General features: G+C 49.1%; 2 protein-coding genes and 1 long non-coding RNA gene across 6 annotated transcripts in view; 1 reads left to right on the top strand and 2 right to left on the bottom strand.

Annotated features, from left to right (window-relative positions):
* LOC140422554 (uncharacterized) overlaps positions 1-41 on the bottom strand; it is a 12,893-nt gene extending 12,852 nt beyond the window's left edge. Inside the window, exon 1 of the long non-coding RNA XR_011947520.1 lies at positions 1-41. This exon is cut by the window's left edge and continues 415 nt beyond it. This is a non-coding gene — a long non-coding RNA (uncharacterized lncRNA).
* A 5,326-nt stretch (positions 42-5,367) lies between these two features.
* On the bottom strand, positions 5,368-78,501 carry LOC140422512 (uncharacterized). Of its 3 annotated transcripts, XM_072507524.1 has the most exons (4): positions 78,087-78,501; positions 51,338-52,603; positions 28,964-28,969; positions 5,368-7,952 (listed from the first exon to the last, which is right to left on the bottom strand). In XM_072507524.1, the coding sequence occupies exons 2-4, from the start codon at positions 52,286-52,288 to the stop codon at positions 7,032-7,034; spliced, it is 1,878 nt and encodes a 625-aa protein (XP_072363625.1). In that variant the 5' UTR covers positions 52,289-52,603; positions 78,087-78,501; the 3' UTR covers positions 5,368-7,031. The 3 variants fall into 3 exon arrangements, with proteins under 3 accessions (XP_072363625.1, XP_072363623.1, XP_072363624.1); XM_072507522.1 differs by lacking the exons at positions 28,964-28,969; positions 51,338-52,603 and having other exon boundaries at positions 5,368-8,562; XM_072507523.1 differs by lacking the exons at positions 28,964-28,969; positions 51,338-52,603; positions 78,087-78,501 and adding an exon at positions 8,962-9,385 and having other exon boundaries at positions 5,368-8,562.
* A 28,622-nt stretch (positions 78,502-107,123) lies between these two features.
* On the top strand, positions 107,124-111,200 carry LOC140422522 (uncharacterized). Of its 2 annotated transcripts, XR_011947506.1 has the most exons (3): positions 107,124-107,391; positions 108,438-109,864; positions 110,402-111,200. XR_011947506.1 is itself a non-coding variant. In XM_072507541.1 (2 exons), the coding sequence occupies exon 2, from the start codon at positions 108,795-108,797 to the stop codon at positions 109,746-109,748; it is 954 nt and encodes a 317-aa protein (XP_072363642.1). In that variant the 5' UTR covers positions 107,124-107,391; positions 108,438-108,794; the 3' UTR covers positions 109,749-111,200. The 2 variants fall into 2 exon arrangements, 1 of the variants encoding a protein (XP_072363642.1); XM_072507541.1 differs by having other exon boundaries at positions 108,438-111,200.
* The last annotated feature ends 14,866 nt before the right edge of the window (positions 111,201-126,066 follow it).

Here is a 126,066-nt window from a genome sequence, read left to right as displayed (position 1 = left end):
TCACTCGTCACTCCTGATACGAAGAGACAGGAATCTCCTCTGAGTGAAGCTTTACTACATAGATCTGGTGCTGCCATCTAGTGGTTGTCTAGCATTATCTTCCAGATGTTAACCCCTTACATACCAGCAGATATACAGATCACTACATATATTACATACATTTTTAGTCCAGTAATATAAACATATATCTGTCCGGCAGCCTGCATCAAGATTTTCAGGTCTCTGTGTGCAGGACAGGAAGCAGTGAGCAGGGATCTGTCAATCAGCCTGAATCAGCACCTTCAGGAGAATTGGGAGGGTGAATATTAGATACAGCAGAGTGAGAATGGAGGGAGAGTGTGTGGGGCAAAGATTTACAGATTTTGGGGGAACGAGAGAGGAAAGAATATTCCATAAAAAATAGAATTGTCTGTTCTGAATTTCTATCCTGTACTGACAGTGATGTCTTTTTGTAATTTTATCTTACAGGATATCATAAGGTGAGAATTTAGACAGAAATCTCAAACCCAAATTCACATGAAACTCTCACTGTGTCACTCAATTCATGGGGTGATGAATATTATCGGCCTTTAAATCTAGACGGACAATTGGTGAGAAGGGGGGGTGGATTTCAGAAGCTCTCCGGTACTGATGGTCTACCAGCGCATTCACACCGAGGAGAGACCGTTCAGCTGCTCTCACTGCACAGAGAGGTTTCAAGCATCATTCACATTGCAGAGACACCGGCGATTCCACAGGTGATGACAGGGGTTGGATTCTGCTCTTATTGCTGCTGTTAATCACATCCAGGACTGAACCATGTTCATTCTGACACTTGGTGAAGTGGGAGGGTCGGAGGGTTTCTTTCTGCTGGACTGGCCGGTCTCACAACTTTGCTCCCAGTGGGCTGATGCTCTTTGGGCCTGGGAGAGCACATTTCCACTGAAATGATCCACAAAAGCTGATAGAAGACAGTTATTTTATCCTGGGTAGTAAATAATATTTGTGGCCTGCTACAGGAAGACCTAAAATAAATACTTAAAGGGCTGGATAAACGCTGCAGGTCTGGCAGCATCTGTGGAGGGAGAAACCGAGATAACGTTTCATGTCCAATGTAACTCTACTTTAGAACTAAAGAGAGGGAGAAATGTGATGGGTTTGATGCTGGTGAGAAAGGGGGAGGGTTAGGTAGAACAAAAGGGAAAGTCAGGGATTGGTTAGAGGGTGGGTGAGATTAAATGACACAAATGTCCTGTTACAAAAGGCAAAGGTAATGGTTGTGGTAAAGAAACAAAGCATTGGTCCAGAGTAAGTGTTAATGGCAGAATATAGGACAGCTCTGTCTGGAAGTAAAAAACATGAAAACAAGATGCAGACTGACACTCGGCAAAAAAAGATGGAGGAGAGAGTTGTGAAGGAAAATGCGAAAGATGTCATTTGAAACATGAAGGTCTGATGATAAAACCCAAGGAACATGAGAAAAAGCAAAATTAAATCTGATAAAACTCACCTCCTAAGTGAATAAAAATGTCAGCCAAGCATGGGATTCATACTCAGGTCTTCTTGTGATGGCTAAATTAGGGTTAGGGTTAGGGCTATGTATCCTATAAACATATCTGTAATGAAATGCTAAAAAAAATGATACAGCAGAAGGCCCTCGATGGGTTAACTGCAGACAAAAGTTCTTTAGGATTCAGACAGCCATTATCACACAGGTCTTGAGATAACGAAGCAGCTCATGCTGTAACTTGATATCTTTAGTTCTCGTTGGAGAAATTTTTATAAAAGTTACGTTTTAAGTTACATAAAGGGAATGAGTTTTCTACCCTTTAATAGAAGTTAAATAGTTTAGCAAGCAATTGATTGGAATTGGCAGAATCTTAATTTGAATTACTTGAAATAAAATGTATTTGTGAATGATAGAAACTTAATGACACCAGTTAAAAGTGGAAATCTGGAGAGAAGAGTTGATTTTAATACAGGACAATTCACCGCAGCTCACTGCTTCTTTTCAAAAAAGCAGTCAAAATTGTAAAAAGGGAAGAATATAAATTGAAACATTTAGGAATACAAGAAAATACAATGCTTAAAAAAGATAAGGGATTGAAAGGCTGAAATGCCACAGAATAATTAGCAGGAAGCCTCCCTACCAGTGAGCTGACAAACCAAGGTCAAGCTTAACATGAAGGCACTCTCATGTTCGACATTACGGAAACTCGATGTGGAATCATATGGACAGAAAGTGTTAAGGAGAAGAAGAAAATACATTAAAATAATGTCATGTAATCAGCAAGGCTGTTTGACGGGTGATAAATATCCTGAATCGCTCCCAGCCAGGCACTCACTCTCAGCTTGCAGGGTGATCTCGGTCATGGGAAGAACTGAACATGAAAGCCGAGCAGAACCGCAAAACAACCGGGAGAAAACCAACAGATAAAGAAGAGAGATTGTCAAGGAGGCCCAGGAAGGACTGATCACCAACCAGCAGAATCCTGAAGCAAGATCGTTTTACTTTTCTGTAAAGACGATGATTTTATCTTTTAAAAGAAAAAATAATAATAAAATAACTTAACGTTTTAACCTGAAACAGTAGTTATTACAAAAGTCTACTTTACTTACTTAGCAATGCGGGACCCAGGATCGATGCTACTAAGGGGTAAGTAGATAAAATTCTTCTATGAAGATATGGGTTATGCCGGGGGATAACTTGAAACACTAGTTTGACCCGAATAGCACCCACCTATAGGAGTCAGGGAGTGAGAATCCCTGTCCGCCATTTAGAATATCTTGACCCTTTTTTGGGGATAGGGGGAATTCTAAGAATAGTGGTGAGGTTTTAACTTCAGAGTTCAGGGTGTGAAGTTGTTGAACTCAATGTTGAGTCCAGAAGGCTGTAAAGTGCCTCCTGGGAAGATGAGGGGCTGTTGGTCCAGCTTGTGTTGGGCTTCTCCGGAACATTGCAGCAGGCCGAGGACAGAAATGTGAGCCTGAGAGCAAGGTGGTGAATTCTAATGGCAGCAAGCGGAAGATCAGGGTCATGCTTGTGGACTGAGCGGAGGTGTTCCACAAAGAGGGCAGGGAACAGGCTACAGATGAATTAAGGAGAAACCATTTGGGTCCAAAACCGTGTGAACATCCTTTTACTCTGGTTGTCTTTGACCCTCAAGTCATTTTCTGTTTTTTTAACGATGTTCTGTCTCATTCATAAACTTTTAGCAGTAAAAAAATTGATTTTTCTGGACTTTTCATTGGATTGATGCACTTTAGGGCAAGTGGGTGGGAGGGGTTGACAGGCTCTTTAACAGAAAGTGAGTCCCTCTGAGGTAATTGGCAAAGGAGCCAGAGGGGGAGATGAGATTTTATTTTATTTTTTGACACAGTGAGTTGTTCTGATCTGCCTGAAAGCAGATTCAATGGTATCTTTCCAAAGAGTAAATACTCGAAAGGGAAGAATTTGCAGGGCTGCGGGGAAAGAGCAGAGCAGTTGGATGAATCAGAGAGTCCTTTCAAAGAGATAGCAGGGGCACGATGGGCCAAATGGAGCCCTGCAACCTGTGAATCTGAGCCTCCTGCTTTTGTGCAGATTAAAAGGGACAGGTTTCATTGCAGCCTCTTCCCAGTATATGTATTTAAAGGGACAGGTTTCTCTTGAGCTCTGAACGACCGATATAACAATTGGGTTGGAGGCCCATTTCCCAGTCAGTCCTCCAGCACCTTCTTGTCTCTCTATTAGTGTGACGCCCATGGCAGTTTCCCAACTGGGGCACAGGCCCCGTTATTCTCAGCTAAATTCAACCCTCAACTCCGTTGCCTGGCTGTCATTGACACGAGCAATAGAGAGACATGATAGAGTATTGATTTATTCATAGTTTTAGGTGCTGAAAGCAGAGAGGTAAAATTATTAAGTGTCATGACTGGGAATCTAGACATTGTTTCACATAATGAATTAGCCATTGTATTCCAGTATACTCAGCACGAAGAAAGTGCTCAGTCTAACCAACTAATCCGTTACAGAAAGGTCTCTGGGCCGGGCTGTGTAACATGGAACACGTGAGAGACATATCTAGTAATTTTCCTAAGACTGCGCACACAGAAGCTGAGCTAGTTTTGATAGGCACTAGTAAATCTTAAGTAATGTCCAATGTTTGATTAACAAATCATCCTCTTAGTAACTGACATTAATTTGAACAAACCAGAAGGTCCAGCTGAGAATTAGAAACCAATGAGAGTAATTGAGGGGTTAAACCAGAGATAAGAATTCCTTTCAAAGTAGGTCGAGTTCCTGAATCCCTGAATCATCTATCTGTTTTTTGTGTTAAAGTGGTTTAGTTATGGTTTATGCTTTTTGCTATGTGTTCGACCTTTTTATGTAATGTTTGATATTTTGTTTCTAAGTTTTGATTCAGTTATTCAATTGAATAATTAGCAATAAAGTCGTATTTTTGACACCTCCATTCGACCGCACGATCAACTCTTATTAGAAGGTAAAATAAGAGCCCCAACAGCCAGAAAGGTGCCCGAGGCTCAAATGGGAAGTGGAAACTTGTGGCTCTAATCCAACACTTCAACATTTGTCAGTCAAATCCATGTTCTTTATCCTGAGGTTTTATTATTAGATTTAGGCACTAGAGGCAAACGGTGGGGGTTTGAAAGGGTAACTTTCCCTTTCTAACTTTGTATTGTCTATATTGTCAGCCGTGGCTCAACGCGGAGTCAGAAGGTTGTGGGTTCAAATCCCAGTCCAGGGGCCTGAGGACAAAATTCACATCCAACATTCCTTGTCCCAGCGCTGAGGGGCTGCTGCACTTTCAGAACAGCCTTCTTTCAAATAAGATGTTAAACTGAGGCCCTGTCTGCTCCTTTCAGGTGGGTGTAAAAGTTCCCACAGCCACTATTTTGAAGAGCAGGGGAGTTATCCCCGGTGTCCTGGTCAATATTTATCCCTCAATCAACATCACTAAAAACAGATCATCTGCTCATTATCACATTACTGTGTGTGGGATCTTGCTGTGTGTAAATTGGCTGCTGTGTTTCCTACATTACAACAGTGACTACACTTCAAAAGTACTTCATTGGGTGCAAAGCACTTTGGGACATCCTGTGGAAGGCGCTACAGAAATGCAAGTTATTAAATCAAAGGTTTATGTTTTCTGATCTTGTTATCTGGATCTTTATCGATTTCAGCCACCCCCAACTTCCCATTTAATAAATTCACTTTGTTTCAGACAAGACTTTAACCAATTAAGACAAAGACAGAATTCTGTGGATAGTAAGGTTTAAAAGTTCATTCAGTGAAACATGTTTACTGGACAACTTAAAAGACATTGACTTTTACTGTTATGTTCTGCAGTCTCAGGACAAAAGAATGTGAAGTTGTAGCACGTGGGGTGGTATTCAAATAACAAGAGGTTTATTGAAGAGCTGTTAACTCGACAAAAGTTTGATCGAGACTGAGACAAAGTCTGCGAGGCAGCCAATGATGTTACAAACTATACACGTGACTGAACTCTAAAAGTAACCATGCAACAAAACAACACCAATCCTAAATTTAAAATATTTATGACTTCATGTGGGTGATCAGTCTGTAGAAGCGTAACCCTCTCTGGCTCCTTCTTCGACAGTAATTCTTGTGGAATTCAGCCTCGGGAGTCTGGCTACTTCTTTGACAGTAATTTCCTTGGAACTCGGCCTCGGGAACCTTCAGTACTTGGCCAGCAAGGAAGACCTTCAGAACCTCTACTTTTATCCCCAAAGTGACCATAACCTCACGTCAGAGTTGGGCCTGTTGTAACATGACAATTGGTCAATTTGGTCACTGGATTAATTTAATTGAATCCCCAATGATTTTCATCACCGTCTCTCATTATCTTAGACAGGAATACAATAGAACTGTTTCATACTATCCCTTTATCTGATTCTATACAATACCTTATTCACAGTTTTAAATGTTGAGGCTAATGTGAGCTTGAAGGTCTCTCTCGCCAGTACATTTATCTTTATTGCACATTCTTTACATCCAGACCAATTCAACCTTTTTACGTTCTTACAGCAAATAAAACTAAGTGTTTTACTATACCTACTGAGTCATTGATTCGTTAATTGTAACTCTATTAAGGTTCACTACTTAATTAATCACCTATTGCTGACTGACAGCTAATTAATACAGTAATATGTAATTAATACATTTGGTTAATACAAGATCCACTGGTTCAGAAAGACAGTTTATGTTAATTCTTACACATCTTTAGATTGAACATTGAGCCTTAGTCTTGATCCAGACTTTGACAGAATATAATGTCATGCAGTTTCTTAAAATTAGGAAACTTTTTCTTTGTTTGAACAATGTTTCCCAGCTTTGCAGTTTCTCAAAACATAAGTGTTCACAATATTAATTTTTAAAATGCAGATCAAACTATGTTAGAGTTTAAAATGGCTTCCTTGACCTTGTTACTTATGACAGTGTATACATTATTAAAGTCATTGATTTTTAAAACTAAAATTGATTACCAAAGACCTACATATAGTTTCCGAAATTACAACGGTGATTACAGTTCATTGGCTGGAAAACACTTCAGGAGGTCCTGTGGTCCTATAGCGAGAGATGCTGTAGAAATGCAAACTTTAAAATTGTCCTGCAATTGGGATGTATTACACTCAGTCCCTGCATCAAAATGATCAAAAATAATCACATTTAAATTTATGTAATATCCATGTACTTCCACCCATTTTGAAAACTCTTGTGAAAATCCAAACACACTGTGTCCTGAATGATTTGTTTAAAACACAGCGAGTTGTTGCGATTTGGAATGCACTGCCTGAAAACGAAGCAGTTTCAACTGTTATCATTCAAAAGGAAATGGGACAAATTCTCGAAAGGACAGGGAAATTGCAGGATGATGGTTTTAATTGGATAGCTCGGTCAAAGCATGAGCAGGTTGGGCAGAGTGGCTCCATTCTCTGCCATCATGAACCTACATACGAATGAGAGAAATTTCATCAGCTCCAGTCTCTCCAATTGAAAGCGGAAGCTCATCGGAATCCAACCCCCGTCATCACTTGTGAACTCGCTGGTGTCTCAGCAGGTGGGACGAGTGAGTGAATCCCTTCGCACACACGATGCAGGTGAATGGCCTCTCCCCTGTGTGAACTCGCTGGTGAGTCAATAAGTTCGATGAATTACTGAATCCTTTCCCACACACGGTGCAGGTGAAGGGCCTCTCCCCGGAGTGAACTCTCCGGTGATTCCGCAGGTTAGATGAATCAGCGAAACTCCTCCCACACTCGGTGCAGGTGAATGGCCTCTCCCCCGTGTGAACTCTCCGATGTCTCAGAACGTCGGATGACGTTTTAAACCTCTTTGTGCAGTGAGAGCAGCTGAACGGTTTTTCTTCGGTGTGAATGCGCTGGTGTACCCTCAGAACCGCAGCACTTTTGAAGCCATTCCCACATTCAGAGCATTTAAAGGGTCTTTCATTAGTGTGAGTGACCTGGTGTACCAGCAGGCTGGATGACTGAGTAAATCGCTGCCCACACACGGAGCAGGTGAACGGCCTCTCCCCAGTGTGAACTCGCTGGTGTGTCCGCAGGGCGGGTGCATCACTGAATCCTTTCCCACACTCAGAGCAGACAAATGGCCTCTCCCCGGTGTGTACCCGCTGATGTGTCACTAAGTTGGAATAATTCCTGAATCGCTTCCCACAACTGGAGCAGGTGAACGGCCTCTCCCCGGTGTGAACTCGCTGGTGTGTCTGCAGGTGAGTTGACCGAGTGAATCCTTTCCCACACTCAGGGCAGGTGAATGGCCTCTCCCCAGTGTGAACTCGCTGGTGCTTCAGCAAACCGGATGAATTACTGAATGCCTTCCCACACTCAGTGCAGCTGAATAGCCTCTCTCCAGTGTGAATCCGCCGGTGTGTCAGCAAGTTGGATGAATGACTGAATGCCTTCCCACACTCAGGACAGGTGAACGGCTTCTCCCCAGTGTGACTGCGGCGATGAATCTCCAGTTTAGATGGGGCTCTGAATCCTTTCCCACACTCAGAGCAGGTGAATGGTCTCTCTCCAGTGTGAACTTGCTTATGTGTCTGCAAGTGTGAAGACTGAGTGAATCCCTTCCTACATAGGGAGCAGGTGAATGGCCTCTCTCCAGTGTGACTGCGTCGGTGTGTTTCCAGCACAGATGGGGATCTGAATCCCTTGCCGCAGTCACCACATTTCCACGGTTTCTTCATGGTGCAGGTGTCCCTGTGTCTCTCCAGGTTGAACAATCAATTCAAACCTCATCCACACACAGAACACTTGTACGGTCTCTCTCCGCTATGAATGGTGTGATGTTTTTTCTGGCCGTGTAACTGGTTAAACCTCTTTCCACAGTCAGTTAACTGGAACACTCTCACTCGGGTGTGTGTGTCTCGGTGCTTTTCCAGTCACACTGATTTTTAAAGCCTTCTGAAGCAGACAGAATAGAGAAACATTTCTCCTTCTTGAGTCAAAGGCCAATGATATTCAGGCCCCGATGAATTGAGAGACTCTTGATGTGACGATTAATTTGAGGTTTCTGTCTGCAAATCCTCGTCTAATATCCTGTAATAGGAGTTCACAAAAATTATCACTGTCAGTACAGGATAGAAATTCAGAACGGTCAATTCTAGTTTCTATGGAATATTCTTTCCTCTCTCGTTCCCCCCAAATCTGTAAATCTCCGTTCCACACACTCTCCCTCCATTCTCACTCTGCTGTATCTAATATCCACCCTCCCAATTCTCCTGAAGGTGCTGATTCAGGCTGATTGACAGATCCCTGCTCACTGCTTCCTGTCCTGGACACAGAGATGCAGGCTGCCAGACAGATATATGTCTATAATACTGGACTAAAAAATGTGTGTAACTGGATTCACTTCCTTTCCCTTCAGTTGCTGCAAGTCACCAATTGAAGTGAGAATGAGAAAAGAAATGGAAAGGGGGAGAAAAGTGTTTTACTCACAGATGTTGGAGACAGGAGGAAGTTTTAGTCTGTGTGAAGCTCAATAGACATCACAGCCCGCGCTCTGATTGGCTGGAGCACCAGAGTCCTTCCGGTGTTCCAATTCTTCCCATTGGTTAACACCTCAACATGAAGTTCAGGGGGCGTGGCCTCCCCGCACACGCGTAATTTCCTTCGACCGTGGACATGCGCAGTCCCGGGCCGCCCACCCGCGGCGAATAAAGCGGTTAGCCCAGCGCGGGGGATTGTGGGAGCTGGGGGCGTCATTACTCATCCGGAGCCCAGTCTCCAAACCCTTGGGACTGGGTGGGAAAGGGGGCGGGGCGCAGTGACACCTCACCCGACACAAAGCACATGTGGGTGGTCACTGGATTGGATTGTGACGTCGTCCTCCCCCTCAGCAACACAGCTTGTTAACTTCAGGTGTGAAGATTTGGACACCTGGGTGACACATTGGGGAGGGCAGCAGGTGAGAGTGAGACTGAACCAGAGAGTCAGCACCTTCAGGGGAGGAGAATTGGGGGAAAGCAGGAGCAGGATAGTGGGATGAAGTAGTGTTAAATCAATAGGGAGGAGGGATTGTGTGGAGGGGACAGAGATTTATTGATGGAGAGGAAGATGGATTTCCTGTGACAACTAGAATCATTAGTTCTGAATTTCTATTCTGTGATCACATCCTGTCAACACCATCTCCTTGAGTCAAAGGCCAATGATATTCAGGCCCCGATGAATTGAGAGACTCTTGATGTACCGACTCATTTGAGGTTTTTGTCTGCAAATCCCCCTCTAATACCCTGTAATAAGAGTTCCGGCTTGGGTCACTGTCTATGCGGAGTCTGCACATCCTCCCCGTGTGTGCGTGGGTTTCCTCCGGGTGCTCCGGTTTCCTCCCACAGTCCAAAGATGTGCAGGTTAGGTGGATTGTCCATGATAAATTGCCCTTCGTGTCCAAAATTGCCCTTAGTGTTGGGTGGGGTTACTGGGTTATGGGGATTGGATGGGAGGTGTTGACCTTGGGTAGGGTGCTCTTTCCAAGGGCCGGTGCAGACTCGATGGGCCGAATGGCCTCCTTCTGCACTGTAAATTCTATGATTCTATGATATTGTCAGTACAGAATAGAAATTCAGAACAGACAATTCTAGTTTCGATGGAATATTCTTTCCTCTCTCGTTCCCCAAAAGCTGTAAATCTCCATCCCACACACTCTCCCTCCATTCTCACTCTGCTGTATCTAATATTCACCCTCCCAATTCTCCTGAAGGTGCTGATTCAGGATTATCATAGATTATCATAGAATTTGCAATGCAGGAGGCCATTCGGCCCATCGAGTCTGCACCGGCTCTTGGAAAGAGCACCCTACCAACGGTCAACACCTCCACCCGATCCCCATAACCCACTAACCCCACCCAACACTAAGGGCAATTTTGGACACTAAGGGCAATTTAGCATGGCCAATCCACCTAACCTGCACATCTTTGGTCTGTGGGAAGAAACCGGAGCACCCGGAGGAAACCCACGCACACACGAGGAGGATGTGCAGACTCCGCACAGACAGTGACCCAAGCCAGAATCGAACCTGGGACCCTGGAGCTGTGAAGCAATTGTGCTATCCACAATGCTACCGTGCTGCCCACAAAGGATGATTGACAGATCCATGCTCACTGCTTCCTGTCCCCGACATAGAGGTCACAACAAATAAGAGCTGGAATTGGCCATTCGACCCATCGAGACTGCTCAACCGTTCAATGAGATCATTGGTCGATCTACCTCAGCACCATTTTCCCGCACTATCCCCCATATCCCTCAATATCTCCAACATCAAGAAACCTATCAATCTCTGATCTGAAAATACTTTTAAAAAAAAAGATATATTATTCCAAAACAAGCAATAACATCAATTCTACATCCAATCAAAATGAAGTTATACAGTTTGCATGTATTTCCTTTTTCAGTCTCTACCCCTCCCGTGACGAACAGCTCCTCGAATATTGCCATGAACGGCTCCACTGTACCTCAAATCCCTCTTCCGACCCCCTTAATTTGATCTTCTCCAAGTAGAGAAACTCATATAAATCCCACAGCCAGGCCGTGACCCCCGGTGGCGTAACCGACCTCCAATTGTGGGTTGGGCTCACAATTGTTCACAATTTACATAGATGATTTGGAGTTGGGGACCAAGTAAAATGTGTCCAAGTTTGCAGGCGACACCAAGATGAGTGGTAAAGCAAAAAGTCAAGAGGATACTGGAAGTCTGCAGAGGGATTTGGATAGCTTAAGTGAATGGGCTAGGGTCTGGCAGATGGAATACAATGCTGCCAAGTGTGAGGTTATCCATTTTGGTAGGAATAACAACAAAAGGGATTATTATTTAAATGATAAAACATGCTGCTGTGCAGAGGGACCTGGGTGTGCTAGTGCATGAGTCGCAAAAAGCTGGTTTACAGGTGCAACAGGTGATTAAGAAGATGAATGGAGTTTTGTCCTTCATTGCTAGAGGGATGGAGTTTAGTACTAGGGAGGTTATGCTACAACTGTATAACGTGTTAGTGAGGCCACACTGACAACATTGAATTCTTTACCCGTCAGTCTGGCCTCAATAAAACTCGAGATGGATTTGTAAGTATAGTATTATTTATTTTTAACCAACTTTCAAGGCTGACTCGCTCCACAGAGATTCAGAACACACAAGCGGTCTGTCTCCTGGAGCTCCAGAACCGAGTGAGATCGGAGACAAAGAAATCTTTACAAATCTCATTCAAATGGCATCACGTTTCACGTACAAGATTCTCATAGGTCATCCGATACACCTCCTGACCTGGCCATATATCCTGATTGGCTCACTTCGCATTCCTTAACCCTGGGCCTCTTGTTACCCAGCATCCTTTTCCCCATCCTTGCCATGCTTTCTGAATCCCTTTGTCCTTTGTTTGTGAACTCACTACTATCAGACTAGCTCACATCTACATTATTGTAACTAATATTTGAACTAACTATTTTATATCACATTCGTTTGTTCAATTCCTCAACACCAGGAATATTGTATTCAGTTTTGGTCTCCTTACCTGAGAAAGGACGTATTGGCACTGGAGGGTATGCAGAGGAGATTCACTAGGTTAATAGAATCATCGAATTTACAGTGCAGAAAGAGGCCATTCGGTCCATCGAGTCTGCACCGGCCCTTGGAAAGAGCACCCTATCTAAGCCCACACCTGAACCCTATCCCCGTAACTCCATCTAACCATTTTTGGACACTAAGGGCAATCGTTCATGGCCAATCCACCTAACCTGCACATCTTTGGACTGTGGGAGGAAACCGGAGCACCTGGAGGAAACCCATGCAGACACGGTGAGATCATCCATGATCTCATTGAATGGTGGAGCAGGCTCGAGGGGCCAGATGGCCTACTCCTGCTCCTAGTTCTTATGCTCAAAAGAATCCATCGCTGGAAAATCAGAGAGGCGAAGGCCACAACATCAGCCCCCTTTCCGTCTAGCACCTCCAAAACCCCAAAGATCGCCACCATAAGGTGCGGTTTCACCTCAGGTCCACCTTGACAGTCACTTTTCTTTAGCTTTTGGTCTTCCTCAGATGGATTCACTGTTCTGCTCGGTTGCTATGCTCTATCTTTCCCATGTACCGAGCTGTGAGAGCTGGCTCTCTCACTCTTCTTTAGCTTTTGGTCTTTCTCAGATGTATTAGCTGTTTTAGCTCGGCTGCTTTGCTCTGTCCCTTTCCTATGAGAGCTATCAGAGCTGACTCTGAGCTGACTCTGTGCTGACACTGCCTTCTCTGGTTCTTTCTCTGCTTCGCTGCCTAACGTCCCCTTTCTCAGGGACGTTTAAGTTTTTATGACTTTATTGTAAAGTAACTTTTATTTCACTTGGATTGTAAAAGGTACCTTTAATCTAAATTTTTCTAACACGACTAAGTATTCATTTTGAGCTTGACCTCATCTCATAGATCTCTGATTACATTGTTTCCTTTGTGATGTTCAAAAATGCTTTGATTTCAAAGTGGTGTGACTTTTGATTCCTGTCGTTTCTATAGTTTTATTATTGTCAAATTGTGTCCCCAGCTCATAATTTTGACTTTGATTTGGGTCTAACGTGTGTTACCGTAGACACGTTGTCTCCAGCTTCCCATATTCATCTGGTGTCAGCAGAATTTCACACCTAAGCATTTGTCACCTAATTCAGCTGAAAACCTCATCCATTATTTTCTATTTGCTTACCTAACTTCAAAAGGAGGTGTGAAACATTGCTTTTAGCGATATCCTAAAATTCACCGATTGTGTCTTGAAAGACCTGCTTGTTTTGTTTGCTAAGCCTGCTTGACTAAGGCTATCTGCATTTCACAGCCCTCTCCTGCAGCTGCTGTTAACCCTTCGTGGGATTTTTCCCTACATTCTCCCATGTTTCTTACATCAGGTATTGCCATACCTCCATGTTTCAAATGTTTCCATATTTTCAATTACAGCACCTATTGGTCCCCCCTCGTTCCCCCTCCCTTACTATCCATTATTGGCCTTGAACAGGCTGATGAATTGCCCCCACGCTTTGTGAAAGCCCTCGTCCGCCTCTCGGATGGTATATTTGATCTTGTCCAGATGGAGAAATTCCGACAGGTCTGCCAGCCAGTGTGCTGCTGTGGGTGGTGCTGTGATCGCCAACCAGGCAGGATTCTCCGGCGGGCGATTAAGGAAGCAAGAGCAAGGGCATCGACCCTCTTCCCCCTTTGTAGTTCTGGCTGGTCTGATACCCTGAAGATTGCCACTTTCTTGCAAGTCTCCACCCTCACTCCCACAACCTTGGACATTGCTTCGAAGAAGGCTGTCCAGAACCAAACAAGCCTGGGTTATGCACAGAACATGTGGGCATGGGTGGCCGGGCCTCCCTGGCACCTTTCACACTTGTCCTCAACCTCCGGGAAGAACCTGCTCATTTGGGTTCTGTGCTTTGTGCACCACCTTAAGCTGCATGAGGCTTAGCCTTCTGCAGGAGGAGGTGGAATTGACCCTACTTATTGCTTCACTCCAGAGTCCCCACCCTACTTCCGATCCAAGTTCATCTTCCCATTTCTGTCCTGCACTGTCTAGTGGCGTTCTCGCCCATTCTAAAAGTCGTCCGTATATGCCCCACAGTTTCCTTTCACCGTATTGTCTGCATCCAGTAGTTCCTCCAGCATTGTGTCTCTCGGGGCCCGAGGGTACCTCGCCATCTCCTTGCGGAGAAAGTTTTTGATTTGTAAATGTCGGAGCTCCTGTCAGTTCGGTAGCTCCAGTCTCTCCGTCAGCTTGTCTACGGTTGCAAGTCTGTCCCCCATGTAGAAGTCCCTGATTGCTAGCATTTCTGTCTCCACCTCTCAAAGTGGCGTCTAGCATGGCTGGTGGGAATTTGTGGTTCGCACAGATGGGAGCCATGGTGGGCACCTCAGTTAAGCCAAAGTCTCATCTGGTTCCAGGTTTTTAGCATTGCTACCACCACTGGGCTGGATGTGTAGTTTACCAGAGAGGGTGGGGCGGGATGAGAGCGATGTCGTGGCTAGGGCAGGAGTACTCCTCCACCGTTACCCATTCCTTGCTTGACTCGTTTACCCAACCACTCACCCTCTCGGCTGTAGCTGCCAGTGGTAGTATTGCAAGTTCAAAAGGGCATGCTTCTTCTGCAGTGTTTTAGGGATTCTTGAATTTTTCCCCACCGCACCCCCCATACAAATGCCATAATCAATTTATCTGTTCTTTGGAAAAGGCCTTGGGGATGAAGGCCGGTGGGTCTAAACAGGAAGAGGAACCTTGCCAGTATGTTCATCTTGATCGTCTGCACCCTCACTACCATGAAAATGGGAGTAGGTCCTTTTTAACTTCTTCTGCCAAACTGGTCAGACTCCAACTGTGGATCCGTGTCCAGTTCTGGCCTATCTGGATCCCCAGGTAGTGAAATTTGTTTTGGGTTAAAGTGGTAGACTTTCCAGCTCTGTCCCTCCCCCATTCAGGTTCACCGGGAATGCCTCGCTTTTGCTCAGGTTGGGTTTGTGGTCCGAGAAGGCCCAAAACCCTTCCAGGAGCTTCATGATTTCTTTCAAGCCATTCTGCAGGTCTGTGATGTAGAGGAGCAGGTCATCCATAGCACCATAAGACATAGCAGCAGAATTAGGCCACTCGGCCCATCAAGTCTGCTCCGCCACTCAATCATGGCTGATATTTTTCTCATCCCCATTCTCCTGCCTTCTCCCCATAACCCCTGATCCTCTTATTGATCAAGAACCTATCTACCTCTGTCTTAAAGACACTCAGTGATTTGGCCTCCACAGCCTTCAAGAGTTCCACAGATTCACCACCCTCTGGCTGAAGAAACTCCTCCACATTTCTGTTTTAAAGGATCGACCCTTTAATCTGAGATTGTGTCCTCTGCTTCTAGCTTTCCCTACAAGTGGAAACATCCTCTCCACGTCCACTCTATCCAGGTCACGCAGTATCCTGTAAGTTTCAATAAGATCCCCCCTCATCCTTCTAAACTCCAACGAGTACAGACCCAGAGTCCTCAACCGTTCCTCATTTGACAAGTTCTTCATTCCAGGGATCGTTCTTGTGAACCTCCTCTGGACCCTTTCCAAGGCCAGCATATTCATCCTAAGATACGAGTCCCAAAACTGCTCACAATACTCCAAATGGGGTCTGACCAGAGCCTTATATAGCCTCAGAAGTACATCCCTGGTCTTGTATTCTAGCCCTCTTGACATGAATGCTAACATTGCATTTGCCTTCCTAACGGCCGATTGAACCTGCACATTAACCTTAAGAGAATCGTGAACAAAGACTCCCAAGTCCCTTTTTGCTTCTGATTTCCGAAGCATTTCCCTGTTTAGAAAATAGTCTATGCCTAAATTCCTCTTTCCAAAGTGCATAACCTCACACTTTTCCAGATATTATTTCATCTGTCACTTCATTACCCACTCTCCCAGTCTGTCCAAATCCTTCTGCAGCCCCCTTGCTTCCTCAATACTAACTGTCCCTCTGCAGATCTTTGTATCATCTGCAAACTTAGCAACAGTGCCTTCAGTTCCTTCTTCCAGATCATTAATGTATATTGTGAAAGGTTGTGGTCAGGCACGCCACCAGTCACCGGCTGCCATCCTGAAAAAGACCCCTTTATCCCCACCTGCCTTCTGCCAGTCAGCCAATCCTCTATCCCCATGCCAGGATCTTATCCTTAACACCATTGGCTCTTAACTTATTGTAGTACCCTCAATAATGACACAAGAGTTTGGAATGGTAAATGAAGGCTTTAACAAGCAGAGAACTAGCCAGCTACAGAGACAGCTTACTGAGTGCCACCTACAGGGCGTCACCTTATTTACGGCTCCCTGGTGGCGGAGCTGGAGGCAGAGTCCCCCAGGGTTCCAAACCCGGTCTTAAAGGGGCATCACCTACATGGTGTTAAGGGTACAGCAACCATTCATCACATTCACCCCCTATTTTAAAAAAATGCAAAGTCCGTCGGGGGTGAAGTGGAATTACATGTCTATTCTTTTCAGCGGCCTGATCGTCCTCGTCGACCTGCTCAGCTCGGGCGATGGTGCGGCGGACACGGACGTCTTTGGTGAGGGTACATCCGGGAGCACGGTGGTCGGAGCATTCATCCGGGTCGGGGTTGAGGGTCAGGGGGGATAGCTGGGGGAATAGCTGGGACTGGGGGTAGCTGTGCCGGCGGGGAGTGTGGAGGGGGGTCGGGGGGGGGGGGGGCGGTCAGTGTCTACCGACAGAGTGGGGGTCCCGGGGGGGGGGGGGGGGGGGCGTCAGTGGGGGAACCAGCGGGTGCCAGATCCCGGAGGGAAACCGTGTTTTGCCTGCCGTTGGGGTGCGCAATGTAGGCATATCGGGGTTTTGCATGTAGCAGCTGGACCCTCTCGACCAGGGGGTCCGTTTTATGGCTCCTCGCGTGACTCCGGAGAAGAACAGGTCCCGGATGGTCAGCCAAGGTGGAAGCAAGACCCCAGAGATGGGGTCTTCTTGGGGAAGACAAACAAGCGGTTGTGGGGGGTCTCATTCGTGGCCGTGCAGAGGTGCGACCTAATGGAGTGGAGGGCATCGTGTAGGACCTCCTGCCAGCGGGTGGTTGGGAGACTTGTCAACCGTAGGGCCAGAAGGACAGCCTTCCAAACTGTCGTGTTCTCCCTCTCCACCTGCCCGTTTCCCCGCGGGTTATAAATAGTTGTTCTGCTCGAGGCGATGCCCTTGCTAGCAGATACTGACGCAGCTCATCACTCATGAACGATGTACCCCGGTCGCTGTGGCTATAAGCGGGGAAACCAGACAGGGTGAAAATGCTGTGCAATGCCTTTACCACGGTGGCCGAGGTCAGGTCGGGACAGGGAACGGCGAATGGGAAGCGGGAGAACTCGTCGATGACGGTTAGGAAGTAGATATTGAGGTTGGTGGACGGGAGGGGACCTTTGAAGTATACGCTCAGTCGCTCAAAGGGCCCCGAGACCTTTACAAGGCGAGTCTTGTCTGGCCGGTAGAAGTGCGGTTTGCACTCCGCGCAGATCAGGCAAGCCCTGGTCATGGCTTTGACCTCCTTGGTGGAGTAAGGTAGGTTGCGGGACTTGATAAAGTGGGCGAGCTGGGTAACCCCCGGGTGACAGAGGTCATTGTGGATGGCCCGCAAACTATCCCCCTGCAAGTTGGCGTACTTGCCGCGGGACAGGGCATCTGGGGGCTCGTTGAGCTCCCCTGGACGATACTTAATATCGTACCCGTAGGTGGAGAGTTCGATCCTCCACCTCAAGATTTTATCATTTTAAATTTTGCCCCGTTGTACGTTATCAAACATGAAGGCTACCGACCGTTGGTCGGTAATGAGGGTGTACCTCCAACTGGCTAGGAAGTGCCTCCAGTGCCACACAGCCTCCACAATGGCTTGTGCCTCCTTTTCGACTGCAGAGTGCCGAATCTCGGAGGCGGTGAGGGTCCGTGAGAAGAATGTTACTGGCCTGCTTGCCTGGTTGAGGGTAGCAGCCAGGGCGATGTCTGACGCATCGCTCTCTACCTGAAAAGGGATGGTTTCGTCCACCGCATGCATAGCGGCCTTGATGATGTCGGCCTTGATGTGACTGAAAGCCGACCGGGCCTCAGCTGTCAGGGGAAATGTCGTGGTCTTTATGAGTGGGCGGGCTTTGTCCGCATATCTGGGGACCCACTGGGCGTAATAGGAGAAAAGCCCCAAGCACCGTTTGCGGGCCTTGAGGCTACGGGGGAGGGCGAGTTCCTTAAGGGGGCGCATGCGGTCGGGGTCGGGTCCTAGGACCCCGTTTACCACGACGTAGCCGAGGATGGCTAGTCGGGTTGTGTGGAAAACGCATTTTTCCTTGTTGTAGGTCAGGTTGAGGGTCCTGGTGGTCTGGAGGAACCTTTCAAGGTTCGCGTCATGGTCCTGCTGATCATGGCTGCAGATGGTGACATTGTCCAAGAACGGGTAAGTAGCCCGCAGGCCGTACTCGTCCACCATTTAGTCCACCGCCCTCTGGAAGACAAAGACCCCATTTGTGATGCCGAAGGGGACCCTGAGGAAGTGGAAAAGCCGGCCGGCTGCTTCGAAAGCAGTATAGAGGCGGTCTTTCGGTTGGATAGGGAGCTGATGGTAGGCGGATTTTAGGTCGACAGTGGAGAATACACGGTATTGAGCGATCCGATTGACCATCTCTGCTATGCTGGGAAGGGTGTACGCATCGAGCTGCGTGAAGTGGTTTATGGTCTGGCTGTAATCCGTTTCTTTTCCCCGGACCGTACTACCACCACTTGTGCTCCCCAGGGGCTGTTGCTAGCCTCGATGACCCCTTCTTCCAGTAAAAGCTGGACCTCCGACTTGCTAAAAGTCATTTCTTGGGCACTGTACCGCCGGCTCCTGGTGGTGACGGGCTTACAGTCGGGGGTGAGGTTCGCGAATAGTGAGGGGGCTGCAACTTTCAGTGTTGCAAGGCTGCATACCGTGAGGTGGGACAAGGGTCCGCCGAACTTTAGGGTCAGGCTTCGGTGGCTGCATTGGAAATCCAGACTGAGCATCAGGGGGCGCAGAGGTGAGGGAGGATATAAAGCTTGAAACGAGCGTATTCGGTGCCCTGGATCGTGAGATTCGCAATACAATACCCCTTGATTTGGACCGAGTGGGACCCGGAGGCGAGGGCTATGGTTTGGGAAACGGGATCGGTGCGCAAGGAGCAGCGCCTTACCGTTTCTGGGTGGACAAAGCTCTCCGTGCTCTCGGAGTCGAAGAGGCAGGGAAATGTCGAACCCGTTGACCTGGACCTGCATCATGGAGTTCCGCAGGTGCTTTGGCCGCGATTTGTCGAGGGTGATCGCCCCCAGTTGTGGGTAGTCCGAGTCCTCAGCCGAGTCGGATTCACAAAATGGCCACCGCCGTCGGTCGCACGTGTCGGGTCTAGAAGATGGCCGCCACCGAGATGGCCACCCCCATGACTCGCACGAGGCCAATGACGTGTCAGAAAGTGGTGTGTCCGGCCGGTGTGCAGCCCCCGTTGCGGGGCCTGCGGGCCTGTGAGCTCAATTTTCGGGCCTGGTGAGCTTTTCGTTTCTGGGCCTTGGGCCTGGCCAGGCAGACCCTCGCGAAATGCCCCTTCTTTCCGCAGTCGCTGCAGATGGCAGAGCGGGCTGGGCAGCGTTGACGTGGATGCTGGCCCTGCCCACAGAAAAAGCATGGTGTGCCCCCGGTCTGGGTGGGTCGCTGCGCGGCGCAGGCCCGTAGCGTGGCTGAGTCTGGGGAAGTCCGAGGGGGGCTCGCAGGGTCCGCGGGGTACTTGCCTAGGTTGTGGCGGGCCACTTCCAGTGAGGTGGCGAGCGTTACCATGTCCTGAAGGTCTTTAGCTCCATTTTCGAGGAGTCGCTGCCTGATATAGGTCGAACGGATGCCGTACACGAAGGCGTCTCGGATGTGCAGGTTCATGTGCATTTCCCCCCTCACATCCTGATGGTTGCAGTTCCTGGCGAGCGCGGTGAGCTTTTCCACGTACTCGTCCAGCGTTTCCCCTGAGCGCTGCCGGCAGGTAGAGAGCAGGTGCCGTGCATGTACCTCATTTATGGGTTTGACGAAATGCTTTCGCAGGATCTCGATCGCCTCGTCGTAAGTGGTCGCCTTCTCGATCATGGCGGAGATTCTGTGGCTCACCCGGGCGTGGAGTAGGCGCAGCTTGCGAGGCCCTAGGACGGGAGCTTCCGAGGATTCCAGGTAGGCCTCGAAGCAGTGGAGCCAGTCCTTCAAAATTTCTTTGGCCTCCGGTGTCCGTGCTTCCAGGTTGAGCTTTTCTGGCTTGAGACTGGCGTCCATCCGACCGTTCTCTGCTTATTAAATTGTAGTACCCTCAATAACGACACAAGAGTGTGGAATGGTAAATGAAGGCTTTAATAAGCAGAGAACTAGCCAGCTACAGAGACGTGTGTTCACTGAGTGCCGCCGACAGGGCGTCACCTTATACGCGGCTCCCTGGTGGGCGGAGCTGGAGGCGGAGTCCCCCAGGGTTCCAAACCCGGTCTTAAAGGGGCATCACCTACATGGTGTTAATTCATCACACTTATTCAAGAATCTCCTATACGGCACCTTGTTAAAGGCCTTCTGGAAATCAAAATAAATCATGTCCACTGTTTCTCCTTTGTCTCATTCCTCGTTACCTCCTCAAAGAACTCAGATTTGTCAGACATGACCTCCCTTTGACAAAGCCGTGCTGACTCAGTCCTATTTTATCGTTCACTTCCAAGTACTCCGCGATCCCATCTTTAACAACGGACTCTAAAATCTTACCAATGACTGAAGTCAGGTTAGCCGGCCTATAATTTTATTGAAGCATTTGTAATTTTAACAGTTTTAACACTTTAACATTTCTTAAACACCCAAGCGGGTCGACACATGCAAAAAACATAAAAATAACATCCCCTACTACCCCCGCCCTACTTCCTAATTACCCGTATATTAGGTTCCCTGTCCTTGTCTTACACTAGCATGCCTCCCATTTTCTACCCCACGCCCTTTACCCCCCCCCCCCCCTTGCTGCTGACGGTCAGTTTTCCTCTAAGAAGTCGATGAACGGTTGCCACCTCCGAGCGAACCCCTGAATTGAACCTCTCAAGGGGAACTTAATCTTTTCCAGGCTCGGAAACCCCACCATGTCGCTGACCCACACTCCTGACTTTGGAGGCTCCGAGTCCCTCGATCCCAAGAAAATCCGTCTCCGGGCCACCAGGGACGAGAAGGCCAAAACATCCGTCTCCCGCCCCGCCCTGGGCCCCCGGATCTTCCGATACCCCAAATATTGCCATCTCTGGGCTCGGAGTAACCTTCCTTTCCAGGACCTCTCACATGACGTCTGCAAATCCCTGCCAGAATCCCCTCAGCTTCGGACACGCCCAAAACATATGTACACGATTTGCCGGACTTCCCCCGTACCTCCCACACTTTTCTTCCACTTCCTCAAAAAAAAAAACTCATCCGGGCCACAGTCATACAAGCCCTGTGGACCACCTTGAATTGGATCAGACCAAGCCTGGCACACGACGAGGATGCATTGACTCTCCACAAGGCCTTTTCCCATCTCCCGACTTCCAACTCCCTTCCCAACTCTTCCTCCCACTTCCTCTTCAAATCCCCGATCGGGACCCCTTCCCACTCCATCAATTCCTTGTATATCTCCGAGACCCTTCCCTCTCCGACCCCTGTTTTTCACATCGCCTTATCCTGTAGTCCCCTCAGGGGGAGGCGAGGGAAGCTTGGAACCTGCCTCCGGACAAAGTCCCGTACCTGAAGGGACCGGAACCCGTTCCCACCCGGCAACTCAAACTCCTTCTCCAGCTCCTCCAGGTTCGGGAAACCCTCCTCAATGAAGAGATCTCCAAACCTCTCAATCCCTGCCCGCTGCTATCTTCTAAAGTCCCCATCCAGCACCCAGCCCCCGGAACAAAACGGTGATTGTCACAGATCGGTGGCCACACCGACGCCCCCTCCAGTCTCATGTGCCGCCTCCATTGCCCCCACACTCTCAGGGCTGCCACTACCACAGGGCTTGTGGAGTACCGAGCCGGCGAGAATGGCAGAGGCGCCGTTAATAAAACCTCCAAACTCGTACCCTTACAAAATGCCGCCTTCACTCACTCCCAAACCGACCCCTCCCCCACTACCCACTTCCTGATCATCAATAGGTTGGCTGTCCAGTGATAATTAATGAAGCTCGGGAGGGCCAAGCCCCACTCGACGCGATCCCGTTCCAGGAGTTTCACCCTCGGGGTTTTACCAGCACACACAAAACCCGAGATCACCGCATTCATTTTCCTAAAAAAGGGACAAAAATCAGGAGACATTGAAAAAAGAGCAGCAGCCTCGGGAGGATTGTCACCTTCACCGTCTGTACCCTCCCCACCAGTGTCAGCGGGAGCATGTCCCACCTGCGGAAATCCCTTTTCATCTGATCGACTGCTCTACCCAAATTTAACTTGTGAAGCTGCTCCCAATCCGTAGCCACCTAAATCCCCAGATACCTGAAACTCCCCCCCAACACTTTAAAAGGTCAATCTCCTTCCGTGCCTGAATCGCAAACACCTCGCTCTTTCACGTATTTAGCTTGTAGCTTGGAAACCGCCCAAATTCTTCCAGTGTGATACGCAATCAATACGCTTGAGTCCACGTGGAGTCATATCGATTCAGCTTTAATCAGATAGAACTGTACCCAGCAGCGAAGTTACAGAAGTGAGGACTGCTGGGACGGCATTGGTTCTTATACCCCGCCTCTCAGGGCGGGGCTATGTACATTGCCCAATGGTAGACCCCGCGGTCTAGCCAATGGTTATTCCTCTCTCTGGTACCGCAATACCTGGTATTACCACATTCACCCTCTGTTAAAAAGAGTCGGCGGGGTGATGGCCAGTATTACTGTCGCCTTTTCATGGTAGGACCAGGTATTGCAGGTACCATGCTATCGAGGGTTGCAGAGAAAGTTCTTGCGTTGTTAATTTTCCTCATGGTGCTGCAATCAGACGATCGGGCGGCCTGGTCATCCTACTGGAGCGTCTAAGTTTCGGCGGCGATCCTGGTGAGGGCCCCGGCAGTAGTGACTCCGGGAACGTGGTGTCTTCCTCCCAGGCAGTTTCGTCACCCCTAGGCGGCGCTGTGAGGTCGAAAGATGGGCAGAAGGAAGGGGTGCCTGTAGGGGGCGTTGGTGCCTGCTCGGCTATGGGTTGGGGTTCTGGCGGCAGTACTGACCCTCCGGTCAGGTACGGGGGGGGGGGGGGGGTGTGGCAGTGGCACGGGCACGCGTGGTGCTCCGGCGGGCGCCAGGTCCCGGAGGGAGACCGTATCTTGGCGTCCGTCGGGGAACGCTACGTAGGCGTACTGGGGGTTGGCATGCAGCAGGTGGACCCTTTCGACTAGCGGGTCCGACTTGTGCGCCCTCGCATGTTTCCGCAGCAGGACGGGTCCGGGTGTTGCTAGCCAGGTTGGGAGCGAGGTCCCAGAGGAGGACTTCCGAGTCGGGGTGGACGCAACTTTCCGTGCTCCCGGAGTCGATGAGGCATGACGTCACATGGCCGTTGATGCCGATCGTCGTGGTGGCCTTTGCTAGCGTTCGGGGCCGACTCTGGATCAGGGTGACGGAGGCCAGCTGCAGCAAGGAGTGAAGATCGGGCAGCGCATCGTCAGCAGTGTTGGGGGCTTGAGGCCCCATCCAAGATGATGCCGTCCATGGATCGCACATGGAGTCCGGGGACCCCGAGGATGGCGGTGGGGAGAAACAAAATGGCGGCGGGGAGGGACAAAATGGCAGCGCACTCTGCTCCCACGAGGCGGAGGCCAGCTGCAACACAGGGTTTTGGTCGGGCGGCGCGTAGCCAGCCGCGCTGGGGGCTTGGGGCCCCATCCAAAATGGCGCCGGCCATGGATCGCACGTGGAATCCGGGGACTCGGACGATGGCGGCGGGGAGGAGCAAATTGGCGGCGCACGCTGCTCCAGCGTGGCGTAGACCAGCTGCAACAAAGGGTTTTGGCCGGGCGGCACGTAGCCAGCCATGCTGGGGGCTTGAGGCACCACCCGGCCAGGGATCGCCCATGGAGTTCGGGGACGGAGACCCCGACGATTGGACCGGCGAGGGACAGAATGGCTGTGCGTACTCCTCCAGCATGGTTGCCGGAGGGGGAAAGAATGGCTGCGGCTGCGACGCTGCCTGGCGGGGCAAAGGCTGCGGTGCGCGTTGGGCCGGCGGGGCTGGGAAAAGGGAGTGCAGCGGTGGGCCTGGGACGGTCGGGACGTGGAAGAACGGCTGTGGTTGCGCAGCGGGCGGCTGGAGGAATGGCTGAGGGTAGTCGTTGGATACCGCGTTCACCGCGCGGGCGAGGCAGACCGCGGCATAGTGGCCTTTCTTGCCGCACCCTTTGCAGGTGACGGTGCGGGCCGGGCAGTGCGCGCGCGGTTGATTCGCCTGGCCGCAGAAGAAGCAGCATTGGCCGGTGGCGGTAGCGGGTAAGTCTGGGGGTTAAGCGGGTAAGTCTGTGGGGCTGCCGTGGCAGGATGCCACGCAGCCCAGGGGGGCGCAGTGCGCGCGGGGGCGTACGCAAGGGCGTTTTTGTACGCCACGTCCATGGACCCTGCCAGGGCTCGGGCCTCGGTTAGGCCCAGCATCTCCATTTCGAGCAGCCTTCGGCGAATGTCGAGGGAGATCATACCTGCCACAAAAGCGTCGCAAATTAAAAGTTCGGAGTGCTCGTTCGCCGTCACTGCTGGGCAGCCGCAGTTTTGGCCCAGCACGATCAGCGCCCTGTAGAAATCTTCTAGCGTCTCATCTGGGTTCTGCCGTCTCGTTGCCAGCAGGTGACGGGCGTAGACCTGAGTAAGTGGACGAATGTAGTGTCCTTCCAGCAGTTCCATGGCTTTATCATAGTTCGCCGCCCCTTCGACCAGGGGGTAGATCGCCGGGCCGACCCGCAAGCGTAGGAGGTGCATTTTCTGCCTTTCCGTGGGGGTGTCGGCAGCCGTCTCGAGGTAGCTCTGGAAGCATGCCAGCCAATGCTTAAAAATCTCGGTAGAATTTTCTGCGTGCGGGCTGAGCTGAAGGCACGCCGGCTTGATGCGGAGATCCATCCTTCAGAAGTACTTATCTGATTAAATTGATGCCCAATCAATACGCTTGAGTCCACGTGGAGTCATATCGATTCAGCTTTAATCAGATAGAACTGTACCCAGCAGCGAAGTTACAGAAGTGAAGGCTGCTGGGGACGGCATTGGTTCTTATACCCCGCCTCTCAGGGCGGGGCTATGTACATTGCCCAATGGTAGACCCCGCGGTCTAGCCAATGGTTATTCCTCTCTCTGGTACCGCAATACCTGGTATTACCACACAGTGTCTCCATGATTCCAGCCCCCCCCCCTCCCCCTCCCCAAAAACGGGTCTGTAATATAAAGAAGTAAATCATCCGTGTAGAGCGAGACCCTCTGCTCAACCCACCCCTCTCACTATCCCCCCACCAGACATTCGATGACCTAAGGGCCATTGCCAAGGGCTCTATGGCCAGGGCAAACAGCAGTGGGGAGAACGGACATCCCTATCTTGTCCACCTACAAAGACTAAAATATTCTGACCGGACCCGGTTGGTTCTTACACTCGCCACCGGAGCCTGGTATAGCAACCGGACCCAATCCACAAATCCCTGCCCAAACCCAAACCTGCCTAGAATATCCCATTGGGACTTCCACTCCACCAGGTCAAAGGCCTTTTCTGCATCCATGGCTACTACCACCTCTACCTCGCGCCCCTCCGCTGGCATCATTATCACATTTAGGAGCCGTCTAATGTTGGACGTCAGGTACCGTCCCTTCACAAATCCCGTCTGGTCCGCCCCTATTCCCCCCGGGACACAATCCTCTGTACGTGTGGCCAAGATCTTTGCCAGCAATTTAGCATCTTCGTTCAAAAGGGAGATCGGCCTGTACGGTCCACAGCTCTCTGGATCCTTATCCCGCTTCAAAATGATAGGGATCGATGCCTGTGATAGCGTTGCGAGGAGCACTCCCAGCTCCTTAGACTCTTTCAAGGCCTTAACCAGGAGCAGCCCCAGTAACCCAGAAAACCTTTTCGAAAACTCCACTGGGTATCCATCAGGTCCTGGGGCCTTACACGATTGCATCGCCCCCAATCCGTCTATCACCTCCCTGACACAATTGGGCCCCCCCAGGCCTTCCATCAGCTCATCTACCTTCGAGCACTCTAGCCCCCCCAGAAATCACTTCATACCCTCCTCCCCGACTGGGGGCTCTGATTTATAAAGTCGACTATAGAATTTGCGAAACACATCATTTATCGCTCCCGGGTCCCCCCCCACCTCATATCCTTTACCGTCCCAATTTCTCTCGCCGCCTCCTGTTTCCTCAGCTGATGTGCTAACATCCTACAAGCTTTCTCCCCATATTCGTATATCGCCCCTTTTACCCTCCTCAGCTGCCCCTCTGCCTTGCCTGTGGACAGGAGCCCAAATTCCATTTGGAGTCTCTGATGCTCCTTCAGAAGCTCCTCATCCGGAGACTCCGCATAACTCATGTCCACCTGTAAGATTTCACCTACCAGCCTGTCCAACTCCGCCCATTCAGTCTTCTCCCTGTGGGACCTGAATCGAAATAAATTCCCCTCTGCCGCATGATCAATTGCACAAAGACTAAAGTTGGGTAGAACTGTGGCTTTATTACAGTCAGATGCATGGCCTCCTGCTGCAGCTGGCGAAATGGCAGGGCACTGGAGGTCACGCATATTTATACAGTTCTCCGTGGGCGGAGCCAGCCGGCAGGAGCTACCAGCGAATCTATAGTGCAGGTCCTACCTTACATCCCATAATACAGTGGTTCACCACACCCCCTTATTAACCCAAGTCCAAAAAGTCCTCAGTTCGGCACCAGCCCTTCTCTCTGGGCGAAGTCCATCACATTCACGGGCTCCTCAAAGTAATGGCGCCGTCCCTCGTGCATGGGTACAGCAGCCCAAACTTCACCTGCTTCTTAAACAGAATCTCTTTGACTTGCCTGTAGCCTGCCCTTCTTCTGGCCACCTCCACGCTCAGGTCCTGGTAGATGCGCAAGACACTGTTATTGCAATGGCAGCTCCGCGTGCGCTTGGCCCACTGTAGCACCCGCTCCTTGTCCAGGAACCTGTGGAACCGGACCACCATCGCTCGGGGGGGGGGGCGCCGCTCGCGGCTGCCTCGCCAGCACCCTGTGCGCCTTGTCCACCTCCACCACCGGGCGCGGGAAGACGTCATCTCCCAACAGCTTCTGGAACATGTCCGCCACATACGCTGCGGCAACCTCTCCCTCAGCCCCCTCCGGGAGACCAATGATTCTCAAATTCTGCCGACGGGACCTATTTTCCAGGTCCTCCACCTTTCCCAGGAGCTTTTTTTGCTGGTCCTTTAACCTCCCACCTCCACCACCGTTTGGTGATCCTCCTGCTCCTCCAGCGCCTTTTCCAGCTTCTGGATCGTACGATCCTGGGCATCCAGCCTGTGCTCAAGCCCTCGATGTCCTTCTGAATCAGGTCTAAACTGTTCCGCTGCAAAACAGTAAAGCACTCTTGAATGACCTTCAACAGATGCTCCGTTGTTGGCTGGGCTGTCTGCACCGGGGTCCGGACATCAGCCATATTGTCCTCAGCAGCAGCTTGTACACTGCCCTTGTTTGCCCACTTCTTAAGCTGTTTACAATTCTTTCTGCTTCTTAATTTCATACACCTGTGTCTGGAGTCAGTGCCTGAGTGCCTATGCCTTCCGAACTAGCACTCAAAAGTACAAAAAGGGCGTGGAAAAAGGTCCAAAGGTCCGACCGGATCAAGAGCCACCAAATGTGCGACTTACTCCTCCATAGCCGCCACTGGAAGTCGAAATAAATTCCCCTCTGATAACCGCCTTCAATGCTTCCCATACCACCCCCGCCACGATCTCACCCATGTCGTTGCTCTTTATGTACTCCCTCACCCGCTCACAGACCTCATCACCCGCTAGCAGCCCTACATCTAACCTCCACTGCGGACGCTGGGTCTATCCTGTGCTCACCCGTAGGTCTATCCAGTGTGGGGCGTGATCCAACACCACGATTGCTGAGTACTCAGTGCCCTCCACCCCCGCTAACGCTGTTTGGTCAAGTACAAAAAAGTCTATCCTGGAATATACCTTGTGCACATGGGAGTAGAATGAATGCTCCTTAGCCTCCCGAATTTCCACGGATCAACACCTCCCCCCCCCACCCCGCAGCTCTTTCGACATTGCTGATACTTTTCCCGGCCTGGAACTCGACCGGTCTAGTCTTGGATCCAGAACCGTGTTAAAATGTCCCCCCCCCCCATAATCAGCCGGTGCGAGTCGATGTCCGGAATCTTCCCCAGCACCCTCCTGACAAACGGGACATCATCCCAGTTTGGGGCGTATATATTCACCAACACCACAGCCATTCCCTCCAGCTTCCCACTGACCATAACATATCTACCCCCCGGGTCTGCCTCTATCTTCCCCACCTCGAATGCCACCTTTATATTAACTAGAATTGCCACCCCCCTTGTTTTAAAGTCCAATCCCGAATGAAACACCTGCCTGACCCATCCCTTCTTCAGTCTAACTTGGTCTCCCAGCTTCAAGTGCGTCTCTTGCAACATGGCCACGTCCGCCTTCAGCTGCCTCAAGTGTGCAAACACACGGGTCCTTTTGACTGGCCCATTCAGTCCACGAACATTCCACTTGACCAGTCTGGTCGTGGGGGGGGGGGGGGGGGGGGGGGGGGGCCCAGCCTACCCCCCTCCCCTGTCGATCAGCTATGACCTTTCCTAGGCCAGCCCATGACCCGCACCTCACCTGGCCCGCCTCCCGGCAGCTACCGTCATCCACTCTCCTCCTCCAACACCCTAAAAGTCCACTCCTCATCAGCAGTTTATCCCCCCCCATCTCTACGTTAATCCTTGTCCTCCCCTTAGCATGTTACCTCCTCCTTGGGATGAATTTCTGCTGTGCCTCCCGAATAACCCCCAAAAACTCCTGCTAGGCTCCTTTTCCAATCAACTCTGGCCAGCTCCTCCCTCATGTCTTTGTAGTTACCCTTATTTAATTGTAATACCGTTACATCTGATTCCAGCTTCTCCCTCTCACACTCATCTGCTACCCCCTGAAAGAACCCACTCATTCTCGCCTGAGTCATATGCACTCTGTGCAGCACCTTAAACTGTATCAGGCTCATCCTTGCACAAGAGGAGGTCCCGTTTACCCTACGCAGTGCCTCACTCCATACTCCCCAATTGATCACACCTCCCAACTCTGCTTCCCATTTCTCCGTGATCTTTACCACCCGCTCACCTGCCTGCTCCTCCAGCCACTTGTATATATCCCCAATTCTTCCCTCCCCTTCCACATCCGGAAGCAGCAGTCGCTCCAGCAGGGTGTGTTCCGGCAACCTAGGGAACCCCCACCAGACCTTTTGTGCAAAGTCCCTAACCTGCAGATACCTGAACTCACTACCCCTCGGCTGCTCCACCCTCTCCCTTAGCTCCTCCAGACTGGCGAACCCGTCCTCCAAATACAAATCCCTCACCTTGACCAGCCCACTTCCCTCCATCTACTCTATACACTATCCATCACACCAAATACAAACCCATGATTCTCGCACAGCGGCGTTAGCACCGACATCCTTTCCACCCTAAAATGCCTCCTCAACTGATTCTATATCTTCACCGTGGACTGTACCCCTGGGCTCCCTGAATACCTACTCGGAGCCATTGGCAATGCTGCCGTCACCATAGCCCTCAAACTAGACCCCTTACAAGATTCCTCCTCCATCCTAACCCACTCTACCCCTTCTCCTTCCCACCACCGCCGCACCTTGTCCACATTCGCCGCCCAATAATAATGAAGCACGTTTGGCAACGCCAACCCTCCCTGCTGCCTCTGCCTCTGTAGCAGGGTCCTCCCCACCCTCGGCACCTTCCCCGCCCATCCAAAGTCAGAAATGATCGTGTCTACTTTCCGAAAAAAGGCCTTTGGTATAAAGATCGGGAGAGCTTGAAAGATAAACAAGAACCTCGGCAGAATATTCATTTTCACCACTTGGACCCTCCCTGCCAGTGTTAAGTGCGTGTATCCCACCTCTTAAGATCCTCCCTGGCCTCCTCCACCAGCTTCGTTAAATTCCACTTATGGAGCCCCGTCCATTCCCTCGCTACCTGAATCCCTAAATACCTAAACCTATCCTTCGCTCTCGTAAAAGGCATCCCCCTAAATTAGCCAGCTGTGCCAGCTCATTCACCGGGAATACCTCACTTTTCCCAACATTCAGCTTGTACCCGAGAACCCTCCAAACCTCCCCAGCAGGCCCATAATCCTTCCCATACTCTCCAACGGATCCGAAACATACAACATCAATGCTCCCTTGTCCTCGCATAATCCCCCACCACTCTGACGACCCGCTGAGTGCCATCACCAGTGATTCTATGGCCAGCGCAAACCGTAACGGTGACAGCGGGCACCCCTGCCTCATATCCCTGTGTAAGTCAAAGCTTTGTGAGCTCATATCATTCGTCCTCACCCTCGCCCTTGGTGCCATATACAGCAACCACACCCATGCCCCAAATCTCGGCCCAAACCCAAACCTTCCCAAAACCTCAAACAAGTACCGCCACTCCACCCGATGAAATGCCTTCTCCGCCTCCATGGCACCACCTCAGGTACCAGAGCCCCTGACGGATTCATCACCACATTCAACAGCCGTCTTACTCGCAAACTGCCTGGCCTTCACAGAGCCTGTTTGATCTTCTGCCACCACCCCGGGACACACTCCTCCACCCTCCCCGCCAACAACTTAGCCAATACTTTCACATCCATGTTCAATAGTGATATGGGTCTATACGACCCACATTCCACCGGTTCCTTCCCCTTTTTGGGGATTAGTGTGATTACTGCCTGCGACATTGTCTCTGGCAACTCCCCCTTCTCCAGCGCTCCATTAAATGCCAACAGATGTGGTGCCAGGTCCATTGTAAATTCCTTATAGAATTCTGCCGATACATCCGGCCCAGGGGCCTTTACCGACTTCATACCCCTGATACTATCCAGCACGTCTCTCAGCCCCAGGGGCTCCTCCAACGCCTGCCTCTTTACTTCCTCCACCTGGGGAAATTCCAGCTTGTCCAGAAACCACTCCATGTCCCCCTCCTCTTCTCCCAGGTCAGCCTCATACAGTCCCTGGTTTTACTCCCAAAATGCCTCATTTATCTTCCCCGGCTCTGACACCACATTCCCAGCCCCAGTCCGTATCTTCAATATTTCCCTGGATGCAGCCTGCCTCCGTAGCTGGTGTGCTAGCATGCAGCTCGCCTTCTCCCCATACTCATATTGCACCCACTTTGCCCTTCGCAGTTGCCCTACCGCCCTCCCTGTTGTCAGCCTGTCAAACTGCCCCTCCACGGTGGGCACCCTCGAATACTCCCTGACCACCTCCACTATCTCGCTCACAATCTGCACGAGCCTTAAACTAAATAATTTCCCCCGGACTACTGCCTTCAGTGCTTCCCAAAAGATAGCCGCTGACACCTCCCCATTCTGATTCAACTCCAAATAGATATTGCCTTTTTTACATGCTTTCTCGATCTCCTGATTTATTTTCTGCCCCACATCCTGACTACTGCGAGGAGGCCTGTGCATAACTCCCATCAGGGTCTTTTTACCTATGCGATTCCTCAACTCTACCCACAGAGATTCGATGCCTTCTGATCCTATATCGCTCCTTGCTATCGATTTAACTTCATTCCTTACTAGCAATGCAACCCCGCCCCCATTGCCCATCTGCCTTCTCTTCGGATGCCCTTCCAACCTCTTGCAGAATGATCGCCAGGGGTTCAATTGCCAGGGCAAACAGGAATGGGGACAGCGGGCCTTGTGGCCCTGGGCAACTGGAAGTATTCAGAGGTGGTGGTGTTGGTCTGAACGCTCGCCTTGGGGCCGTTGTCCAGGAGTTTCACCCATGAGGCGAACCCTGTCCCTAGCCCAAACTGTTCCAGTACCTCGATGAGGTACTTTCACTCGACTCTGTCAAAGGCTTTTCTGCGTCCAGGGAGACGATCACCTCTGGTGTTCCCTCCCCTTCCCTCAGTATCACGTTCAGCAGCCGTCCGATGTTCGCAGTTAGCTGTATACCCTTGACTAAAGCCCGCCTGGTCTTTTGCGATCACCTCTGGTATGCAGTTCCCCAGCTGCTTGGCCAGGACTTTCGCGAGTATTTTTGCACCTGCGTTAAGCAGCGAAATGGGTCTTTATTATTCGTATTCCGTCGGGTGGCGGAGGGGACGACGGCGCCTTGACAGGCGGGATGGAAGCCTGACTGGTGGCCTCATATGCGAGGTATCAGGAGGTGGCAATTCGACATATGGAAATGGAGGAGAAAGTGGTTGCGGGCAGGCAACTTTGCGCAGTGCCCGTCTATTCCTTCGCACGATGGAGCCATCAGCCATACGTATAACGTAAGAGCGGGGCGCGGCATGTCGAACAACAACAGCCTGGGCAGACCACCCACCATCCGGTATCTTGATCCTGACAGTGTCTGCCGGGGATAGCACAGCCAGATCGGTGGCATGGGCATCATAGCCCTGCCTTTGATGGTCTCTGAGCTGCTGCATCTTCTGCAGCACCGGGAAGTGATCCAGGTTGGGCAGGTGTATGGAAGCATCGTCCACAGCTCCCTGTTCATCAGGAGTTGAGCCAGCAAATGCCAGTGGACAATGGAGTCGCCCTGTAGGCGAGCAGTGCAAGGTGTATGTCGGAAGCAGAGTCCGCGGCCTTGCAGATGAGCTGTTTCACATTGTGCACCCCTTTCTCAACTTTTCCATTGGACTGCGGATAGTGCGGACTGGAGGTGACATGCTGGAAATTGTATGACCTGGCAAACGTGGACCATTCTCGACCGTTATAGCACGGGCCATTGTCGCTCATGACGGTGAGTGGGATGCCATGCCTTGAGAACGTCTCCTTACAGGCTTTGATGACGGTCCGAGAGGTGAGGTTCAGGAGCTTCAGCACCACAGGGTAATTCAAGAAATAGTCGATGATCAATACGTAGTTGCGACCATTCGCATGAATGAGGTCGATGCCAACCTTGGACCACGGAGAGGTCACGATGTCATGCTGTTGAAGCGTCTCCTTGCTCTGCGCTGTCTGGAACCTCTGACAGGTAGCACAGTTCAGGACCATGTTCGTGATGTCCTGGCTGATGCCGGGCCAGTAGACAGCTTGCCAGGCTCTGCGTCTGCACTTCTCAACGCCCAGGTGTCCCTCATGAATCTGGTGCAGCACCAAGCTCTGGAGACTGAGCGGAATGACAATCAAAGAACAAAAGAACAAAGAACAAAGAAATGTACAGCACAGGAACAGGCCCTTCGGCCCTCCAAGCCCGTGCCGACCATGCTGCCCGACTAAACTACAATCTTCTACACTTCCTGGGTCCGTATCCCTCAATTCCCATCCTATTCATGTATTTGTCAAAATGCCCCTTAAATGTCACTATCATCCCTGCTTCCACCACCTCCTCCGGTAGCGAGTTCCAGGCACCCACTGCCCTCTGCGTAAAAAACTTGCCACGTACATCTACTCTAAACCTTGCCCCTCTCACCTTAAACCTATGGCCCCTAGTAATTGACCCCTCTACCCTGGGGAAAAGCCTCTGACTATCCACTCTGTCTATGCCCCTCATAATTTTGTAGACCTCTACCAGGTCTCCCCTCAACCTCCTTCGTTCCAGTGAGAACAAACCGAGTTTATTCAACCGTTCCTCATAGCTAATGCCCTCCATACCAGGCAACATTCTGGTAAATCTCTTCTGCACCCTCTCTAAAGCCTCCACATCCTTCTGGTAGTGTGGCGACCAGAATTGAACACTATACTCCAAGTGTGGCCTAACTAAGGTTCTATACAGCTGCAGCATGACTTGCCAATTCTTATACTCAATGCCCCAGCCAATGAAGGCAAGCATGCCGTATGCCTTCTTGACTACCTTCTCCACCTGTGTTGCCTCTTTCAATGACCTGTGGACCTGTACTCCTAGATCTCTTTGACTTTCAATACTCTTGAGGGTTCTACCATTCACTGTATATTCCCTACCTGCATTAGACCTTCCAAAATGCATTACCTCACATTTGTCCGGATTAAACTCCATCTGCCATCTCTCCGCCCAAGTCTCCAAACAATCTAAATCCTGCTGTATCCTCTGACAGTCCTCATCGCTATCCGCAATTCCACCAACCTTTGTGTCGTCTGCAAACTTACTAATCAGACCAGTTACATTTTCCTCCAAATCATTTATATATACTACAAAGAGCAAAGGTCCCAGCACTGATGCCTGTGGAACACCACTGGTCACAGCCCTCCAATTAGAAAAGCATCCTTCCATTGCTACTCTCTGCCTTCTATGACCTAGCCAGTTCTGTATCCACCTTGCCAGCTCATCCCTGATCCCGTGTGACTTCACCTTTTGTACTAGTCTACCATGAGGGACCTTGTCAAAGGCCTTACTGAAGTCCATATAGACAACATCCACTGCCCTACCTGCATCAATCATCTTAGTGACCTCCTCGAAAAACTCTATCAAGTTAGTGAGACACGACCTCCCCTTCACAAAACCATGCTGCCTCTCACTAATACGTCCATTTGCTTCCAAATGGGAGTAGATCCTGTCTCGAAGAATTCTCTCCAGTAATTTCCCTACCACTGAAGTAAGGCTCACCGGCCTGTAGTTCCCTGGATTATCCTTGCTACCCTTCTTAAACAGAGGAACAACATTGGCTATTCTCCAGTCCTCCGGGACATCCCCTGAAGACAGTGAGGATCCAAAGATTTCTGTCAAGGCCTCAGCAATTTCCTCTCCAGCCTCCTTCAGTATTCTGGGGTAGATCCCATCAGGCCCTGGGGACTTATCTACCTTAATATTTTTTAAGACACCCAACACCTCGTCTTTTTGGATCTCAATGTGACCCAGGCTATCTACACACCCTTCTCCAGACTCAACATCTACCAATTTCCTCTCTTTGGTGAATACTGATGCAAAATATTCATTTAGTACCTCGCCCATTTCCTCTGGCTCCACACATAGATTCCCTTGCCTATCCTTCAGTGGGCCAACCCTTTCCCTGGCTACCCTCTTGCTTTTTATGTACGTGTAAAAAGCCTTAGGATTTTCCTTAACCCTATTTGCCAATGACTTTTCGTGACCCCTTCTAGCCCTCCTGACTCCTTGCTTAAGTTCCTTCCTACTTTCCTTATATTCCACACAGGCTTCGTCTGTTCTCAGCCTTTTAGCCCTGACAAATGCCTCCTTTTTCTTTTTGACGAGGCCTACAATATCTCTCATTATCCAAGGTTCCCGAAAATTGCCGTATTTATCCTTCTTCCTCACAGGAACATGCCGGTCCTGAATTCCTTTCAACTGACACTTGAAAGCCTCCCACATGTCAGATGTTGATTTGCCCTCAAACATCCGCCCCCAATCTATGTTCTTCAGTTCCCGCCTAATATTGTTATAATTAGCCTTCCCCCAATTTAGCACATTCATCCTAGGACCACTCTTATCCTTGTCCACCAGTACTTTAAAACTTACTGAATTGTGGTCAGTGTTACCGAAATGCTCTCCTACTGAAACATCTACCACCTGGCCGGGCTCATTCCCCAATACCAGGTCCAGTACCGCCCCTTCCCTAGTTGGACTGTCTACATATTGTTTTAAGAAGCCCTCCTGGATGCTCCTTACAAACTCCGCCCCGTCTAAGCCCCTGGCACTAAGTGAGTCCCAGTCAATATTGGGGAAGTTGAAGTCTCCCATCACCACAACCCTGTTGTTTTTACTCTTTTCCAAAATCTGTCTACCTAGCTGCTCCTCTATCTCCCGCTGGCTGTTGGGAGGCCTGTAGTAAACCCCCAACATTGTGACTGCACCCTTCTTATTCCTGATCTCTACCCATATAGCCTCACTGCCCTCTGAGGTGTCCTCCCGCAGTACAGCTGTGATATTCTCCCGAACCAGTAGCGCAACTCCGCCTCCCCTTTTATATCCCCCTCTATCCCGCCTGAAACATCTAAATCCTGGAACATTTAGCTGCCAATCCTGCCCTTCCCTCAACCAGGTCTCTGTAATGGCAACAACATCATAGTTCCAAGTACTAATCCAAGCTCTAAGTTCATCTGCCTTACCCGTAATACTTCTTGCATTAAAACATATGCACTTCAGGCCACCAGACCCGCTGTGTTCAGCAACTTCTCCCTGTCTGCTCTGCCTCAGAGCCCCACTGTCCCTATTCCCTCGTTCTCCCTCAATGCTCTCACCTTCTGACCTATTGCTCCCGTGCCCACCCCCCTGCCGTACTAGTTTAAACCCTCCCGTGTGACACTAGCAAACCTCGCGGGCAGGATATTTATGCCTCTCCAATTTAGATGCAACCCGTCCTTCTTATATAGGTCACACCTGTCCCGGAAGAGCTCCCAGTGGTCCAGATAACGGAAACCCTCCCTCCTACACCAGCTGTTTAACCACGTGTTTAGCTGCTCTATCTTCCTATTTCTAGCCTCACTGGCACGTGGCACAGGGAGTAATCCCGAGATTACAACCCTAGAGGTCCTGTCTTTTAACTTTCTGCCTAGCTCCCTGAACTCCTGCTGCAGGACCTCATGCCCCTTCCTGCCTATGTCGTTCGTACCAATATGTACAACGACCTCTGCCTGTTTGCCCTCCCCCTTCAGGATGCCCTCTACCCGTTCAGAGACATCCTGGACCCTGGCACCAGGAAGGCAACATACCATCTGGAGTCTCTTTCACGTCCACAGAAGCGCCTATCTGTGCCCCTGACTATAGAGTCCCCTATTACTATTTCTCTTCTGCGCTTTGACCCTCCCTTCTGAACATCAGAGCCAGCCGTGGTGCCACTGCTCTGGCTGCTGCTGTTTTCCCCTGATAGGCTATCCCCCCCCGACAGTATCCAAAGGGGTATACCTGTTCGAGAGGGGGACAACCACAGGGGATTCCTGCACTGACTGCCTGCCCTTTCTGGTGGTCACCCATTTCTCTGCCTGCACCTTGGGTGTGACCACATTTACATAACTGCGATCTATGACGCTTTCCACCACCTGCATGCTCCTAAGTGCATCCAATTGCTGCTCCAACCGAACCATGCGGTCTGTGAGGAGTTCCAGTTGGGTGCACTTTCTGCAGATGAAGCCATCCGGGACGCTGGAAGCCTCCCGGACCTGCCACATCTCACAGTCAGAGCACTACACCCCTCTAACTGACATTGCGTCAATTAATTAAAATTAAAAAAAATTTTTTTTTTTTAAATGTTTTAATATATATTTTTTAAAATTTCAAAGTTACTGTTAACTATCAGTTTCCTAGCAGTAGATTGCTAATAGAAATGCGAAAGCTAAATATAGTACTCTCTGATCTCTGGCTTAGATACCCCTCTAAATTATAATTAAGTAATTATGTTTAATTAGTTACCAATGCTTAATTTTTTAAATTTAGTGTAGATTCCCAACCAGCCACTCAGGCCACAGCTTTTCTGTGATGTCACTTCAGTTTCCCCCCGACACACACAATTTGAAAAAGGTATAAAAGTAAAAATGAGTAAAAATCACTTACTTACCTTCTTACCTTCTGAATGTCTTAGATGTTCTCAGGTTCTCTCCCTGACAGAGATCCTGTCCAGCTGGAGGAGGATATCATCAGTCACCATCAGGTCGTCCTTCACATTGTAAAATTGTGGGCATTGCCCTTTCTGCCAGCCATTAGTGAGGTTGTGGATGACACGCTGCAAGAGGGGGTCTTTGGCTGTCTCATCACGGATGAGAACTACCTTCTCATCTGTCGCCGGGAGAGTGCTAGCACCCAGCTGCACCTGCGATTCGATGTGCTGGATGATCTCTAGCGGCTCACTGGGCGAGGTGACGGAGCGGGACAATACATCAGCAATGATGAGCTCCTTGCCTGGTGTGTACACCAAGTTGAAGTCATACTTCCTAAGTTTAAGCAGGATTCTCTGCAACCGAGGCGTCATGTCGTTCAGGTCCTTGTGGATGATGTGGACCAGAGACCTATGATCCATCTCGACAGTGAATGTCGGCAGGCCGTAGACATAATCATGAAATTTGAGGATGCCGGTGAGAAGACTCAAGCACTCCTTCTCAATCTGTGCACATCTGGTTTCAGTGGGTATCATCGCCCTTGATGCGTAGGCTTCTGGTGCCCAGGATGATGTGTCATCTCGTTGAAGCAACACCGCACCGATGCCATCCTGACTCGCATCTGTGGATATCTTTGTCTCCCGGTCCGGGTCAAAGAATGCCAGGACTGGTGCAGTGGTGAGCTTGGCTTTCAGCTCCAGCCACTCTGTCTGGTGTGCCGCCTTCCATTCAAAGGCAGTTGACTTTTTCACCAGGTTGCGTAGGGCCGTGGTGTGTGTGGCCATGTTTGGAATGAACTTGCCCAGAAAACAAACCATACCCAAGAAGCGCAGCACCGCCTTTTTGTCCTCAGGGACCTTCATCGCCTCGATGGCCTTGATTTTGTCTGTGTCCGGGAGCACACCATGCTGTGAGATCTGGTCGCCTAGAATCTTAAGCGTCGATGCGCCAAAACAACATTTGGACCTGTTTAACTTGAGGCCGTTGGCATGTACACGGCGGAATACCTTCTGGAGACGGGACACATGTTCTTCAGGGGTCGTGAACCATACAATGATGTCGACCACGTACATCATCTGCTCCATGATGTGATGGAATATCTCCGATGCCGAGATGATGCCAAATGGCATGTGATTGTAGCAGTATCTGCCAAAAGGCGTGTTGAAGGTGCAGAGCCTTCTGCCAAAATCCATGTGATGCATCCAATTTGGTGAAGAAGCACGCATGTGCCATCTCATTCGTGAGTTCCTCCCGCCTCGGGATGGGGTAGTGTTCCCTCATGATATCCTTACTGAGATCCTTGGGATCAATGCAGGTGCGCAGGTCCCCCGAAGGCTTCTTTACGCACACCATCGAGCTGACCCAGTCAGTTGGTTCGGTGACCTTGGATATGATGCCTTTTTGCTGAAGATCCTGGAGCTGTGCCTTCAGGCGCTCTCTCAGTGGAGCAGGGACAAGTCGTCTGCGTGGACCACTGGCTTGGCATCAGGTCGTAGCAGAATCTTATATCGATACGGCAGCGTGCCCATCCCGTTGAACACATCTGGATACTGGCCGAGGATGTCGTCGATGCCGGCCTGAAGATCCCCAAGGAGGATGTCGTGGTGTAAACCCTTTGAATAAAGTTCAGCTGCTTGCAGGCATGCGCACCTAGTAGGGATGCCCTGTCCGGCTTAACAATTTCAAAGCGTAACCGTGCTTGTGTGTGTCGGTTGGATACGTGCAGATGGCAGGATCCCAGTGCCGTGTTGTCATTCCCGTTGTAATCCAGGAGCTTGCAGGCAGCTGGAAGGACCGTGGGAGGCTTCTTAATGCGTCTGAAGTCTGCCTGTGAGAGGAGGTTGGCAGAGGCACCTGTGTCCAGCTTGAACTGGATAGAGCAGTGATTGACCTTCATCGCTGCTCGCCATTCGCCCTCGGAATCCACAGCTAGGATTGACTGGACCTGCGATGAGTCTGGTGTGGCATATTCACACTTTGTAATAATGCCCACACGGTAGGCGTTGTCCAGGCATTCATCATCTGGATCCGTTGCACTGCCGGGATCAGAATCCTGTAGGCGTTGTTGCACTCTCCGGATGCGCCATCGTCGGAATTGGGAGCGCTGGTTCCTGACTGGTGGTGCAGATCTGCACAGGGCTGCATAGTGGCCTGGCTTCCCGCAGTTTAAACAGCGTCTGCCTCTTGCAGGGCAATGTTTCATTAAATGGGCGGTGCCACGGTTCGAACGCATCATGACGTCGGCGTCCTGACGCTCTGTACGTCGTTGCACATGCGCAGTGCGGTTCTCAGACGTCTGCACCTGCGCAATGCGGATTTCGGCCGCTTCATTATCCCATTCGCATTGCTCATGCGTCAGGCCCCGGGAAGAGCGGCAAAATGGCCGCTTTCATCAATGTTGAGGCGCTGCATCCGGGAGATGGCCTGCACACTCTCCGCCTCGTGGGAGGCTAGTTTATCATTTTCTGCCGTTTTGTACTGGGAATAGTGATTTTTAGCATGCTCATGCACTGCGCATGTTCAATCGTGACTGGCAGGGTCATATGCTTGATCTTCAGTAACTGCTCTCTCAGAGGATCAGAGTGAACTCCAAAAACGATTTGGTCTCTGATCATGGAGTCAGTGATATCACCGAAGTTGCAGGATTGCGCTCGCAGTCTAAGGTTAGTTAAATATGAGTTGAAGGACTCGTCTTTACCTTGCAATCGCTGCTTGAATATGTAGCACTCGAAAATTTTGTTGGTGTCCACCTCACAGTGGCTGTCAAACTTGTCCAGGATGGTCTGAAACTTTGTCTTGTACTGGTCTTCGGCAAAGTGAAAGGTGTTGAATATTTCCAAGGCGTGATCACCCGCTGTGATGAGAAGAAGAGCTCTCTTCCATGCATCAGGCGCACCATTGAGGTCTGATGCTTCAATGTAAACCTGAAATTTTTGCTTGAATGTCCACCAGTTAGCATTGAGATTGCCGGAGGTCCTGAGCTGGTGAGGAGCCTGAATCGTTTCCATTGTGCCGGTATACATTCGCTGGTCGTCACGCATCTTGCTGAGTTGAACTAACTAGATTGAACAGACTCCTGGTAGCTTGTTGTGTTATGTAATTTGGAATAACACAAGCTGCCACTTGATGCAGTTTTGAGTAAAAGAAGCTCCAGACTTTGAAGTGAGTTCAATGTGTTTTATTGAACTATTAGCACAGTTCTCAATGAGTTCGACTCTCTGCTAATCTGAATGTAGTAACTCAGTCTAACTGAACCAGCCTTGCTCTAAGTCACGTGCTGGGGTGTGATGCTGAGGATACACCCTGACTCACTCCTGTAGATGTTGGTCTGTGGAAAGAGGCGGGGTGTGAGTGCCTCATCCCTTTTATAGTGAGATACCACCCCCGAGTGTCCTGACTGCTCATTGGTCGTGTCCTATTCTATGTGTTCATTAGCTGCATGCTTGCATGTCATGACAGTCAGGGCTCAATCACCCTGATTGATCAAGTCCAATCAGGGCTGCCAGATCGATTTTGGGGTGGGTACTCAGTGGCCATGGCTGCAAGTGTTGGGGGCAGGTAGGCCTTCCAAATAAGGAGTTTAGGTGCCGCTGTGTCTGGTAGCTAGTGTGATTGACAAGACAGTTCTATTGTTCCTGGGATGGGCTGGAGATGGCCCTTTTCCTGTGTATTGTCGAGTCTGAGCTGCAGTTGATTTGCTCAGTGTTTATTTGAGCTGCACCCGCTTGTCCTCGAACTTGGCCAATTCTCAAAGCACCCATTGCTGGACGCCATTTTAGGTGGCCGTTTGGCCACAGTGTGTACACCACGTGGGTGCGCCCCTGCACTCTGGGGTTTCCCGTTGCCCAGGGACCCTCCAAAGTGTCTGCTTGCAGCGCAATCTTGTTCCTTCAACCTGCACCATACCTGCTGAAGCTAATCTGAAAACCGTCCCTTTCCTATCCTTCTATTTCCCTTCCGTTCCTCCTTCCCCCCCTCCGACCCCCCCCCCCCCCCCCCCCCGATACCCCCCTCCCCCGGGGCTGAGAATACCCCTTTCCTATGCCCGCTAGATGGCTGTTCCCTCTGTCTCCTTTTCACCCTCTCCTGTGTTCTGCTTCCTTCGCCCGTCCCTGTGGTCTGATATCGCCATTCAAAGCTATCCCGCGCAAGCCTCCCTCCCCTGCTTCGTCCTCAACGCTGCCTCGTCGGCCCCTTGTCCAGGCCATTCGTCCGTACAAGTCCATCCGCCTCTGCCGGGGTGTTGAAAGAATGTTCCTTGTTCTGGAACGTGATCCAGAGCCTGGCTGGGAATCGCTTTCCAAATTTCACTCCGCTCCTTTACAGGGCCGATTTCGCCTGGTTGAACTCGGCCCTGCGCTTTGCCAGGTCTGCCTCCAATGTCCTGGAACACTCGTATCCTGTGTCCTTCCCAACTGCTCACCTTTGTCTGCCTTGCCTACCCCAGATCTTCTCCCAATCTTAACATCGATGTAATTTGGTAATTATTGCCTTTGGCTGCTCCCCCACCTTGGGCTTCGATCAGACTGACCTGTGTGCCCTGTCGGACTCCAGCAGTTTGAGGAAGCTGTCCCTCTCGACTGGGGCACCCAGCATTTGGGCCACATAGTCCATCAGGTCCCTTCCCTCGATTCCCTCCGGCAGGCCCACGATCCGGATATTTTGGCGCTGAGACCGATTCTCCTGGTCCTCGACCTTCCCCTTCAGGCTCCCCTGGTTCGCCACCAACCTTTTTATTTCAGCCTCCAGAGCAACAATCCTGTCGCTCAGGTCCGTCAATGCCTTTTCCAGCTCTAGAATAGTCTTCCCCTGAGCTTCCAGTTCCTTCCCCATTCTATCTGTCACCGTCTGCATGGCGACCAACGTCTCCGTCACTGCCACCTTGACTGCCACCTGGATCTCTACTTTAATTTCTACTTTCTCATCACCGTCAATTCCTTGGTCAGGAACATCCTCCATCCATATCCAGGTGGGGGCGGGGGGGGGGGGGGGGGGCGCATTGTTCGGATCGTCAGTCTCCCTCTCTCTCGGGTAGCCGGGGGGGGTGGGGGGGGCTCGCCTCGTGGGTATGCCGACTCACTCATCCGCTGGTCTTAGCCTTTTCCTCCGCTCCTGCCTTGTCTGTGACCTCTCGAGCTTCCATTCACTGGCATGGTGGACCTATTCTCTCCCTTTCTTACTTGTGGGTGAAATAAGTCCAATTTTCGAGGCTAAATTCGACTAAAAGAGCCTATTTAGTTGTATTCTGGAGGAGAGCCACCTGATGTACGACTGCTCAGCACATCACCGTCACCAGAAGTCCCATCCGAGTGTTCTTTAAATGTCTGTCATTGCTTATCCACCATCAAACCTTAAAGGATCCTTTGCCAGCTTATCCTAGCCAATGTTCTTGACATTCAATGTAATTCCCATCGCTGAATCCCCCACAGTCAACATCCTGGGGGTTATCATTGATCAGAAACGGAACTGGACTAGCCACATTAATACTGTGGCTACCAGGGCAGGTCAAAGGCTAGGAATCCTGTGGTGAGTAACTCACCCCCTGAGCCCCCCAAAGCCTGTCCACCATCTATAAGGCACCAGTCAGGAGTGTAATGGAATACTCTCCACTAGTCTGGATGGGTGCAGCTCCAACAACACTCAAGAAGCTCAACACCACCCAGGACAAAGCAGCCCGCTTGATCGCTCCCCCTTCCACAAATATTCCAACCCTCCACCGACGAACAGTGGCAGCCGTGTGTATCATCTACAAGATGCACTGCAGTAACTCACCAAGGTTCCTTGGTCAGCATCTTCCAAACCCACGACCACTGCCATCTAGAAGGACAAGAGCAGCAGATACCTGGGAACCTCACCACCTGGAGGTTCCGTTCCCAGTCACTGACCAGCCTGACTTGGAAATATATCGCCGTTCCTTCACTGTCGCTGGGACAAATTCCTGGAACTCCCTCCCGAATAACACAGTGGGTGTACCTACACCTGAAGGACTGCAGCGGTTCAAGAAGGCAACTCACCACCACCTTCTGAAGGGCAACTAGGGATGGGCAATAAATGCTGGCCTAACCAGCAACGCCCACATCCCGTAAACGAATACATTTTACAAAAAATGCTCATCTCATACCATTAAAGTTAGCTTTCTTTGAGTTCAGGACCCTAGTCGCAGACTTAACTGTGTCACTCTCCAGCTTCATGAAGAATTCTATTATATTATGATCACTCTTCCCTAAAGGATCTCACACCACAGCATTGCTAATTAATCCTCTCTCATTGTACAATACTCATTCTGGGATGGCCTGCTCTCCAGTTGGTTCCTCGACATATTGTTCGAGAAAACCATCCCTCATACATTCCAGGAAATCCTCCTCCATCGCATTGCTACCAGTTTGATTCGCCCAATCAATATGCAGATTGAAATCACCCATAATGAATGCTGTACCCTCACTGCACGCATCTCTAATTTCCTGTTTGGTGCCATCCCCAACCTCACAACTACTGTTTGGTGTTCTGCACCCAACTCCCACAAACATCTTTTGCCCTTTGGTGTTCCGCAGCTCCACCCAGATTCCACATCATCCAGGCTAATGGCCTTCCTTACTATTGCATTAATCTCTTTAACCAGCAACGCTACCTCACCTCCCTTTCCTTTCCTTCTATCTTTCCTGAATATTGAATACCTCTGAATGTTGAGTTCCCATCCTTGGTCACCCTGGAGCCAGGTCGCTGTGATCCCAATTACATCATATCCGTTAATGATTGTCAGCACAGTTGATTCATCAACTTTATTACACATGCCCCTTCCATTGAGTCACAGAGCCTTTCGGCTTATTTTCTTTACATTTATTGCGCTTTTAGAATTGTGATGTAATGTGGCCGTTTTTGAGTTTTGTCTGTTTTCTCTGCCTTTCACTTTTCCCTTTACTGCCTTTTGTTTCTGACCCCACCTTGCGTCCTTTAGATGGCAAGTTGGCACAGTGGTTAGCACTGTTGCCTTATAGCTCCAGGGTCCTGGGTTTGATTCTGGCTCTGGGTCACTGTCTGTGTGGAGTTTGCACTTTCTCCCCGCATCTGCGCGCGTTTCCTCCGGTCTCCTCCCAGTCCAAAGATGTGCAGGTTAGGTGAATTGGCCGTGCTAATTTGTCCCTCAGTGTCCAAAATTTAGGTCGGGGTTAGTGTGGAGGCGTGGGCTTAAGTGGGATGCTCTTTCCAAGGGTCGGTGCAGACTCAATGGACCAAATGGCCTCGTTCTGCACTGTAACTTCCACTTTCCTTCCTTCCCTATCCTTGCAATCCTGTAACGACACCTAGCCCTGGACACAAAGGGGTAATTTAACATTGCCAACCCATCTAATCTGCATATCTTTGTCAGAGGAAACCAGAGCACCCGAAGGAAACCCGCGCAGACACAGGGAGAATGTGCAAACTCCACCCAGATAGTCACCCAAGGTTGAATTGAACTCGGGTTCCTTACACTGTGAGGCAGCAGTGATAACCACTGTGTCATTGTGTGCCCAAAACCCCAAATGAAATTACACCAGCATTAAAGCAACTGCTCAGTGATCTACACTGTTTTTTGACTTCGCACAACTGGTGTTGCTGAAAGCATTAAAGCAGCTGGCCAGTGATCTACACTAAATTTATCCATCCCCACTCTGCTTTCTGACGGTTAGCTGGTTACATCTTCAATGAACTCCAGCAAATTAGTCAAACTCGATTTACCCGTCATAAAACAATGCTGACTCTGATGGATTGCGTTTTGACTTTCCAAATGTCCCATTATTACTTCCTTAATATTGGATTCTAACAATTTCCCAACAACAGACGTTAAAGTGGTCTATAGTTTCCTACTTTCGGCCTTTCTCCTTTTTTGAATAAAGGTGTTAAATTGGCCTTTTTCCAATCCACTGGAACTGAAATTTTCCAGGATCCAGGGAAATAAGATGTTAAACTGAGGCCCTGCGTCTGCCCCTCTCAAGTGGGTGTAAAAGTTCCCACAGCCACTATTTTGAAGAAGAGCAGGGGAGTTATCCCCGGCGTCCTGGTCAATATTTATCCCTCAATCAACATCACTAAAAACAGATCATCTGCTCATTATCACATTGCTGTGTGTGGGATCTTGCTGTGTGTAAATTGGCTGCTGCGTTTCCTGCATTACAACAGTGACTACACTTCAAAAGTACTTCATTGGCTGTAAAGCACTTTGGGACGTCCTGTGATTGTGAAAGGCGCTATAGAAATGTAAGTTTTTAAATTGAAGATTTCTGTTATCTGATCTTGTTATCTGGAACTTAATTGATTTCAGCCACCCCCAACTTACCATTAAATAAATTCACTTTCGTTCGGATTAAGACAAAGGAAGAATTCTCTGGATAGGAAATTTAAAAAGAAGTTTATTAAATGGAACAGGTTTACTGAACAACTTTAAGACATTGACTTTCACAATTTCATGCGGGTGATCAGTCTGTAGAAACGTAACCCTCTCTGGCTCCTTCTTTGACAGTAATTCTTGTGGAATTCAGCCTCGGGAGTCTGGCTCCTTCTTTGACAGTAATTTCCTTGGAACTCGGCCTCAGGAGTCTTCAGTACTTGGCCAGCAAGGAAGACCTCCAGAACCTCTACTTTTATCCCCAAAGTGACCATTACCTCACGTCAGAGTTGGGCCTATTGTAACATGACCATGAGTCAATTTGGACACTGGATTAATTTAATTGGATTGGATTGGATTTGTTTATTGTCATGTGTACCGAGGTACAGTGAAAAGTATTTTTCTGCGATCAGCTCAACAGATCATTAAGTACATGGGAAGAAAAGGGAATAAAAGAAAATACATAATAGGGCAACACAACATATACAATGTAACTACAAAAGCACTGGCATCGGATGAAGCATACAGGGTGTAGTGTTAATGAAATCAGTCCATAAGAGGGTCATTTAGGAGTCTGGTGACAGTGGGGAAGAAGCTGTTTTTGAGTCTGTTCGTGCGTGTTCTCAGACTTCTGTATCTCCTGCCCAATGGAAGAAGTTGGAAGAGTGAGTGAGCCGGGTGGGAGGGATCTTTGATTATGCTGCCCGCTTTCCCCAGGCAGCGGGAGGTGTAGATGGAGTCAATGGATGGGAGGCAGGTTCGTGTGATGGACTGGGCTGTGTTCACGACTCTCTGAAGTTTCTTGCGGTCCTGGGCCGAGCTGTTGCCATACCAGGCTGTGATACAGCCCGATAGGATGCTTTCTATGGTGCATCTGTAAAAGTTGGTAAGAGTCAATGTGGACATGCCGAATTTCCTTAGTTTCCTGAGGAAGTATAGGCGCTGTTGTGCTTTCTTGGTGGTAGCGTCGACGTGGGTGGACCAGGACAGATTTTTGGAGATGTGCACCCCTAGGAATTTGAAACTGCTAACCATCTCCACCTTGGCCCCGTTGATGCTGACAGGGGTGTGTACAGTACTTTGCTTCCTGAAGTCAATTACCAGCTCTTTAGTTTTGCTGGCATTGAGGGAGAGATTGTTGTCGCTACACCACTCCACTAGGTTCTCTATATCCCTCCTGTATTCGGACTCATCGTTATTCGAGATCCGGCCCACTATGGTCGTATCGTCAGCAAACTTGTAGATGGGAGGTGGAACCAAGTTTTGCCACGCAGTCGTGTATGTACAGGGAGTAGGGGGCTAAGTACGCAGCCTTGCGGGGCGCCGGTGTTGAGGACTATTGTGGAGGAGGTGTTGTTGTTCATTCTTACTGATTGTGGTCTGTTGGTCAGAAAATCGAGGATCCAGTTGCAGAGTGGGGAGCCAAGTCCTAGGTTTTGGAGCTTTGATATGAGCTTGGCTAGGATTATGGTGTTGAAGGCGGAGCTGTAGTCAATAAATAGGAGTCTAATGTAGGAGTCCTTGTTTTCGAGATGCTCTAGGGATGAGTGTAGGGCCAGGGAAATGGTGTCTGATGTGGACCGGTTGAGCGGTATGCGAATTGCAGTGGATCAAGGCGTTCTGGGAGTATGGAGGTGATGCGCTTCATGATCAACCTCTCGAAGCACTTCATTACGACTGAAGTCAGGGCCACTGGTCGGTAGTCATTGAGGCACGTTGCCTGGTTCTTCTTTGGTACCGGTATGATGGTGGTCTTCTTGAAGCAGGTGGGGACCTCGGAGTGGAGTAGGGACAGGTTAAAGATGTCCGTGAATACCTCTGCCAGCTGGTCCGCGCAGGCTCTGAGTGCACGACCAGGAATCCCGTCTGGGCCCGTCGCCTTCCGAGGGTTCACTTTCAGGAAGGCCAATCTGACTTTGGAAGCTGTGATGGTGGGTATGGGTGAATTATGGGCTGCTGCGGCACTCGACAGCGGATTGTTGGTTACCTGCTCGAACCGAGCATAGAATGCATTGAGTTCATCGGGTTGGGGTGCGCTGCTGCCAGAGATACTGTTCAGCTTCGCTTTGTAGCCCATTATGTTGTTTAGTCCTTGCCACAACCGCCGAGAGTCTGTCTGTGACTGTAGCTTGGTTTGATATTCCCTCTTGGCATTCCGGATGGCTTTGTGGAGGTCGTACCTGGATTTCTTATATAGGTCAGGGTCGTCTGCCTTGAACGCCTCAGATCTGTCCTTCAGTAGGGAGTCAATCTCGCGGTTGAGCCATGGTTTCCGGTTGGGGAACGCACGTACTGCTTTCTTTGGCACGCAGTCGTCCACAGATTTGCTGATGAAGTCTGTGACGGTGGTAGCATACTCATTTAAGTTGGTCGTTGAGTTCTTAAATATGGACCAGTCCACTGTCTCTAAGCAGTCACGCAAGAGCTCTTCTGTCTCCTCAATTGGATCCCCAATTACTGACACCACCTTCTCTCATTATCTCAGACAGAAATACAATAGAACCGTTTCATACTATCCCTTTATCTGATTCTATACAATCCCTTATTCAGACAGTTTCCAATGTTGAGGCTAATCAGAGCTTGAAGGTCTCTCTTGCCAGTACATTTATCCTCATTGCACATTCTTTACATACACAGCAATTAAGCTTTTACATTTTTACAGCAAATTAATTATAACTACTGATTCATTAATTGCAACTCGATTAAGGGTCACTACTTATTTAATGATGTTACTGACTGGTAGCTAATTAATATAGTAATCTAATTAATACATTTAATTAATACAAGGTACACTGACTCAAAAAGACAGTTTGTGGAAGGCAATAGCTTTCTTCCTTGCTAATCATGATCAGGTTGAACAACAAGTTTATTCTTGAGCCAGACTTGGATAGAATATGAAAATATTTTCTTGGTATCAACGATTTCTGCTAGTTTTTCAGTTTCTAGCAACATTAGGTTTGTACAATCTTAATTTATAATTTATAGAAGAACAATCCAGCCATTACAATATTATCTATTACATGGTTTTGCTAATAACTTAATCAAAGTTCATTGCTGAATAATCAACTGTTTTGTTATTGTCGATTAATATGAAATCAATGTGATGGGAAATGACTGCATGAAGCTAGATGTTAGAGTTTAAAATGACTTCCTTGACCTTGTTACTTATATCTGTGAATTTGGTGCAAATGTGATTGAATTTTTAAATTAAATTGGCTTTCTCAGCCCGACCTATAGTTTTGTACATTACAACAGTGACTATACTTTAAAAGTTCTTGTTTTGGGAGTCTTTGGAACTCTTCCTCAAAGGGCAGTGGAAGCAGAGTCTTTGAATATTTTGAAGGCAGAGCTGGATAGATTCTTGTCAAGCAAAGGGGGTGAAAGGTTATCAAAGCCAGCGGGAATGTGGAGTTGAGGTTACAATCAGATCAGCCGGGAACGTATCGAATGGTGGAGCAGGCTTGAGGGGCCGAGTGGCCTACTCCTGCTCCTAATTCGTATGTTATCACATCCTTTATAATAGATTGTAGCATTTTCCCTTCTACTGATGTCAGGCTAAGTGAAGGTAAAGTCGCCATAGTCCCACGTGACCATAGGTTGCTTTCCCCTTTGGGGGGGGGGGGGGGTCGGGGGGGGGGGAGCTGACTGGTGTTGATTTAACCTGAGGATCACCACAGCTCAGGACAAGAGGAAGGTTGAGAAGGAGGGGCTTTCATGAATAACATCAGCTGGTACGGAGTTGAACCCATGCTGCTGGCTTTGCTCTATATCACGAACCAGCTGTCCAGCCAACTGAGCTAAACCGGCCCCAGCCCATTAGCTCAGGCTAATGGGTCTCTGGTTCCCCGTTTTCTCTCTCCCTCCTTAAATATTGGGGTTACATTTACCACCTTCCAATCTGCAGGAACCATTCCAGAATCTATAGAATTGTGAAAGATGATCACCAATGTATCCACTATCTCTCCAGCCACCTCTTTCAACACTCTGGGATGTAGAGCAGCAGCTTTTGGGGATTTATTAACTTTCAGCCACATTAATTTCTCCAGTGTTACTTTTTCACTAATACTAATCTCTTTCAGTCCCTCATGCTCACTGGTCCCTTGGTTCTCTAGTGTTTTGGGGGCAATTTCTGTATCTTCCTCCGTGAAGACAGACACACATTGTTTAGTTTCTCTGCCACTTCCTTATTCCCCATTATAAACTCTCCTGTCTCTGCCTGGAATGGACCCACATTGGTCTTTGCTCATCTTTTCCTGTTCACATTCCTAGAGGAACTTTTCCAGTTCCCCCCAGTTTGCTCTCATATTCTATTTTCTCTTCATCAGTTTCTTGGTCCTCCTTTGCTGAATTCTAAAACAAGTTCCCAATCTTCAGGCTTACTACTATTTTGGCCACTTTATGAGTCGCTTCTTTTGATCTAATGAAATCTTTAACTTTTTATGTTCGCTACCGTTTCGTCACTTTTTCTGTTGCAGTTTTGATCCTTAAAATAATCGATATTTGTTGTATTTATGTGAAATGAAATTCACCAAAGTCCCAGAGGACCACAGGCTGCTCTCCCCTTTGAGAGAGAGAGAGAGAGAGAGCTGACTGGTGATGATTTAACCCGAGGGTCACCACACCTCAGGCGAGGGGCAATGTTGGGAAGGCGGAGCCTTCATGGATAACCTCAGCCGGTACGGGAGTTGAACCCACCATGTTGGCGCCGCTCTGCATCATGAACCAGCCATCCAGCCAACTGAGCTAACTGAAACCTGGTAAATATGTAATAATTCCTTAAATATTAGCTATTCCCTGCCTCCCATCAGTTTCCCAGCCCACCTCAGACAACTTGCCCCTCATACGCTGATCGTTTTCTTCTGTGAAGGACACCACAGATAAATTAAACACTAAAAACCATGTAACCCCCACAGCCCATCTCTATGGCAACGTGGCATGATTTGGATATTACAAACAGAAATGGGAACTAAATATCTTCAAACTTCCAAACACTTTCACTCTGTGATCCTTGTGAAATTTGAAGTCAGATATTGGCAACGATGCTCAAAGAGCATCAGCCCACTGGAGACAAAAGTCGTGAGACCAGCCAGTCCAGCAGAAAGAAACCCTCCGACCCTCCCCATTGAACAGCTGTCAGAATGAACGAAATGCAATGCTGGGTGTAATTGAGAGGAGGAACAATAACAGCAGAATCCAACCCCTGTAATCACTTGTGACCTTGTTGGTGTCTCAGCAGGTGGGATGAATCCAGATTCCCTTCCCACACTGACAGCAGGTGAATGGCATCTACACAGTGTGAACTCGCTGGTGTGTCCGCAGGTTGGATGAGTGAATAAATCCTTTCCCACACTGAGAGCAGATGAACGGTCGCTCCCCAGTGTGAACTCGCTGGTGTGATTGCAGGCTGGATAGCCGAGTAAATCCCTTCTCACACTGAGAGCAGGTGAACGGCTTCTCCCCAGTGTGAATTCGCTGGTGTCTTTGCAGGTTGGATAACTCAGTGAATCGCTTCCCACACTGAGAGCAGGTGAACGGCCTCTCCCCAGTGTGAACTCGCTGGTGTGACCGCAAGCTGGATAACTGAGTGAATCCTTTCCCACACTGAGAGCAGGTGAACGGCTTCTCCCTCGTGTGAAAGCGCTGATGACTCCGCAGGTTGGATAACCGAGTGAATCCCTTCCCACACTGAGAGCAGCCGAATGGCCTCTCCCCAGTGTGAACTCGCTGGTGTGTCTGCAGGTTGGCCAACCGAGTGAATCCCTTCTCGCACACAGAGCAGGTGAACGGCCTCTCCCCAGTGTGAACTCGCTGGTGACTCCGCAGGGTGGATAACTCAGTGAATCCCTTCCCACACTGAGAGCAGGTGAATGGCCTCTCCCCTGTGTGAACTCGCTGGTGTGTCTTCAGGTTGGATAACGTAGTGAATCCCTTCCCACACTGAGAGCAGGTGAACGGCCTCTCCCCAGTGTGAACTCGGTGGTGTACCCGCAGGTCGGATAACTCAGTGAATCGTTTCCCACACACTGAGCAGGTGAACGGCCTCTCCCCAGTGTGAACCCGCTGGTGTGACATCAGGCTGGATAACACAGTGAATCCCTTCTCACAGTGAGGGCAGATGAACGGCCTCTCCCCAGTGTGAATGCGCCGATGAGCTTCCAGTGCAGAAGGGACTCTGAATCCCTTCCCACAATCCCAACATTTCCACGGTTTCTCCATGTTTTGTGTCTCCTCTTGTCTCTCCATGTTGGTCAATCAGTTGAAGCTTCGTCCACACACAGAACACCTGTACGTTCTCTCCCCACTGTGAATTTATTTTCAGGCTGTAACTGGTTAAAGCTCTTTCCACAGTCAGTGCACTGAAACACTCACCAGAGTGTGTGCGTCTCGGTGATTTTCCAATCACACTGATATTAACATTTTTCCGATGCCAACAGCTTGGGCAAACATTTCTCCTTCTGGATTCAATGGTCGATTCAAGTCCCGATGAATTGAGTGACACTGCCAGGTCGAGATATGGTGTTTGAGATTTTTGTCTGTAATTCCGCCTCTTCTAATATGCTGTAAAAGGAGTTTACAAAATACATCACTTGTCAGTACAGGATAGAAATTCAGAACAGACAATTCTAGTTTCTCTGGAACATTCTTTCCTCACTCAGTCATTGGAACATAGAAATTAGGAGAAGTAGGCAATTCAGCCCTTCGAGCCTGCTCCACCATTCAATCAGATCATGGCTGATCACTTCTTGGTCTCAAATCCACTTCCCCACCTGTTCCCCATATCCCTTTCACCTGTTTTTCAAATCAGAAATATGTTTATCTCCTTCTTGAAACCATTTAATGACTCAGACGCCACCGCACTATGGCGCAGCGAGTTCCACAAATTCACCGCACTCTGCGAGAAGTAGTTCCTCCTCATCTCAGTTCTAACTCTACCGCCTCTCAACCAATATCCGTGAACACTCGTTCTAGATTTCCCCACATCAATCCCCTTTAGTATTTTATACACCGCGATCAGATCCCCTCTCATCCTTCTAAACCCCAGCGAGTATAAGCCCAAATTGTTTAATCTCTCCTCATACGTCAACTGTAATCAATATTGTAATCCCTGGAATCAATCTGGTGAACCTCCTCTGAACTGTCTCCAATGCCACCACATCCTTCCTCAAATAAGGAGACCAAAGCTGGACACAATACTCCAGATGTGGTCTCATCAACACCCGATACAATTGTAACAGCACTTCTCTACTTTTATACTCCAGTCCTTTTGCAATAAACGCGAACATTCCATTTGCCTTTTCAATTACAGGCTGTACCTGCATACCGGCTTTCTCCGATTCATGAACAAAAACACCCAGATCCCTCTACTCAGGCACATTTTGAATCTGCTTTGTGCTTAGATAATTTCCCTTTCTATTTTTCGGCCAAAATGGATAACCTCACAATTATCCACGTTAAACTCCCATCTGCCAAATTTTGCCCATTCTCCTAGCCTATTTATATCCATCTGTAAAATCTTTTTCTCCTCTTCACCGCCTCCTCTCCCACCTATTTTAGTACCATCCGCAAATGTTGCTATATTACACCACGTCCTTGCTCACAGATCATTTGTATAAATTGTAAACAATTGAGGTCCGAGGACTGATCCCTGTGGCACCCCACTAGTTACAGTTCACCAGCCAGAAAAGGACCCATTTATCTCAACCCCCTGCTTTCTGTCAGTCAGCCAATCCTCAATCCAATCTAGCACTCTACCCCCACTCCGCCAATCCCCTGCGCTCCCACCTTCTGGATCGGTCTTTTATGCGGCACCTTATTCAACGCCTTCTAGAAGTCTGGATATACCACATCCACAGGTTCCCATTGTCATGTGAGAGTCCCTTTAAGAAAAGGGTGTTTTATCAAATGGCTGCAGTGATGTCATTGTGTGAGTGGAGCTGGAATGTGATTCTGCTTTTTTTACTTTCGTTTTGAGCTGGAAGCTCTTTTTGGCTGTGTTTTAGTTTTGCTTTCAGTTGGAGAGCTGCATTCAAACCAAGCAGATGTATACTGGCCGCTCTCTGTATGTTAAACAAGGTGTTTAGATCACTTGATAATTTAAAAGTGATAACGGTTGTCTGTAGAGAATACAAACCTACCGTCTTTGTTAAAAAGTGTTTTGGCTTATGGATGTTGTTAGGAACGTTACTGAGGGTTACCTATAGAGTACTGTATCTTTCTGGGTGGGTTATCAGTTTGGTAGTTGGTAAGATGTTTGCTGTGGGACTTCCGGTTGCGGTGATGCACTGCTAAGCCGCACGTTTCGGCAGCTCCCGTTCTAACGGACTTTTGGGCTCTTTTCGGGAGCCCCAACGGAAATTTTTTGGGACCAAACCCAGTGTGGGGTGACGAAGGAAGGAGTCCCCCCGGGTGTGTATGGAAAGGATCGGTGGTAGTGGCCAGATTGCGAAGGATCCTTTGGAGCAGCGGCAGAGAAGAGAAGGAAGAAGCAAGATGGCGACGGATGGAGCCCAGAAGACATGGGGCCCGGACCAGCAGGAATTCCTCCGACGGTGTGTGGAGGAATTAAAGGAGGTGCTGGCGCCGATGTTATTGGCAATCGAAGGGCTAAAAGAACCGCAAAAGGCCCAGGCGATAGACCTCCGTGGGGTGAAGGCGAAAGCATCCGAAAACGAGGATGAGAGTCTGGGCCTAGCGGTAAAAATGGAGACGCACGAGGCGCTACATAAGAGGTGTATCGAAAGGCTCGAAGTCCTGGAGAACAGCTCGAGGAGAAAGAACCTCCGGATTCTGGGTCTCCCCGAGGGAGTGGAGGGAGCTGACGTTGGGGCTTATATGAGCACGATGCTCCATTCGCTAATGGGAGCTGAGGTCCCCTCGGGCACCCTGGAGGTGGAAGGGGCTCACCGAGTCCTTGTGAGGAGACTAAAGGCTGGAGAACCACCAAGGGCGATAGTGGTGAGATTTCACTGCTTCACGGACAGTGAGGCCGTTTTGAGCTGGGCTAAGGTGGTTTGGAGTAGCAGGTGGGAGAATGCGGTGATACGAGTGTATCAGGACTGGAGCGCGGAGGTGGGCGAGCTTTAATCGGGCCAAGGCGGTGCTTCACAAGAAGAAAATAAAGTTTGGGATGCTGCAGCCGGCGCGATTGTGGGTCACGCACCAAGGCAAACATTACTACTTTGAAACGTCGGATGAGGCATAGACCTTCATCCAAGAAGAGAAACTGGACCAGAACTGAGGGACTGATGCTGTGGGGGAGACGACGGTGTCGATGTATAGAAATGTAAATTGGGGAATGGGAGGTTCACAGTATCGAGACGATAGACGGGGTTTTTTCTCTTCTTGACGGGGGGACACTGAGAAATGTGGGCGCCGGTGGAAAAAGGGACTGAGGGGGGGGATGGGGAATGGGGGAGCTGCGCCATGGGGGGCGGGGCCGATCCAGGAAAGCGCGGTTTTTTTCCCGCGCCAGGGAGATGATGCCGGGAAGATAGGCGCAAGAAGGATGAGAGTTCCACACACGGGGGGGGGGGGTCAAGGAGGGAGCGGGGGAAGCCGGGGTCAGTTGGAGTCAGCTGACTTTCGGAAGCATCATGGGGGGAGTAACCATGCTAGATGGGGATCTAGCGGGGCGGGGGGGGTCAACTGGGTTGCTGCTGCTGGGAGCGAGAGGGAGCTGGCAAGGGAAGAGGTTTTCGGGACGGGAGGGCGCCGCCTGGGGGACGGGTGGGTGCGCGGGACCTGGACGGGGGACTCGCCTAGAATAGGGTATGGCTAATCGGCGGGCGGCCCCCCAATCCGGCTGATCACTTGGAATCTGAGAGGCCTAAATGAGCCGATTAAGAGGGCCCGAGTGTTCGCGCACTTAAAAGGACTGAAGGCAGACGTGGTCATGCTTCAGGAGACGCATCTGAAGGTGGCGGATCAGGTTAGGTTAAGGAAAGGATGGGTGGGACAGGTGTTCCACTCAGGGTTGGACGCGAAAAATAGAGGGGTGGCGATATTGGTGGGGAAACGGGTGTCGTTCGAGGCTAGGAATATAGTGGTGGACAACGGGGGTAGATATGTGATGGTGAGTGGTAGATTGCAGGGAAAGGAGGTCGTGCTGGTAAATGTATATGCCCCGAACTGGGACGACGCGGGATTTATGAAGCGGATGCTGGGACGTATCCCGGACCTGAAGGTGGGAAGCCTGGTAATGGGGGGGGGGATTTCAATACTGTGCTGGATCCAGGGCTAGACCGGTCTAGATCCAGGACCGGAAGAAGGCCGGCAGCGGCCAAGGTGCTTAGGGGGTTCATGGAGCAAATGGGGGGGGGGGGGGGGGGGGGAGTGGATCCGTGGAGATTTGCTAGGCCGTTGGCCAAAGAGTTCTCCTTTTTCTCCCATGTCCATAAGGTATACTCCCGAATAGATTTATTTGTTTTGAGCAGGGCACTGATTTTGAAGGTGGCAGGAACGGAGTATTCGGCCATAGCCGTTTCAGACCATGCCCCGCACTGGGGGGATCTGGAACTAGGAGAGGAGAGGGAATAGCGCCCACTCTGGCGACTGGATGACTATTGGCGGATGAGGGGATCTGTGGAAGGGTGCGGGGATGTATTGAGAGGTACCTGGAGGCCAATGATGATGGTGAGATCCAGGTGGGGGTAGTATGGGAAGTGCTGCAAGCGGTGGTTAGGGGAGAGTTGATCTCCATTAGGGCTTACAAGGAGAAAAAAAGAGGGCAAAGAAAGGGAGAGATTAGTGGGGGAGATTTTGAGTGTGGATAAAAGATATGCGGAGGCCCCGGACGAAGGACTATATAGAGAGAGGCGAAGACTTCAGACGGAGTTTGACCTGCTGACCACAGAGAAGGCAGAGGCACAGTGGAGGAAGGCACAGGGGATGAGATACGAATATGGGGAAAAGGCGAGCCGGCTGCTGGCCCACCAGCTTCGTAAGAGGATAGCGGCGAGGGAAATAGGGGGAGTCAGGGATGAAACGGGAACTACGGAGTGGAGAGCAGGGAAGGTAAATGAGGTGTTTAAGATCTTTTATGAGAGGCTATATAGGTCCCAACCCCCGGAGGGAAAAGAGGGGATGCAACAGTTTCTGGAACAACTAAAGTTCCCAAGGGTGGAGGAGCAGGAGGTGGCAGGTCTGGGGGCGCCAATTGAGGTGGATGAGGTGATTAAAGGGCTGGGGAACATGCAGGTAGGGAAGGCCCCGGACGGGTTCCCGGTGGAATTTTACAGGAAATATGTGGACTTGTTGGCCCCGCTGCTGGTGAGAACCTTTAACGAGGCCAGAGACAATGTCGGAGGCGACGATATCACTAATCCTGAAGCGGGATACAGATCCGCTGCAATGCGGGTCATATAGACCTATCTCGCTCCTGAATGTAGACGCCAAGTTGCTGGCAAAAGTGCTGCCGACGAGGATCGAGAATTGTGTCCCGGGGGTGGTGCATGAAGACCAAACAGGGTTTGTAAAGGGGAGACAACTGAATGTCAACGTGCAACGGCTGTTGGGGGCGATAATGATGCCCCCAGTGGAGGGGGAGGCAGAGATAGTGGTAGCGATGGATGCAGAGAAGGCATTCGATAGGGTAGAGTGGGAATATCTATGGGAGGTGTTGAGGAGGTTTGGGTTCGGGGAGGGGTTTGTCAGTTGGGTCAAACTCCTATATGGGGCCCCAGTGGCAAGTGTAGTCATAAATCGGCAGAGATCGGAGTAATTTCGGTTACATAGGGGAACAAGACAGGGATGCCCGTTGTCCCCATTACTGTTCGCGCTGGCAATTGAACCACTGGCCATAGCGTTGAGAGACTCTAGGAAATGGAGGGGGGTGGTTAGAGGGGGAGAGGAATATCGAGTGTCACTCTACGCAGATGACCTACTGCTATATGTGGCGGATCCTGTAGAGGGGATGACAGAGGTTATGCAGATATTGAGGGAGTTTGGAGATTTTTCGGGATATAGGCTAAATATGGGGAAGAGTGAGCTTTTCGTAGTACACCCCGGGGATCAGGGAAGAGGGATAGATGCCCTGCCGTTAAGGAGAGTGGAAAGGAGCTTCCGATATTTGGGGATTCAGGTAGCCAAGAGCTGGGGAACTCTACACAAACTCAATCTGACGCGGCTGGTGGAGCAGATGGAGGAGGATTTCAAGAGGTGGGATATGCTGCCGCTCTCACTGGCGGGCAGAGTGCAGGCGGTAAAGGTGATGGTCCTCCCAAGGTTTCTTTTTGTGTTTCAATGTCTCCCCATTTCGATCACTAAGGTCTTTTTCAAGAAAATAGACAGGAGTGTTATGGGTTTCGTGTGGGCAGGGAAGACCCCGAGGGTAAGGAGGGGGTTCCTGCAGCGCAGCAGGGACAGAGGGGGACTGGCGTTGCCGAATCTGGACGACTACTACTGGGCCGTCAATGTGGCGATGGTTTGCAAGTGGATGAGGGAGGGCGAGGGAGCGGCGTGGAAGAGGCTGGAGATGGCGTCCTGTAAAGGAACGAGCCTAAAGGCGCTGGTGACGGCGCCGCTGCCGCTCTCCCCAAAAAGGTACACCACAAACCCAGTGGTGGTGGCAACCTTAAGGCTCTGGGGGCAATGGAGGCGACACAGGGGGGTGACGGGTGCCTCGGTGTGGTCCCCGATCAGGAATAACCATAGGTTTGTCCCAGGAAGGATGGACGGAGGGTTCCAGAGCTGGCATCGGGCAGGAATTAGGAGATTGAGATTTGTTTATTGATGGGGAGTTTGCGAGCCTGGGATGCTGGAGGAAAAGTATGAGTTGCCCCTGGGGAATATCTTTAGATATATGCAAGTGAGGGCGTTTACGAGGCAACAGGTGCGGGAATTTCCACTGCTCCCGACACAGGGGATTCAGGATAGAGTGATCTCGGGGGTATGGGTCGGGGAGGGCAAAGTGTCCGAAATATATCAGGAGATGAGAGACGAGGGGGAGGCGCTGGTCGAGGAGCTGAAAGGAAAATGGGAAGAAGAGCTGGGGGAGGAGATTGAGGAGGGGCTGTGGGCTGATGCCCTAAGTAGGGTAAATTCCTCTTCCTCGTGTGCCAGGCTTAGCCTGATACAATTCAAGGTTCTACACAGAGCACACATGACGGGAGCAAGGCTGAGCAGGTTCTTCGGAGTGGAGGACAGGTGCGGGAGGTGCTTGGGAAGCCCGGCGAACCACACACATATGTTTTGGTCGTGTCCGGCACTGGATGAGTACTGGAGGGGAGTGGCAAGGGTGATTTCAAAGGTGGTGAAGGTCCGAGTCAAGCCAGGCTGGGGGGTTAGCTATATTTGGGGTAGCGGAAGAGCCGGGAGTGCAGGAGGCGAAAGACGCCGATATTCTGGCCTTTGCGTCCCTGATAGCCCGGCGAAGGATCTTACTTATGTGGAAGGAAGCGAAACCCCGCGGCGTGGAGGCCTGGATAAACGATATGGCAGGGTTCATAAAACTGGAACAGATGAACTTTGCGTTGAGAGGATCGGTTCGGGGGTTCTCCAGGCGGTGGCAACCGTTCTTTGACTATCTCGCGGAACGTTAAGGGAAAATAGATCGGCAGCAGCAGCAGCCCAGAAGGGGGGGGGGCGAGGGGGAGCACTATTTCTTGTTACGTTGCTAGTTCACTATTCTATTTAAATAATGTTATTTATTAGTTACTGTGCTTTTTTTATGTTGATTTGTAAAGTGGAAAAATTGTGTTTGAAAACTTTAATACAATATATATATTTTTTTTAAAAGGTGTTTGCTGTGGGTTTATAAAATGTTAACTGGATTCATAGAATAAACATTATTTTGTTTTTAAAATACTTTAGCTCTCTGTTGCATCACACCTGTAAAGTGGGCCCTTGTGCTCCCCATAACCAAAATCTATTCAAAGTTGTGGGTCAGGTGAACTCCACGATATACTTTGGTGTTCTCTAAACCCTGGCCCGTAGTACCATTATCCACCTTGCTGTTTACCTCCTCAAAGAACTCGAGCAAGTTGGTCAAGCATGACTTACCCCTCATGAAACCACGCTGACATTGGTGGATTGAGCTTTGTCTTTTCAAATGTCCAGTCATCTCCTCCTTAATGATTGATTCCAGCAACTTCCCCACCACAGAGGTCAAGTTAACCAGTCGATAGTTTCCTACCTTTTGCATCTGTCCCTTTTTGAATAGGGGAGTTACATTAGCGTGTTTCCAATCCACCGGGACCCTTCCCGAATCCAGGTAATTCTAAAATATCATAACCAATGCATCCAACATCCACGCTGCCATCTCCCTTAATACCCTAGGCTGCAGGCCACCAGGTCCCAGCGACTTATTTCCCACTACCTACTCTCCAAATCCTACTGCCCATACCTCGGGGCTGGTTTAGCACATTGTGCTAAACAGCTGGCTTGTAATGCAGAACAAGACTAGCAGCGCGGGTTCAATTCCCAGACCGGCCTCCCCGAACAGTCGCCGGAATGTGGAGACTAGGGGCTTTTCACAGGAACTTCATGGAAGCCTACTTGTGACAATAAGCAATTATTATTATTAGTCTCCAGGGAGCAGACTCGGAGGGGCGGAGTATCGGAGATGTGAGAATAAAAAACTTTACCTCAAGAATTCGTGACCTAGTCTCCAGGGAGGAAACTCGGAGGGGCGGAGTATCGGAGCTGCGAGTACAAAAACCTTACTTGATGCGGCCTCAGAGATGTGGAGTATCAGAGCTGGGAGTACAAAAACCTTACCTCGGAGGATTCGCGGCCTAGTCTCCAGGGAGCAAACTCGGGGGGGGAGGGGGGGGCGGAGTATCGGAGCTGAGAGTATAAAAACCTTACCTCGGGGATTCGCAGCTGACTCTCCAGGGAGTGGAGTATTTGAGCAGTCAGTGTGTTCTCCAATGGCAAGAGGAGTCAGTCAGCTTGCTAGACACAATAACTTTAATTTACTCTCAGGAATTTGCATCAGGACTCAGTTGGAAAGTCACCGATCCCTTCTCTCGAGGCCAGTTACACTCTGGTCGGCCTTATATACCAAGGGTGTTCATACCCCTTGAGGCACAAGGGGAGTATTAGAAGGTTTGCCCCGTTGTCCCATGCGGGTTACTACACCCCTCCCCCCCTGAACTCTGAAGACCCCCTGAGGGACGGCCGAGCCGGAGCGGAGGTACCCTGCGTTAATGCCTTAACGACTGGCTGGCTTGTGGATGAAAGACGATGAGAAGAAGACAGAGCATCAGGTGCCCGTGCACGAAGGTGATCGAGATGACGCTTCATGAGTTGGCCTTGCACACGGACCTGGTACAACACGGAACCGGTTCGGTGAACGACGACCCCTGGAATCCAACGAGGACCTTCACCGAAGTTGCGGACGCTGATTTTCTGGTCGGGTGCAAAACAGCGTAGAGAGGAAGACCCTTCGGGGCAACGCCTTTAAACTTGCGAAAGGCGCACCTTAATGCCGAAGTCGGGAAATAATTATCCCAGTTGGGTGTGAAGACGACAACCCATCATCAATTCAGTCAGGGGCGGCACGGTGGTGCAGTGGTTAGCACTGCTGCCTCACGGTGCTGAGGATCCGGGTTCGATCCCGGCCCCGGATCACTGTCGGTGTGGTGTTTGTACATTCTCCCCGTCTGTGTCTGCATGGGCCTTACTCCCCCAACGCAAAGATGTGCAGGGTAGATAGATTGGCCACGCCAAATTGCATTGCCCCTTAATTGGAAAGAAAACAATTGATAGGATTTTGCAAGCTCAGGCCAGATGGTGGGGGAGTGAATGTTCACTTCCAGCTTCCAGTCGGGGAACACTTCAGCAGTCAAGGGCATTCAGCCTCTGATCTTTGGGTATGTGTTCTCCAAGGCGGCCTTAAAGGCACGCAACAACGCAGAATCGCCGAGCAGAAACTGATAGCCAAGTTCCGCACGCATGAGTCCGGCCTCAACCGGGACCTTGGATTCATGTTGCATTACATTCATCTCCCACCATCTGGCCTGGGCTTGCGTAATCCTACCAACTGTCCTGGCTTGAGACAATTCACACCTCTTTAACCTGGGGTTACCCCTCTCTCCAGCTGCACCGTCTGGACCTGTAAAGACTTAATTACCTGCAAAGACTGGCATTCAAAGTATCGTCTTGCATCATTGAATTTGTCTATATATGTGTTTATGGAACCCACCTCGTCATTCACTTGAGGAAGGAGCTGCGCTCTGAAAGCTAGTGATTCGAAACAAACCTGTTGGACTTTAATCTGGTGTTGTAATATTTCTTACTATTCCCAGATGTGTGCAGCTGTCAGGGGGTAGCGGGTTCATAAAATTGAGGACAGCCATGACTTCATCGTCCATGGGCGGGTCGATTGATACAGCAGGCAGCAGCAGTCAACTTAAAGCATTTGCATGCGCTATAGATGAGCCGGGTCTGTGTTCAAAAGAGTTCCGATAGGTCGGCGACAGGAGAGCCCAGCTCTGAATGTAATTGGCGGGACGCCTTATCTTCTCAGAATAAACCATGCAATGGCTTGTGATCAGCAACGGAGAAGTAGTGGCTGCCACAGACATACTGAATCGGTTGACCCGTAATATGACCGGCAGCCCCTCCTTTTCCATATCCACAAAGGAGCGTTCAGCAGCTGGCAGTAGCCTGGAGGTGTCGGCTATGGGGTGATCCCGACAACTTTCACGTGATAAGGAAGTACGGCTCCAATGCTGGATGGTGATGCATTGCAGGTTAAACACAAAGGTTTGGTTGTATCGAAGTGCGCAAGAACGTTGGAGGAAACCAGGGTTCGCTTCACGATCCGAAACGCAGCAGCTCATTCGTCCCTCGACGACCATGGGATACCTTTCTGCAAGAGCCGATGAAGGGGGAGCCAAAATCGAAGCCTAGTTCGGCTTAAAGCGGCCATAATAATTAACGAGGCCCAAAAACAAGTGAAGATCTGTGACATTAATAGGCGCTGGGGCCATCTTCACAGCCTGCACTTCGTCTTCGACTGGGTGGAGGCCATCGCGGTCGACACGGTAGCCCAAATAAACAATCGTGCTCAGAAAGGCGGCGTAGAACAGCCTCTAGATTTTGAAAATGTTCGGCCTCCGTTGCCCCCGTATTAAGCACATCGTCGAGATAAACTGCCACGCGTAATATCTCTGCCATAATGCGCTGAAAAATAGCGCAGGCAGACGAGATGCCAAAAGGAAGCCTGGTATACTCATAAAGACCCTTCTAAGTGTTGGTGATGAGGGATTTTCTCGATGCCTTCTGTAACTTGAGTTGCAGATATGCGCTGCTCATGTTGGGTTTTGTAAAAGTCGAGCCTCCCGCCAAAGTGGCATAGAGGTCCTCAACGAGAGGAAGCGGACAGCGGTCCAGACGAGATTCCGTATTCACGGTCAATTTGTAATCTCTGCGAAGACGGACGGTCTGGCTTCATCATCGGGGCTGCCCGTTCCAGACGATCTCAAGGTTTTGCAACCCCTGCAATTCAGCTTCAACGTTTCTGACGATGGCAGAAGGAACCGGTCCAGCGGGGGAAAACGAGTTTCGGCCTGCGGCTCTACTTGGATTTTCGCCACAGCTCCTTTAATCTTCCCAAGGCCAGACCCAAAAACATCAGGGAAGTAACACCGAATGCAATCCTCCTGCCTCCACTCGGAGGGCAAGTGGTCAATCAAGGTGCAACTGTTGCAACCAGTCGCGGCCTAAGAGGCAAGGGTCATCTCATTTGATCACAATGAGGGAAAGATGTAGCAACTGACGCTCCAAAGTTACAGGGGCAAGCGCAGAGCCCATTATGGGCAGATGCTCCCCGGTATACGAGGCGAGACAGGCCACCAAATCAGCCACGGCCAATTCACTCACCCCGAGGCGGATGCGATCAGAAATACTGCTGGGAATCACAGACACGGCCACACCCATGTCCAATTCCATATGAACAATGTCTATTGACCCGTTTAGGAATCCCGATAGGTGCAATCCGGGCGCAGCCAAACAGTGCAGCTGCATGTCTGACTCGTTGGCAGCCTCTTTGGGGTCATCAATAATGATGGGCCCTCACAAGTGGCTGACAAACCGTAGAACCCTTACGAACATGCTGCCCTTTACGCTGACAACGCTGCTGGCCGCTTTGGTAGCCACACCGCTCACATGGCGCGCTGGCAGCCCAGCCCGAATCCATCGAGTGTGTTTGTTTAGACTTCGCGTCACGAGGCTGTGCCCCGATCGACTCTCGGTGACCCCACCTGGGTGTGCTGAAAGGCGGCAGGGGGAAAGGCGCTTCGTGGCATTGACCTCCATGCCCGATAGTTCGTGAACTACAGGAGCCACACTTTCCTGTGAGAGAGAAATCTGTAGAGCTGACTGGAATGTTAGGCACCCTTCTCCCAAAAGCCGCTTCTGAACATCATGATTATTTATACCACAAACTAAACGGTCCCGAAGCATCGGGGCAGCACGGTAGCATAGTGGTTAGCACTGTGGCCTCACGGTGCCAGGGTCCCAGGTTCGATTCCCCGCTGGATCACTGTCAGTGCGGAGTCTGCACGTTCTCCCCGTGTCGCCGTGGGTTTCCTCCGGGTGCTCCGGTTTCCTCCCACAGTCCAAAGACGTGCAGGTTAGGTGGATTGGCCATGATAAATTGCCTATAGTGTCCAAAAAGGTTAGGAGGGGTTATTGGGTTAGGGGGATAGGGTAGAAGTGAGGGCTTAAGTGGGTCAGTGCAGACTCGATGGGCTGAATGGCCTCCTTCGGCACTGTATGTTCTATGTTCACATCCGCGAGGACAGCCCCCAATCACAATCCTCAGCAATACTTCTCAATCGGGCTGCACACTCAGCGACTGACTCCTCCTCAGACCGTACTGCTGTGCCAAATTGATAGCGTTGCACAATAGCAGACAGCGTTGGGTTAAGATGGTCTCCCACAAGCAAAACCAGCTGGTCGAACGCAACTGTATCCGGTTGGAAATGCGACACTGAATGTATGAGCACCGCAGGCCAACAAAAGGATCACTGTTTGGTGTTCCGTCTCAGTAATGTTGGCCTTGGAAAATATCAGAGGCGTTCCGTATATTGCTTCCATGACTCACGGAGAGATCGAAGACATCTAAGCGATCAAACAAAGGCATCGTGAGGACACTAGCTTACCTTAAGCTGAGGCAATGTATAAATTCTCCAAATCGGCGCGGGTGCCTGAAGACACATCAATGGCTTCCAGTTTTATCCTCGCCGCCAGTTTAATAACAGCAAAAGCAGTCAGTCAGCTTGCAAGACAAAATAACTTTTATTACATTCAGGAATGTACATCACAACCCGGTTAGAATGTCACTGGTCCTTTGTCTCTCGAGGCCAATGATATTCTGGTTGGCTTTGTATACAATGTGGTCCCACCCTGTGATTAGCAGAGGAGTTTTTACTCCTCAAGGCACATGCGGAATATTGGAAGGTCTGCCCCTTGTGTCCCATGCGGGATAAACTGCAGAAGCCTTACGTCAAAGATTCGCAGCCTAGTCTCCAGGGAGCGGAATCAGAGGGACGAAGTATCAGAGCTGTGAGCGTAAAAACCTTACCTCAGGGATTCACGGCCTAACCTCCAGTGAGCCGACTAGGAGGGGTGGAGTATCTCAGCTCGGAGTATAAAACCTTAACTCGGGGATTCGTGGCCTAATCTCGAGGGAGTGGACTTGGAGGGACAGAGTATTGGAGCTGAGAGGATTAAAATCTTAGCTCGGGGATCCACGGCCTAATCTCCAGATAGTGGACTCGGAGGGGCGGTGTATCAGAGCTGAGAGTATAAAAACTTAATCTCGGGGATTCTCGGCCCAGTCTCCAGGAAGAGGATTTGGAGAGGCAGAGGGCGGAGAACGGTGTTTGGGGTTGGGCACTTTGGTGGGGGTGTGGGGTAGGAGGAATTAGGTGCTTGTTGTTTTTTGTGGGGTAATAGCAGAGGGGGGACCCTGGGTGGGGGCCACCTCACTCGAGGAAAGGGGAAGAGATAGCTAATGAAAGGGAGTGGAGTAGGGGGATAGAAGGGAGAGGCTGCGACTCCTTGGGCCAGATTGGGAGGGGCACAATGGGTCTGGTTGTTTTTTTGGAGGGGGGGGGGAAATTGGGTTGGGTGAGACGGCAGGAAGTCTGCGAGCCTGAGGGGGGGGGGGGCAGAACTAACAGAGAGGAGGTGATTCTTCGTCTCACCCTCGAGGTGGGGCTGCAAGCCATCATAGGTGGGCCTGAGACACAGGGATTTCTGCAGGAGTATTGCACCTGATGGCTGACTCGAGGAGGGGGGGGGGGCAGTGAGAGACCCCGGCAAGGTTAGTTATCTGGAACTTGTCCGTTTTCAGGCAGGGTCGGTTCTGGTCAATGGGCGGCGGCGGAGGGAGGAGGGAGGGGCGGGGGTAGTAGGTACGTGATGTTTATGGGAAAGGTTGGAGGAGACGGCCGTGGTGTTACAGAACATGTACGCCCTAAGTTGGGACGATGTCAAGTTTTTGGGAGGGCTGCTGGCTGCAATAGCGGGGTTAGACACACCAATTATTTTTTGGCGGGGATTTTAACTATTGGATCCTAAGCTGGATCGCTCCAGGCCACAAGTCGCTGGCCCCTTCGGGGATGGAACATAAAGTACAGAAGGAGGCCATTCGGCCCATCGAGTCTGTACCGATCCACTTAAGCCCTCCCTTCCACCCTATCCCCCGAACCCAATAACCCTTCCTAACCTTTTTGGTCACTAAGGGCAATTTACCATGGCCAATCCACCGAACCGGCACGTCTTTGGACTGTGGGAAGAAACCGGAGCACCCGGAGGAAACCCACTCAGACACGGGGAGAACGTGCAGACTCCGCACAGACAGTGACCCAGCGGGGAATCGAACCTGGGACCCTGGCGCTGTGAAGCCAAAGTGCTAGCCACTATGCAACCGTGCTGCCCTGGTGAGGGTGCTGACCCCTGGCGGTTTATGCACCTGGGGAGGGGAAGGGGTTTTTGCTTCTTTCCCCCCGGTACACAAGGTGTCCTCGAGGATCGACTTTGTCATTATGGGTAGGACCCTGCTCCCGGTGAAGAACGCAGAGTATTCAGTGGTGGTTATTTCTGACCACGCGCCACGCTTGGTGGACTTGATGTTGGAGGTGGGTCGGGTGCAGCGCACGGGATGGAGGCTGGATAGTGGAAGATCTCAAAGGAATACATGGAGTTGAATGAGAACGGGATGGTCTCGCCCTTCACTTCATGGGAGACACTAAAGGCGGTGATTGGGGAGGGTGGGGAATCATCTGGTCTACGCACATATAGACAAGGAGGCCAGGAAGGAGCGTTAGGAGCTACTGGCTGAGATTCTGGAAGTATACCGGGAATATGCAAGTGACCCAGAGCCGGAGTGATGGGCTGACAGGAAGAAGCTGCAAATGCAATTTGACCTGTTGTCCGCAGGTAGGTGCAGCAGCCGAGGTGCTTAAAGCGGGTGGTGCATGAATACGGGGAGAAGGCGAGCCACCTTCTGGCTCACCAGTTAAAGCGACAGGAAGCTGCGAGGGAGATTGTGAAGAGAGGGAGTCAGAGGTGAATTAGTTTCCCATAGAAGGTAAATAGACTGTTTCAAACCTTTAAGGAGTGGCTGTGAAGGTTGGAGCCACCAGAGAACAAGCAGAGTGAGAGTTTCTGGAGGGTTTGGAGGTGGTGGACGATTTGCAGGAGGAGTTGGGGCTGGTGGAAGTTCGAACCTCTTCAGGGAAGATGCAGACGAGGAAGGGGCTAGGGCCGGATGGGTTCCAGTAGGATTTTGTAATAAGCTTGCGGATCAGTGGCCCCGTTGTTGTTGGGGATGCTTAATGATTCACTGGCGCAACTTCCCGGAGACACTAGGGCAGGCGTCCAGCTCCCTAATCCTGAAGAAGGAAAGGACCCCACAGAGTGTGGGTCGTATCGCCCGACTTCGCTGCTCAACGTGGATGTGAAGCTTTTCCTTGCGTCGAGGTTGGGGCCCTGTCTCCCAGAGACAGTGGGGGAGGATCAGACTGGCTTTGTGAAGGGAAGAATTGTTGTCCAATGTGAGATGGCTACCCGATGTAATTCCCACCCCAGTAGTGGGGCTGGAACCGGAGATAATCGTCTCACCAGACGCAGAAAAACCGTTCAAGAGAATTGAGTGGAGCTATCTTTTTGCAGTACAAGAGAAGTTTGGGCTGGGTCCTGGTTTTGTTACGTGGGTGCGGCTGTTCTGCAAAGCTCCAGTTGCCAGCGTGCGTGCTAACACCATGGGTTCGGGGCCGTTTCGGCTGCACAGGGGACGAGGTAAGTGTTTCCTCTCCTGTTTGCGACGGCAATCAAACCATTGGCCTCAGACCAGTGGAGATGAACTGTGAAGGGTGGAGTAGAGCACAGGGTGTCCGTGTATGCAGACAACCTGCTGCTGTATGTAAAGGATTCGGGGCCAGTTATGGAGGGCATTATGTGTATATCATAGAATTTACAGTGCAGAAGGAGGCCATTCGGCCCATCGAGTCTGCACCGGCTCTTGGACAGAGCACCCTACCCAAGCCCACACCTCCACCCTATCCCCATAACCCAGTAACCCCACCCAACACTAAGGGCAATTTTGAACACAAAGGGCAATTTATCATGGCCAATCCACCTAACCTGTGGGAGGAAACCGGAGCACCCGGAGGAAACCCACGCACACACGGGGAGAACGTGCAGACTCCGCACAGACAGTGATCCAAGCCAGGAATCGAACCTGGAACCCTGGAGTTGTGAAGCAATTGCGCTATCCACAATGCTCCCGTGCTGCCCGCGCGGTAGCATTGTGGCTATTGAAGAGACTCAGCTCCTTCTCGGGGCATAAGTTCAATTTCGGCATAAGTTCAATTTCGACAAGTGCGAGTATTTTGTGGTTAGCCCTTCAGGGGGAGGAGGAGGGGTTAGGTGGGGGGGGTGCTTCCGTCCTTTCTGGCTGGGACTACTACCCGGTATCTGATGGTCCAGGCAGCACAGGATTGGACGCAGCTTCTTTCAGCCAGTGGATGCCGCATTTGTGGGTGGAAAGGAAAGGGGCTCAGAGAGTGAGGGACTTGTTTCAGGGCGGGCGGTTTGCCATCCCGGAGGAGCTGAAGGAGAAAGTCAGACTGGTGGGGGGCAGCAATGTTTCGGTACTTCCAGGTACAGGATTTTGTTCCTGGGACATTCCCAGTGGCGTCACCAGCCACTTCATTTTTATTTATTTATTTTTTTATTTGTGGGCGTCGCGGGCTGTGCCAGCATTGACTGCCCATCCCTAATTGCCCTTGAGAGGGCAGTTACGAGTCAACCACGTTGCTGTGGGTCTGGAGTCACATGTGGGCCAGACCAGGTAAGGATGGTGTCATGAGAATGTCGCTTTAAGAAATGGAGCTGCTCATGTTACTGGAGTGATGTCAGAGTGTGGGGGGAGCTGAGCTCTACTTCTGCTTTTTAGTTTCAGTTTGAGAAAAAGCTTGGGGTGTGTCGGTGTTTTTCAGTGAGCTGCATCTGGAGTCTGCCATCCAAAGACTATCTTAATCATTTGGTGAACCCAGAAATGTAAAAGGTTTCAGTATTGAATGTAAACCCTGATGTGCTTCTGTTTAGAGGTTTGTTAAGTCTTTTGGATGTTAAAAGAACAGCTTACAGGTTACTTTGGTGTTGTATTCTTTGGGGGTTGTATTTGAATTGATGGTTGCTAAGATATTCACAGTTTGTTTTAAAAAGGTTAACTTGAGTTCAGAGAATAAACATTGTTTTATTTTTTAAAATACTCATCCATTTCTGCAGTATCGTACCTGTAGAGTGGGCCGTGTGCTTCCCATACCATAACAATGGCAGATTTCCTTCCCTCGAGGGCATTAGTAAACTAGATAGGTTTTTAATAACAATCGACAATGGTTTCATGGACAGCCTTAGATTTTTAATTCCAGATTTCGACTGAATCCAAATTTCACCATTGGAGAGGATTCCTTCCCGCATGGGGTTGGAAGAGGGCCGCGTGTCCGAGATATATGGACGGATCTTGGGGGAGGTGCAGGCCCCGATAGAAGAGGTGAAGATCAGGTGGAAGGAGGGGCTGGGACATAAATTGGAGCAGGAGGTGTGGAATGGATCCCTCCGCATCGTGGATGCTACGTCATCCTGCGCGAGGTGGTGTTCATGGCGCACCTCACCAAGGCCAGAATGAGGAGCTTTTTTTTCCCAGAGGGTTGAGGATAGGTGTGAGCGGTGTTGAGAGGGCCCGCAAATCACACAAACATGCTCTGGTCTTGTCCCAAATTGGTGGGTCTTTTCTTTAGCACCACATTTATAGTGAAGGGGTCGAGAGGAGGGTTCCACCATAGTTGGCGGCCTTTCATTTTGCACTGACAGGAAAAGGTCACTGTTAGTGGGGGGGGCGCGGTTGGAGAGGTTGTGCTGTATTTTGGGGTGGGGTTACTGTTATTGCTGTTGTTTGTAATTTTTGATATTGGTGTTGGTATTGTTTGGTTGGATTTTATTGATTTAAAATTTTACAAGTTCAACAAAAATATATATTTTTAAACTTGAAAGATCGGCAGAAGGTCCTGGAGACGGATAATGTGAGGTGGGACCCGGCTCCATGAGGAACTGAGGATTTCCTTCTTCCAGGACTTTCGGCAGCCACACAAACGAAGCATCGAGGCTTTGATGAAGTTTGAAGGGAACTCAAGGCTGTGGGAGTGAATTCTGTCGCTTTATCCTGAGACCCTGAAAATTATATCCGACAACTCCATCAAGTCTTTCAATAATCCGACTAGTGCCTCGGCCTTCGTTAAATCCATGAAGGGCAAGGATTTGGAGGGATGGTTTGCAGCTCGGACTAACTCAGGCTCTAATCGGGACACTTTCCCTATCATGGTGTTGTTGTTTGAATTTGTTATCTTTTATCCTGTTGAAGGGAGTTGTTATTCTGTGAGCGCCGATTGAATGTCTTCTTCTCCTCGAGTGTGACAGGGACTCGGATTATCTTATCTCAGTTATGGTAGACGTGCCGTGTGCTGATTATCCGTCGTCTTTCTTCTATTATCCGAGCGTTAATCATGGCAGAACCGAGTGGCGCCATTGCCGAAGGGTGGGTGGTGGTGGATGCAGGTTTTCACGGGTAGGTATAAAATGCGGGAGGGACATTCGATCCCCATTCCCTTGTTGGCCCTTCTTTTCTTCTCCTCATTTTGGAGAAGGTGTCCTGAGGGTAACGACAGTCTGGCCGTGGGGTTAATCCTCCGGGTCCTCAGTCTTATTGAGGAATGTCCCCTTGGATCTATGGTGGTGGTGATTCTTTTGTATTTTTGTTATTATGGGAGGGTTTGTGTGTTGTTGACTTTATCCTACTCTGGTACAGACGGGGCTTTTATCTGTGAAAGGAGCAGTTTGGGAGACTTTGGTGCCTCTGGTGTAAAGTGAGTTGGAGGAGGGGGTAACATTTTTGATTTGATTTGATTTATTATTGTCACATGGGGCTGGGGGCATTCTGGCTAAGTTTGCCGATGATACAAACATAGGTGGAGGGGCAGGTAGTATGGAGGAGGTGGGGAGGCTGCAGAAAGATTTAGACAGTTTAGGAGAGTGGTCCAAGAAATGGCTGATGAAATTCAACGTGGGCAAGTGCGAGGTCTTGCACTTTGGAAAAAAGAATAAAGGCATGGACTATTTTCTAAACGGTGACAAAATTCATAATGCTGAAGTGCAAAGGGACTTGGGAGTCCTCGTCCAGGATTCTCTAAAGGTAAACTTGCAGGTTGAGTCCGTAATTAAGAAAGCAAATGCAACGTTGTCATTTATCTCAAGAGGCTTGGAATATAAAAGCAGGGATGTACTTCTGAAGCTTTATAAAGCATTAGTTAGGCCCCATTTAGAATACTGTGCGCAATTTTGGGCCCCACACCTCAGGAAGGACATACTGGCACTGGAACGGGTCCAGCGGAGATTCACACGGATGATCCCAGGAATGGTAGGCCTAACATACGATGAACGTCTGAGGATCCTGGGATTATATTGATTGGAGTTTAGGAGGTTGAGGGGAGATCTAATAGAAACTTACAAGATAATGAATGGCTTAGATAGGGTGGACGTAGGGAAGTTGTTTCCATTAGCAGGGGAGACTAGGACCCGGGGGCACAGCCTTTGAATAAAAGGGAGTCACTTTAGAACAGAGATGAGGAGAAATTTCTTCAGCCAGAGAGTGGTGGGTCTGTGGAATTCATTGCCACAGAGGGAGGTGGAGGCCGGGTCGTTGAGTGTCTTTAAGACAGAAGTTGATAAATTCTTGATTTCTCGAGGAATTAAGGGCTATGGAGAGAGAGCGGGTAAATGGAGTTGAAATCAGCCATGATTGAATGGTGGAGTGGACTCGATGGGCCGAATGGCCTTACTTCCGCTCCTATGTCTTATGGTCTTATGTATTAGTATCCAGTGAAAAGTATTGTTTCTTGCATGCTGTACAAACAATGCATACTGTACATAAGGAAGGAAGGAGAGTCTGCAGAATATAATGTTACAGTTATAGCAAGGTGTAGAGAAAAGATCAACTTAATACGAGGTAGGTCCATTCAAAAGTCTGATGGCAGAATGGAAGAAGCCGTTCTTGATTCGGTTGGTGCATGACCTCAAACTTTGGTATCTTTTTCCTGACGGTAGAAGGTGGAAGAGAGTATGTCCGGTGTGCGTGGGGTCCTTAATTATGCTAGAGGCAGCGAGAATTATAGATAGAGTCAATTCATGGGAGGCTGGTTTGCGTGATGGACTGGGCTACATTCATGACCTTTTGTAGTTTCCTGCGGTCTTGGGCACAGCAGGCTCCATACCAAGCTGTGATACAACCAGAAATAATGCTTTCTATGGTGCATCTGTAGAAGTTGGTGAAGGTCGTAGCTGACATGCCAAATTTCCTCAGTCTTCTGAGAAAGTAGAGTCGTTGGTGGGCTTTCTTAACTATAGTGTCGGCATGGGGCGACCAAGACACCATGTAGGTGATCTGTACACCTAAAAACCTGAAGCTCTCGACCCTTTCTACTTGGTTCGCACTGATGTAGACAGGAGCATTTTCTCCACTACGCTTCCTAAAGTCGATGATAATCTCCTTAGTTTTGTTGACATTGAGGGAGAGATTATTGTCGTCGCACCAGTTCACCAGATTCTCTATCTCAATCCTATACTCTGTCTCGTCGTTGTTTGAAATCCGACCAACTACGGTGGTGTCATCAGCAAATTTAAAAATCGAGTTGGGAGGGGAATTTTGCCACATAGTCATAGGTGTATAAGGAGTATAGTAGAGGGCTGAGGACACAGCCTTTTGGGGCACCGGTGGTTGAGGATGATCGTGGAGGAGGTGTTGTTGCCTACTTTACTGATTGTGGTCTGTGGGTTAGAAAGTTCAGGATCCAGTCGCAGAGGGAGGAGCCGAGGCCAAGGCCACGGAGTTTGGAGATGAGTTTCGTAGGAATGATGGTGTTGAAGGCTAAGCTGGAGTCGATAAATAGGAGTCTGACATAGGTGTCTTTGTTATCTAGGTGTTCCAGGGAAGAATGCAGGGCCATGGAGATGGCGTCTGCTGTGGACCTGTTGCGGCGGTAGGCAAACTGTAGTGGATCAAGGCAATCTGGGAGGCTGGAGTTGATTTGTGCCATGACTAACCTTTCAAAGCACTTCATGATGATGGATGTCAGAGCCACTGAACGATGGTCATTAAGGCACGCTGCTTGGCTTTTTTTTTGGTACAGGGATGATGGTCGTCTTCTTGAAGCAGATAGGGACCTCCGACTGTTGTAAACATCTGTTCCTGTTCTCTCTGTTGCCTAACTAATGGCGGCAGTTAATCTGCAAATTTTCCCAGGGAATGTACGGGGCATCCATCACCCTCTCAGAAGGAAAAAGATCCTCTCCTTTCTTAAGGAGAAAGTCGACATAGCTTTATTACAGGAAACTCATCTGGATGATGAGGAACACTTTAAATTGAGGCGGGATTGGGTGAGGCAGGTTTTTTTGCCTCCTGTTCATCAAGTAGCAGGGGTGTGACAATCCTTATTAATAAAAATATCCCTTTTAAGGTCGAAACCTGCACCAAGGACAAAGGAGGTAGCTATGTGATCATTGGAGGTTCGGTGCATGGAGATGTTGTTTCCATAATGATTGTTTATGGATCCCCGAATTACTCCCTGGAGTTCATGACAAAGGTTTTTGTGGATTTTGCAGAGTTTGCTTCGACTAACTCTTTTGTGGTTGGTGACTTCAACGGCCACTTAATCCCTCTGATAGAGAAGCTCCCGGTTACCAGGAACCCCCCCACGCTGCAAGTTAGGGTGTTGGCCTCGGCTTGTGAGGAGCTGGGTTATGTGGATGTTTGGAGAACTTTGCACCTGAGGGGCAGAGATTTTACCTTCTTTCCAGCCCCACAGCAATGTCATACCAGAATCAATGACTGTTTTGTGCCGAGGACGATCCTACACCTGGTGTCCTCTTGCACCACAGGAAGCATCGTAATCGTGGACCATCCCCCGGTTTTTCTGGAGTTTTGCTTGAGGGCTCACCCCCAGGTCGAGAATGTGGAGGTTTGATGCCTCCCTGATAAGAGAAGCTTCATTTACCACACACTTTATGAAAGAGTTTGAGTTCTTCCTTTCGGTTAACTCGACCCCTGGTATTTCCCCCTCTATTTTGTGGGAGACGTGTAAAGTTTATGCTCGGGGGCTGATCATTTCTTACACTGCTAATAAAAGGTGCAGGATGCTAGAGAATCAGCGGCTTCTGGACATTTGTTTAGTGAAGGAGAATGATAAGAAGGCCCCGAGTAAGCTATTGCTGAAGGAGGTTAACGCAGCAAGAGTGGCTTTGGACTCCTTGTGTCCTCAGCAGGTCGAGAAAAGTTTAAAGTTTGTGAGGCAGAATTTGTACGGGTTTGGGAATAAGCCGAGCAAACACTTGGCCTGTTTGAGGAAGAAAAAGACCGACTTTAAGTGCAAATCCCTCTGTGCAACTTGGGGAAGGGAAATGGATCATGAAGACGAAGGAGATAAATGAGGATTTGGGGAATTCTATGCAGGATTATACAAGTGTGAGCAGTCCGGTGATGTGTTGGTGGGTGTGGAGCATTCTTTTTCTTCCCGGAAGCTTCTGGAGGCCTCAGAAAGCCAGAGTGAGGCTCTTAATGCTGCCCTTTCGAGGGAAGAGGTATCAAAGGCCATGAAGGTGCCGGAGTGGCACGGTATCACAGTGGTTAGCACTGTTTATTCACAGCGCCATAGACCCGGGTTCGATTCCTGGCTTGGGTCACTGTCTGTGCGAAGTCTGCACGTTCTCCCCGTGTCTGCATGGGTTTCCTCCGGGTGCTCCGGTTTCCTCCCACAAGTCCCGAAAGATGTACTTGTTAGGTCAATTGGACATTCTGAATTCTCCCTCAGTGTACCCAAGCAGGCACCAGACTGTGGCGACTAGGGGATTTTCACTGCAATGCTAATGTAAGCCTACTTGTGACACAAATAAAGATTATTATTATTGAAGTACTGGGACCGGATGTCTGTGGGTGTGAGTTTTATCGGGGGTTTGAGGATTTGTTGTTGAACCCATTGGTAGATATGTATTGTCACTCTTTTGACTCGGGGATGCTGCCACCGACTCTTCGTGAGGCTAATATCTCTTTGATTCTGAAGGCGGACAAGGACCCAGAGGAGTGGGCCTCTTATTAGCCAATCTCTTTTGAATGTTGACTTGAAACTGCGATCTTATGTTTTGGTGAGAAGGCTGGAGGACATCCTTCCGACAATCGTGCGGGAGGACCAGACTGGGTTTATATGGGGAAGATTTTCCAGTAACAATGTTGAAAGGTTGCTGAATGTGATTCAGGCTTTTCAGAAATATGCATTGGATGGGCTGCTGATCTCCTTCGATGCAGAGAAAGCTTTTGCTCGAGTTGAGTGGAATTATCTGGTGTATCTGCTGCGAGACTTCAGGTTGGGTGAGGATTATATTGAGTGGATTCAATTGTTACATCACAGACCAGCAGCGGTGGTGCTCAACAATGGTTTATGGAAGTCACATTTTGAGCTTTAGAGAGGGACTGGACAGGACTGCCCTCTGTCCCCCTTGCTGTTTGCGTTGGCCACTGAGATCTTGCCGGAGGATATTTGATCGGATCCTCTGATATCTGGACTGGAAGGTGGGGTGAGGCAGCACAAGATCACTCTGTGTGCAGATGACGGGCTGCTGTTTGTGTCGACCCCCAGTGTTTCAGTCCCGGCCATTATTGGAGTAGTGGGTAGATTTAGTGCCTGCTCTGGCTACGAGATCAATTTTACTGAGTCCAAGGCCATGCCGATGGGGAGGGGTTGAGGGGTAAGCCCCCTCCTCTTGCTAACTTCCCCTTCAGATGGTCCCCCCCCTTGGGATTTAAATATCTGGGAACGTCAATGTCCCCCTCTTTTAGACAGCTATATGGGGCCAACTTTCCACAGCTGATGGTGACTATTAGGTGGGACTTTGCCTGGGGGTCGTCTCTTCCGATTTCATGCCGAGGGATGTCTTGTGTTGTCCAGACTATTGTACGCTCTGCAGATGCTGCCTGTACTGCTGTCGACCAGAGTCATGAAGGAAATTAATGGAAGACATGTTCAGAGATGCTTCCTTGTCTTACTTTGAGCAGCGATGTCAGCAATTTGACAACCCAACACAGTCTTTTTTCAGTATTTAGAGCTCAGAGATGTTAGCAAGACATCTTTGCATTTTGATTAGTCAATTTTTCCAGTGGAAAAATCCTGAATTCTGTGGAGCCTAAATAATTGATTAGCAAGTTCTATGATGCTCTCAATTCCAGATCCTGCCTTTTAACACTTTGCAGTCATGGGAAAGGGACTTGCCAGTCAATATTGATGAGGAGACACCAAATTCAATCAACTTATACATTTTAATTTGACTATGTTGTTAGTCTGCTTCACAATACTTTGAGGTGTGCGACCTGCATGGTTATCCTCCTGTTTTTAATTGAATCTTCCCCTCTTTCCATGTTAACATGTTCACTGGTTGATCAATTGATCCGGAATTTCATCTAGAGGCCCTGGTGCCTCAAATATCCTGTTCCGAATTAATTCTACAATGTGTTGCTGTATTTATGCGGCAATATCTCTTGTTCTGCTCTGCGCCGATTTTCCACCAATTTTTCTGTTACTCTGTTGCTTTTATTGTTAAAAATGGCAAAAACCTAATTTAAAAATTTTTTTTTTATAAATCGGTTCAGCTGATCCATAAATATATTCAACAACTGCCAACCTCCACTGTTCGCTATCGAAGAGAAATCCAGAGACCAACAACCCTCGGAGGGAAGAGATGACTGGAAATATATATAAGGGCTATGGAGAGAGAGCGGGTAAATGGAGTTGAAATCAGCCATGATTGAATGGTGGAGTGGACTCGATGGGCCGAATGGCCTTACTTCCGCTCCTATGTCTTATGGTCTTATATAAAGTTGCGATAGGACAATATTACACAACTGGAAATAATAAATATCAATGGATAATCATTATGTTTGGAATGTGTCCAGCTGAAGAGGACCAACTAACTATTTGTAATTGTATAAATGATCATTTTTTTTGTTCAGTAGAGAGGTATCTTGATTTCCCCAGTTGCCTGCTCCCCATCAATGTAACACAATAAACTGTTTGATGTTTGGAGCAGACCCGGGTGTCGAGTAATTCTTTTGGATCAATTACTGCTAACACATACTTTATTGCAGAACCAATCAATAATATATCTAATCTGTAACATAACACTGGACATTTCTCTGTCTGATGTTAATTTACTGTCCCCTTAAATGTCAGCCATCTCCTGGGGAAACCAGCCCTTTAATTGTGAATATTGGGAAAGAGACCATCCTTTTAGCCAGACAAATAAATGTGTCAAGCTGAGGGAGCAAAGGATGTCAATGTCTTTAAGGGAGAGAGAGACCTGGGCCAAGCTTTGCAGAGTCTGCACCCTCCCTGGAGTCACTTCCTTTCCCTTCAGTTGCTGCAAGTGACCAATTGAAGGTGAGAATGAGAAATGGAAAGAGGAGAAAAGAAAGTGTTTTACTCACAGAGGTTGAAGACAGGAGGAGGTTTGAGTCTCTCTGATTGGCTGAAAGACCAGCCTCCTTCCAGTCCAACTCTTCCCATTGGTCAACACCTCAGGATGTCGGACAGATGAGCCCACCGCCGCACATGCGCAGTTGCCCCTCGATTTTGGACATGCGCATTCCGGCTTCTGGGCCACACGAGAACGCAGTCGCAATTTGGAGCATGCGCATTGACCCTATTCGTTCCGCAGAAGCCGAGGGAAATTCAGGAGGATTTGGAAACACTTTGTCGATCCGCAAAACCTTATTCAGCTCACTGATTCGCACCTGCGGAATTTCTCCCTTCTGGGACCAGACCCAGATTAACGGCCGCCATTTTGGTTGAGCGAGCAGAGGATAAACAAACAATGAGGCTAAGTCCCGCCCCTCTTCACTCTGATTGACTGGAAGACCAGCCGCCTGTCTCAGTCCTCCAGCCCCGCCCCTCCATCCTATTGGTTCGCACTGGGGAGGAGAGCAAACTAGGCCCCCACCCCCATTCACTCTGATTGCCTGGAGGACCTGAGGCCTGTTTCAGTCCTCCAGGCCGCCCCTCCATACTATTGGATCGCACTGGGGAGGGGAGCAAAGTAGGCCCCGCCCCCATTCACTGACTGCTGGAAGACCAGCCGCCTGCCTCAGTCCTCCAGGCCCGCCCCGCCATCCTATTGGTTCGCACTGGGGAGGGGGAGCAAACTTCCAGGCTGGGCCTCGCCCCCCCCATTCACTCTGATTGGCTGGAGGACCTGCGGCCTGCCTCAGTCCTCCAGCCCGTCCCTCCATCCTATTGGATCGCACCGGGGAGGGGAGGAAAGTAGGCCCCGCCCCCATTCACTGACTGCTGGAAGACCAGCCGCCAGTCTCAGTCCTCCAGGCCCGCCCCTCCATCCTATTGGTTCGCACTGGGGAGGGGGAGCAAACTGACAGGCTAGGCCCCGCCCCCCATTCACTCTGACTGCTGGAGGACCAGGTGTCTGTCTCAGTCCTCCAGCCCCGCCCCCTGGTCCCATTGTTCTGGATGGGGTGATGGATGAATTGGGGGGGAAACAATAAATCAGAGGCGCCACTTTTTGCTCAAATCAATGAGGATTCTGATCTCTGGGAAGGAAACCCTGGGAGGGGGGCCGGGAGGATTCACAAACACCCGCTGAAGGCCCCAAACTCCCCCAAATTAGACTCATTGATTTTATTGTCAGTCTGCAGACAAAGCAAAGAACAAAGAACAAAGAAATGTACAGCACAGGAACAGGCCCTTCGGCCCTCCAAGCCCGTGCCGACCATACTGCCCGACTAAACTACAATCTTCTACACTTCCTGGGTCCGTATCCTTCTATTCCCATCCTATTCATATATTTGTCAACATGCCCCTTAAATGTCCCTATCGTCCCTGCTTCCACCACCTCCTCCGGCAGCGAGTTCCAGGCATCCACTACCCTCTGCGTCAAAAACTTGCCTCGTACATCTACTCTAAACCTTGCCCCTCTCACCTTAAACTTATGCCCCCTAGTAATTGACCCCTCTACCCTGGGGAAAAGACAGCAGCTGCAGAGCTGAACCCAGGGAGAGGAGAGGGAGAAAACTGGGAGTGGAGGAAAGAAATGGTGGAGATGCTGAGCTGGGTTTGGATTTCAGCCCAGAGAGGAGTCAGTGTGTGGAATGGAGATTTACAGCTGTGGGGGAAATGAGAGAGGAAAAAATGTTCCACAGAAACTGGAATTGCCTGCTCTCAATTTCTATCTGCGACTGACAGCGATGACTTTTGTAAACTCCTTTTACAGGATATTTGCAAGGGGAGGATTTACAGATGGGAAACTCAAAATCAAACTTCACATCAATATTTAACATTCACTCCATTCATCTGAAATTGAATATCAGCGAGCTTTTGGAAAGAGAATTTTTAGTTGGTGGGAAAAGATTTTTTTTTCAAATATCTTTATTCAAGGCTTTTTACATATATACACAGAATGTCAAAAGAACAATACATCAAACCAACAAACAACCACAGATCTCCAACAATTCCTTACATATATATCCAACACCTTCCCTATTTCGTCCTCCAATTGCAGCTTATCCTGCAACAACGGAGGCGGCACCTTTCGCCACACAAAATCTCGTACCTGTAGGTACCTAAAGCCCCTTGGGCAACTCATTCAATTCCTCCAACTCCTCCAGCCCCGTGAATTTCCTCCCTATAAACAAGTCCTTAAAATACTCAATCCCCATCTACCACCACCCCAGAAACCTCGCGTATAGCCCTGCCAGCACAAATCTATGGTTGTCACATAGCGGAACCCAAAGCGGCATATCCTCCAGCTCAAAATGGTTCACCGATAACCCCCACTGGGGGTTATGGTCTTATGGACTCTCTTAAAAAGAGACTTGGGGACAAAGACAGGGGGGTTCTGGAACACGAGCAGAAACCTGGGCAGCACTGTCATTTTCACTGTCTGCAGGCACCCAGCCAATGCCAGCAGCAACACATCCCACCTGTTAAAATTCACCTTCACCCCTCCACAAATCAGGCCAAGTTCAATCTACGTAGCTGAGTTCAGCTCTGCACTACCTGGGTTCCTAAGTACCAAAGCTCATGAAATGAAAAATGAAATGAAAATCGCTTATTGTCACAAGTAGGCTTCAAATGAAGTTACTGTGAAAAGCCCCTCCACCACCTGAACAGCAACTCACCTAATCTCCTTTCTTGCCCTCTGGCATTGATCGGGAAGATCTCACTCTTTCCCATGTTCAATTTATATCCCGAAAACCGGCCAAATTCTGCTTGTATGCCGGGAGAAGGAGCACCGTCTTGTGGTCCGATTTTCTGAACTGCGGTAGGAGAATGGATTGGTAGGCGCCCTTGATGTTTGTGTAGCAGTGGTCAAGGATGTTGGCACCCCTGGGTGGGACAGGAGAAGTGTTGATGGAACTTTGGCAGTACCCTCTTGAACTTTGACGAAGAGGCATCAGACTCGAAACGTTAGCTCTTTTCTCTCCCTACAGATGCCGCCAGACTTGCAGAGACTTTCCAGTATTTTCTCTTTCGTTTCAGATTCCACCATCCGCAGTAATTTGCTTTAATCCACTCTTGAGGTTGGCCTGGTTTAAGTCCCCGGCCCGGATGAACAAGGACTCTAGGTATTCCGTTTCATTGTCATTTATAGCAATGTACAATTCATCAAGCGCGTTCTTCACCTCCGCCTGGGGTGGGATGTAGACCACCGCAATGATGGCAGAAATGAACTCCCGTGAAAAGTAGTATGGATGGTACTTCACAGCCAGGTATTCCAGGTCCAGAGAGCAGTAGGTTGCCAGAGTCGCCACGTCCGAGCACCAGGAGGAGTTGATGAGGAGGCAAAGCCCCTCCACCCTTCGCTTTACCTGATGATGACATGCAGTCCATCCAGTGTATCGAGAAGCCTTCAGGTTGTATGGCACATTCAGGTGAGGCAGGGTGAGCCATGTCTCTGTGAAACAGAGCACACAGCGGTCTCTTACTTCCCTCTGAGAGGTAAGCCTAGTATTCAGCTTGTCTTGCTTGTTTTCGATCACTTGGCTGTTCGCCAGGACTATGCTGGGGAGAGGAGACTTGAAACCCTGTTGTTTTACTCTCACCTGCAGATTACCGTGCTTCCCTCGCTTCCTCGGTCGGCAGCTGCTTCTAGATGGTCCCATGATCCGATGGGAGAAGTCTGACCTTGTGTAAGGTAAGTGGCTGCGTCTGGCGTGGTCCCGGGCGCTGGTTGCGAATTGGGGATCGCCTGGAGGGCATGTTTGCGATCCAGTCGTGCCCCGGTGTTCCATGAGGACGGGTTTACCTTTTGGCATATTCAGGTCCTCACGTGGGGTCTTCGCTGTTTTGGGTGTCTTTAGTCTGGATTTGGTTCGGCGGCAGGGTCTTACTGGGTCAGGTTGGGCGGGGTCACGTGTTTGGTTCCAGCGTTGGTGGTCATTGTCGGGTATTCCTGGAATCAGGTCTTGGGAGTAGGCCTAGTTGGGCCTTACCGTTGATTCTCCCCTTCTTCATCTTCCGGTAGGTTGGGCCGCTGGGCGGGCCTCTCCGGTTGGGGACCGGATCGGGCATTCTGGGAGCCGGGACGGGTGCTTCGGGGACCGGGGTCGCTTCCTAGGCCGGGTCGGGCGCTCCGGGAGCCGTGTCGTTTTCCATGTGAGGTCGGGGTTGGGCTTCCACTTCATAGAATTTCATAGAATTTATAGTGCAGAAGGAGGCCATTCGGCCCATCGAGTCTGCACCGGCTCTTGGAAAGGGCACCCTACCCGAAGTCCACACCTCCAACCTATCCCCATAACCCAGTAACCCCACCCAACACTAAGGGCAATTTTGGACACTAGGCTTCGAGCCTCTTCTGCTTTGGACAAGAGGCTTTGGGCCTCTTCCACTTCCAGGTCGAGATCGAGGTCGGGTCGCCGGAGGGGTCTTGGGGAGTCGGGTCCTGTCTGGTCGTGTGGACTGGCCCATGGACATCGGAGGATCTTCAGACATACAAGTAAAAATAAAAGAGAAAGGTTAGAGATAATGGCAGTGTTAGAATTAAGTTTCAAAAGGTTATTCCGGTTTTAATAGATGTAGGAACAGGTTCTGTGGGAGACAGCTCAGAGAGAGTTGCCATGCTCAGGCGCCATCTTGAATGTTTGGTAGATGTGACAATAAATCCAAATCAAATCAAATCAATTCAAAGTCTTCTCTTTTCCAGGGAAAAGCAACCCCACCCTTTCCTGAGGGTGAAATGCTCTCAGTTCTGTTGTATTTATGTGAATCTTTGTTGCACCTTCTCTTTGACAAGGTCCCACATGGGAACCGGATAAAGAAGGTAAAAGCACATGAAATCCAGAGTAATGTGACAAATTGAATTCAAAATTGGCTTCGTAATGGGAGACAGAGGGTGGTGGTAGAAGGCTGCTTGGGTGACTGGAGGCCAGTGTCCAGTGGTGTACCACAGGGATCAGTGCTGGGTCCCTTAATGTTTGTATATATATAAACAATAAGAAGAAATTGTAGGAGGGATGAGAAGTACGTTTGCAGATGATTGGGTGATTACCGGAGGATATTGATGGATTGGTCAGATGGGCCAATCCATCAATTGACCCATCTGACCAATGGTGAAACTTTAACCCTGAAAAGTGGGTGGTGATGCACTTTGGAAGGAATAACACGACAAGAAAGTTTTCAATGACTAACAGAACACTAGTGGGAACACATCTCAGTGGGATCTTGGGGTGCTTATTTACAGACCCCCGAAGACACAGGACAGGTTAATAGGCGAGTTAAGAAGGCATGACTTAGACTTAGAACACACAGTGCAGAAGGAGGCCGTTCGGCCCATCGAGTCTGACCCACCCACTTAAGCCCTCACTTCCACCCTATCCCCCTAACCCAATAACCCCTCCTAACCTTTTTGGTCACTAAGGAAAATTTATCATGGCCAATCCATCTAACCTGCATGTCTTTGGACTGTGGGAGGAAACCGGAGCACCCGGAGGAAACCCACGCACACACGGGGAGAACGTGCAGACTCCGCACAGACAGTGACCCAGCAGGGAATCGAACCTGGGACCCTGGCGCTGTGAAGCCACAGTGCTATCCACTTGTGCTACTGTGCTGCCCATACGGGACACTTGTTTTTATCAGTCGTGGCATAGATTATAAGAGCAGAGGGGTTATGTTGTCATGCGACAGCTGGGAGTGCCCTATTCAGTGCTGGTCACCGCACTGTGATTGGATGTGATTGCACTGGAGAGGGTGCAGAGGAGATTCACCAGGGTGCTGCCTGGATGGAGTATTTTAGCTCTGACGAGAGGTTGGATAGGCTCAGTTTGTTTTCTTTGGAGTATAGAGAAGGCTGAGAAGGGACCTGAGTGAGGTGTATAAGATTATGAGGGACATGGACAGGGTGATAGGGAGCAGCTGTTTCCCTTATTTGAAGGATCAACAACAAGGGGACATAATTTTAATGTGAAAAGCAAGAGGTTTAGTGGGTGTGGTGAATGTATTCACATAAAGTATGAACTGTCTGTATGGTGCCGTGACCTATGACCTGGAAATGATAAGACAGTCTACTTCCAGGTACTGTACTGGAACCCCAGTGGGCTCTGCCTCTGGCTCCGCCCTCACCGGGGATATATAGACCGGCCACCTGTGGGTGGCACTCATTTGTACTACAGATACTGGCAGGCGAGTTCATGGATAATAAAGTATTCACTCGTTCTCACGGTCTCACAGTGAATTGACCGTATAACAGTGGGGTTCTGGGCACGGGAGCACAGTAGTTGCTTCTCAGCGCCAGGGTCCCAGCTTCGAGTCCCGGCTTGGGTCACTGTCTGTTCGGAGTCTGCACGTTCTCCCCGTGTCTGAGTGGCTTTCCTCCGGGTGCTCCAGGTTCCTCCCACAAGTCCCTAAAGACGTACTTGTTAGGTAATTTGGACATTCTGAATTCTCCTTCGGGGTATCCGAACATGAGCTGGAATGTGGCAACTCGGGGATTTTCGCAGTAACCTCATTGCAGTGTTAATGTAAGCCTACTTGTGAGACTAATAAAGATTATTATGAAAAGATGTGCAGGGTAGGTGAATTGGCCACGTTAAATTGCCCCTTAATTGGAAAAAAGGAATTGGGTTATCGAAATTATTTAAAAAAGATTTGTCTTTTCTTTGTTGGTAAGGGCTGGATGGGCCGAAGGATCTCGTCTGCACCGTATGATTTACGATTCTCACCGAAACCTGATATCAAATCCTAATTATAACCCTAAACCTAGCACGAAAGCCATCACTAACTCGAACCTCCGATACACACTAACCTCTAATAATCAGAACCAGGGTCCCAGCTCTGTCCCCTTTGATGAACCCACAGTTCTGTCAGAGAGGTCAAAATTTGGACCTCCCTCCCTAACTGCACTGTGGGTGTACCGACACCCCGTGGACTGCTGCGGTTCAAGAAGCCCACTCACCAACACTTTCTCAAGGGCATTTTGGGGATGTGCAATAAATGCTGGCCCAGCCATGGGCACCCATTTCACAGTAACTTCATTGCAGTGTTAATGTAAGCCTATTTGTGACAATAATGGGGCTGGTTTAGCACAGTGGGCTAAACAGCTGGCTTGGAATGCAGAACAAGGCCAGCAGCGCGGGTTCAATTTCCGTACCGGCCTCCCCGAACAGGCGCCGGAATGTGGCGACTAGGGGCTTTTCACAGTAACTTAATTTGAAGCCTACTTATGACAATAAGCGATTATTATTAAAGACGATTATTATTATTATATCCCATGAAAAAAAAAACGAAAAGAGGGCAGCACGGTGGCACAGTGTTTAGCACTGCTGCCTCACGGCGCCGAGGTCCCAGGTTCGATCCCGGCTCTGGGTCACTGTCTGTGTGGAGTTTGCACATTCTCCCCGTGTCTGCGTGGGTTTCGCCCCACAACCCAAAGATGTGCAGGCTAGGTGGATTGAACACGCTAAATTGCCCCGTAATTGGAAAAAATGAATTGGATACTCTAAATTTAACAAAAAACAAAAAAAGGATTTCTGGGATTTTGAGCCAGTGACATTGAAGGAACAGCGATATCTTTCTAAATCATAGAAACACGAAGATAGGAGCAGGAAGAGGCCATTCGGCCCTTCGAGCCTGCTCCATCATTCATTATGACCATGGCTAATCATCCAACTCCCCCCATATCCTTTGATCCCTTTAGCCCCAAGAATAGAAACAAAACAGGATGGTGTTTCGCTTGGAGGGGACCATGTGGTGATGTTCCCATGTGCCTTTTACACTTCACCTTCTGTGTGGCAGAGGACACAGGTTTGGAAGGAGTTGTCGAAGGAGCCTTGGCGAGTTGCTGCAGTTCCTTCTGTGGATGGTACCCACGGCTGCCACTGAACGTTGGAGGGAGTGTTTAAGATGTTGGATGGGGTGCAAATCAAGTGGGCTGCTTCATCCTGGTTGGTGTTGAATGTTGTTGTAGCTGCACACATCCAGGGAAGTGGAGAGTATTCCATCACATTCCTGAATTGTAGTTCTTTCTGTAGCCATCTCAGATGGCCACCTGCAAAGGACCATGGGAATTATGGCCAACCCAGGACTCAGACACACTCAGAGCTTGTGTGTGTATTTGCAACCCAGATAGCTAGACGCGATCGAAACTCCCGCTCGTTTGCATTCTAATGGCCCATTTCCCCAGTACAAAAGAACTGTACTCAGGTAACCGATATAGATACAGACTAAGTAACGCCACTCCCTTTACTCAGGGAGCCCAAACAGCCAAGGTCAATGACCGCTCAGGACACGCCCAGCCATCAAAGGCCCTGCCCCTTTATTGGCCAAAATCGAAGGCAGTGATCGAAGCTCTGTCGAATTATTGGGTCCAAGTTAAGGACCGCCCCAAAGAGCCCGAATTCCCAGAGGGATAAGAAGAGACACAGCCATGCTCGGTCTCTCTTGGATCCGGTCTATGCCAACCCAAGTGCAGCATAACGACCAGACAGACAAGTTCAAGACCAACGATCGCTCCCAGACGTATGAGCCCAGCAGAAACAAAGCCACTTCTTCCACCCAGCCACGCAAGATCTGGACAAAGGCCTTGTCCATCTGCATACAGCCGGTTGCCCTGAAGATAAGTATAGGTTATTGTAGTTGTTAGGTGTAGTTTAACTTGTAGTGTTTTGTTTTGTGTTGCATGTCGAAGTAATCCTTGTGTGTAAATAAACCATCTTTGTACTTGAACTGACTAACTGGTTGTGTGGTCCTTTGATCGATATCCGGTAAAGCCTTGTGGTGGTATCATTTGATACCTGGCGACTCGAAAGAGCATCATTATTAATTGGCAACATTATTGGCGACTCCGGTGCCGATTGGCAACAGTACACCGTGACAGCCTTTTGGCGGATCAGGATATGCATTATTCGTCGTAGAATTCCCAGCCTCTGACCTGCTCTTGTAGGCACAGTATTTATATGGCTGATCCAGTTCAGTTTCTGGTCAATGGTAATTCTCAGGATATTAATGGCGGCAGATTGAGTGATGGTGATGTCATTGAATGTCAAGGGGAGCTGGTTTGATTCTCTCTGGTTGGAGATGGTCATTGCCTGGAACGTTTCAACGCAAGCTGCGACCAAAGAGATCCCAGCCGTAGACTGACCCTGTCCATCCTGGACTGCAGCATCATCTTCCATAATTAAAAGCAACACAAAACATGGATAGAATTCATTGTCCACCTCTTCACCCAGATACCGAACCTGGCCCAGACAGGAAGGGACAACACTTGAGGGATTCTCCATTCCATAACTTCCTGATGGATCATGGAGATCCCACTATTTGCAGCATAGAATCACCGAATGCTCACAGCACAGAAGGAGACCATTCAGCCCATCGCGTCCCTGCAATCTCTCAGCCAGAGCTGCTCAGCTGGCGCCACTCCCCTGTCTTTCCCCGTGTAGCCCTGCAAATTCTATCCATTCATAAAATTTACCCAATTCCCTCTGGAAATTGGATCTGCCTGCACCACACTCTCAGACAGAACCTTCCACATCATCACCACTCGCTGTATAAACAAGGTTTCCCTCATGTCGCCTTTGGTTCCTTTGTCAATTTGAGTGTCAATGTGTGCGTGACTTTAAGGAGAAACTGGATAAGTCCATGAAAGAGAAAGGAACAGAGGGATTTGCAGATTGAACAAAAGACTTGTATTTATATAACACCTTTCAGGACCACTGGAATTCTCGATGCATTTTGCAGCTAATGATGTACTTTCTGAGGTGTAGTCACTGTTGTGTAGGAAACATGGCAGCAAATTTAGGCACAACCGGATAGGAACATAGGAGCAGGAGTAGGCCATTCAGCCCTTCGAGCCTGCTGCCCCATTCTATAAGATCATGGCTAATCTGGTTGTGATCTCAACCCCACTTTCCTGTCTCTCCCCTGTGGTGAACGTTTTGCAGTAACCATTCACCATGTATATAACTGTATCACGCTGTTGCCCATGTAGGCTCCACCTATGGACCATTGTAAGGTATTACCTGTAATGTGTCATGTTGGTGCCTGGTGGGCTCCGCCCCTGGCTCCACCCCTTGAGGGGAGGTATAAAGAGCAGTAGCCCTGTAGGCGGCTCTCACTAGCAGACCAGTCGCAGGCAGGCACTGTTCTAGTCGATTAAAGCCACAGTTTACTTCTACTCCTGGTTTCGTGTGAATTGATGGTTGCATCAATTTAATCGACTACAACGCCACTGTAGAATCGGCCCTCAAACCTGACCGACTGGAACTCGATCCGCAGGCCACGGAGGCGAAAGGGATTTTTTTCGCACTGGCTCCGCTGTTTCAAGGCCTACCTCGCCGCCTCCACCTCGCCTTCCGTCTCCGACGATCAGAAGCTGAGCCTCCTCCACGCCCGGGTGAGCCATCGAATCTCTGTGCAACTCGAGGAAGCCTCCACCTACGCAGATGCCCTCGCGATGCTACAGCACCTCTACATAAAGCCAGTGAACGAGGTATACACGGAACATCTCCTCACGACTCGCCGCCAACACCCCGGGGAATCGCTGGAAGAGTACGTTCGCGACCTCAAAGTCCTTGCGCGAAGTTGCAACTACCAGGCCGTTACGACCACTCAACATATGGACCTCGCCGTCCGGGACACCTACGTGGCTGGAGTCAGGTCCAACTACGTGAGACAGCGCCTGCTCGAGAAAAGTGCCCTAGACCTGGAAGAGGTGGTAAAACTGGCCACCTCCCTAGAAGTAGCGTTCCAAAGCCTCAACGCGTTCCCGTCTGATCACGCGACCCCCTCGTGGACCCCCGACCAAAGAGTACCCCAGGCCTGTGCCGCGCGGTTGCCCGCCCACCATGGGGGGGGGCCACCCTGTTATTTCTGCGGCCAGCATCAGCACCCCAGGCAGCGCTGCCCAGCCCGGAATGCGAACTGCAGCGACTGCGGAAGAAAAGGACATTTCGCTAAGGTTTGCCTGGCCAGGTCCAAACCCCACAAAATCGCAGGCCCGACCCTCAGACTCACAGGCCCGCAGATCCCGCGGTGGAGCAGCTTGCCTGCCGGCTCCGCCCCCCCCCCCCCCCCCCCCCCCCCCCCCGGACGTGTCATCGGCCTTGTGTTGTCCGTGAGGGCAGCCATCTTCCAGCCCGCACAACGTGGGCGACTCATGGGGGCCGCCATCTTGGGCGCCATCTTCCTCACCGCCCGACACGTGCGACCGACGGGGGCCGCCATCTGCATCGCTGCCCCTCACATGCGACCAACGGGGGCAGCCACCTTGAGACCACCCCAGCACCTCCGACCACGCCGGCTACCCGCAGCTCAGCGCGGTCACCCTTGACCAGTTGTGACCCAAACACCTCCGGAGCTCCATGATGACCATCCGGGTAAATGGACACGAAACGCCCTGCCTGTTCGACTCCGGGAGCACGGAGAGCTTCATTCATCCAGACATGGTAAGACGCTGCTCGCTCCCAATCTTCCCGGCACATCAAACCATCTCCCTCGCTTCTGGGTCGCACTCGGTGCAGATCCGGGGGTGCACTACCACAACCCTCGCAATACAGGGCACTGAGTACGCCAATTTTAAGTGATATGTACTCCCCGACCAGTGCGCTCCTCTCTTGTTGGGACTGGACCTCCAGTGTAACCACAGGAGCCTAACTCTGAAGTTTGGCGGGCCCATACCCCCACTCACCGTATGTAGCCACGCGACCCTAAAAGTCGACCGTCCCCTGCTCTTCGCAAATCTCACCACCGACTGTAAACCAGTCGCCACCAGAAGCAGGCGGTACAGCATCCAGGATAGGACTTTTATCAGGTCCGAGGTCCAGCGACTCTTGCGGGAGGGAATCATCGAGGCAGCAATAGCCCCTGGAGAGCTCCGGTGGTGGTCGTCAGGACCGGGGAAAAGAACTGGATGGTTGTAGATTACAGCCAAACCATAAACCGGTACACGCACCTTGATGCATACCCCCTTCCCTGAATCGCAGACATGGTTAACCAGATCGCACACTACCAGATGTTCTCTACGGTGGATCTGAAGTCTGCATACCACCAGCTCCCAATCCGCCCGGGGGACCGCCACTACACGGCCTTTGAGGCAGACGGCCGCCTCTTCCACTTCCTCCGGGTCCTCTTCGGTGTCACAAACGGGGTCTCGGTCTTCCAAAGAACGATAGTCCGAATGGTGGACCAGTACGGGCTGCGGGCCACATTTCCGTACTTGGACAACGTCACCAACTGCGGCATCGATCAGCAGGACCACGATGCCAACCTCCAAAGATTTCTCCAGACTGCCCAAACCCTTAACCTCACTTACAACAAGGAGAAATGCGTTTTCCACACAATCAGGCTAGCCATCCTCGGCTATGTCATGGAAAACGGATTTCTAGACCCGACCCCGACCGTATGCGCCCCCTCCTGCAACTCCCTCTCCCTCACTGTCCCAAGGCCCTGAAAAGGTGCCTCGGGTTCTTTTCCTATTACGCCCAGTGAGTCCCCAACTATGCAGCCAAAGCCCGCCCACTGATCAAGGTCACCATCTTCCCACTGGCAGCTGGGGCCCCAGGCCTTCAGCTGCATCAAGGCGGATATTGGCGCTGTGCATGGTGGACGAATCCGTCCCCTTCCAGGTGGAGAGCGACGCATCAGAAGTCGCCCTCGCCGCTACCCTCAATCAGGCAGGCAGGCCAGTAGCATTTTTTTCACGAACCCTCACCGCCTCCGAAATTCGAAACTCCTCGGTCGAAAAAGAAGCCCAAGCCATCGTGGAAGCTGTACGGCATTGGAGGCACTACCTCGCTGGTAGGAGGTTTACCCTTGTCACCGACCAACGACCGGTAGCCTTCATATTCGATAATACGCAGCGGGGCGAGATCAAGAATGATAAGATCTTGAGGTGGAGGATCGAACTCTCCACCTATAATTACGATATAGTATATCGTCCTGGGAAGCTCAACGAGCCCCCAGATGCCCTGTCCCGCGGCACATGCGCCAGCGCACAAGGTGACCGACTACAGGCTACCCACGCTGACCTCTGCCACCAGAGGGTCACCCGGCTTCTCCAATACATCAAGGCCCGCAACCTGCCCTACTCCACTGAGGAGGTCAGAGCCATGACCAGGGACTGCCAAATCTGTGCGGAGTGTAAGCCGTACTTCTATCGACTGGATAAGGCCCACCTGGTAAAGGCATCCCGGCCCTTTGAACGCCTTAGTATCGATTTCAAAGGGCCCCTCCCCTCCACCAACCGCAACACGTATTTCCTCAACATCATTGATGAGTTCTCCCACTTCCCCTTTGCAATCCCGTGCCCTGACATGATCGCGGCCACTGTCATTAAAGCCCTACATAGTGTCTTCACCCTGTTTGGTTTCCCCACGTATGTCCACAGTGACCGGGGTTCGTCGTTCATGAGTGACGAACTGCGTCAGTACCTGCTCAGTGAGGGCATCGCCTCGAGCAGGACTACCAGTTATAACCCCCGGGGAAACGGGCAGGTGGAGAGTGAGAACGCGTCGGTCTGGAAGAGCATCCTCCTGGCCCTACAGTCCAGGAATCTCCCAGTTCCCCACTGGCAGGAGGTCCTCCCCGACGCGCTCCACTCTATTAGGTCCCTCCTTTGCACAGCCACAAATGGGGCAGCACAGTAGCATGGTGGTTAGCACAATTGCTTCACAGCTCCAGGGTCCCAGGTTCGATTCCGGCTTGGGTCACTGTCTGTGCGGAGTCTGCACATCCTCCCCGTGTGTGCGTGGGTTTCCTCCGGGTGCTCCGGTTTCCTCCCACAGTCCAAAGATGTGCAGGTTAGGTGGATTGGCCATGATAAATTGCCCTTAGTGTCCAAAATTGCCCTTAGTGTTGGGTGGGGTTTCTGGGTTATGGGGGTAGGGTGGAGGTGTGGACTTGGGTGGGGTGCTCTTTCCAAGAGCCGGTGCAGACTCGAATGGCCTCCTTCTGCACTGTAAATTCTATGATAATCTATGAAATGAGACCCCTCATGACCGCCTGTTTGTTTCCTCCAGGAAATCCACCTCCGGGGCTTCACTTCCGTCCTGGCTGAAGACATCGGGGCCCAACCTGCTCCGCAAACACGTCAGGGGCCATAAGTCCGACCCCCTGGTCGAGAGGGTCCAGCTCCTTCACACCAACCCCCAGTCCGCATAGATAGAACGGCCAACAGGATACGGTTTCCCTCCAGGAAAGCCACAGTTTACTTCTACTCTTGGTTTCGCGTGAATTGATGGTCGCATCAACCCCCATAACCCTTGTCTCCTTTGTCAATAATCTGTCTAACTCTGCCCTGAATATATTCAATGATCCAGCCCCCACTGCGCTCTGGGGAAGAGAATTCCACAGACTAAAGACCCTCTGAGAGAAACACATTCTCCTCAATCTCCGTCTGAATGGTGGACCTCATATTGATAAACTCTGTCCCCTGGTTCTGGACTCTCCCACAATTGGAAACATCCTCCTGATTTCTACCCCATCAAATCCCCTCATGATTGTAAATGTTTCTATCACCTCTCCTTCGTCTAAACTCCAGTGGGTACGGACCCAACATGTTCAACCTTTCTTCATAAGGGGAGCCCCTCATCCCAGGAATGAGTCAAGTGAAACTTCTCTGAACTGCAGGTAACACAATTATATCTTTGTTTTTCAAACAAGGTGAAGATGCAGTGCACAATATTCCAGATGTGGTCTGACCAAGGCCCTGCACAGCTGTAGCTTCCATTTCCCCTTGTGGGAAACACTAATATTCCAGTTGATTTCCTAATTAGTTGATGTACCTTCATATTAACTTACCGTACTTCCTGTGCCAGGACACCCAGATCCCTCTGTAACACTGAGTATTGTAATCTCTCTCAATTTAAATAGGACACTGCTTCTCTATTCCTCCTGCCACAGTGAACACATTCATGTTCTCCCATATTATGCTCCATCTGCAAATTTTTACCCACTCACTTAACCTGTTTGTATCTTTTTCTGGACTCCCTACAACCTATTGACAATTACCAAAATGCCACAAACAGCAATGTGAAGGCAGCACGGTGGCGCAGTGGTTAGCACTGCTAACCTCGCGGCACCTCGGTCCCAGGTTCGATCCGGCCCTGGGTCACTGTCCGTGTGGAATTTGCACATTCTCCCCCTGTCTGTGTGGCTCTCACCCCCACAACGCAAAGATGTGCAGGGTAGGTGGATTGGCCTCGCTGAATCACTCGTTAATTGGAAAAAATGAATTGGGTACTCGAAATTTTAGAAGAAGAAAAACAGCAACGTGATAATGAGAAAATGATCACTTTATTTATTTTTATTTTCACATTTTTCCAATTAAGGGCCAATCCGTCTTCCTGCATATCTCTAGGTTGTGGGGGTGAGACCCATGTAGGCACGGGGAGAAATGATCAGCCTATGTGATTTTAAAAAAAAAAGTATTTTTATTCCACAAATTTTCAACATTTTAACAATTTGCAACAAACCCAACATGCCCTTCTGCCCCCCCCTCTCCCTCCCTCAGAGAATCAATGGTAACCAACTCCCCAAAATGCAAAATAATCAAACCCCAACAGTTGTAGAGCCCATTAATCGCCCCCCCCCAACCCATACTCTCTTAGAAGAAATTTCACCTTTTTGCGGGGTCAGGAACTCCAGCAGGTCCCCCCCCCCCCCCCCCCCGGCCAAGCCGAGGCCCAGAGTGGAGAAGCTGACCTCCACCCCAACAAGACCCGCTTGCGAGCAATCAGTGAGACGAAACATCTGTCCCCCACATCTGCCTGCAGCTGTGGCTGATCCGACACCCCCATTATGGCTTCTAGGGGAACGAGCTCCGCATCCACACGTAGATACCCCGAAATGGTGCTGAACATCATCCTCCAAAACCTCTCCAGCTTCGGGCAGGACCAAAACATATGCACATGGTTCGCAGGCCCCTCCCACATCGTTCACTTACATCCCCCACCCCTCCGAACAGCCAGCTCATCCCAGACTTTGCATGGTGCGCCCTATGCACTACCTTCAGCTGTTATCAGCCCCAGCCTCGTGCATGAAGTCGAGGCATTGACCCTCTGCAACGCCTCACACCACAGTCCCTCCTCCAGCACCGACCCCAACTCTTCCTCCCACTTCGCCTTAACCCCCTTCAAAGACACTCTGTCCAAAATCCGCCCCCCCACCCCCCCCGTAAATTGCCAAGACAACACTCTCTTCAATACCCCCCTCCCCCCCCACTGGCAGCACCACCTCTAGCAATGAGGAGGCTGGTGCTATCGGGAAGGTCAGGAAGACTTTTCTTGTCAAGTCCTGCCCATACCTGAAACTTGCCCCGCGCCAACCCAAACCTCTCGCCCAGCTCCTCCAGACTCGCAAATCACCCTCCCAGAAACAGATCCTTAGTTTCCTTCGTCCCCCTCTCTCTCCATCCCCAGAATCTTGCATTCATCCTCCCCGGCTCAAACCCATGGTTCCCCCTAATCAGCATCTCCCTCAACCCAGCTCCCCACCTAAAATGCTGCTGAATCTGCCTCCAGATCTTCGGCGTGGCCACCACCACTGGACTCGCCGAATGCTTCCCTGGGGCCATCGGGAGCAGCGCCGTTGCCCTGACTCCCTGCAAGGCCTCCGTCTTCACCCACAAAGCCCCCACCTCCCTACTCCATCCCTGTGTCTTCTCTGCCCAATAATAATGCATCAGATTGGGAGGGCCAGCCGCCCCTCCCCCGCCCCCCCCGTCCTGCCGACCTTCTGCAGTATCTTTCTAAACCTAGCCACCTTCCCTGCCCAAATAAAAAAGGAGATCAGCCTGTCCACCCCCTAAAAAAAAAAAGCCTTGGGCAAAAGGACTGGCAAGCATTGAAACAAGAACAAGAATCGCGGAAAAACATTCAAATTTACGACCTGTATCCGGTCCGCCAACGACAGAGGGAAATTGTAGTCGGGAAAATGGAGAATCTGAGGTAGACATGGGGCAGCAGGGAAGGGGTGCCTGGAAAGGGTTAACCTGACAGTCTGTGGACAAACACAAATTAGCAGAGTACAAGCAGGCGTACCTCAGGGAATACATTGCCAAAGCACGAGCAACAGGGACTAATAGCCTGGCTCCTGCATGTCTGGAAGGGGCATTGTGCACATAACCTTATGCTGGTGTTAGGGAGTTAGGACACTCATCACCTCATTACGGACTGATTGTCTAAAATACGTTCCTTTGTATTGTAAAGCACATGGACAAGATGTATCCACCGAACGATTAGAACTCAAGCCATGGAAGACAATGTATCCACGTCATCTAATCAGGAGAATGGAGTGTAACCTACTCAAGTTAACGGTATCAATAATCGGTTATATTGTATTACTTTGAATCGCTTTGTATTTCTTTGAATCAGTCTATAACACCCAAACAGTATAAAGAAATGTGAACTGGCTTTGTGCGGGTCGAGCGACTTAGACCAAGCTGGAGTCACAGCAGCCGAGTTTTCGCTCTCCCGCATGCACGAGGCATTAAAAGACTTTTTGTTGAAGTTCCATATGATCTGAAGAACTCGACTCATTAACTCCGCGAACAGAGATTGTCCCACCTCAGCAAGTCAGCCTTCACCCTCCCCACCAAGCTAGTGAAATTAAACTTCTTAAGCCCCGCCCAATCCTGGGCCACCTGCACCCCCAGATACCTAAAATGAGATGTTGCTGCAAGAAATAGCAGCCCCATCACCCCTGCTCCCACTCCTGTAGGGGAGACCAGAAAGTACTTACTGTTTCCTAAATCCTGAAGGAGAGACCAGAAAGTACTCACTGTTCCCTAAATCCTGTATGAGAGACCAGAAAGTACTCACTGTTCCCTAAATCCTGTAGGAGAGACCAGAAAGTACTCACTGCTCCCACTCCTGTAGGGGAGACCAGAAAGTACTCACTGTTCCCTAAATCCTGTAGGGGAGACCAGAAAGTACTCACTGTTCCCTAAATCCTGTAGGAGAGACCAGAAAGTACTCACTGTTCCCTAAATCCTGTAGGAGAGACCAGAAAGTACTCACTGTTCCCTAAATCCTGTAGGGGAGACAGAAAGTACTCACTGTTCCCTAAATCCTGTAGGGGAGACCAGAAAGTACTCACTGTTCCCTAAATCCTGTAGGAGAGACCAGAAAGTACTCACTGTTCCCTAAATCCTGTAGGAGAGACCAGAAAGTACTTACTGTTCCCTAAATCCTGTAGGAGAGACCAGAAAGTACTTACTGTTCCCTAAATCCTGTATGAGAGACCAGAAAGTACTTCCTGTTCCCTAAATCCTGTAGGAGAGACCAGAAAGTACTCACTGTTCCCTAAATCCTGTAGGGGAGACCAGAAAGTACTCACTGTTCCCTAAATTCAATTTGTACCCTGAAAACATCCCAACTCTCTGAAGCAACCCCATTATACTCCCCACCGAAGAGCTCGGCTCCAAAATATGCAGCAACAAGTCATCTGCATACTAGGACACCGAATGCTCCCCCCTCCACTCACTATCCCCTTCCACAACCCCGAGCTCCTCAGCACAATGTTCAAGGGCTCTATAGTCAATGCAAACACAAGGGGGGGACATTGGTTATCCTGCCTCGTACCCCAGTGCAATGCAAAGTACCCTGAATTCATACTATTTGTGCACACACTCGCCATCAGCTCCTTATATAACATCTACAGCCATGTCACAAACTTCAACCCAATCCCAAATTTCTCCAACACTGCCATTAAATAACTCCACTTCACCCGATCAAACGCATTCTCCCCATCTTTTTTTAGAAACATTTTTGAGTACCCAATTATTTTTTCCCGAATCAAGGGGCAATTTAGCGCAGCCAATCCACCGACCCTGCACATCTTTGGGTTGTGGGGGTGAGACCCAGGCAGACACGGGGAGAATGTGCAAATTCCACACGTGCAGTGACCCGGGGCCGGGATCGAATCCGGGTCCTCGGTACCATGAGGCAGCAGTGCTAACCACTGTGCCGCCCCAGCCTGTCCTTAAATCTTTTATTTGACCGGGAACCCATCCAGCCATGCTGTCTTCCCTGCCTGCATCCACCCAATTGCCACTTTCACCTCCCCCAACCTCGGGCACTCTAACCCATCCAGAAACTCCCTCATCTCCCGCTCCTCCTCTGCTGGCTCCGACTTATACAAGTCTCTGTAGAACTCCTCAAACAGGATTAATCTTATCCGGAGCCACCACCAACTTCCCCGTCCTGTCATTCACCCAAATTATCTCCCTCATCACGGCCTCCCTATGGAGCTGACCAGCCCTGCCTTCTCCCTGTAATCATAGACTGCCCCCCCCCCCCTCAACTGACGCACCACTTTCCCCATGAACAATAGGTCAAACCTCGCCTGCAACTCCTTCCTCTTTGCCTGGAGCCCTTGGGTCCGGATCCCCCGCGTACCTCCCATCCAGCTCCAAAATCTCTTCTCTCAGTTGTTGCCGCTCCTCCCTCTCCTCCCTCTCCACCTTGGCCTGAAACGGGATCACCTCCTCCCTACCACCGCCTTCAGAGCCTCCCAAACCATCAACCACGAAACCTCCCCCGTGCAATTGAACCCCACATTCTCCCCAATCACATCTTGTCACAGAAATTCCGATCCTCCAACAATCCCATATCCATCCCCCACCCCTGGGCTGCCCCCTTCTCCAATACGACATCCATCCAATGAGGAGCGTGATCCAAGGTCACAATTGCCGAGTACACCAACCTCTTAACTCCGGCCAACAGTGCCTCTCCCACAACAAAAAAGTCAATCCTTGAAAACACCTTGTGCACCGGGAAGAAAAAGGAATACTCCCGATCCCTCGGGTGTAAAACTCTCCACTGGTCAACCCCCCTCCCCCAATCTCCCTCATGAGCTCGGCCAATGCCGTTGCCCCCTGGGTCAGAGAGCGCGGTTGGGACCTGTCAATCCTCGGCTCCTCCCTCAACTCATGGGTACCCAGCTCCGGGATGGCACCCATACATGCTTACCAGTGCCACCAGCCTCCCCTCCAATGCAGCCGTCACTATTACATACCTGCCCCCAATCCTAGATTCTGGATTGGTTCCTGCAGATTGGAAGGTGGTAAATGTAACCCCACTATTTAAGGAGGGAGAGAGAAAATGGGGACCCACAGACCCATTAGCCTGACATCAGTAAGAGGGAATAAACTATTCTGGATGTGATAGCAGACAAACGTATGCTTGGCCAATTGCTCCTCAATTGGTACTTTAAAAAAAAAAATCGAAAACAAAGATAGGGAGAAGGCGTTTGATCGGGTGGAGTGGAGTTATTTGATGGCAGTGTTGGAGAAATTTGGGATTGGGCTGAAGTTTGTGACATGGGTGCAGCTGTTATATAAGGAGCTGATGCCGAGCGTGCGCACGAATAGTATGATCCACCACCTTCTCCACCTGAAACGTCACCGCCTGCCTACCAAGATCGCCACCCCCCAAGCCCTACTATCAAACTGCGAATGACACACCTGACTCACCCATCCCTTCCCAAGCCTCATCTGATCCTTCACCTTCAGATGGGTGTCTTGCAAAATCACATCGGCTTTTAAAGTCTTCAAATGCGCAAAACCTCTCGCCCTCTTCACCAGTTCCCCCTACCCCCTCATGTACCACGTTACCATTCTGACCAGGGGTCTCCCACCACTCCCCCCCTCCCCCGCATCTCTTATCGCCATCACCATTACCCCAGGCCCTGCCCATCCGGCTGGACCCCCCCCCCAATCCTTTTGTTACCGTCGACCCCCTTTTTCCCCTCCCACTTCCTCTTGCAAACACTTCACCCAATATCGATCTCCTCCCCCCGCCATTCACACCTCCCCGGTCCATCGAAGCCTGTTTGACCAGGCTCCAACGAACGCAGCCCCACCCCCCACCACACTCCCAAACCTACGTTTGCTTGTGCAGTGACCCCTGACAGAGTTCCCCCCCCCCTCTCCTTCCCTCCCCCTCCAGAGTAACCCATCCCCACATGCCCAAAACCCGTATCCCTCAAACGAAGAAACAAAACAGAACTGCATCCATAGGGAATAAACCAGAGCAATAAACAGGTGAGTTTATAATGGTGATTAAAGAGATGGCAGAGAAACTAAACAATGTGTGTCTATCTTCACGGAGGAAGATACAGAAATTGTCCCCAAAACACTAGAGAACCAAGGGACTAGTGAGCACGAGGAACTGAAAGAGATTAGTATTAGTGAAAAAGTAGCACTGGAGAAATTAATGCGTGAAAGTTAATAAATCCCCAAAAGCTGCTGCTCTCCATCCCAGAGTGTTGAAAGAGGCGGCTGGAGAGATAGTGGATACATTGGTGGTCATCTTTCAAAATTCTATAGATTCTGGAATGGTTCCTGCAGATTGGAAGGCGGTAAATGTAACCCCACTACCGTGGGCAGCATGGTAGCACAGTGGTTAGCACTGTTGCTTCACAGCGCCAGGGTCCCAGGTTTGATTCCCAGCTTGGGTCACTGTCTGTGTGGAGTCTGCACGTTCTCCCCGTGTCTGCGTCGGTTTCCTTCGGGTGATCCGGTTTCCTCTGTTGTTGAAAACTCACCACTATTCTTAGAAGTCCCCCTATACCAAAAAGGGCCGCATTCTAAATGGTGAACAGGGATTCTCACTCCCTGACTCCGATGCAGGCTTCAGTGGGTGCTATTTAGGTCAAACTATGTTTTCAAGTTATCCCCCGGTATAACCCATACCTTCACCGAAGAATTCATCTACTTACCACTTAGTAGCATCGATCCTGGGTCCCGCATTGCTAAGTAAGTAAAGTAGACTTTGGAATAACCACTATTTCAGGTTAAATTAAGTTATTTTATCATTATATATTTTTTCTTTTTAAAAGATGCAATCACTGTCTTTACAGAAAAGTAAAAAGATCTTGCTTCTGGATCCTTCTGGTTGGTTGAAGGGACCTTCAGGCCCAACTTGACAATCAATCTTCTTTTTAAAATCTGGTCTTCATTAGATATATTAGCTGTTTTAGCTCGGCTGCTATGTCCTATCTTTCCCATGGCTGAGCTGACTGTAATCTGACTCTGAGCTGCTTGTTCCTTCTCTGCTTCTCCCTCTCTGCCTCTGAGTTCGGGTTCTGATAGTTCCTGCTCTGGTCTCTAGGTTTATATTCCCTTTCTAACAGTTATTAGGTTTGTATGACTTTATTGTTAAGCAACTCTTGATTTTCTTTGATTGTAAAAAGTATCTTTGATCTAAACATTCCAATCCAACTAAGTATTCATTTTGACATGACCTCAGCTCTCAGATTACATTGTTTCCTTTGTGATGTTCAAAGTTCCTTTGTGATATTCAAAAATGCTTTGCTTTTAAGAGGTATTACTTTTAATTCCTGTCATTTCTATAGTTTTATTTTCCAATTGTGTCCTCAGCTCATAATTTTGACTTTGATTTTGGCTTTGAATTATGTTTCTCGTAGACTGATAGTCTCCAGTTTTCTTTCATTTACCTGGTATGAGCAACATTTCACACCTAGAGTTGTCCCAAATTCAACTGAACCTCATCCTTTCCTTTCCAGCTGCTTACTAAGATAGTTACTTTCAATGAAGGTGTGAGCCATTGTTTTTGGCTTCAAACAAAAATCCTGTTTGTCTTGTTTGCTAAGCCTGCTTGACCAAGGCTATCTGCATTTTACAATCCTGCTCTTTGCAGCCGCTGTTAACCCTTTGTGGGATCTTTCCCTGTATCCTCTCATGTTTCTCTCAAACCAGATATTGCCAGACTTCCATGTTTCAAATGACACATCTTTCCATATTTTCAATAACCTCCCACAAGTCGCGAAAGACGTGCTGTTAGGTAATTTGGACATTCTGAATTCTCCCGCTGTGTACCCGGACAGACGTCGGAATGTGGTGACTAGGGTTTTTTCACAGTAACTTCACTGTAGTGTTAGTGTAAGCCTACTTGTGACAATAATAAAGATTATATTATTATTATAAGGAGGGAGAGAGAAAACGGGGAACCACAGACCCATTAGCCTGACATCAAAAGGAGGGAAATGCTACAATCTATTACAAAGGATGTGATAACATACGAATTAGGAGGAGTAGGCCACTCGGCCCCTCGAGCCTGCTCCACCATTCAATTCGTTCCCGGCTGAACTGATTGTAACCTCAACTCCACATTCCCGCTGACTCCCCGATATCCTTTCACCCACTTGCTTATCAAGAATCTATCCAGCTCTGCCTTCAAAATATTCAAAGACTCTGCTTCCACTGCCCTTTGAGGAAGAGAGTTCCCAAGACTGTGAGAAAAAAGTTCTCCTCTGTCTGAAATGGTCAAGTTATTACTATTAAAGTGACTCCCAATTTCCAGATTCTCCTACAAGAGGAAACATCCTTTCCACATCCACCCTGTCAAGGCCCCTCAGGATCTAATACGGTTCAATCAAGTCACCGGAACTCCATCGGACACAAGCCCAGCCTGTCCAATCATTCCTCATAAGACCAGCCTCCAATTCCAGGTATGAGTCCAGTAAACCTTCTCTGAACTGCTTCCAACACATTTACATCATTCCTTAAATGAGAGCAATACTGTACACAGTGCTCCAGATGTGGTCTCACCAATGTCCTGTATAACTGAAGCATAACCTCCCTACTTTTGTATTCAATTCCCCTCACAATAGACAATAACATTCTATTAGCTTCCTAATTACTTGCTGTATCTGTATACTCGCCTTTTGTGATTCATGCTCTTGGACACCCAGATCCCTCTGAATCTCAGAGCTCTGCTCACTCACCATTTCGATAATAAGCTTTTTATTCTTCCTGCCAAAATGGAGAATTTCACATTTTCCCACATTATTCTCCATTTGGCTGATCTTTTCCCACTCACTTAACCTATCTATATCCCTTTGTAGTCTCCTTATGTCCTCTTCACAATTTACTTTCCTACCTATCTTTGTATCAGTGGAACATAGGAGCAGGAGTTGGCCATTCAGCCCGTCGAGCCTGCTCCACCATTCAATACAATCATGGCTGATCATCCACTTCAATGTCTTTTCCCCCACACTATCCCCATATCCCTTTGTGTTATTGGGATTTAGAAATCTGTCAGTCTCTGCTTTAAACACACTCAATGACTGAGTGGGAGCCCTCTGGGGTAGAGAATTCCAAAGATTCACAACCCTCTGAGTAAAGAAATGTCTCCTCCGAGACCGGTCCTAAGTGGCTTCCCCTTTATTTTGAAATTGTGTCTCCTGGTTCTCGACTCTCCAACCAGGGGAAACATCTCACCTGCATCTACGCTGTCAATTCCATTCTGTATCTTAGAAGTTTCAATGAAATCACCTCTCGTTCTTCAAAATTCTGGAGAATACAGGGCCAGTTTCCCCTAATCTCTCTTCATTGGACAGTCCTAATATCCCCGGAACAAGTCTGGTGAACCTTTGTTTCCCTCCCTCTGTGGTAATGATATCTTTCCTAAGGTAAAACTGCACACAGTACTCCAGTTGCGGTCTAACCTCGGTTCTGTACCAGGGTTTTTAAAACTTTTTTTCCGGGGACCCATTTTTACCAACGATCCAACCTTTGGGACAACCCGGCCGACCTTTGCGACCCACGCCGGCCGACCTTCGCGGCCCACGCCGGCCGACCTTCGCGGCCCACGCCGGCCGACCGTCGCGGCCCACCATTTTCTCTTAGCTTGTTTGTTGCTGACAAAAATGGAGGAAATGGTTTTGGGTCCCTTTGGCCCCAATGGAACCTTCGTCCCCCGAACTTGTAAAAAGAAAAGGCTGCGACCGTATAAAAAAATGCGGCCGCACTGCGCATGCGCACCGATGATCGGGCACGCATGCGCAGTGCGGCCGAATTTTAAAAATATGTTTGTGGCTATTTTGAAGGCCGCTTGCAGCCGGCATAGTTAAAAGCGCGCTGCTGCGGCTGTTGTGCGCGGATTTGCGCGATCAGGAGCACCGCGATGGACGGCTCCGCGACCATCCCGACACCCGACCGTGACCCACCGGTCCAGAGTTTGACAATGCCTGTTCTATACTATTGAAGCAAGTCTTCACTAGACCTGTACTCAAATCCTCCTGTGATAAAGGCCAACATCCATTAGCCTTCCTCATAGCTTGCTGCACCTACATGCTGGCCTTCAATGACTTGACAGGACACCTGGGTCCATTTATACGGAGGTCCCGTTATCACCATTACGCCTCACGAGGGAGACCATTCGGCCCATCCTGCTCCTGCCAGATTTGTGAAAGATCCAACCAATTAATCCCATTGCCAAGAAATTTTCTTTTCCTGTCAAGAAAAATTCCCTTTTGAAAGAAAGAGTTGAATCGGTTTCTTGCACCCTTTTCAGGTAATGCACTCCAAATCACAACAACGTGCCTGTGTTTAAGAACAAATTATTCAGTATTTGGTGTGTTTGGATTTTCACTGAGACTTTCAGAGAGAATTAAAGAAATGGTTATTGCTCAAAATTCGAGCTCAATCTTTGTCAATCGTTTTGATGAGGGGACCAAATGTAATACATCCAAGTTTGAGTGAAATTAGAAAAAAATAATTTTCAATAGCATCACAGAACAAGTACTTTTGAAATATAATAATTGTTGTAATGTACATACCGCAGGTAATAATAATCATTTTTATTGTCACAAGTCGGCATACATTAACACTACAATGAAAATCTCCTAGTCACCACATGTTCGGGTACACGGAAGGGGAATTCAGAATGTCCAAATTACCTAACAGCGCGTCTTTCGGGACTTCTAAGAGGAAACCGGAGCACCCGGAGGAAACCCATGCAGACACGGGGAGAACGTGCAAACTCCTCACAGACAGTGACCCAAGTTGGAATCTAACCTGGGACCCTGGCGCTGTGAAGCAATAATGCTAACCACTGTGCTACCATGCAGTACTGGGAAATCCATTTAATTTTAACATTTCATCACTTTTGCACCATATTCATGAATATAAGTAACAAGGTCAAGGAAGCCATTTTAAACTCCAACATCTAGCTTCTTGCAGCCATTTCACATTACGTTACTTTTCTTTATTAATCACATATTGATTTCATATTAAAGACTAGTTACAAAACAGTTGATTATTCAACATTGAATTTTGTTTAAGTGAAAATTAGCGAAACAATATAATAGATAATATTGTAATGGCTGAATTGTTCTTTAGGTTTGTACATTCTTCGTTTCTAAATGTTTCTAGAAACTGTAACGGTAACAGAAATCGTTGATACAAATAAATTATTTTCCTATATTGATAAGTGGCCTGCAATCATATTCTATCAAAGTCTGGCTCAACAATAAGCTCATTGTTCAACATGATCAAGATGACTAAGAAAGAAAGCTATTGCCTTCTACGAACCTGGGACCCTGGTGCTGTGAAGCAACAATGCTAACCAGTGTGCAACCGTGCCGGAGGTGGATTGGTCACAACTCAATTGTCCATAATTGGAAAAAAAATAAAACAAAAAAAATGTTCTGCACCCAAATGGTTTCTCTTTAATTCAGCCTGTTCCCTGCCCTCTTTGTGGAACACCACCGCTCAGTCCACAAGCATGACCCTGATCTTCCGCTTGCTGCCATTAGAATTCACCACCTTGCTCTCAGGCTCACATTTCTGTCCTCGGCCTGCTGCAATGTTCCGGAGAAGCCCAACTCAAGCTGGATGAACAGCCCCTCATCTTCCCATGAGGCACTTTACAGCCTTCTGGACTCAACATTGAGTTCATCAACTTCACACCATGAACTCTCTCCATTTTGATTTGTTTTTTTACTGAGTGTCAGTCTGCATCTTGTTTTCATGTTTTTTGCTTCCAGACGGAGCTGTCCTTTATTCTGCCATTAACACTTACTCTGGACCAATGCTTTGTTTCTTTACCACAACCATTACCTCTCCCTTTGCCTTTTGTTCCAGGACATTTTTAATCTCACCCACCCTCTAACCAATCCCTGACTTTCCCTTTTGTTCTACCTGACCCTTCCCCTTTCTCACCAGCATCAAACCCATCACATTTCTCCCTCTCTTTAGTTCTGAAGTCGAGTTACATTGGACATGAAACGTTAACTCTGTTTGTCTCTCCACAGATGCTGCCAGACCTGCTGCGTTTTTCCAGTTCTTTCTGTATTTATTTTAGATCGGTCTATAGTTAGGTGGACGGGATGGGGGCAGGAAACACTATTTACTATTCAGGATTAAATAAATGTCCTTCATCAGCTTTTGTGGATCATTTCAGTGGAAATGTTCTCTCCCAGGCTCAAAGAGCAACAGCCCACTGGAAGCAAAGTTGTGAGATCGGCCAGTCCAGCAGAAAGAAACCCTCCGGCCCTCCCACTTCACCAAGTGTCAGAATAAACATGGTTCAGTCCTGGATGTGGTTAACAGCAGCAATAACAGCAGACTCCAACCCCTGTCACCACCTGTGGAATCGCCGGTGTCTCACCATGCTGGATGACTGAGTGAATCCCTTCCCACACTCAGGGCAGGTAAATGGCCTCTCCCCGGTGTGAACTCGCTGGTGTACTCGCAATGTGGATGACTTTCTAAACCTCTTTGTGCAGTGGGAGCAGCTGAACGGTCTCTCCTCAGTGTGAATGCGCTGGTGTTCCATCAATCCCTGAGAGCTTTTGAAGGAACTCCCACAGTCGGAGCATTTAAAGGGTCTCCCATTGATGTGCATCACATTGTGTTGCAGCAGGCCAGTTAACTGAGCGAATCGTTGGCCACACACGGAGCAGATGAACGGTCTCTCGCCAGTGTGAATCCGCTGGTGTTCCCGCAGTTTGGATGACGTTCTAAACCTCTTTGTGCAGTGAGAGCAGCTGAACGGTCTCTCCTCAGTGTGAATGCGCTGGTGGATCATCAGTTCCTGAGAGCTTTTGAAACCACTCCCACAGTCAGAGCATTTAAAGGGTCTCTCATTGGTGTGAGTGACTTTGTGTCTCAGCAGAGTGGATAAATGAGCGAGTTGCTGACCACACACTGTGCAGGTGAACGGCTTCTCCCCAGTGTGAACCCGCTGGTGTTTCCGCAGGTTGGATGAGGTTCTAAATCTCTTTGTGCAGAGAGAGCAGCTGAACGGTCTCTCCTCAGTGTGAATGCGCTGGTGTTCCATCAATACCTGAGACCTTCTGAAGCACCTCCCGCAGTCAGAGCATTTAAAGGGTCTCTCATTGGTGTGCGTGACATGGTGTCTCAGCAGGTTGGATGACTGAGTGAATCCCTTCCCACACACAGAGCAGGTGAACGGCCTCTCCCCGGTGTGAACTCGCTGGTGTGTCTGCAGGCTGGATAACTGAGTGAATCCCTTCCCACACTGAGAGCAGGTGAATGGTCTCTTCCCGGTGTGACTGCGTTGATGAATTTCCAGCTCAGACGGATATTTGAATCCCTTCCCACATTCCCCACATTTCCACCGTTTCTCCATGGTGCTGGTATCTTTGCTCTCTCCAGGCCGGACAATCAGTTGAAGCTTCGTCCACACACAGAACACGTGTACGGTCTCTCCCCGCTGTGAATGGTGTGATGTTTTTCAGGCTGTGTAACTGGTTAAAGCTCTTTCCACAGTCAGCGCTCTGGAACACTCTCACTCGGGTGTGGGCGTGTCCCGGTGCTTTTCCAGTCACACTGACGTTTAAAATCTTCTGAAGCAAACAGAACGGGAAACATTTCTCTTTCCAGATTGAAAGGCCGATGATATTCAGGTCCCGATCAATCGACTAACTCTGTCAGATGTTGACATGACAATTGGTTTGAGATTTCTTCTGTAAATCCTCACCTTCTAATATTCTGTAAAAGGAGTTTGCAAAAATCATCACTGTCAGTGCAGGATAGAAATTCAGAGCAGAGCATTCCAGTTTCTCTGGAATATTCTTTGGCCCTCAGACCACCCTTGTCACCTTCAAAGTGAGTGGAGTCCTGCTTGAATCAGCCAATACGAATCAGTCTGCTCTGCGGTGACGTCACCACGCGGTCCAATGCGCAGGCCCGTGGAGCGCGCCCACCCATTGTTCCCCCCCCTCTCCCCGCGAACCTCCTCGAGACAAGGTTTCCAGGCAACCCGCTGACGGCTCCGGCCAGAGCGAGAAGCTGCTCGGTGACCTCCGCCGCCCAATACTGCGAATGTCTGAGGGGGAGGAGTAGCTGCGCATGTGCGGAAGGGAGCCCGCCCCTGATGTGCCTGCTGAGCTATTGACCAATGGGAAACGCAGACGACCGGAAGGACTCCTGTCCTCCAGCCAATCAGAGCGCGGGCTTTGTGCGAATGAAGATTGGGCTTCACGCAGACTGAAACTTCCTCCTGTCTCCCGACATCTGTGAGTAAAACACTTTCATTTCTCCCCCTTTCCATTTCTTTTCTCATTCTGACCTTCAATTGGTGACTTGCAGCAACTGAAGGGAAAGGAAGTGAATCCAGGGAGGGTGCAGACTCTGCAAAGCTTGGCCCAGGTCTCTCTCTCTCTCTCAAAGACATTGACATCCTTTGCTCCCTCAGCTTGACACATTTATTTGGCTAAAAGGATGGTCTCTTTCCCAATGTTCACAATTAAAGGGCTGCTTTCCCCAGGAGATGGCTCACATTTAAGGGACAGTAAATTATTATCAGAGATGTGTCTACTGTTATATGGTACAGATTCGATATATTATTGATAGTTCTGTGCCAAAGTACATTCATTATTATTTCTAGTCAATAATATTGCATTGTAGTTACATTATATGTTTCCAGTCATTCTTCCCTCAGATCTCTCTTCCACAGGAACTAGTGGAGTCTGGGGGCCAGTACATCTGTTCAAGGATGAGTTGGACAAATTTCTGATTGACGAGGGAGTGGAGGGCTATGGGGAACAGGCAGGAAAATGGAGAGAAAGCTAAGATGAGTACTACATTCATCACTTGAGGCTGTAGTGGAGCTTTGGAATTCTCTACCTCTGAGGACTGTGGAGCCTCAGTCCTCAAATATTTTCTGGAACGAGTTAAATAGGTTTCAACATATTGATGCCATCAAGGGATATGGGGGATACTGTGGGGAAATGGTGCTGTGGTAGATTGGTCATTGAGCTCATTGAATGGTTGAGCAAAATTGATGGGCCGAATGGCCGACTGCACCTGTTATGATCTCTGTGTCCAGGACAAGACGCGTTGAGCATTAATCTGTCAATCAGCCTTCATCAACATCCTCAGGATAATTGGAAGGGTGAATATTAGATACAGCGGAATGACAATGGAGGGAGGGTGTGTGGGATGGAGATTTACAGCTTTTGGCGAATGAGAGAGGAAAGAATGTTCCACAGAAACTAATATTATCAGTTCTGAATGTCTATCCTGTACTGACTGCGATCTCTTTTCTGAATTATTTTCACAGGATATTCAAAGAGGAGGAATTACAGACAGAAATCCCAAAAGTCACGTCTTGAACCGACAGAGTCACTCGATTCCTGGGGATTTGAATACCATTAGCATTTGAAGCAAAAGGAGAAATGTTTGCCAAATCTGACAGCCTCAAAAGATTTGAAACAGCAGTGTGACTGGAAAAGCACCGAGACACACACACCCGAGTGAGAGTGTTCCAGAGCACCAACTGCGGAAAGAGCTTTAACTAGTTACACAGCCTGAAAAAACATCACATCATTCACAGTGGGGAGAGACCGTACACGTGTTCTGTGTGTGGACAAGGCTTCAACTGATTGTCCGACTGGAGAGACACGAGGAGACACACAACATGGAGAAACCATGGAAATGTGGGGACTGTGGGAAGGGATTCATAGCTCCATCTGTACTGGAAATTCATCGACGTATTCACACTGGGGAGAGGCCGTTCACCTGCTCTGTGTGTGGGAAGGGATTCATTCATTTATCCAACCTGAAATCACACCAGCGAGTTCACACTGGGGAGAAGCCATTCACCTGCTCTGTGTGTGGGAAGGGATTCACTCAGTCATCCACCCTGCAGAGACACCAGCGAGTTCACACTGCGGAGAAGCCGTTCACCTGCTCTCAGTGTGGGAAAGGATTCAGTCATTCATCCATCCTGCAGACACACCAGCGAGTGCACAATAGAGAGAGGCCACTCATCTGTTCTCAATGTGGGAAGGGATTCACTCAGTTATCCAGCTTGCAGACACACCAGCGGGTTCACACTGGGGAGAGGCCGTACACCTGCCCTCAGTGTGGGAAGGGATTCACTGATTTATCCAACCTGAAGTCACATCAGCGAGTTCACACTGGGGAGAGGCCATTCATCTGCTCTCAGTGTGGGAAGGGATTCACTCGGTTAAACAACCTGCAGAGTCACCAGCGAGTTCACACTGGGGAGAAGCCGTTCATCTGCTCTCAGTGTCGGAAGGGATTTACTCATTTATCCAGCCTGCAGTCACACCAGCGAGTTCACACTGGGGAGAGGCCATTCATCTGCTCTCAGTGTGGGAAGGGATTCACCAGATTGTCTAACCTGCAGAGTCACCAGCGAGTTCACACTGGGGAGAAGCCGTTCATCTGCTCTCAGTGTGGGAAGGGATTCACCAGATTGTCTAACCTGCAGAGTCACCAGCGAGTTCACACTGGGGAGAAGCCGTTCATCTGCTCTCAGTGTGGGAAGGGATTTACTGAGTTATCCGGCCTTCGGAGACACCAGCGCATTCACACTGGGGAGAAGCCGTTCACCTGCTCTCTGTGAGAAGGTATTCGCTAATTTATCCAGCCTGAAGTCACACCAGCGCATTCACACAGGAGCGAGGCCGTTCATCTGCTCTCAGTTTGGAAGTCAGAAGATTAGCCAAAAATATCAACATGGTTAGTAGATCTTGTGAAATCCCCGAACTTTGAGAACATTACATTAAGTTTGTCTTTTGTTGCTCAGATGGGGCATTCTGGATGAGTTGGAAGCGTTTCTTCTCTCTAGTTACATATCTCTTTGTTGTCAGTGGGTGAAGGGAGGGGGGTAGATGAGATGGGATAAGTGGGAGGGCAAAAGGGAAAAGTTTAATGGAAATAAGAAAAAAATCTCACAATCCTCCTAATTTATTATGTTTATTTTGTTATTGATTGATTGTATATTGTTATGTATATCCTTATTTGAATAAAAGAGGAATAAATATTAAAAGATCTGACACTCAGTCGATTCAAGGGAGCTGAATATCATCAAACTTTAAATCTAGCAAGAGAAATATTTGGACACTCATGCGAGTGAGAGGCATCACTAAAGAAATCCATTTGATATTCTTCAGCTCACCCATAGGTGGAAATTTCAGCAGACATTTCTCCATCTTGTATTTTTTAATGTTTTGTTCACCTATTATGTGTCCCCGATCTTTGAATGTTTCATTACAGAACTCAGCTCAAAGACATCAGACTTGTATCCGGCCTTGTCTGCGTGCCCAACCAATCCAATTCACAGAATTTACAGTGCAGAAGGAGGCCATTCGGCCCACTGAGTCTACACCAGCCCTTGAAAGAGCACCCTGAGGAAACCCAAGCAGACATGGGGAGAACGTGCAAACTCCACACTGAAAGTAACCCGAGGCCAGAATTTATACCGCGTCCCTGGAGCTGTGAGACAACAGGGGTAACCACTGTGCCGCCGTGCCGTTGACCTATTCAACTTGGCACCTTCTTGGGAGGTTGCAGAAACACTGCCCCCTGGAGGTAATCCCAGCACAATCGCAGCTTAATGTTTCTTGACTTACATTCCTGAGAAAATGTCGCGAAAAGGGCCAAGGAAATTTCAAAATGACCTTTCCCACTGTGGGTGAGTCCACTCTGACCTCTTTATCTCTTTCAAATCTCAGAACAATTAACCTCGCCTTGGACTTATAAGTTCCATCCGGTTGGACCTTTTCTGCTCAGATCCATTGATGTGACGATGCTGGCTGACCCCTATCTGGGACCTCTGAACACACGCCAAACTCTGTCCAACTGCCTAACTCTTTCTGTTTTGCCTCCCATACGGCTTTATCCCCTCATTTGTCGGCAGCTACAAAACCCTCTCGGTCGCGGGGACTTCAACATCGCCCCCAAACACATCCTTGATGTAAAACCGACAATTGCTTGTCGGAAATGTTCCAATTATTGAAATTACATTGAATGGACAAATAAAACCCCAGCGAGAATAAATAGCCCAGTCGTCATGTAAAAATTATTACAGACTATTTATTAAAGTAACGAAAAGATAAATACACACACAGAGGATGACTCCACTCTCACGCAATTCAGATGTATGAATTACTAAATGCCCACACTTTATATCGAATGCACGTCTGGTTAATAATAATAATTACTTATTGACACAAGTAGGCTTCAATGAAGTTACTGTGAAAACCCCGAGTTGCCACATACAGGGAGTCCGACACGGGAATTGAACCCGCGCTGCTGGTCTTGTTCTGCATTACAAGCCAGCTGTTTAACCCACTGTGCTGAACCAGCCCCTTACACAATATTAGTTACAAAATATATCCACAATACCTGAACTCTGTAAGACTTCCCCTGTTCCCAAACAACATCCAAATTAAATTACCAGCTATAGTTGCCACACAATACAGGGATGATCCTCAAGTCTGGAAGAATGTCTTTCTCTGGTCCATTGAAGATATTTCAAACTGTCATTATGAAGGTTTTCTGCACTGCCTTGGCTCTAAGATTAGAAACTTGTTTGGCTGGAAACGTGGTCTCCGGGCTGTGTGGCTGGAACCTGCCTGTCTTTCTCTCTGAGACTGCTCGATGTTAACTTCCTCTCCGGGTCTGATGAATGATCCCGTTTTTGTTCTTTGATTACGCTTTCTGTGTATTCGGCTCCAATCAACTTCCTTGTCTAAACATTAACACATGTATATCTCATGGACTTTTCCCAATCGTCTATGATCTGTTTCTCTTCCATAAGCCATTTACATTTGAGAGGAGGCTCACTGGATTGATTCCAGAGATGAGGGGTTTGTCGTATGAAGCGAGTTTGAACAGTTAAGAAGAATGAGGGGAGATTAAAATGAGGTATACAAGATGATAAAAGGTGTGGATGAAGTAGACGTGGAGCAGATGCTTCCTCTTGTGGGGCATTCCAGAATGAGAGGTCATAGTCTTCGGATAAGAGGCAGCAAATTTAAAGTGGCGATGAGGGGAAACTACTTCTCCCAAAGGGTTATAAATCTGTGGGATTCGCTACCCCAGAATGTGGTGGATGTTGGGACAATGAGTAAATTTAAGGAGGAGTTAGATTTTTAATCGGTAATGGGTTGAAGGATTATGGAGAATGGGCAGGACAGTGGAGTTAAGGCCAGGATGAGATCAGCCATGATGGAATTGCAGAGCAGACTCGATGGGCCAAATGGCCTAATCCTGCTCCTGTATCTATTGAACTTATGAACATTTGGTTCTCATCTAAATGGCTGTTTTAAACCTCTTACCGGGGAGAGACGCATGTCAATTGAGGACTTTGAACATTGTCTACTGCTGTCTCCAGGCAGAGTCCATTACAATGGCGGAGCATGCTCGATGGGCTGAATGACCAAATCCTGCTCCTAAATTCCAACAATACAAAGATAAGTTGTGAAGAGGACATAAGGAGACTACAAAGTGACATGGATAGGGTAAGTGAGTGGGAAAAGATCTGGCAAATGGAGAATGTGGGAAAATGTGAAATGGATCATTTTGGCAGGAAGAATAAAAAAGCTTATTATCTAAATGGTGAGAGATTGCAGAGCTCTGAGACTCAGAAGGATCTGGGTGTCCAAGAGCATGAATCACAAAAGGCGAGTATACAGGTACAGCAAGTAATTAGGAAAGCTAATAGAATGTTATTGTTTATTGTGAGGGGAATTGAATACAAAAGTAGGGAGGTTATGCTTCAGTTATACAGGACATTGGTGAGACCACATCTGGAGCACTGTACAGTATTGCTCTCATTTAAGGAATAATGTATGGTTAGCACTGCTGCCTCATGGCGACGAGGACCCGGGTTTGATCCCGGCTCTGGGTCACTGTCCGTGTGGAGTTTGCACATTCTCCCCGTGTCTGCATAGATATCATTCTCACAACCCAGAGATGTGCAGGTAAGTGGATTGGCCACGCTAAATTGCTCCTTAGTTGGAAAACAAAGAGAGGAATTATGTAAATGCGTTGGAAGCAGTTCAGAGAAGGTTTACTAGGCTCATCCTTGGAATTGAAAGCTGGCCTAATGAGGGTGCGACATAGTGACACACGGGGTAACACTGCTGCTTCACAACACCAGGGACCTGGGTTTGATTACGACGCTGGGTGATTGTCTGTGTGGAGTTTGTCCATTCTCCCCGTGTCCATGTGTATTTCCTCTGGGTGCTCCGGTTTCCTCGCACTGTCCAAAGATGTGCAGGTTAGGTGGATTGGCCATGTTAAATTGATCTTTAGTGTCCAGGGATGTTTATAGGTAAGGTTAAGGTGATTTTGGGGTAGGGCAGGGGAGTGTGATTGGTGGATTGCTCTTTCAGAGGGTCGGTGCAGACGTGATGAGCCGATTGGTCTCCTTCTGCGCTGCAGGGATTCTATAAAATTAAGTTTTTGAATTGGGGGAGGGCAATTTTAATATAATATGACAGGTTCTGTCCAAAGTTAACTGAAATAAAATGAAAATCACTTATTGTCACAAGTAGGCTTCAATGAAGTTACTGTGAAAAGCCCCTAGTCGCCACATTCCGGCGTCTGTTCAGGGAGGCTGGTACGGGAATTGAACCGTGCTGCTGGCCTGCCTTGGTTTGCTTTAAAAGCCAGCGATTTAGCCCAGTGTGCTAAACCAGCCCCTAGGAGCAGCTACTTTTAGGAAAATCCACATCGGAGCTGTGGGATTCATTCAAAAAGGAAATAGAGAGAGTACAGGGCCAACATGTTCCCGTGATAGTGAGGGGTGGGAGCAACAAGTCCAGAGAACCCTGGATATCAAGGGGTATATATCCAGGGTTGGATAAGGAAACAAAAGGAGGCTTATGGCAGATACCGAAGGCTCAATACAGCGGAAGCCCTCGGGAAATCTATAGAAAGTGCAGGGGGTGACTTAAGAAAGAAATTAGGAGAGCGAATAGGGGGAATGAAAAAGCACCGGCAGATAAAATAAAGGAAAATCCAAAGATGTTTTCTAAGTATATTAGGGATAGGAGCTTCACCAGGATAAGAGTAGGGCCCATTAGGGACCAACGTGGCAATGTGTGTGTGGAACCGGAAGATATAGGTGAGGTTTTAAATGAGTAGATTGCATCTGTCTTCACGAAGGAGAAGAAGGGTGCAGGTATAGAAATGAGAGGGGCACATTGTGATTTACTTGAACGACTTAACAATGACAGGGAGGAGGTATTAACAGTTTTAACGTGTCTAAAAGTGGATAAACCCTCAAGGCCAGATGAGATGTATTCCAGGTTACTGTGGGAGGCAAGGAAGGAGATTGCAGCGGCTGTGAAAAAAATGTTCAAATCTTCTCTGGCCACAGCGAAGTGCCAGAGGATTGGAGGACAGCTAATGTGGTGTCATTAATCATGAAGAGAAGTAGGGACAAACCAGGAATTACAGGCCAGTGTGTCTAACTTCAGTGGGAGGAAAACTACTGGAAACAATTCTGAGGGACAGAATTAATCTCCACTTGGAGAGGTGAGGATTAATCAAGGATCGTCAGTTTGGTTTTGGCAAAGGGAGATCATGGGCGGGATTCTCCGACCCCCCGCCGGGTTGGAGAATCGCCGGGGGGGCGGCGTGAATCCCGCCTCCGCCGGCCACCGAATTCTCCAGCACCGAAAATTTGGCGGGGGTGGGAATCGCGCCGCGCCGGTCGGCAGACCCCACCAGTGATTCTCCGGCCCGTAATGGGCCGAAGTCCCGCTGCTGTCATGCCAGTCCCGCCGGCGTGAATCAAACCACCTACCTTACAGGCAGTGCGGGCGGGCTCTGGGGTCCTGGGGGGGGGGGGGGGGGGGGGCATGGGGTGATCTGGCCCCGGGGGTTGTCCCCACGGTGGCCTGGCCCACCATCGGGGCCCACCGATCCTCGGGCGGGCCTGTGCCGTGGGGGCACTCTTTTCCTTCCGCCTCGGCCACGGTGGCCGATGCAGAAGTGACACCCCCCCCTGCGCATGCACGGGGATGAGGTCAGCAGCCGCTGACGCTCCCGCGCATGTGCGGACTTCCGCCGGCTGGCGCAGTCCCTTCGGCCCTGACTGACGTGGCGCCAAAGGCCTTTCCCGCCGGCCGGCGGCGCGCCAACCACTCCGGCACGGGCCCAGCCCCTCAAGGTGAGTGCTTGGCTCCTAAAGGTGCGGAGAAATTTGGGGCAGCCCGACGCCAGAGTGGTTCCCGCCAATCCATCCCGCCGGGACCCCCCGCCCCACCGGGTAGGGGAGAATCCCGGCCCATGCCTTACAAGCTTGATTGAATTTTTGTGAGGAAGTGACGCGGTGAGTAGATGAGGGTAGTGCGGTTGATGTAGTCTACATGGACTTTAGTGAGGCGAAAAGCCCATGCGATCCAGAGCAATTTGGCAAACTGGATCCAAAAGTGGCTTGGAGGCAGAGGGTGATGGTTGTTTTTGTGTCCGGAAGCCTGTGTCCAGTGGTGTTCCGCTGGGATCGGTGCCGAATCCCTTGTTGTTTGTCGTGCACATTGATGATTTGGATGTGAATCTAGGAGGTATGATAAGTAATATCACAAAAATTGGTGGTGTGGTAAATAGTGAGATGCAAGGCCTTAGATAACAGGATGACATAGACGGGCTGGTTCGATCGGCAGAAGAGGGGCAAACGGAACTTAACCCTGAAAAGTGTGAGGTATTGCGCTTTGGGAGGACTAACAAGGTAAGGGAATACACAATGAATGGTTGAACCCTGGGAAGTACAGAAGAGCAAAGGGACTTGGTGTGCAGGTTCTCAGATCTCTGAAGACAGCAGGACAGGTGGATAAGGTGGTTTCAGAAGTCTTACGGGATTCTTGCCTTTATTAACTAATGCATTGAATCGAAGAGCGGGGAGGTAATGCTGGAGCTGTATAAAATGCTTGTTTGGCCCCCAGCTGGAGTACTGTGTGCAGTTCTGGTCGCCACACTACAGAAAGGAAGTGATTGCACAGGGGAGGGCGCAGAGGAGATTCACCAGGATGTTGCCTGGGCTGGATTATTTCAGCTATCAAAAGGGACTGGGTAGGCTGGGGTTGTTTTCACTGGAGCAGAGAAAGCTGAGGAGGGACTTGATTGAGATGTCTAAAATTATGAGGGACATAGATATGGTGCATAGGAAGGTACTTTTCCCCTTAATGGAAGGGTCAATAAAGAGGGGGCATAGATTTAAGGGAATGGGCAGGAGGTTTCGAGGAGATGTGAGGAAAAACCTTTCACCCAGAGGGTGGTTGGAACCTGGAACTCACTGGTAGTAGGGTGGTAGAGACAGGAACCCTCAACTTTTAAGAAGATGGCAAAGCATACAAGGCCAAGTGCTAGAAAAGGGGATTAGAATAGTTAGGTGTTTGATGGCCAGTGCGCATGCGATGTGCCGAAGGGCCTTATTCTGTGTTTTAAAACTGCATGGCTCTGTGAGGATTGATTGGACAGACTGGGCTTGTTTCCGATGGAAATCGGATGATTTGATTGAACCAACTGTGAGGGGCCTCGACAGGGTGGACGTGGAAAGGTTATTTCCTCTGGGAGAATCTAGAAATTGGAGTCACTTTAAAAGTAATAACTTGTCCATTTAAGGCAGAGGAGAACTTTTTTCTCTGAGGGTCGCGAGTCTTTGGAACTCTCTTCCTCAAAGGGCAGTGGAAGCAGAGTGTGTGAATATTTTTTATGCGGAGCTGGATAGATTCTTGATAAGCAAGGGGGTGAAAGGTTATCGGGGGGGGGTCAGCGGGAATGTGGGGTTGAGCTGACAATCAGATCAGCCGGGAACTTATTGAATGGTGCAGCAGGCTCGAGGGGCCGAGTGGCCTACCCCTGCTCCTAATTCGTATGTTTTTTAAAAAATATTTTAAATTTCCATTTTCACATTTTCTTCAGAATTTACGCCCCACCAACAAACAGTAAACGGTAATGAATACAATGTCAATCCCCTTATCAACAACAACGATCCCATCGTCCCACCAACCCCCAAACAACGACCCACCTGACAATATCAGCATCAAATAAAACAAACCCTCCCAAGGTGGAAAAAAAGAAAAAGGAATCAGGAATCGGCTATGGTCACCATTGACATATACAGTCCACCCCCAACCCACCCCCCTAATACCTAATATTCAACGTCATCCAATCCCCGAAAGAGTACTGTGAATGACACCCATGAATTGTAGACACGCCCCCCCCCCACCCCCCCCCACCCCCTCCTAGATTCCTCCACTCAATTCCTCTTGTAAACTCCTCCCCCAACCTCGATTCCTTCCCCCCAACTTCGTAGCTCACCCTTAACTTAGCTGGATATACTATGCCGCACTGCACCTTGCTGACGTACAGTGCCTTCTTTACCCGGCTGAAGGCAGCCCGCCTCCTCGCCAGCTCCACCGTAAAGTACTGGTATATGCGTATACTAGCTCCAGCCCACTGCACTGCCCGCTTCTGCTTTGCCCAGCACAGGACTTTCTCCTTCATGCTATACCTACGGAAGTACAGAGTTACTACTCTTGGCGGCTCACTCGCCTTTGGTATAGGCCTCCATGACCGATGAGCCCGATCCAGCTCATATCGGGAGGGATCGGCCCCCTCCCCCAATAGCTCCGCCAACATCGTGGCAAAATACTCCGTCGGCCTCGGGCCTTCCACCCCTTCAGGCAGATCCACAATCCTCAGATTCTGTCGCCTGGATCTGTTTTCCAGGTCTTCCATTTTGGCACGCAGACCCTTGTTGGTCTCTGTCACCTTCCGCAACTCCTTCCCCATCGAGGTGAGTTGATCACTGTGCTGCGATAATGCCTCTTCCACTTCCTTCAGTGCCTGACCTTGCTCCCGCACCTCCGCCACTGCGCTTGATACCGCCGCCCTCACCGGGGCAATCACCTCCTCCACCAGCAGTTTTAATACCGCCCCCATCTCCTTCTTCATCGTGTTTTGTGAACTGTTTTTCAAGTTCCACAGCCATCACCTTGGTCATTTCTTCTGCTTTGAGCGATGCTGCCTCCCCTGGTGCTCCAGCCTCCGCTTTCCTTACAGTTCCTGCGCTGACTTTTTCACTCCCTGGTGGACTTTCATTAACCCCCTTTTTCACGGCCGTTTTTCTCCCAAACTTGGACATTTCTCCTCCCTGTGCCTCCTTACAGCCTTTTCAGCCTCCGCTGCCCCCGGGACCGGGCGTTAAAACCCCAAAATTCCTATTCCCGAGCGGGAGCCCTCCAGTGTGCAGTTGCATCCCACTCGCCATCACCGGACGTCCCCTAATTTGTATGTTATCACATCCTGTACAATAGATTGTACCATTTTCCCTCCTACTGATGTCAGGCTAATGGGTCTGTGGTTCCCCGTTTTCTCTCTCCCTCCTTAAATATTGGGGTTACATTTACCACCTTCCAATCTGCAGGAACCATTCCAGAATCTATAGAATTTTGAAAGATGACCACCAATGAATTCCACAATTTCCTCTTACATATTTCTTGATCGTCCTTTGCTGAATTCTAAAACAAGTTCCCAATCCATAAACTAGGCCATGTAAAGTCACAGTGTTGGTGGTTGAAGAAAAGCACTGGGAAGGCTGATGTGGTAAAACAGGATAAGAGGGGTTTGTTAAAGTGGTAAAGGAAAGTCCAAGTGAAGCGAAGGAGGTGCAAAAGATTGTACAGGCTGACCAAGAGGTGATTGATAAGAAGGTGCCAGATCTCTTTAAAGAATTTACGTGTGTGGGTAAATTTTACGCATGTGTACCAGGAGGAGTAGGTAAAGAAGTCACAATTTTAAGAGATACGGGAGCTAGTCAATCTTTGATGGTAAGAGATGAGGAGTTATGTGGTTTGGGAGGAATATTGCCAGAAAAGGTGGTAATATGTGGAATTCAGGGTGAGAAGAGTAGTGTTCCATTATATACGGTAAGGTTGGAATGTCCAGTGAAGAGTGGTGAAGTGGTAGTAAGAGTAATAGAGAAACTATCTTGTTCAGTAATACTGTTTATCTTGGGTAATGATAGAGCTGGATCGCAGGTGGGAGTGATGCCTACAGTGGTTGATAAGCCAGCGGAAAATCAGACAATTTAAGTGTTGAAGGATGAATATCCTGGGATTTTTCCGGATTGTGTAGGAACAAGGTCGCAAAGTCACAGGTTAAGACAAGAGGAGAAATCAAAGAGAGAAGATAAAGTTGCAGTTCAGTTATCAGAAACAATTTTTGATCAGATGGTTAGAAAAGAACAGGAACAGGTGGAGGATGAGGCGGATATTTTTAGTTCAGGAAAAGTGGCGGAATTACAACAGAAAGATATAGAAATAAAACGGATGTATCAGAAAGCATACACAGAAGGGGAATCTGAGTGTATACCAGAATGTTATTTCTGTAAAAATTATGTCTTGATGAGAAAATGGAGACCTTTTCATATGCAGGCGGATGAAATGTGGGCAGACGTTTATCAAGTAGTATTGCCGGTAGGGTATAGAAAGGAGGTGTTGCGAGTTGCACATGAGGTACCAGTGGGAAGTCATTTGGGAGTAAGGAAAACTCAAGCTAAAATCCAAAAACATTTTTATTGGCCTGGACTACATAAAGATGTAGTTAAATTTTGTCAATAATGTCACAAATGTCAAGTGATAGGGAAACCTCAAGCGGTGATAAAACTAGTGCCCTTAATACCCATTCCAGCATTTGAGGAACCTTTTACAAGCGTATTAATTGATTGCGTAGGACCGCTTCCTAATACAAAAAGTGGGAATCAATATCTTTTGACTATAATGGATGTGTCTACTAGGTTTCCAGAGGCCATGCCAGTATGCAATATTACAGCTAGAAAGATTGTGGAGGAGTTACTTAAATTCTTTACTAGATATGGACTACCCACAGAAATCAAGGATCAAATTTTACCTCAAGGTTATTCAAAGAAGTTATGGATAGTTTAGGAATAAAACAATTTAAATCAACTGCATACCATCCAGAATCACAGGGAGCGTTAGAAAGGTGGCATCAGACATTAAAGACAATGTTGAGGTCTTATCTCAAGATTATCCAGAGGATTGGGATGAAGGAATTCTGTTCGTACTGTTTGCAATTAGGGATGCACCTAATGAGTCAACCAAATTCAGTCCTTTTGAACTATTTTTTTGGTCATGAGGTAAGAGGACCACTTAAATTGATGAAGGAAAAATTGGTGAGTGAGCAGTCGGAACTTACATTATTGGATTACGTGTCAAATTTTAGGGAACGATTAAATAGAGCAGGGGAATTGGCTAGACAACATTTAAAAGTTGCACAACTTGTGATGAAACGGGTAGTGGACAAGAAAGCAAAAGTTCATAGTTTTGCCAGTGGAGATAAAGTTTTAGTATTGTTACCAGTTGTAGGTGAACCTTTAAAAGCAAGGTTTTGTGGACCGTATCAGATTGAAAGGAAATTAAATTAGGTGAATTATGTGGTAAGAGCCGCCAGATAGAAGGAAGACTCACCGAGTGTGTCATGTGAATATGCTTAATAGGTACTTTGAAAGAGGAGAGCAAAAGGAGGAGGTTTTAATGATTCTAACTCAAAGTGACGAAACCAAATCCAGATGACTCTGAATTTGACTTACCCCAAATTAAATTGGAAAATGAGGATGTTTTTAAAAATTGGGATAAATTGTTGAGTTACCTTCCAGAGGAAAAACGAACTGACCTGAAAGAATTATTGATATCATATGGGCAAGTTTGTGGAGATAAGTTGGGAAGTACTAAAATGGCTATACATGATGTAGATGTGGGAAATGCTGTTCCAATTAAACAACATCCATATCGACTTAACCCTTTAAAATTGGCACAGGTTAACAAAGAAATTGAGAGTATGCTTAAAACTTGCATAATTGAACAGGGTTGCAGCCAATGGAGCTCACGCATAGTGATGGTACCAAAACTGGATGGTATCCAACGGTTGTGTGTGGACTGTAGAAAGGTTAATGCAGTTACAAGAATGGACACTTATCCTATCCCACACTTGGGGGATTGCATTGAGAAGGTGGGACTATCAGCTTTTATTTCCAAATTGGATTTACTTAAAGGTTACTGGCAGGTACCTTTATCTGAAATGGCGAAGGAGATTTCAGCTTTTGTGACTCCACATGATATATACCAATTCAAAGTTTTGCCATTTGGCATGAAAAATGCCCCAGCCACATTTCAACGGTTAACTAACAAAGTCAATTCAGGATTACCTAATTGTGCGGTATACATCGACAATCTGGTAATTTTTAGTCAGACATGGAAAGAACATTTGAAGCATCTGATGGAGTTATTCGATCGACTTCAGGAGACGGGTTTGGTGGTAAACCTAGCCAAAAGTGAATTTGGAAAAGCCCAAGTCATTTTCCTTGGCCATACAATCGGACAGGGTTGAATGGTCCCACGGGATGTGAAAACAAAAGTTATTGGGGAGTTCCCAATACCCTCGACGCAAAGGGAAATAATGCGATTTCTTGGCATGTGTGGATTTTATCGGAAATTTGTGCCGAATTTTAGCAGTGTGGTCGCTCCACTGACGGACTTGCTAAAGAAGCATAGAAAATTTCAGTGGACAGCGGAGTGTCAACAGGCATTTGATGGCCCGAAGGCTGTGTTAACCAATGCTCCCATGTTGGAGAATTATAAGGGGCTGTGATCGGATTAAACAAAGGTATCTGACCTTAAAGAGAAATGCCGAGGCATAGAGAAATGATGGATCGTGCAGAGGTCTTCTTGTCCAAAGAGACTGTCAATCATGAGGGATTCCATTTGCAGGAAGAACTAAAATGGACTATGTTATTATTAAATGCTTGCGTGTTTTGTTTTGTTAAACCAAAAAGTATATTTGCTGTCAATGTTGTTTAAAAGAAAGTGAAAAGATGAAAAATGAAACCATCTTAAAGTTGATGGTTTATTTTTTTTTCTTGGGGGGAGGTGTCATGGGAATATCACTTTAAGAAATGTTTGCCTTCTCAAGTGGCTGCAGTGTTGTAATTGTGTGGGTGGAGCTGGGCTGGGCTCTGCTTTTTACTTTTGTTTTGAGCTGAAAGCTGCTGTGTGGCTCTGAGTTTTACTTTCAGTTTTCAGTTGGGGAGCTGCAACCAAACCAAGAAGGTGTATTTTGGTCTCTCTCTCTCTCTGCATGCTAAAGAATGTCTCCAGATCACTTGATAATTTCAAAGTAATGCCTATTTCTGTAAGGAATGCAAACGTACTGTTTTTGTAGGAAAAAAGGGTGTTTGGCTTATGTATGTTGTTAGGAAAGTTACTAAGGGTAACCATAGAGTACTGTATCTTTGTTGGGGGGGGGGGGGGTATTTGTGTTGATAGTTGATAAAATGTTCGCTGTGTGTTTATAAAATGTTAACTGGATTCATAGAATAAACATTGTTTTTGTTTAAAACTACTTTAGCTCTCTGTTGCATCACACCTGTAAAGTGGGCCATTGTGCTCCCCATAACCAAAATCTATTCAAAGTTGTGGGTCAGGTGAACTCCATGATATATTTTGGTGTTCTCTAAACCCTGGCCCGTAATAATAGGTTGGAGACTTGGGCAGAGAAATGACAAATGGAGATTAATCCGGACAAATGTGAGGTAATGCATTTTGGTATGTCTAACATAGAGGGGAAATATATCGTAAATGGTAAAACTCTTAGGAATATAGAAAGTCAGAGCGATTTGGGCGTGCAGGTCCACAGATCTTTGAAGGTGGCAACACCAAGGTACAAGGTAGTCAAGAAAGCACACGGAATGCTTGCCTTCATTGGACGGGGCATAGAGTATAAAAATTGGCACATCATGCTACAGTTGTATAGAACCTTGGTAAGGCTGCACTTGGAATATTGCGTGCCATTCTGGTCACCACACTACCAGAAAGATGTGGATGCTTTGGAGAGGGTGCAGAGGAGGATTACCAGGATGTTGCCTGGTATGGAGGGTGTTAGCTATGTGGAGAGGCTGAATAGACTTGGACTGTTTTCATTAGAAAGACAGAGGTTGAGGGGTGACCTGATAGAGGTCTACAAGATTATGAGGGGCATGGATAGAATGGATGGGCAGGCACTCTTTCCCAGGGTGGAGGGGTCAGTCTGCAGGGGGCATGGGTTTAAGATCCATGGGGCAATGTTTAGAGGAGATGTGCGAGGCAGGTTTTTTTATACAGAGGGTGGTGAGTGCCTGGAACGTATTGCAAGGGGAGATTGTGGAAGCAAATACATTAAAGGCATTCAAAAGGCATCTTGACAAACACATGGATAGGATGGGTATAGAGGGATAGGGCACAAGGAAGTGCTGAGGGTTTGGGCAAAGGTTGGTATCATGACCGGTACAGGCTTGGAGGGCTGAAGGGCCTGTTCCTGTGCTGTATTGTTCTTTGTTCTTCTCTACTGAGTACTATTACACTCCGTATGTTTCACCCGATGCCTATGTATTTACATTGTGTATTTATGTATTGAAGTTAAAAACTCACCACTATTCTTAGAATTTCTCCTATACCGAAAAGGGTCGATATTCTAAATGGTGAACAGGGATTCTCACTCCCTGACTCCTATGCAAGCTTCAGTGGGTGCTATTCAGGTCAAACTATGTTTTCAAGTTATCCCCCGGTATAACCCATACCTTCACAGAAGAATTTTACCTACTTACCATTTAGTAGCATCGATATCCTGAGTCCTGCATTGCTAAGTAAGTAAAGTAGGCTTTGTAATAACCACTGTTTCAGGTTAAAACTTTTAATTTATTTTATTATTATATTTTTTCTTTTAAAAGATGCAATCAGTCTTTACAGGAAAGTAAAAAGATCTTGGGCGGAATTCTCCCCTCTCCCCCCCCCGCCGGGTGGGAGAATCTTCACCACGCCACCCTGACGCGATTCTCCCACACCCCCCCAAACCAGTGCCGCGAGAATCACGCCTGGCCACTCGGATAATCGACACTCACCATTTGCAAAAGGCGAGTGGTGATTCTCCAGCCCGGATGGGCCGAGCGGCCACCCCAACACGACAGGTTCTCGCCGGCGCCATCCACACCTGGTCGCTGCCGGCGGAAACTGTGCGGGAACGCTGGGGGGGGGGGGGGGGGGGGTCCTGTGGGGGGGGAAGAGGGGTTCCTGCACTGGGTGACGGCATTTACGCAATGTCATTTACGCGGCGCCACTTTTTACGATACACCAAGGCCCAGCGCGCGTAAAATACACGATGCCGCTCCTAGACCCCGGGGGACGGGAGAATAGGGGGCTGGGAGCGGGCTCCGATGCCGGAGTGAAACACTCCGGTTTTCACTACGGCGTCGGGACTTTGTCTCCATTTTGGAGAATCGCGCCCCTTGCTTCTGGATTCTCCTGGTTGGTTGAAGAGACCTTCAGGTCCACCTTGACAATCACTCTTCTTTAACTTTTGGTCTTCCTCAGATGGATTCGCTGACCTGCTCGGTTGCTATGCTCTATTTTTCCCATGTACCGAGCTGTGAGAGCTGACTCTGCTGGCTCTGAGTTGATTCTGCCTCCTCTTTAAATTCTGGTCTTCCTTAGATGTATTCGCTGTTTTAGCTCGGCTGCTTTGCTCTGTCCCTTTCCCATGACCGAGCTGACTGTAAGCTGACTCTGCTTGCTTCTCTTGTTCCTTCTCTGCTTCTCTGCCTACCGTTCCCTTTCTCAGGGTTTATATATCTTTCTAACAGTCATTAGGTTTTTATGACTTTATTGTAAAGTAACTTTTATTTCACTTGGATTGTAAAAGGTACCTTTAATCTAAATTTTTCTAACACAACTAAGTATTCATTTTGAGCATGACCTCATCTCATAGATCTCCGATTACATTGTTTCCTTTGTGATGTTCAAAAATGCTTTGATTTCAAAGGTGGTGTGACTTCTGGTTCCTGTCATTTCTCTCGTTTGATTATTATCAAATTGTGTCCCCAGCTCATAATTTTGACTTTGATTTGGGTCTAATTTGTGTTCTCGTAGACACGTTGCCTCCAGCTTTCCATATTCACCTGGTGTCAGCAAAATTTCACACCTAGAATTATCACCTAATTCAACTGAACCTCATCCATTCTTTTCCAGCTGCTTACTTAACTTCAATGATGATGTGAAATATTGCTTTTAGCTTTATACTAAAATTCACTCGATTGGGACTTGAAAGACCTGCTGTTTTGTTTGCTAAGCCTGCTTGACTAAGGCTATCTGCATTTTACAATCCTCTCCTGGCAGCTGCAGTTAACCCTTCGTGGGATTTTCCCCTACATTCTCCCATGTTTCTTAAATCAGGTATTACCAGACTTCCATGTTTCAAATGACATATCTTTCCATATTTTCAATTACACCCCGTCTTGACATTTGAAACATAACTATATCATTGAGTCAATTATCCCCCCATCCAATTGTACTGACCAACAAAAATCCCCGATCTTTGTCATTTGTATGTGTGTGTTGTGATTTTAAATTGTGCACCGAAATCAATTCGTAAATGTATCCATATCACAGACCAGTGTAGACAAGAGTCTTTTTTTCGTTCTTTCCTCAAGTTCAATTACCATGAACCATAGCTGTAGCTGCTCAGGAAGGTAACGCAATGGCTATATCCGTGTGTTCCACTACCTCCAAAGCATTTTACTTCCTTGGGATAGCAGCACTGTAGAAGCATCCTCATGTCCCTTAGAGACAGCACGCAACTCAGTTCATCAGTAACCAAAAAGGTCTTGTGTCCATCACTGGCTGTTAAGTGTCCCATTTTCCCGTCCTCCAAATGGCTTTCCGTTTCTCATTGGATGGTAAATTATGATATCATGTACTATCCACTGATTCCCTTGCTTCATTAATTTAAAGAGTTCAATCGATCCTGCTTCTATCCCTAACTTCTCACAATAATGTCTAATATTGTCCTGAACCATGTATGTCTGCCAGCCCCTGGTG

Source organism: Scyliorhinus torazame, chromosome 5, assembly GCF_047496885.1.
Source record: "Scyliorhinus torazame isolate Kashiwa2021f chromosome 5, sScyTor2.1, whole genome shotgun sequence".
NCBI lineage: Eukaryota > Metazoa > Chordata > Chondrichthyes > Carcharhiniformes > Scyliorhinidae > Scyliorhinus > Scyliorhinus torazame.
Note: the sequence above shows the minus strand (reverse complement) of the source record. Positions and strands in the feature narration are given on the sequence as shown.

Bases quoted from the DNA above. Each gene is read 5' to 3' on its own strand.
- LOC140422522 (XM_072507541.1), top strand. From the start codon at position 108,795: ATGGAGAAACCATGGAAATGTGGGGACTGTGGGAAGGGATTCATAGCT.
- LOC140422512 (XM_072507524.1), bottom strand. From the start codon at position 52,288: ATGGAGAGACAAGAGGAGACACAAAACATGGAGAAACCGTGGAAATGT.